Source organism: Ambystoma mexicanum, chromosome 1q (assembly GCF_040938575.1).
Source record: "Ambystoma mexicanum isolate Mex_15411 chromosome 1q, UKY_AmexF1_1, whole genome shotgun sequence".
NCBI lineage: Eukaryota > Metazoa > Chordata > Amphibia > Caudata > Ambystomatidae > Ambystoma > Ambystoma mexicanum.
The window spans coordinates 1169179165-1169323343 of record NC_090922.1 but is presented as its reverse complement, the minus strand read 5'-3'; positions in this window follow the sequence as shown (position 1 = coordinate 1169323343).

Here is a 144179-nt window from a genome sequence, read left to right as displayed (position 1 = left end):
ATAAACCACCTCTCAATCTCTTTCAATAAGGTCTCAAAAGTCCTCTGATTCTGAGTCTGTTAAAGGATTAGACTGAGATAGATTGGGTTTTAGCACGGATGATCCCGCCGCTGATGGAGACTGAATACCATGAAAAAAAAGCTCAAATGGAGGAGGACTCAGAGCACCGGCCTGATGAAAGAAAAACATGGTCGGACCCTTAGAATTATTTGGTCCCACAGTTGTTATAATGAGAGAGTGCAGGGTATCTAGTAAGACTTGAGTTTTGAAGAACAGATCTTGTTGACTGAATGGAATATGTAATTGAGAGGACTGCACCTCTTTTTAAGGTAGATACGCGGTCTAAATCTAGGAGATCAGCTATTTTATTTTCCCCTTCTGGTGGTACCACAATTATTAGCATGGGTTTCAATTTTTATCAGTTGACTCACATCCCACTCTGACACTATATGTAAGCAACTCATGGTGGCAAATGTAAAGACAGACACGAGTGATCATAGTTGAAGGGTGTTTATTAAACTGTAAATGCAGGCTGGAAAAATGCTTAATCTAAACCTAAATCTAAGATGGGAGAAAGTGTCGACCATAAAAAGAAAAATAAGGCAGTCCTTGTGTCGTAGTGTCAAAATAAAAGGGCCTATACTAAGAAAAAGCTATTCCCAATTCCTTACAACTAATTACACAAAGGTTGTGTGATAAGGGTTCAATAAAGAAATAAGTGTTCTCAAAATAACAGGTCAGGATGTGATTGCAAGGTGTCTCCCTTCCCCACGCTTTCAGCATAGCACAAACTTGAGCCTTCTTAGCACAAGCCAATAGTTCTGTACCAGCTATCAGGTTCTTCGATGGCTGAGTCTCTTTCCATTCACTAGTTTCTTGCCTTCAAAGCCTGATGTATCTTAACAAACAAACATAAAGTTCTATTCTACAAATATTTTGGGTGAGGGCTTCGCCCCTTGGTCCCCCTCTTCTGGACGCAGACCCCTCACAGGTCATATTCAGCAAACAAACCGACACAAACTTCTGCTTCACGTATACCTTGGGTGATGTCTTCACCCCTGGGTCCCCTTCTTCGGTGCATAGACCATTCACCAATCGTACTATACAAAATCGATTCACCACTTCCTTTTCAATCCATTTTGGGTGACAATTTTCCACCCCAGATCTCCCTCTTTCGGGCTCGGGCCCCTTTTAAATTGTTGCCTCCCTCCTTCAGGTTCATTGTGGCTTTTCTTGCATTCGCAAGTTTCAAAGTCTTTTTAAACAGTTTATCGGGCTGGGTGTCGCTTTCCTCTGCCGGGTTTGCGCTCGCCAACTTTTACCAAACAGTTCACTATGGGACTTTAGACATCGTCTCTTCTTGTTTGCATTCACTCTTGCCAACTTCGGAAACATAATTCAATGTACTTTGACCTTGGTTGTTGGCTTCTCTCCGCCGGGTTCACTTTCACCAATTTTTACCAACAATTCCTCACAGGACTTTTTAGACTTCACCCCTTTTCATTAGCATCCCTCTACCAAGTTCACTCTTGCTAATCTTCACCATGCAGGATTTCCCTCCCCTTCTTCACAATCATCTGTCAGTCAAAGACTTTCGACAGTACAGAGGATTTGACAAGACCCCTGTCAGACCACTTTGACCTCTCTTCACCTCTTCCCAATGCCTTCTGGTTATGGTAGTCTCCACCTTCTGGTAATTGCCCAGAGTTTTCTGCGGGAGCTCACACATGGTGCTGGGTGTCTCTGTTGCAGTCTTCCTCACTTCTTCAAAAGTTCCTTCAAGCTTTCCAAAGTGCAAATGAGCTGTTTGTCACTTTTCTTTCAACATAGCCCGGTTTCTTATTGACTCCACCTTGACTCACTGGCTGTGATGAACAGCTTGGCTTTCTTCTCCTTCGAGTCAAGGTTGGTACCACAGAGACCAGCACCGCTCCATTTCTTGGTTATCAGCGGAGGAGGGTCTTGGGTGCCATTGAAGATCTGCTGCAATACATGCTGGCCTTTTTTTGTGGTCTTATGTTTCTGTCTGCAGACATTTCATGGGCCTTGATAGGAAAGGGCAATGTTACTTCTCCCCTTGTCACCCTATCGGTATTCGCTGTCTTTCCCCTCCTCTTGAACTGCCATGGTGAGTTAGCTCTCACGTTGTGTGGTCTGCCTTGCTCGTTCTGTGCTCACGTGCACCACCATTTATCCCTATAGGGAAGGGAAAGAGCCATCAGGTGTGAGTGATTTTGGTCAATTGCCTGACTTTGCCTGACCCTTGTATTGGGACATGTCAGGTAAACGGCTCTGGTGTTAGTCTGTTGTCTTTCGTGTTGTGCAGAAGGGTTTGAGTAGAAAGAGGGGGGCAGTGTTTTGGAATTTTCTATGGGGTAGGATGGGGAAAAGGTGTCAAAACAAAGGGGGATACCGCAACTCACCCACCGTTGTCCCATTCCCATGCCCCAAGAACCTCCCATCCAAGTGATCCTCCCTCACTGGTGCACCCCCTGCATCTGTATACAATAGCAATGGCTGAGTCCTGGCTGGATGACATATCCCCATACCTTTTCTGTAACTTCTTACCCTTAAATGTAGCATGCACGTACGTTGTCATATGTTGCAATACTGTTTTTGACAACAAACCCTTCTGAGGCCATGGCATGAGTGTCTTATTAGTTATGTGTCATGATGCCTACCCCCGGGCATCAGGACCAAGGCCCTCAGCTCCGGGAGCAGGCATCCAGACATTTGTTTAAACCTCAGCAGCTCCGGCTAGGGGCTGTCTGGGTTCAGTCCTGGCACCTTAGGCGCCAGGCTCATCATAGAAATCAGTCCTGGCGCCATAGGCCCCAGGTTCATAGACTTTACTTACCTGATGCAGACCATGCTGCAAAAGAGTCCAAGCCTACATGAGGCCTGGATGGGACTATTTTGTTACAGGGACTATTTTTTACTCGGGCGTGGCTCTAGGGAACTTCTTATCTGGAACTACTATGGAGGCTATTTAAACCACACCCGAACAGCAGCACATGCTTCGCGTTATTCTGCATCCGGCAGCGTGACGCTCACCGTGCCTGCAGCCAGCATCCAGTCTTCTGCCACGCCCGCGTGCCTGCAGCCAGCATCCAGTCTTCTACCACGCCCGCCTCGAATCCAGAGCTCCTAGAATAAAGAAAAAGAAAAGGACAAGGTTAGAAAACGAACTGATTTCAAATTCCTCACCTAATTCCGGAACCATTTCATCTCTGGACCTGGAAAGTACATCAGTCCTGCATGCGTCGCTTCGCCAGCTCCAGCACGGCGCCATACTCACCAGTTCTCACAACATCTTTCGATCCGGCACTGTCTCCATCATTTCTTCGCGGTAATCCGGCACCTAGGGGACACAAGAAAAAACAAGGTGAGCCAAGGGAATCAACAAATACAACCTCTTACCACCATAGACTTACCTGATTTACCACCGGCGGTATTATTCCATAACTCTCCACATTTTCATATGCTGCATCTGTAAAGAGGGAGAAAAACAACACGTTAAAGCATGCAATAGTTACCGGACAGCATTGGGTAACACAGACTCTTACCTGAACGCCAGCAGCAGCTACGACCTTCTTCTCACGAACTCAGTTGCAACTTAAGGAAGGAAGGGGACAAGAGTGAACATCGGGCACATTGAACTCTTTGAACTTGATACTTACCAATCCCGCCAGGGACTTCAGAGTCAATATTACCGGAACTCTCCCAACGCCTTAAAACCAGTGAAGTAACTGGTATCCACGTGCCCCTGCAAGACACGCAGGATGGAGAGCTCATCTTTTACGAACATAAGGTGAGGTTACTAAGGGGATATCAGAGGTAATTAGTGGGGGAGAGCGAGAACAGTTGGGAGGCCATCACTAAAACCCACAGCTGGTTAATCCCTGTCTCCACTGCAGAACAATACTTTTTCGGGTCCAGCAGACAAGACTAGGCGGGCCAGTCCAGACAGTCATCTCTGCACTACGCATCACGTTGAAGGAGACTGCAGCTGTCCGGGCCCGATCGACACCACTGTGGAGTCCAGGTGAGCGTAACATTATGCCTCGGACCCATTACAAATGATATTTCCTTATCTTAGCTATGCATCTTGGTAATCTCCTTAATAAATGTAGAAGAGGTGTGTCTCCCATGATGACAAGTCAATTCCGACTGTTTGTAATTACCCAATTTTTTTATTCTTCTCTTTATGTTATCAATAACAATTTTTCCTTTGTGTATACTTTCTATCAATGTTTTTTATCTTGTTGTTTTATCACTGATATTTTAAGAATCGCATCTTTATGTATTTATTTATTAGTTGCCTTTGATTTGTATCCTTTGGATTGACGTCAATCTCTTGGTCACAAAATCTACTAGTTTAAACACAACAAAAGCTTTACACTGACATATTTATAACCCCACACATGTGCACTTTAATACATTTTCCCCTGCTTAAGCCTTGCTTTACTATCTTTAGTAAATGTATCTCATCTCATTGTTGTCCCATTTTGGAGCTTGATATGCACTCTTCTTGTTGGCTTTGCCTGAGGTATCCTTAACACCCCTATTTGAATTCTTTGTAGTGCATACCCTTCGATTCCTTGGAACCAGGAATCGAGATATCTACTTCTGTTCTTTATAATACCTAAAAATCCTGATATATATATATATATATATATATATATATATATATATATATATATATATATATATATATATATATATATATATATATTAGTTACAACACAGTCCCTCCCCCTTATTTTTGTCACTTTATCTGTTATACTATTAAGTACGAGTCCCTCGGCATTGACTCTCCCTCAACCGACAAGTTCGCCTTCCATCCACGGGGCACCTGCAGGGAACAGAAAGGAAATTCATCAAAGGGGGACCTGCCAACCATGTATTTTTTCATGTGATTTGTTGCACGCTGTTCTTCACAGAAAGCTCTGCGATCTTCTGGCTAATGGCCGGAGCAGGCAAAAGTCAGAGAATCTGGATCTGGACCTAAAACAATTTGACCTGAACCATCCGCACTGCTACCAACATGTGCTCTAGCACCTTGAAGCATCTCTTGTGCTAGATGGAATTACCAAAAATGATATCAGATTCAAATCGCAAAGTACTACTTTATTCTCAATTTAGTAAAGCAGGGTCATCTGGCAGAAATCGGACTGATGCTGATGCTTGCACACTCACACAGAAACTCGATTACATGTGGGCTCTTATACCCCAATATGCATCACTTATGATGTCATCCTATGTGACAAACTATCAAATCAATCAGCATGAAGAATTGGTTAGGGGATCACGTCTTGTTATAGAAGGTATAGGGGTTAGTACTTCCTTGGCTGTCTCTTATCTGTAAGACAACCCTCAAACTACCTCTAAATATATATAATATTGATTATAGCAAACTAAATGGCAACAGATTGGTCTATGCAACATTGTATAGCAGGTTACCCCATAGACCCACTGATTAGTTGGCATTCTCATCCAACCTTGGACTTTTAACTCGGCTAGCAGCATGTGAGGAAACCGAAACCCAGGTGCTTGAATCACGTCAGATTACTCCCTACTTTCCCAATTAGTCCATCATCTCTCATTAATCCAGCAATAAGACAAAGTTTCCTATCTGTAGTTGACGCTGCAGCCTGGTCTCTAGGACATTCATGGGAGTGAAAGCACATCACTATCTTCACCCAAGGCTTAATCAATATCCCTTGTTTTTCGACTTTGGAGTCATATGTGAAGAGGCCACAAATGTATCCATTTCAGCCTCTTATTTACTGCTATTCAATTTAATTATACTGGGTGTCATTGCTCCTCTTGGCCTCTAGAAACTTGCTCACTCTACCTTGCAAAGAAGTTATACACTTTTAATTGTCCAATACTCATTTAAATGTGTTATTCTTTTTTAAGAAATATGTCTTACGTCCATGACTCATGCATCTGCCTTCCTTTGCGCTTTTCAGCTATTCATTAAAAAAAGCATCCTTGATCCCAAGCCAACTTTGACTCCTCTTTTGTTTGCACACAAAGCCGTTCTTCCAGTGTCTCGTGACTCTTCAACCCTGGTCGGCAACTGAGGTAGTTGAATTGATTATTTAAACAAGCCGAAGTCCATTTTTCAATAATGGCTATCCTAGCCACCTTATATATTCCTCTATAGCAAGTCTCTATGTTTGTTGTCTACCTTGTGTTAGTTACTGCATATTTAAACTTATTGCCACTAAGTTACTTTACCTCCTTTTGCATTCATGTTTACTTTGTCGTTTCGTACATGTTTCTCTTATCGCTTCAGTTACATCGTCACTCTTAAGTATTTTCATATAATTTCAGCATGGCTTTATATATTTATGCCATCACTCTGCCCTCATCAGATTTCACTCAATGCTCCATGATGTCCAATGGTGTGTGCTGCAAAAAACAAGGGGTGGGGGTTCTGAATTGAATACTCTTTCTTTTGTACACAAAGCTTTTCTTGCAATGTCTTCTGACTCTTCAATCCTGGTCGGCTTCTGAGGTAGGTAAATTGAATATTTACACAAGTCGGTATCCATTTTCCAATAACAGTCATCCTAGCCATTTTATATGTTCCCCTACAGCAAGCATCTATATATCTATTCTACCTTGCGTTTCTGAGTATTTAAACTTATTGGTCGGCAAGTTACTTTATCTTCTTCTGCGTTCGTGATTACTTTATCATTTTGTACACGTTTCTCTTATCGCTTCAGTTACATTGTCACTCTTAAGTCATTTCATAACGTTTCAGCATGGCTTCATATATCTTCTTCATGCCATCACTCTTCCTTTGTCAGATTTCACACAATGCTCCATGAAGTCCAATGGTGCATGCTGACATCCTTCCATGCAGCATCCTTCCACACTTTAAGTGCAAGGGTAGGTTCGGTACAGCTGTCTGAGTGCATATCGTCTCTCGTACACTTGATGTGGTGTAGGAACAACACATATGATATTATATGGCATTTATAACATGCCTGTACACAAGTGCTTCTAGGAGCGTCAAGACAAGGGGGGGAAAACAAATGCAGGACAAAACAACAATCTTACTAGGCATTGTGTATTTCAGATTGTGCATAGTGCAGGAGGGGAGCAGTGGAAAAAGGGAGGATGGAGAGGTGCAAAAAGGGAGGGGAGATGGAGAAGTGCAGGTAACAGAGTGCAGCTAGCGAGTGGCTAAGTGCCGATAATCAGAGGGTGTAAGCAGGAGGTATAACCTCATAGTCTGGCACTCGTTAGGTAGTGAGGGTAGACTTTGATTTTAATGGGATAGCGAGCACTGCATGTTCTACATACTGTGTCACTGGGCAGCCCATCATTATGGGAGATGATTTTTCAATTGCAAAATCTGCTTCTGCAAGTGCATGCTTCCATGGAAGATGTCCTTGCATCACTAGGCTAAAATACCCCCATAATAGGCCAAAGGCATGTGTCCTTTTGATGTTTTCTGGGTAAGGACAATCATCATCATTTCCCCATTGGAATGGGAAAACAGAAATAAGTGTTTGTTGTAATCTGGAGTGGTCAGCACTGGTGCATTGGTGAGTGTGCCTTTTATTTCCTTAAATGATTCTAAAATTATGGCCTTCCATGTAATGGATCCTTCACCATCTGTGCTGCCTTGAGCCCCTGTAGTAGTAGTGTTGTTAATCTCCTCCCTTCTGATGATAGTCCTAGGTGAACTACATCTTTCTGACAATATTGCAGCTTTTGTCTGTACACCGTGTACTCATTGCCTCCCAATACCATGAAGATTGTTACTGAATCCTCCCTGCACTGCACCTCTGAGGTGCTGCACATTGTGAGAAACCATAAGGGGTCTCACCAGCTAGTCACCGGGGATCTGTCATCCAGGTTGCCAGGACAAGGTCATCACTTTTGGATCCAGTTCCTGGGGATTGTCATGTGAAGGAGCATCACCTGGATGGGGGGTCTTTGGGTAGTGGTAGTGGGACACTCGATGGTGAGAGGCAATGTCCCCTTCCCTGCAACACCTTTTCCCCATCCTACCAGGTATAATACTTAGGAACTCAAGCCACCCCCCTTTCCTGACATGAACACTTTCTCACAGACAGCTCACTGTGAGCGAAAACAGACTAACACCAGAGCTGTATAGCTGACATATCCCAATACAAAGGTCAGGCAATTACAGAAAATTATGCACCCCTGCTGCTTTTTAACATCACCCAGGTGTATAAAGATAGGGGTCTGTGAAGAAGGCGAGAGAAGGCATTGAACGAGTAAGGCCAAGCACACAAGGAAACAGCAGTTCCAAGATGGCAATTTAATACAAGGAGAAATACGGCAAGACCCGAAAGGGTTGCAAGGAGGGAAGTGCCCTTAACACTTTCAGACCATTACTTCCGTGAACCTTGGCAGGTAAGAAACCTAAGACCTTGGACTAAAGCTGAAGAAACCTGCATTGTGTGTTGGAGGTACCCGAGGCTCTCCCGCGTCGATAAATAGGGGGGCAGGGTGTTTGCTACCATGGTACTGTCCTTGGCTCCTACAACAAAGCAGCACCATTAAAGACAGCAACGCCGGTGAGTCAGAGAGACTGATACCAGACCAGCCTGTATTAAACCCAATGTTGTGAGTGGCAACAATGTATCAAGAAATCTAAAGAGTACAGTGTGTGTCAGGAAAGATTCCATATTTGAATGTAATTTTCCCTCCATATGTGAACCCCCAAACTTTTTGATGCTGTTTTACACCCTGATCTAACCTTTGTCAGAGAAGTGCAGCCCTCAGCTGCACTCCTCTGGGCTTTCACTCACTTCTTATGGGGAAACTGACATGCCCTTAAGACAGTCAGTACTGGGAGACTTCGTTTCCCTTAGTCCTTTCCTCATGTTGCAGCTTTTGTGCAACATGTAACAAGAGTGCAATGTAACTTACTTGGACAGGCTCCAAAAGTGTTCCATGTAAATAAGCTGAAGGCTTTGATCCCAAAAATTGAAATCGCAGCACTGCTATTGGCTTCAGATGTTGAGGAGGAGGAGTCTGAACCTCTTCCTGACCTATTCCAAAGCAGTCCTTCAGATAGCTTCATTGAGGGTGTCCGAGTGGCCCCTCACCTGACTTCTGATCAGCAGGCTGATGTGAAAAGTTTGCTTAGGCAATTTTCCCCCCTGCTTTCACAGTCCCCTGTTTAGACACCTTGGTGCCAACATAACGTAGACACAGGAGACAGTGAACCTGCCAAAAGTAGGGGATACAGAACGTCAGACAAAGTACGGTCTAACATTAAGACAGAGGTCAACAAAATATTGGATCTTGGGGTGATTGAACCCTCTAGTAGTCCTTGGTCCCACCCTGTGGTTTTGGTTCCAAAAGCAGATACTTCTGAATTGAGGTTCTGAGTGGATTACAGGGCTCTGAATGCTGTCACCAAGACAGATGCCCACCCCTTGCCAAGAACAGATGCGCTGGTGGATACCTTGGGTGCCTCCAGGTACCTCAGCACGTTTGACCTCACTGCAGGCTATTGGCAAATAACCCTTGCAGAACATGCCAAGGAGAAGACAGCTTTCTCAACTCCAGAGGGCCTTTACCAGTTCAGGGTAATACCTTTTGGGTTGAAGAATGCACCTGCCACTTTCCAGAGGCTTGTGAATCATGTGTTGAATGGGTTGGATGAATTCTGTCTTGCATACCTGGATGATATAGCAGTTTTCAGTGCCACCTGGGAAGACCGTGTGAAACACCTTGGGATGGTGTTACAGGCCCTTCAGAAGTCCTACTTGACCATAAAGGCCAGTAAGTGCCAGATTGGACAAGGATCAGTGGTCTACCTTGGACATGAAGTAGGTGGAGGGAGGATACAGCCTCTACCCAGTAAAGTACAAGCAGTACAAGACTGGCCTACCCCCACTACACAGACCTAAGTGAGAGCCTTCTTAGGACTCACTGGGTATTACAGAAATTTCATGGCAGCCCCTCTGACTGCTCACACAACTCCGAAGAAACCAAAGAAGGTAACTTGGACTGAAGAGTGTGAGAAGGCCTTCAATGGCTTAAAAGACTCCTTGTGCCAGGCCCCTGTGCTCAGGGCCCCTGTGTCACGATTCGCTCCCTTCGCTCCCGTTCCCGCCACTTGGGGGCAAGTTTTGGGGTTTATTCCCTACTGGACATTTCCTCCGAACCTAATGCTACAGTGCTGTGATGAATTGGGAGCGCTAAAACCATATTTTTCAAGTTACTTCCGTTCCGGATCCATTCCAGGTTTTTGGCAGCCAGCATGCTACTTTGATCAAATGACTATGCTTCCCAGAATGCCTGGCTCACTGCTTCACCTTCTCACTTGCAGGACACGGTTGGGTGGAGGATAGGCAACACCTGTGGCTGCAGGTGCAGCAGGCGGCACACCTGAGGGGTGTGCTCGTTAAGCAGCTTTAAAAGCCTCAGTTTACTTCAGTCCAGCGATGGTCATCGGTGCAGTGTTTCCTGTTGTGACTAGTCCCTTGTTCCTTGTTCTTAGCTTATGTACCTAGTTCCTAGTTCCTGTTTTCTTGTTCCTCCGCCCTGGATTTCGGATTCATGCGCTAAATTGATTTCTGCTCCCTTGATTCCCTTTTTGTCTTCCTCTGTTTGCAGGCAGCATTTCTCAGTGCTTTCCCCTTTTAGATGCAGCCCAGTTTGTCTGTGTTCTATATTTCTTTGACTTTGTCCTTTGTTGCTGTAAACCTGTATGCCTTAGCCTTCCTCTTAGATTAGCTTCCTGTCTTTTCCTTGGAGGGGTAGGGGGAAGTTTGCCTTGGTTATTTCGTTTTTCCCTGCTCCTGATCCTTACTTTCTATTGGGATCCATTCCATGTTTTCCATTGCACTTCTGCATTTATTTCCCATTTGATTATTAGGTGTGGTGTGCTGTTGTAGCTAGCTCCTGTGTGAATGCTTATGTTTTCCTCACTAATTTGTAATCACTATTCCAACTTAGGTATTTAGTTTTCCTCCCATTGCTGTTATAGCCTTTCTGGGTCCCAGTTTCATCAACAGGGTTCGTGGGCTTGCTGACATTCAAGAGGTTTATCTCGTCCTCGTGAGTACTGTTCTTTAGTTCCCTTATTTAATACCATCAAGAGTGTTAGTTCACAGATCCTGTCATTGCTTGCCCTCCACGTGGGTTTAGCGCTGTCAGTACCTGTAACAGCAATTGGGGGTAAGGCGCTTGCCGACTTTCCTCGCGGTCAGGTGCTTACCCCACATCCCTTTTCATATATTGGTTTTGTTGTCACACTCTATTTGCACTCCTGGGTTCTAGCATACATGAGTCGTTGTTCCTGTGTGCACGTAGTTTAATTCTAAGCTATTCACTGTGTGATTTAGTGCACATTTCCCTTGCCATATTCGCTGCCTTTGTACTCGCCTGATCTTTTGGGAGTGAAAGTCTTTCTTCTAGCACAGCGCTTAATCTGGGCACAGTTTCTAACAATTGTTCTGCTGTTTGTCAGGGATTGCAGTTAGCTGAAGATTTACAAGCCACTCCTTTACCTAAAATTTCCTGTGTAGCAGTTTGTCATAATTCTGAGCTAGCACACATGCAAGCTTCTGATTTCCAAACACAATCCACAATGGTGGCATACACAGATTCAGTCACTACAGTAGGCTTAGGCCCTGCTCTTGACACAGCTGCTGAGACTGAAGTAGATGTTCAAGCTGATGTGGAAAACCTCTGGGTTCACTCTATCTTCTGCCATTTCTGATCAATCCAAACAGTCAGAGACAGTACAGATTTCATGTTCTGATGGACTCATTCCACAGTATACAGAACCAAAAAACCGGCAGGCGATTCCTGAACTGTTGATTGTTAATCTGCCTCTTTCAGAAACTAAGACAGAGGAATGGACAATTGACGAAATCCTGATTAACAGAGACTTTACTATGGTGATTCCACTGGTTGATTTTGACTTCTACAAAGAAAGAGACTCTGTGTCACCCACTAAAGAAAGGGACTGCAAGGGTACAGCTCAGTCTTTGGTTACTGGTGCCAAGGAGTCTACTGCCATAAAGGTGCCCTCCATTCCTGAGCCACTAATGTGTCTGTCAACTTCTGAGACTTCTGTCTGTCCTCCTACAACCATTGACTCTTCTATGATCCAACCCACAGACCTGCAGTCATCTTTGGCACACGTGTCTTCACCCAATGAACCGCTGCCATGTCTGCCATTTATTCAAGAGCCAGTCCCAAAGACCTGGACATGTTTGTATCCAGCAACCGAGATTGCTCCAGCTTGCATGCCTTCAGCCTCAAGGTTTCCTCTGGCCTGCCTGTCTTCAGCTACAGTGACTCATCCTGCAGATCATCCTTCAGCTATAGAGCCTCCGGTAGTCCATCATAAGTGCATGTCTTCAGTCCCGGAGTATACTGAGTATTTGCCTTCAGTTCATGAGACGCCTGTATCCTGCTTAGCCTCGCTGCCAATATCAGAGGTATACCTGTCTACACCATCAGATCCTGCTGTATTTTCTTCTGCTCCAGCGATTCCTCCTGAATCCCAACCATTTACTGCCGATGAACGTCTAGCCTGCCTTTCTTTTGCTTCAGGAGGAGCACCAGAATGCCTGCCTTTTCCACAAGACGATTCTCCCAACTGCTTCACTTTAGCATCAGAGCCTCCTAAATATGCAGCATCAGAGTTTGAGACTTTTGCCAGCTCCCGCTTCAGAGTCATCAAGCTGGACCAAGTGATGAGTCAGAACCACTCACCTGGGTGTGCACAGGGGGTGGTGCAGACCGGCGTATTACCTACAGGACTTGTGCAACAGAATTCGGCCAAGAAGCACCAGTTGGGTGCTAGTAGCCAAAGGAAGGGAATGACTGCTGCAGTTCAAAATGTGTCTGTTATTGCTCCTTCTGCGAGTGTGCCTGAAATACCAAGTACTGCGTCTATCACTCCTATCAGTATGCCAAACGTCCCTGCTGTTGTATCCCACGTGCAACAAAGTGGCTACACGACTGTCACCAGGAGTACCAGCCTTGTACAACCCATTGGACTTCCAGGTCTCCAAGGCGTAGAACATGTGCAGTCAAACCTTAGTCACTTTCAACCACAAGTCTTTTCCCAGATGGATGACAGAAGAAAATCTGAACCTCTACCTCAGCCGCCACCTTCTCTAATGGGTGAACATAAACCTTTCCTGAAGCCAGCAATTTCCTCACCTCCCGCATGTCCACTCTCGGCAGAAAGGCTAACAGGGCTTCTACCATTGTCTAAGGCATGTTGCACCAGCCTGCCTCCCTCCTCAAAGACTTATAAGTGTCCACTCCCAGTGACTGAGCTTCCTGGACCTTCCAACTCTGCTTCAGGTCCTGCAAGTCCTTCATGCCTTTCTTCGAACCATGAGTCTCTTCCTCACCAGAAGCCACCGTTTCCATCAGTGCCACCTCCAAAGACAAAGCGCTCCTATCATGGAAGGAAGAGGTTTTGTGCGGGTGACGGTCACCTGGAGGCGGCCATGAGAGGGGGCATACTGTCACGATTCGCTCCCTTCGCTCCCGTTCCCGCCACTTGGGGGCAAGTTTTGGGGTTTATTCCCTACTGGACATTTCCTCCGAACCTAATGCTACAGTGCTGTGATGAATTGGGAGCGCTAAAACCATATTTTTCAAGTTACTTCCGTTCCGGATCCATTCCAGGTTTTTGGCAGCCAGCATGCTACTTTGATCAAATGACTATGCTTCCCAGAATGCCTGGCTCACTGCTTCACCTTCTCACTTGCAGGACACGGTTGGGTGGAGGATAGGCAACACCTGTGGCTGCAGGTGCAGCAGGCGGCACACCTGAGGGGTGTGCTCGTTAAGCAGCTTTAAAAGCCTCAGTTTACTTCAGTCCAGCGCTGGTCATCGTTGCAGTGTTTCCTGTTGTGACTAGTCCCTTGTTCCTTGTTCTTAGCTTATGTACCTAGTTCCTAGTTCCTGTTTTCTTGTTCCTCCGCCCTGGATTTCGGATTCATGCGCTAAATTGATTTCTGCTCCCTTGATTCCCTTTTTGTCTTCCTCTGTTTGCAGGCAGCATTTCTCAGTGCTTTCCCCTTTTAGATGCAGCCCAGTTTGTCTGTGTTCTATATTTCTTTGACTTTGTCCTTTGTTGCTGTAAACCCGTATGCCTTAGCCTTCCTCTTAGATTAGCTTCCTGTCTTTTCCTTGGAGGGGTAGGGGGAAGTTTGCCTTGGTTATTTCGTTTTTCCCTGCTCCTGATCCTTACTTTCTATTGGGATCCATTCCATGTTTTCCATTGCACTTCTGCATTTATTTCCCATTTGATTATTAGGTGTGGTGTGCTGTTGTAGCTAGCTCCTGTGTGAATGCTTATGTTTTCCTCACTAATTTGTAATCACTATTCCAATTTAGGTATTTAGTTTTCCTCCCATTGCTGTTATAGCCTTTCTGGGTCCCAGTTTCATCAACAGGGTTCGTGGGCTTGCTGACATTCAAGAGGTTTATCTCGTCCTCGTGAGTACTGTTCTTTAGTTCCCTTATTTAATACCATCAAGAGTGTTAGTTCACAGATCCTGTCATTGCTTGCCCTCCACGTGGGTTTAGCGCTGTCAGTACCTGTAACAGCAATTGGGGGTAAGGCGCTTGCCGACTTTCCTCGCGGTCAGGTGCTTACCCCACATCCCTTTTCATATATTGGTTTTGTTGTCACACTCTATTTGCACTCCTGGGTTCTAGCATACACGAGTCGTTGTTCCTGTGTGCACGTAGTTTAATTCGAAGCTATTCACTGTGTGATTTAGTGCACATTTCCCTTGCCGTATTTGCTGCCTTTGTACTCGCCTGACTAATCCTGACACCCTGATTACCAAAGACCTTTTATTGTGCAGACAGATGCCTCTGACACTGGTATAGGAGCTGTACTATCACAAGTAGATGAGAAGGGTAAGGAACACCCTATTGGCTTCATTAGTCGCCAGCTTAAGGACAGAGAGCTCAGATGGTCCACAGTAGAGAAAGAACGTTTCTCTGTTGTGTGGGCCCTACAGAAGCTGGGGACCTGCCTCTATGGACCCACTTCACTGTGCAAACTGACCATAAGTCCTTAAATTGGCTAATGAACATGAAGAGAGAGAATCCAAAGTTGCTTAGGTGGTCCATAAATCTGCAAGGCTTTGACTTCACTATTGAGCATAGACTAGGTGTCCAACATAGCAATGCTGATGGGTTGTCCAGAATGTTTAACCAACCTGAACAAGAAACTCATCTATTGGTGGATTAGTTCTCCCTGTCCTTCGTCTGGGAAGGGCGAGTGTTAGGAAAGATTCCATATTTGAATGTAATTTTCCCTCCATGTGTCAACCCCCAAACTTTTTGCTGATGTTTTACATCCCTGATCTAACCTTTGCCAGAGAAGCGCAGCCCTCAGCCACACTCCTCTGGGCTTTCGCTCACTTCTTATGGGGAAACTGACATTACTGGGAGACTTTGTTTCCCTTAGTCCTTTCCTCATGTTGCATCTTTTGTGCAACATGTAACAAGACTGCAATTTAACTTACTTTACCGTACCCTTGGGTCCCTAGTCATTCCAAAGGCCCTAAAAACTCTCGCTGGACTTTTTATGAACTGTGCAGATGTGTCACAGACAGGACTGGTGGCAGCTATCGTTTTCTTATGTTTTTAACCCTTTCTTGCCATGTTACCCGCACTTACCGCGTTTGGCACGAATAGGCGGCCTGGCTACAAAATGGCCATGCCACGAGGTGCTTTGTCCTGTCCTTTGGCCATCTTGCTCCTTCAACTTCCACAGGTCGAGCCGACCCGGGTCAGTCCTTATTTGGCATGCACTTTCCCGCAAAACCCAAAGCTTTTGTGGGCTTCTGCATGCCTTGTGTGTGTGCCTCCAGGATGTGGGCTGGGATGTCTGTTCCCAATACACATCCTGGGTGCCAGAGAGTCTGGAGGGCCCTGAATACCTGGGACCACTGTGGTCTGTGATTGGTCCACGTATGGAGTGAGTGTTTGTGAGCAGATCTCCCAATGGGTCCTCTCCATTTTTGGCACGAAGGGAAGTTTGGATAAAAGGAGGCCGAGAACACCACTACCATGTCGATCTCCTGAGTTCACATGAACAAAGGATAAGGAGCCAAGTATCCTGCAACAAGAAGCCGAGTCGAGTAACCGCTGGTGACCCGTTGGAAGGTTTGGCACCCTGAGCCCGCTGTCGTCCGGCGAGACCCCTCTGCATCTGATTGTCCTAGAAGGTCTGCGAAGACGCTTCGACCCATTCGAATAGTGGGACAAACTACTCTCGGCACCTTCATCAAACCCTGCAAGTAAGCCTCTTTGGAAGTGTCCCTGGGCCAACCAGTGGGCTGACAAGCTTACGTGGGATGATTGCGCTCTTACCGCCGTGGTTTTGAGGAAGCCATTGAAACTTGGTATACTGCTTGCTCTCTGTCCACCGCACCCTCACACCGAATTTCGTATTCTTGACATTCCCAGGTCTGAAGTGAGACGAGTTTGCCCGGTCCGGAGTAAACGCGGTTACCGTGTTGATCCGCTGTGGCAACGACCTGTGCAAGTTCGCTGTACTTGTGACCCCCTTGACCCTGAAGCCTGCTGCAATGGAGTTGGGCTGATTCCTCCACTCAGAGTGGAGAAATTGCCTGTGTCCCATTTGGGAATCCCCGCTGTACCGCGGAAACTACACAGTGTCGAGACGTCCTGATTGTCGCATTCAAACCTGCCAGCGAAGTGGACTGTACTGGCGAAGTCTGGGTCTGCCTGCGTCGGGGACCAGTGAGTAGTCCTTACCCCAACCGGTGGCCCCTAGCACAGGAGCCCATTGTTACGCATGAAGTGGCCCCCAAGGACCCCTTTCCTTTCCACAGCTGTCATTGGGCCCACTGGTCCAAATCTCTGTGGGCATCTTCTGCAAGTCCTCCTTAAAGTGTGCCAATATCGACCCTTGTAAGGAGTAGCTGTTGCAGAATCTTGTTATACTGTACAATCATGTATACTTATCTCACATACGATCTCTCCTATTTCCTTGTCATCGTCCAAATGTTGTTCATCAGTCAAGTGAGGGTGGGGCCACCACACAGGACAGTACACAATTCAATACCATCCTCATCTACTCCCTGTACAATCAACTTGTCCTTTTGTGTTATTACCACATCTACATGTAAAGTGACGACAGTTCCTGGTCCTACTTCCTTGCTGGTGGTCTGAACAAAAACTCTTGCGGTAATCGTAAGGTGTGTTTTTTTTATCCTAGGTACCCATCCTAGGTACCCATCCTAAAATCTCCTATACCCCATAGTGGAATAACTGGGGGTATATTGAGACCCCTCACAGTTTACTGTGGGGGCAGAGTGGTTGAAGCACTGTGCCTGCTTGGTTGTAGTACACCCCAGGAGTGGAACACACTATACTTGTGTCAGCAAACAAAATGGTCACGTTCAATTTGCTCCTAATGGGAGTCATTACAAGTTTGCCGGTACAGGAATTACGGTACCGGTAAGCTTTCCGGTACCATAGTTCCTGGACTGGCAGACTACGTGTTCTGCTTGCGGGTGCCATTACAGTCGCCAGGTCTGTCCTGGTGGCCGTAATGGCACCCGCGAGCAGAGCATGTCGAATGCACCGGCACCATTATGAATGGTGCCGGTGCATCCTACCTCCCCATTCCTATTGAGCCCTACAAGGCTCAATGGGAATGGGGAGCATTCCATTCCAGCGCCCACAAATAGGCAATTACCGGGTCTGGCAGGGCTGTAATGACCCAGTAATTGCCCATTCACGGGCGCCGGAAAAATTAGCAAGTTTCTCTGCCGAATAGTTTGAATTGGTGTATCTTTGGAGCACAATAGGGGTGCAACTATTTCCTGAGTGCCAATTGTAAGCAGTAGGTCTTTGGTGAAAAGAACAATTACAGAATCCCCAGAGAATCCCTGCATGCCCACTATCCTGTCTGGCAAATTGAATTTTCCTTCTCTAATGCAAGTTTTGGTAGCCCCTGTGTCGGCCACAAATGAGAATGTCTTGCAGTTTATGCTCACTGACACCAGCTGATTATTTTCCCCCATGTCTCCATCCCCTTTAGCCATCACTATAGCTTTGACGGTGTGTCATCTCCTAAGTCTTTCGGCCCATGGTCTGTCATCCTTCTCTTCCTTCTCTTCAAATTCCCATAACCAGGAGCAGGTGGGGGTTAAATCTTAGTGAGGATCATAAATCTAATGACATCTTGTGTTCAAACCTTCTCTTTAATCTCTTCATGGAGATCATTAATACTAAAACTTTACTGGACTCATGAAGGGAGGCCATCGTCATACCTACATATAAGACGGGCGATCAGGCGGATCCCATCAATTACTGTCCGATCTCCCTTCTAGGTGCTAACAGCAATATGTTTGCAAACCTGGTGTTCAAGAACTTTGAGACTTGGATAAAAACCTATGACATACTTCCTAAAATTCTAATTGGTTTTAGGAGGGGTCTATCAACAACATTGAATGGCCTTGTCCTCAGCACAACATCAAGCAAGAGCTTTGTGAAGAATGGTCCCCCTCTGTTCGGGGTCTGGGTCAACTTGTCTCAGGCTTTCAATACTGTAAATAGAGAACGACTTCGGGGGAAACTGAGGCAGTGAGGTATCCTAGAGTCACTTTTACCCATTATAATTGAGTGGCACAACAATTCCACTCTGAGGATAAGGCTAGATGCCAGAGGAAATGTATCCTTTGAATTCGGACCCATAAGGGAGTGAGACAGGGTTGTATGGTGGCCCCATGCCTCCTTTACTTATACCGAGCGGATTTGGCTACTAACTTACAAGGGACAGGACTCTCTAGCTGTTACGGTTCAAGGTCCTGTGGCATCCTGCTCCCATTTGAATCCCTCAATGTCACACCTTTCCTTGGATGCTCATGGTGTACATCATCGACTGGCTGCCTGGTTCCTGCAGCGGTGGCCATTGCCATGGAAATGAATCATGGCGTCCTTCCGTGCATGGAAAGCCGGTACCATGGTTTCCTCTCAGACGATGCATCACATGACACCGGCCGCTTCTCGCCTTAACAATCTCCGCCCCAGGATACATACTTAAATGCTGCATCTTCCCGACATAGGCTGCTTCTGTTTGTAGTGTTACACGGACTCCTTCATTCCTTTCTTGTGTGGGGGTTCACAAACCTTGCGTTGTTGCACACCTTGACACACCGGTCCTTGCCATCAACTACCTTTGGACATTTTCCATTCCTGCATCAAGCACTCGTTCTGTTTGTGGCTACCTTCAACTGAACTCACCTTTGGACTCCACAAAGAGACTTTCACCCCCTGAATTCTTCAACTGGACTGCCTATCAGGAGTAAGTGCACTGAGAGATGCTCTGCAGTTACTGTGCACCAACACGGCTCTAGTGCAACTCTTGTGCCGTCTGGGTACATACTGGACTAGCTTCCCCGTTTGTTATTTTCTCCTGTTGTTCTTACCTAAACCAGTACACACCTTCCAGTTGCTCTTTTTCTCTTCTGAAGTCCCTCTTCAAGATTGTATTCTTTCTGCTTGCTTAAACCATACACCGCTTCCTAGTGTAAGGGATTACTACTGGTTATCAATGGTCACTATAGGACATCCGAACTCCTCCAAGCCCTGCCTTATTTAATCAAGTGGGAATAAGATCATTATCAACGGGGTAGAACAGTAAGAAGGAAGTAAACGTCCATTGCCCATCAATTAACCTGTTGTTTTCTTTCATTAAAACTTAGTTTCTGGTGGTGCGCGTGTTCCCCACAATTTAATTTAATTTACTCTTCTGTCTGTTTTCAATACCATAGCAGAGGGGTGAATCATAGAAAAGAGCTCCTCAATTTGAGGAGGCCTTGGTTTGGAAAAACCTCGGCTCGTTGATCTGATAACAAGGAACATCGGCTCGCTCATCACTCCATCCTTTCGGGCTGGTGAGTAACACTAGTCCTGTGGTGGGTAAGGAGAGGTTGAATTTGGTATCGTACGCAGACAACATCGTGCTACTGGATTATATCCCCATAGGACTACAGAGATTATAGCATGTATTGGGTGATTATGCAAGGGTGAATAATTTAAAGATCAACCCGGCCAAATCTATAATAGTAACATTTAAACACCCTCTAACTAGGGAATCTTACTCATATGGAAAATGTCCAGTAAAGTCACCTCGAAAGGCAAGAATGTCTTATATTTGGGGTTTAATATCCGATCTTTTCCATCAAGAGAGTATATAAAGGGCATTCTCGAAGAGAAGCTGATTAACCTCGGGAGAAAGATGAAGAAAGTGTGTGCTTCTTATTGTAGGTTTTCGATAAAAAAAGCTTCTCTTACAATTCTATCCCAGTAAAATCATCCCAATTCTGACCTATGGCATAGACGCACCACCATCTATTGTTACAATAAATTCGGGGATGCTGGAAGGCATACTACGGAGAGGTGTTCTCTTCCTTCCACAATCTCTCCCCGTGGCATCTGTGAGGTATGAACTTTGTCTTTTCTTCCTCTGCTATCATTTAGAGTGGAAAATAGTGTCCAAATGCAAACTCATTAGCTGTCCTCAAGTTAATTCTCTTTATGAAGACCTTAATGCAAAGCTTATGAAAGAGGGGAATCAGTTCTTAGCAGGTCTTACTGCCTATGCAAAGGATATTCTGATCTCCTGTGATTGTGACATAAGTGATCTGTAGGATAATCCAAAGTTTGTTAAAAAAAGATTTTTAAAAAAGGATTGGATATAGACAAGAACCCAGAAATGAGATCTATAAAATTGTCACCCTCCCATTCAATCGACTATAAACCACTGGGCTTTTTGCCTGGTTACTTGTTTTTTTTTTCCTAATGCTAAAGGCGGTCAGATTTTCTTTGATTTTGTTTGAACATCATACCCACGAGGGAAATTCTTCACTCCAGGCATAAGGAAATTTACAGAGACAATATATGCCAATGATGCACTGAAGTATGTAGAGAGACACTACAACATGTTATTATTGAATGCCCAGGTACTTGCTCACTTAGATTGGAAAGGTTTGCTAGGTGCGTGGATAAGGTTTGGTGGTTAGAGACCCAATCATTTTGGGCTCATCTTACTTCTGGCCAGGAAAGTTTACTAACCTCTGCATTGGTTATTTTCTTAGACAAGCTCAGCCTCCTAAGGTAATTATTTGAATTAAGGGCAGATGTGAAATTATTTTTTAATTCTTTTTGTTTTTCTTCTTTCTCTCTTTCTTTTTCTCTTTTCCTTTTTCTTTGGATGAAATGTATATGCAATTGTATATTTTAATGATGTAATGTGTTTAATTTGACTTAGTAACCTTTTTGTTTTGTTATTATAACAATGTTGTGAAACGTTAACATTCCACTTACTCCTTGGTCCCGCAAACTGAGTCAGTTTCGGATTGCCCATGTGATGAACATTTTTATCGACAACATGTTTTTTGTATAGTTTGAACATGATATGTCCTGATCTCCACTGATCGGGGTCTTTGCCATACATCGCTGTCACTCCTCCTGTTCCCTAGCTGCGCAGACAAGCTCCACCTCCTCTTCCATCAACACCTCATTGATCTGTCCTTCCCTATCTCTATAACCAATGTTATACTAGCAGTGTCTTTTGACATACTTCTGCTATGTGTTGTAGTACTTTAACATCATCTCTTTGTCTGTTGGTGGCCTATTGGGGATTGGTGTAATCTGTGGCAGGCTTTAGAAGAACCCCAGTCAGGGATGGGCTTTCAGTACTGTTGCAACCGATCTATGTGCTGTGGGGCAGTGCCAGCCTGGTCAGGGGTTCTAACACGCTCCTTTTTATTGCCCTCCTTATCACTGGGTACTCCCTCCTCCTCATCATACAAATGCTTTCCTTGTTCTTCAATTTTTGCTGTTTATGTTTCGATTGCAGGTATGCGTGCATTTGCCCTAAAATGTCTCGTGGAGTGTACCCTCCCTGAGCCATTGTGTGAAAAGTTTCCTTGCTGTGTCTCGTACCCACTAAAAAATGATATTTCAGTATCTTGTCCCGGTGCTGTGGGGGTGCCTTGCACATGAGCTCAAATGGAGACAGCATAGTGTTGATGTATGTCCACCCCTGTCCCTTTTAGACACTGCGCCAGCTGTGCCTGATACCTCTACCCTCTGTGTGTCCCCCAATATCAAATGCAACAGAATTCAAATATACATTTTAAACCCCAAAACCAATTTGAAACACCCAATTCACAATGCTAATCGTCAACCAGTTATTTCCGCTTACTCCCCTAAATGTATTCAACACAGACCACACCCATCACCCCTCTCTTCTTCAAATCCACACAACACATACTATTACACACTCCTCACACACGCACACAAACACACATCCCATCATAATTCAATCACTCATGCTTCACTAAACAAAAATACACCCAAAAACACAACCAATCCAACCAAAACCAAATACCTCACCCAATATTGCCTTCAACACAACCAAAATACCTTTCCTCTAGCACTACATATTTTAATCACACCCCTATCCACAACAATACACATCCAAGTTTCACACTTCTAAATACCACAATTACTTCTTCACATCCTCTACAAAGCAAAAAGTCCCTTCTGTGCAAATTACTTCACATCAATATGTAACTTTTATTCTACTTATGATGTCATCTTTTCAGCCAGAGGAGAAGATCCCTTCTTCAAACCCTCATACAACACTGCACTGTGCCATCTTTGTCCACCTTTGGTGAGATCCCTTGTCCAATCCGCATTCACTAGTACACGAAGCAGCCTTTCCCCTACTACAGAGAGATGCCTGTAATAATTGCACCAATCAATAATTAATGAAAATAAGGAAACATCAACAAGACTAAATTCCATGACGTGCCTTGCAATTTCATGCAAGGGTGCACTCATGTGTTTTTCGGTCTTCTAACTCCCTCAACAGCTGAAAGCTAGACCTGTCCTGAATGCCTGCACCAGACATCTGTGATAGCTGCTTGTTTGTCGCTGTGGTCTCTATAGGCTAGCTCCACCTCCCCCTGGTGTGTGACAGAGATCCCCCAGTCCTTCAGGTTCTGGAATCTCACTGGGACCTCCAAATATTGACCTAGGGGCACTCCCACAACAGGTCCAAAAGTATGAAAAAATTAATCCACAGAACTGAAAGAGGAGCGCACCACTTGTAGGACAACACGGGAAACGCAAAATGTATTTGTAAATCATGTGTCGGAAGATGAACTGGACATAGCTAACTTCACATGCGCACATCGGGACTGAAAATGTTATAGCCACAAACAAAATATTAGCATATTGCAAACAAATTTAAGAAAAACATAATCCTAAATTATCATTGGCTGGTCATCACCAGTCACTTAAAAAACCCTATACATTTTTAAAAACAAACTAGGGCAGTTACCATTTTGACACAAAAAAGAACACCAACCACCCAACATGATCTCACCATCTCTGCCCCCCACGGTCAGCAAAAAAGGCACCAATCCGATCTCAAGGAAACAGTTTGATAAAGGGCTTTATTATAATTGTACCTTGCTACTTCAGACAACTGGGCTGCAATGTCCCACCGAGATGCACCAATGAACCAAACCGCAAACCATCATGGTACACACCTCCTCTATTCATTCCCCATTTCCACTGTGTGCACCTCCTTACTATGTAGCTCCTTATCTCGATACATGCTGCCAATCCTGGTGCACCATCTTCTAGTAACATCCCTGCAATTAATGGCCTTTTAGAAAGAAATATGACCCGTTCACTGCTGAGCACTGCTCCTGGACACTCATTTCTGCTAATTTCTCCATATTATTCAGCCAATTTCACATTGTGGCTGCCTGAGAACTACTCCTATCCCCTCATTGTGGCCTTCACAAACATGCTGCATTCTTTCCCTGTCTGTTTAGGCAGCATTTGCTGTCTGGAACTGAGCCTTGGTCCCTTGCAAAACGTTCCCTTTGGAATTCTTTTTTTTGTTTGTTTATTTTATTTTGGTTACAACAAGTTCAACCTTAACACTATAGGTACAATACCTGTAACATTTGTTTATATAAATAACCAAATTCATATCACAAGATAAGTGGAAAACATACTGTACAAAATAGAAGAAAAATACTGTTCCTAAAATAGTACAATGCATACAGTATTCCTATGCAACACATGAATTCCTTCAAGATTAGCACCAAGTTTTAGACTGTTAAGAAATCCAATAACTGCCAACACCACTAAAGTCAAATGACCATCAAGGCATTTTAACCACACATTTTCACCCTCACTACTACATATGTACAGATTGATTAGGAAATAGTGTTAAATATGGTGGAAGAATACCAAGACATGTGCTCATGCTTCAGATGATTTAATAATTTAAAACTTTGGATTCATCCACAGTGCAGCACCAATCATACTGATGTAGAGGCTTTGTTTAATTTCCCCGGATTGTCAAGCAATTCTACACGGGAGAGATTAGAATCAGTCATAAATTTTCTCAAAAAAAAGCAAAAAAGAATGTAGCACTGCCTCTTTATCTAAATGCAACAATACACCAATATCCTCATATAAAGAGTTAACTAATGGAAGCTGAAATGTATGGTATAATGGCAAACACTTCCATTTACCAAGAACACTGATGGAGTTCAATCCCATCTCATATCTAATCACTGATGATGGAACTGTGTTAGGAATACACAGGACCTTGCGCCAGATGGTTCATTCCAACTTCCCAAGGAGCTTGCAAAAAAGATGGTCCTCAATGGACTTTTTCCTTGGTTGACCTGATACTGGATAGCCTAATTATTTCAGATGATCTATTCTTTCCAAGGTATCTTGATTCAACTTCCAAGTAAAAGAAGCCGACTTACTACTTGAGGTAATTTGCTACACCTTTGGTTTTTTAGGGTTGGTGACCAATGAATCGACTCATGCATACTGATCAAATGCAGTAATCAACTGCTGTAATCCTATCAGGGTTTGTTCAAACAGCAAGAAATAAAGGCATATGAAAGCCAAATGAACCTGTGAGGGCCCAACTTTGGAGGCACCCATGAAGAATGATTGATTGATTCATCCACATAAGACACATATAGAATGAGGTGCCCCTGCCTCAGGCCCTTTCCTGTGGATAACATCCCAGAAAGAGAACCTTCCTGGTCAAGCCTTACTTGGATGTTGGAGTGGTCATGTAATCCAACAATCAATTTAAGAAGACCCACAGGAATTCCCCACTTACTTGGCTTTGTCCCGATGTGTCTGTGATTGACCAAGTCAAATCCAGTTGATAGGTCAATTGACCCCACATATATACCTTCATAGTTCTGTGTCCAACCTACAGACACCTCAAGACAAAGCCATTCAGATTAGTGCCATACCCCTTCCTACATCCTTTCTATGGTTTTTAGAATCCATCCACTTTTATTGGCCAACTCTCCAAATGTGATAACAAATTTGATGCAAAAACCTTTCTGTCCGCATCAAGAGTGGTGATGGAACTGTAGTTTTTCAGATCCGATTTCGAGCTCCTGTTATACACATCAATAATGTAGGAGGTCCACCAAGAATTGGGGAATTGCCCTTTAACAACCACTTCCCAAAAGAGAATGGTTATATTTGCTCAAACTCCTGCATCACCCTTAAACAACCTGTTAGAGAGTATGTTGGGGCCAGGCACCTGCATATTACTTCATCACACAGTGAGATCTTGCACCATTCCCTCATCAAAAGGAATACCCTTTACTTCACCATATGTTAACTCTAACATGTCAAAAAAAGGGGAGTTCTCATTCTGGAGTTAATAAAGTTCTTCAAAATGGTGGACCCTCACACCCTCAACTACCATATTTATTTGTTTTTCTGATTGGTCACTACTAAGGGAATTGATAGCACTCCAAAAACGTCTTGAATAATTATTTTATCAAATGTTCAACATAATTTATGCATATTGCTGCAGGATGCGAGCCCTATGTCATTTACTCCACTTTTTATATCGAAGTCTAATCTTAATAACTTCTTAGTTATGGCATCAACCACTGGTAATTTGCTCTTTCTAACATCTTTTATATGGGATGGCCCTTTTTTTGGTTGCAACGGAAGGGTCAAATGTATGTGTACATTTCACAGGTTTCCCCTTACTTGAGTTTGGCCGCTTGTTCTTAAATGACCCGTCCTTCATACTAAAATGAATGCAATGTTAAAAGTTATCTAAAATAAAAGTTCCAGGTGTATGAAGTTTCCTTAATATCATCTTCTTATTAAAATTCTGTACTATCCTGGAGTGCTAAATAATTCTATTATTTCCAGGTTTCAGGAGTTCCCCTCGGTCCCTCAATTAAAGATAGATCAAAAACCCCTACCGGCATGTTATGGTCACTGTATCCAGTGTAGACTACAATAAACTGTTTACAAAGAGTATGTAAGAGAGAATCAACAGAAATGTAGTCTAACACTGGGGAACGTTTCCTCTCTGCCAAGTGGGTTGACCCGGGATGTCACCTTCTATAGTCCCATGTACAATTTGGAGTCCAACCCTGCCAAATGGGACAATCACAAGAGACCCTTGTTGGATCGCCTATCCTGTGCAGGGAAAAACTCCAAGTTGTTGATGATGTCATCCAACAAGGGACAGGTAGAGTTCAAATTTCCGGCCACTAATACAACACTCTTCACCATTTTTCCAACTCAATCAGTAATAGAATTTGCTAAATCATCCAGAAATACACTTAATAAGCATACACCAGCGTGCCATTACATATGCAGAAATAAGGCCTTTTTTTTGGGATAAAGTACTGGTGGTTAATTCATCGGCCAGGCCTCCATGTCGGATATACAACGTACTAATATCTGAGAACTGGGGGCAAGATGTAATGATCAACAGTAGACCACCTGCCGGTCTACCACCCGCCCCCCTTCAGGGCTGATGGAATAAATTCTGTGTACCCATAAAATACAGGAGTCAAGCAGCCAGAATTTCTGCATTAATATACTTGAATCCCCTGAGGAAAGAACACAAATCAACATTCAGAAATAAATATGAATGCCCCCAAGAAGTCCATGACAAGAGGTCCAGGGAACCGATTGTGATCAAGGTGTAAAGGTACTATTGACTTGTTTTGCAGAGAACCGGGTTTCCATGACCAATCTTGAAATTTGTCGTGACCAGGACCATTGAGACAAACACACTGCACATCTATGGATCCATTACCCCCTGTAGAACTGAGATAATTATATCTTTCATTAAAGTAGCAACCACGTTTCTTGGGCTTGTTGCTGCAGAATGTAGGTCCCCATGGTTAAATACTGTTATTTCAAAGTCCATTTGCCTAAGGGCAAATGACTTCCTGAGAATAGAGTCAAAATGTATTTTTGAGGCGATATCTATGACAAACATGTCTGTGCGTTTCTCATTGAGAACATTGACTCTATCAATGTATTTGGTCAATATTGCACGCAAATTTGGAACTTTTGAGAAGAGAGCCAAAATATTAGATCTGTTTAGCACCAGTTGGCAGTCCTCTCTAAACAAGCTCTCTCCAGGAGCCTATTTGTGCAGGATTTCTCAAGGGAACTAATCACTGATAAGCGACTATCACTCTTTTGATGGGAATTCAAGGGCAATACCCTACTAGGAGTGTTCTTGTCATTCTGACTGGTGCCCCGCATTGCCAGATTGTTATACATCTGTTGGGTCTCGTCCAAGGAACGCCTTTCAGCCACACCAGCACAGAAACTGCTGCTGATAGGCATATTCACCATGAAACACCAGTATTTGTGGCACAAATAATCTTCTCAGTTTGTACTGCTGTAGAGGACACTCCTTTCCACACACGGACATTTATATTTGGAGCCTCAGTAATACGATGAGCTTTGTTCATAGTCTCATCCAAAAGATGCCTTTCAACCATGCTTGCATCGAGACCGCTGGTGGAAGGCAAATTTGCCATAGAAACCCTCGACATTTGAAACAGATCTGTCCTTCTCAGTTTGAAATGCAATGGAGGTTACACATTTCCCCACTAAGAAACACATTGTAGTCATTGGCATGATAATCAGGGACGAACGGTGCTGAAGCAACATTTATACAGTGTTCTTTTTTCATATAACACATTTGCTCCTCTAGGCTACAGTCCTGGGATGCAGATTACCTTCGGGATATCACCGAAGTATCATTAGACTTTGCATTGGTCATATTTTGTATTCAGTCATGGTGTCTTGAATGGTAACATTTCATAAAAGTCCTATATTAAGTATTGTAAAGTTTTTAAATGCTTATATTCTTGTATTTATTTATCCACAAACATGGCAATATATTCTTATGTTTTTGTGCCACCTTCCTCCCAGTGGACTCCTGTTTCGTAACTGCCTTTGTTTGAGTCTTCGATGGTGAAGGCGGTGCTGAAGATGGTGAAACAACCTTATCTCAGACAAACTGTGTGGAGGCAAATTCTGATAGCTGAGCAATTTCACATGAATCTTGTGTTGCAAGGAAATTAGTAGATTGATCTTAGTGCATCTGCTGTAAAACAACTGAGGAGTTCTGAAGTAAATCAATGGCTTGTGATAGGTCAGATGTTGCTGACGTTGTATCAAAGTTTAGCAAAGTCTTCAGCTCATTCTCCTTGGAAGCATTTTTCAGTTTATTTTGTATTGCGAAAAAAAGAGGGGGTGTTCAGACACAAATCACATGGACCCTCTCCCCACGCAAAGCACGTTAGTAGTTTTTAACATTTCAACATCAGATACAAAATGTGAATCGCCAGCATTATCAACAGATTCACCCTATGCCATGGGGCCACTCCCCTCCTTGGTGTATGGGAGGAAAGGTCTTCATGGCCCCCCTCCCCTCCATTCTTGCCAAGCATTCAGACTATGACTCGTCCAGCAGCCACCCGTGCACCTGTGGCCAGGGATGCAGGATGACTGAGGGCCGACACATGTGGCTGCAATGCTCATCTGTTAGGATGCTACCAGACTCCATTTTATGACACACTCAGAATCCTTCATGAGACAAAACTAATTAGGCCTCACAGGCACAAGCGGCCCGCAGGGCTGCAACTCTCCCCTGTTGACCATGCACCGCGAGCCTGGCGCTTCCCTCGCCCTCTTCCCCTCAGCGTCCCTGCTGCAGTTCTGTTCTCATGGGAGACTAGGTGCGTACTAGTTACATGACAAACACTGTATCTTTCACCTTTCGCAGTCCATCATTGACCTGCAGATGACCGGGCTGAAGCTGGGATTTGAGAAAAACAAGCTACCTCCATAAAACCTGTCCTGTCCTCTTTCAGACCCCACATTCATGACATATGCTGTGGATAACCCCCAACCATGTTCCCCGTTTGAAGTGCCAGACATGTATGCTAAGCCAGTGTGCCACCCTGTTTCACCCATGCAGCTAAGCCATCTGAAGGGACGATAAATTTGCTTCGAGTCCATGAGATGGATTGTACATATTGAAATAAAATGACCCTCACCCATCCCAGATCGCACACAAAACCATGAAGTGTATGTTCAAGCCTTTCATTACTAATCAAGGATTACTGTTGTTGAGCAATACACAAAGCAATGTATGATTTCAAAGGTATTCCATTAAGTGTTGCAATATGTATGGTTTTAATGTAATGGGTGCCGACTATATAATAGTGTCCTTTGTAGCATTAGTTTAACCTCTGAGCATTGAATTATGCATGCCATATTATAAGCAGAACGGTCCATACTTTTCACTGTACCAATGCACACACTAACCTATTTCTACTTCATTTGAATGTAAGCTCTATGTGTGCCCGCCCCTCACAACATAGTGAATGTATGGCCCAAATGCTACGGGGCTGTTTCTCCCCTCACCCCTCTCAGGTACCACCTCGTGCACAGCCCCCACCTACCCTCCCCCTCTGGCCGGGCCAGGATTCGAAGCCTTAGCACTGTGAATGTTGTGATGCTACAACTGTAACCTCTCATCCCTTTCGATGAGCCTGCACCAAGCATGCACCCTCCACTCAGCCCCCTTAACTCACGATGCTACCATGAATCTGCCTGGCACCCCCAGACTCTGGTTAATGAAATATGGGCAGTAAGCCCCTCATCTTAATGCTTTTTGAAGTACGAGTACATGCCCCTCCTGAAGTGTACCACCCCAGCTCGCCCCTGGCCCCTTGTGTGGCAATATATTCTTCTCACACAAACAAACAATAAATGATTGCCTTAGGAGATCTAACAGAATGATTGATGTATTTGACACCATCATCTTATGAGTAATTCTGCCACTTAGACTCGTGTGTTCTCACTTTTATTGTTCAGGTCAAACATTTAAGAGTATTTCTCTCATCTGTTAACTTAGATAGACGGTGGTCAAAGTATGTGTGGCCACAAGGGCAACTGTTGTGTAGCATAAATTGTAACAGCTCGGACTTCCTCGGACCCAGCGCTCCACCCAGATGAGCCCAGCTGACCCAAGCAACCCGCACTGGCACCACGTGGATCTCTGCCAATCCTGGAGCACCGCCCTTACACATTACATAGTATCTATAGTGTCTAGTCTTCACCACCCAATACCCATGACTATGTGCCCCCTATAGCTTACCTCACTAATGACGTTATTTTGTAATAAATATGAATGTCTTTCTATTGTCCGGCAGAGTGCTCTCAGAGTTTGCAGAGTTCTCTGCTCGCTCTATATTGGTTTACATGAACCTTTTCTTTTTGACTTCACAATCACTTGGTCTTGGTCTTATTCCCATTCGGGGTGTGTCCATTATGGACTCTCACTGGGGAGTTTTAAATGCCTTATTGGGGGGACGCTCACTTTCATTGGCCATAGAGTTAAAAAAGATATTTGATATAAATGGAGAAAAGGCTTTCATGAGTGCAATTCAGAATAAAAATGCGGCGCAGGTTTGGGCCCTGCTTGGCAGCACATCAAATCAAACACTACCAAGCGCCCAACTAAATGGAGTCTCAGAAGCCCAATGGCTTGCTCACTTTGCACACTTACACGCAGATGAAAGCTATGCTAAGTATAAGTATCAGACACAAGCCACGACGAGGTGGGTTTTAGATTGTTCAGAGAAATTAATTGAGGAACTCATACATAAATCCTTAGCTTCTCGTGCTGTAGGGCCTGATGGTTTGTCTAACTTTATGTTTAAGGAGAATCCAAAAAAGTGGGCTTGCATCCTTAACAATCTTTTTCAGCACATATTACAGTCTAAAAAACTACAGAATTCATGGCGATCCTCCTTGATTGTGTCAATTTTTAAAAAAGGCGACAGTGGTGTACCAACAAGCTATCGCCTTATCGCGTTACTTGACGTTCCGGGGAAAATCTTCTCAAGGCTAGTCCTGAGAGATTTTAGTCAATGGACGTGCTCATGCGAACAACGTGATCCCAATCAAATAGGATTTGTTGGCGGTCTCGGCACAGCAGTGAACCTTCTTACTCTGAATGCTTTAAAAGGTCATGCACAAAAATCCAAACAAGCATTATGTTTTGCTTTTGTCGATCTGCACTCAGCCTTCGACTCAGTTTCAAGAGCTAAACTGATGTCGAAATTGCTGAATGCCAGATGTCCAGTCACCTTGAGTGACATTATTCTCGCCTTACATTCAGACACCTCTATCAAGGTTAGGCTATCCATGATGGGTCTGTTGTCTGCGGCAATTGCAACATATAGAGGGTTGAAGCAAGGTTGTATCCTTGCTTTGGCCCTCTTTAATTTCTTCATACACAACGTGATACATGCTTTCGTCCAGATTTGTTCAGACTCTCCAAAGATCAAATGTATGGTTGTCAAAGCATTGTGGTATGCTGATGGTCTAGTTTTAGTTTCAAAAAAACCCATAGGTCTACAGCTTCTTTTGTCAGCCTTAAGTACCTATCTAGAGAATAATGAGTTGATCATTAATCTAACGAAAATACAAATTGTGATCTTTGCACAAAGGTTAAACCCTAGAGCAAAAATGGATTGGAAAGTCAAGAATGTGAGTGTTGAAATTGTTCTAACCTATCTCTATCTTGTCTTTTATTTGATGGTTCACTACATGTTGACTCACAGTTAAACATGCTCACTCATAACCTTAACTTAGCCATTTCGCAGACACGATTTATCTTACATAAATATGGCAAATTTTCCATTTGCCCAGCAGTGACATACTGGCGCCAAAAGGTGATACCAATAATTCTCTATGGATTAGAGACCAAGAATATTATTTCGCCGTCGTTCCTGAACAAATTAGAGGCAACATTTTGGAGTGTCCTCCATCTTCCCGTATGCATTCCTGGCCATGGCTGCGACATGAGCTTGGTCTTTCCTCACTAGTGTCTATCTACAAGTGGCATCTATGTGCTCTATTTTGTAAATGCCTAGTGTCAATCAAAATTATACCATCTTAGCACGCCTGGCTGACTATATGCTATCGTCTTCCCATATGTTTGTTCGAACTTGGACCACATGCATATTCAAAGTGTTGGTGGAGGCCGATGTGACAATTGATACAGATCGAGAAAAGACTAAGATTTATGAGACAGACTGGATAAAGACTAGAACTCAATGTCTCACATATAAGGACTGTAAGGCTCATGGATTTGTTTTAAAAAAAACGTAAAGTTGTGGAACCATATTTGTGTAGGGCTCCATCTCCACAACTTACATCTGTAATACAACGCCGACTATTTAACCTGTATCAAACACAGGATATTCTTGTTAGAAGGAAACTTATTGATTCAAAAGACATCCAGTGTAGATTTTGTTGTGAACTAGACACAAAGGAAACTTTGAAACACATAATTGTGGAATGTCCGGCGCTCACAGGTTTACGAGTAAGATTTTTCAATAAGTATCCAATGTATTTTGGTTCAATGTCCCCTGAAAACTGATGGTCAGCTATTTTGGAGACCAACATTATGAGTATTCGAATACCCACTTTTAACTTTATGAATGCAATGAATATAGGTGCAATTAATGATACAGAGGTTGATTAGCGAAATATACATCTGCTTAATGATCCTGCATTAGACCTATACCTATATTGTCCAAATATGTCTTAACTAGAGGGTTGATTTACGGAATCGATTATATCAATTGATATTGGTCAAACTGTGTTGTAGATCCTCTGTTTTATTAGGTTCATTTGTTTTACATGTTCAATCAATTATAATGTTGTAGGATAAACTTTCTTATTTAATCCAGGTCCCATGTGATTTTTGTGATCTGTGTTTTGTGTTTCGGTTTGTTGTTGTTTTTGCTTCTGACGCCGATCATATTATACCTCTTGTTTGTATCCTTGTCTTTTAACATCGAACTAAGTATGTAAATTTAAAAATTGTGAAATTATTAAGTATCTAATGTTAAAATGTTTTGAAAAAGTTGAATTCAAATAAAAATAAAACAATAAAAAAGATATTATACAACTAACTCCAAAACTATTTTTGGCCCCATCAGGCATCATTTGTGAGGTGTAAATTGGGTTTCTGCACGTCTGGGCCAACCCATCCCACCTGGTGTGACTAAACTAACACACAAGAGGTTATGGCTGGAAGGTAAAGAATGCTCTTCTGATGTATCCTCTGGTAACCCTCCAGACCATTATTCTACATCCTGCCAAGGAGAAAGGGGAAAAACCATATGCAATCAGACTTTATCCCAATAGAAAATAGGCATTGAATCCCGAGCTGCTTGGTCACGTACCTTCTGCACACGACCACAAGCAACTCCAGACATGTTTTGGGCTAATTGGGCATGATCAGTGAGGTGTAATTTAATTCTATATGCTCATCATGCTCCGGACCCACGTCTGGACAGACCCATCCCCCTAGGGGTGACAAAAGCAATACAAAAGAGGTGATGGCTGGAAGGTTTTGAATTAATCATAACCTCTGGCACAACTCTGGACAACCTTTCAGACCATCATTCTTCATCCTACCAAGGCATTCCAGAAAGAGGAAATATCATATGCAAATCAGCCCAGCCTGGTCTGCCCCGTCACATCCCTTCTGCCCAAGACCAGCTGCAACCCCACACATGCTTTGGCATCATTAGGCTTCATCAATGAAGTGTATCTCGGGTCTCTAGGCCCAGCATGATCGTGACCCATGTCTGGGCATAACCTCCCACTCGGACTGAATAAAGCAACACAGCAGAGGTGATGGCTTCGCAGATTTAGAATTAATCTTCACCTCCCACTCAGCTCTGGGCAACCCTCCAGATCATTGATCTTCAGCCTGCCAAGGCATTACAGAAAGGGGAAAGATGATATGGGTGACTTAGTGGCTGGAAGTTAAGAACAACAGGTTTGCAGGTATGGGATTGATTTAGCTCTCAAAGGAATGCAATGTACTTACAAAAAAAACCTTGTGGTTTGGTTTTGCAGCACACTTACAATTCTAAATTCCCATGTGCTGCCACCACATGCAAAGCATGTTTAATCACACAAAAGAGACAGGTTCAAAGTGAAGGCTTTTCAAAAGTTTACCGGGTGTAGAAAGCACAGGTTTTAACCTAAAAGTTGCCATTCCACAAGTTCCTGTCTTGACAAAGAGACAGATTGTGGCACTTGGCATGTGCTTAGGGAATTACCAGTTGCCATATTTAATGACAAGTGAGTGGTAGAGATGAGGACATACAACGTCTAATTCCACGTTTCTGTAACTAAGTATGTATGGCATGCATTTCCTTATGTTATGTATTATGTAACAAAGCTCGAATGTTTTGAAACAGCGCCAGGATGCCTAAGGGCGGCTATGCACTTTACACATGTGAATGAATAAATACATGTGGTACTGCGTTCCTTTTCATTTTTTTCACGGGCACAGCATTAGCTAGAAATGAATGTTAAAGCACTTATTTGAGGTGAGGTGATTAATACATATTTGGCCTTGATCTGTGACAATAATAGCATGTAGTCAATAAAAAACAAGCCAGGTAGTTAATTGGCTTCTAAGGAATCTCACTATTTGCATTCTACAGTATCCTCTCTCTTCATTCCCGGAGAAAAAGAGGAAAGGAAGAATGATAAAAAAAACACCGTTTTTTGTGTCCCCCGCCTTAGGTACCTATCATTGTGTATCAGCTTTCCGTTTCCTGAATGAACTGACTTGCTTATTTTACCAATATTCTGTTCATTCGCAGGGTGCTCTTACTAGGTGCACACATTGAATTAGACTAGGTCCCTAGGATCTGATTAGCAATTTCAGATGATTTATTTTATTTCTTAAAATTCAAGATACAAGCAGAAGTGGTTGCATGTCATGTCTATCAACCTACAGTTCTAGGTCAGTTATTGAATCCGTATTTGCTTCGGCACCCTCTCATCCTTAATCCAGGATATGATTCCACAATATTGATTCCCAACCTGTCTAAACCAGAGTGTTGGAATATTACAAATTTACTTTGGCTTAAAAAGACTCCATGCTGGTCACATTTTAAATGCTACATGAGCAGAGTGGGTTACATTGCTGGTGCTGACCAAATACCAACGTCTTAACAGTGGAGTGTATCTTAGTGTGGTGAAGGCCAGTTCATTGCACGCTTAACGTGCAATGAACTTCACTATCATGAAGGCTGTTTTAGTATGCATTGTTACAGTGTAATGTGTAGGCTTGTTGTTGTTTCAAGATTATTGCCTGTGTATCCACGTCACCTGCACTCGCCGGAATCTTACGAATGCGAGGTGCAGATCCACAATATCTGAGTGCTCCACGTGTGCTCTTAGGAAAGACATTTATTTAGTCATTTTTATCGACACGCAATGCAATAACCCATTGCGAACTGAGAGGATCACTCAGGGGCAACACTTTTGTCTTAGAAGCAAGACAACACAGAACAAGACAGGTTTAAATATTAGTCCTGTGTTTAGAGACTGGTCTCTGGTATTAAATTTGTTATACAAAAGGTTAATGAATGACTCAGACGAGAGCCTATCCTGAAGGGTTTTAGTGTTATCCGTTGTGGTTCCTCCAAATGTAAGTCCTAAATTAGATCCACGGATCAGTTCTGACTTTTCTGGTGAATGATATATCTAACCTAAATGGTTTTATTATTATTATTTTTTATTCCTTATAAAATGCAACCTGCCCAGGGAAGTGGTAAGAGTACATTTGGTTAGAGAGCATTTTTCAAGGTCCAAATAATATAACCTCTGTTGGATGCATTCAATTTCAATCTGCATTCATTTGTAATCTTACACATTCAGTTAGAAAGGTTGGAACCCCAACCACTGGAAGTTCACTAACGTGCATATTTACCTGAGTACAATTATCAAATGAGTGAAAACCCAAAATCACGAAATCGAAAACGGTTAACAGAACGTTTTACTGCTGGAACATCACAGTTTGCTTATAAGCACGTTTTTAGAGAATGATGTCATAATGTATCAAGAACACGCGAGCCATACTGAACTTTTCGAACATCATCAGTCTGATTTGTTTCACAGCATGTAAATTGCATGCAGGGGAACACTAACCTTAGCACTTACATGCTGGGGATCCCACACATGCAAAGTTAAACTAGGCGAACATGTCAGACACACTGCTTATTAATTACGCTCAGTTTTGACACTCTTACACATAGACTTTTGTTTGTGCTGCCACTACTAAAAATACTAAACTATAAAGAATTCTAACTATCCGTAGAGATTGTGACACATCACATACTAATGCACCTCCAGGCCTGGAACATGCTGTAACTGAACATCACATCTGCCACCCATTTAGCCATATAGTCCAAGTTCTAGAGCGACAAGTGTTGTGGCACACCTAAATTGGAACACTCCAAACTGATGTTGAGTATTGTTGTGCGGGAGGTAAGCTATCTCGGCCCACTCACCACTCCCATATGCATGGAACTCACTTGTGTGGAGGGGGGTAGACTTTCCCCCTTCCTCCCAACTGATGTCTGTGCTAATTATTGATTAATTACTAACGAGAGAAGCATATAATTAGGCCTTACTAACATGCACCTACTCCATTTTAAGCACTACGCCTGAAGCCATCTTTTACTAGGCCTGAAAATGATCTCTAAAACGTATGTCTCTCCCTCTGACCTGCTCCTCACAGTGCCAGCTCCAGCCCCCGCCCTTTTGTCTCCTGTCCGCTTCACACAAGCCCAGTTCCCACCGAAGTTCAGCCATTCACTTTTGCAACCTTCAGTATCGTCTCAGAACAGATTAGCTCACTGCACTGTGTGAGACCAGACCAAGCCCCTGCCTGAGTGCCCATTTGTCTCCACTAACCTGCCAGTGCCCCTCTCTGACCCCCACCCTGCAAAGCTGTAAACTACCAGACCCACGCCTGTTGTTCCTTGTAGTGACCTAATGAAGATACCCTCGAGAGCCCCAACTCCACATCCACACATATCTCTTCTAACCATAACACTTGTCTATTCGTACCGTGAGGAATTAGATAGATCAAAACCAACAAGGTGGGCACCCAGGACAGGGATTTTAGGTTTATGGGCACCAGGGGCGCGGAGGGTATGAAGCTGCCCATAACTTGTCTATGACCTCTGAAAGACACCCACATTCCTACCTGACTTTACGAGTGTCATTTGTCTCTTGCTCTAAAATGTGGTATTTTGCAAGATCAGTTAGTCAGGGAAAGTGTCATTCTGCTGGTCTGACCTTCACCTCACAAAGATGAGCCCAGCTGACCCACGTGCCACAGGAGTGACGTCTAAGCTAACGCCAATCACAAGAGGCCAACCCTTATGGATCAATACGGTGTTGGTGACCTAACCCAATCAAGTTGCAGGATTGTATATTGTAATGTGATGTCATCCATGATGCTGAATGCCTTTTTAATGTGATGCCCATGTATCTGTTGGCAGAGTGCTCTCTGGGCAGCAGAGTTCTCTGCATGCACAATTTTCTTACATAAACTTTGTTCAACTTGCAATCTCTCTCCTGGTCTCATTCCCTACTGGGGTGTGTCCATTATTCTATTATTCTGATTTGGGATACTTTTTCAGGGAGTGGGCACCATCATTTGGTGACCTTGACGTGATCTTCCCTGATGTTTCCGTACTGCAGAGAGAAAGGCAGTCGCCACCTATGGCTGACCAGGATCTATAAAAAGTGTACGCTCCCATACCCAACTGCTCACCAGAGCCGGGAAGGGCCTGACGGGCAGGCCCCCACTTGTGGATATACCGCAAACGGATGCTCTCGGTAGACCACAGGCACATGAGTATTGATTGCAAGGGGAAGTAAAGGAGGGGAAAGGGAAGTGCGAAGCAGATCAATCAGGGGGAACACACAAAATGTAGGTTTAGTGTGACTGAATAGAGTGATTGTTAAGAACGAAGCATTCTTTTCTTTTTTCATGGCCATTAGTTTTTTTTTAAATAAAAAAGTACAGTGAGAAGATAAGAGCAGATAGGGGAACCTAGCTCCGAAAGGGGCTGGAAGGCTGTGTCGCGTAGCACTGTCCCGACCAGTGCTGGAAATAAGTGAGGAAATGGAATGAAGTAGGAGCCGCATATATTTAGCAGGCTTGAATATTAGTAATATTTAGCATGTATGCCGTTCTTTAACTGTTGTGGAGGTAGGCCCAGGAGGGGCAAGGATGATGTGAGTGCTAAGTGTGGGAAAGGGGGAGTCAAGAGGCATATGAGTTTATTCAAGGGTGTTTCATGTTCGTTCTCTGTTCAATGTTGTTAATGAAATTGTTGGTTCGTCCTGTCAAAATGTTTTTTGTTGTTTCTGTGTAACTTATATGAACATGCATACCTAATGTTTTAAAAAGTGAATGATTTGAAAACAAGATTGCATACCTAAAGTTTTGAAAAGAGAACATTGAGAAATAAGATTGGTGAATTTAAGGTGTAGGTGTTACAATATAGATAAGGCAGGGGTAAGGGGGAAGCCCCTTATGTTGAATATGGCTTTAAATACAACACTCATACACATTTGTAAACATCTCCCCTTGTATAGTGATTGAATAAAGAAGTACCATGGCCAATGAGTAACTGAAATAAAAGGGGAGGGAGGTCACCTCATATCTGGCCAGAAGAAGGGTCTTTCGATAAAAGGATATTAGACCATGTAGCAACATATTTAATAGCGAAGTACAAAGGAAGGCAGCTCCAAAATAGACGAGAAGTGTCAGATTTGTGGAGGATGTTCGAGGAAACACCCCCCACAAATAACAAACAAAAGGTAGCAGAGGCCCCAACAGTAACAACCAATGAACTAGGAGGGCAAGGTAAGGAGAGTAGAGAAACAAAAAAAAGCTAAACCCGCTGCTCACAAGGCCCGCTGAGGGGTATTGTTATCTGATCTACCTTCCACAGGTTACCACCCCAGCCACACCAGCAACCGCACCGCCCCAGCCATATGTCTCATCAAATACCAATGTTGCCCCATAGGTCTATATGGTCCATCAAGTACTACCCCTGCCCCCGCAGGCCCAATGACACAAGATTTAGAAATATTAATGATAAATACTCAAGCAGAGTTGGCCAGATTGTGAACATTGTGTGAAGCAACACTGCCGCCACAGGGGGGAGGGCAGCCCCCGTTGCCGCCCCCACTATAGAGTTCCACTTTGCTACCAGAGGATGAATGGAAATCTGGCGACTTTCTTTTTCGTATAGATAGCGCCCCAATTAAAACAGTTCAAGTAGAGCGAGAGTGGGAAACAGCAAGTGTGGGGTATGACACTGTAGCATCAGAGATGGAAGAGGAATATTGGATCAACTTTGATGAGTTCAAAGAAGGAGCAGTGGGAGGTATTCTGCAGATGAAATGGGCAACTCTGCAAGTAACAGAAAGAGAAGAGGAGGGTTGGGAAGGGAGGCTCCGTAACAGATTAGGACGAATGGCATTGGCGAAAAAGAAAGGAGTGAAGGTAAGTAGAGGAAGGGGGAGATTGCAATTACAGATGTCTCTCATCCTCAAGGGAGCAGGACGACCCCATTACGTCCCTTGAGCACGGATGGACAAGAATACCTTATTAAAGGCCCTCCCACCACTCTCGTGTGTGCGGGGAAATTGATACACGCATTTGAGAGAAACACAGCCGAAAGTGCCTTTAGCTATTGGGGATATCAAAAGCCTTTTGGTGTCAGCAGTAGGTGACCAGGCTGACTCAGTGTGGGTGAAGGTGGGGTTCCCAGCAGTATCTAAGCCAGAACTCTCTCACAGAATACTGGATACAAAGATGACTATATCTAGAGAACAAACCAGACACGTGTGTATTTTACACTCTTTTTGTCCTGATGAAGATTGGGCAACACAAACTTCCAGTGCCCGCATAACCAAAAGTCAAGTTTTTGAGTCAACATTATATTACATTCTTGTTTGGCGTAGACACTCACCTGCTTCTGTCTGTACATTTTGAATTTGATTTTGTATTTTGACCATAATCTTGGACAATGTAAGAGTCTCTCAAAGTGTTTTTTTTCTAAAATGTTGAATCTTACTGTGATTTCTTACTAATATCTTTTTCCTTTCTGACGCTTTGCCCCTATGGTTTGTTGTTTGCTTCATTAAAAATATTTTCGTTGCTAAATGTGTTTTGATTTGTACTGTAGTTGGTTGTTTTCAACATGTGCCAGATTAGGGACTTCCCTTGAAATAATTTAAATTTCTAGAAATATCAGGATGGCAAGCGGTAAAGGAAAAAGTAAAAGTGAGGATAACACACCTGTACTCTTTTCATTTTGCCCTACATCTCATGCAACAGTGCATGCTGTATGCAAATACCCTTTGTAGGAAGTGTCTACAAATGTATTCCTTTGAAATCTGCCTGATTTTGACCAAGTGCAAAAACGAGGTGGATTCCATAGGATTTTTACACCTGCATGAAAATCCCACACAGGTGTAAAACAAAGTGTTCATGCGAGACACAAGAGCTGATTACGACAGAGATCTTAACTCTACTTAATGCCCCTCCTCCTTGTATCAGCACAACAATGGGTAGACTGGCAAAAGAAGGCATTTAGGTCTCCCTTTTCCACTTTGGCCCACTTAAAATGAGGGTTCATGACATTTGAGAACACCTGCCAAATACTTGTTAAATAGACATTGAAGCCTTGCATTTCACAAAGAGAGACAAAACAAAAGATTAAAAAATGCCATCCATAGCATATCCTATTTAGGAATACCCACACAATTCCTTATGCATCTTGCATAGTTTGCTCTTACATTCTATGCACAGATCGCGCAGACAGCCATGGTAGCATCATCTGTGACAAGCCTGTTGAATATATGTAGATGATTTTGCGAAGATATTGATGTTTGTGTGAATACCATTGAAATCATATTCTGTTTATTTGACAGGGAGAATGGATTAATAATCAGGATAGATTTCTGTGGTTTACCCATGATGATCAACAGATACACTTTCTATATATACAGAGCAATGCAACAGACAATATTTTGAGTACAACCGGTTTAAAAAAAATCTGACAAACAGGAAATCACTGCTGATCTTTGGAATATTTTACACAAAGGATCTATGCTGGAGCATCTCTTTTGAACCGTTAATTAGATATCACAGATACTGCTAATCCTTAGAAGAGTATGATAAACAATAAAGATTACCCAGCCTAGAATAGCACAGGGAGTCTTGATTCCATTAAAGACACAGAGACAAGCATTATGCTTCACTTTCTTTACTTGCTCTCATAGCAGCAAAGCAAATAGGTAACTTTGAAACCTACAAACATACAGTAACAAGCTGAGGTTCTGTAGTTTCTTACTGACAATAAGCGTGCTTCAGGCCACCGTGCAACTTCCGCTTCGAGTCTCTATAAGCCTCACCCTCTTCTCAGTCATTCCTCTTTCTTTGGTGATCAATGTCATCCTCCTTCTTATTCTGGACTACAGTCTCTCTTCCATCCAAACTCATAATCAACTCGAACCGACAAACCCTGTCTAACTCTGCAACGCACAATACTTCTTCTTTGCTCCCGACTCTCATGTGTTCTTTCTCTGTTCTGCTCCTGTAACCAATTGAAGAGACCATTAAATCGAATAAGGGTGGGAGGGTGATATGCAAATACAAAGACAACATCTCATCACTTTGCTTAAATTGTTTGCATGCAAGGGGTAATGATTGCCTCTGTGTCTGTAATAGAATCAAGACTTCTTGCGCTATTATAGGTCGGGTAATCTTTATTCTATGGCAAGACCGGAGGCGTGCATTATGCTAGTTTGAAGCTTCTGTACCACTGTAGTAGCAACTCCTGTTATTGGCTTAAAATAACATTTCTTAAGAGACACATCACTCGACCAATCTGCAGTTTTGATAATCACCTGAATGCTCAATGCCACTGAGAAGGCCTTAGATGCCATTGTATCCCTAGCTGAATTTGCCCCCTAGCTTGCAATATTGATGCCTGCTTCCTCCATTAACCACCTGAACTACCTGGCTATGGTGGCTGTGGAGACAGGTCCAAATGGTACGCGTTGTGTTATCAACAATTGCATCACATGTGCCGTCTTAAGCGCTGCAGTTGCCCTTTTTGTACACTCTCAAGTAGTTTACCACGCATAGCTTTGGTCTATAGATGAGGTAAGGGTAAGAAATAGTCAAACAGTTTGACTTCATGCATCACTGTGAAGGTAATGCCTTCAGGAAAAAAGGTTTTTCTCGATAGATCTAGTGCTCTCACATCTGATACCCTTTTACCCAACACTAGACACAGCAATATGATCAGGTTACCTGAAATACACTTCACGTCTAGTTCCTCATTGTCTGGCCAGTCCCACAGCTTTATATAGACTATATTCATAACCCAGAGCGATGAATATCTCAGCTCTGGTGGTCTATTGAGCCTCACTCTCTTCAGTAAACTGCACACTGCGTGATGTTCCCCGATCAGGCTACCTTTGCACAAGTCATACCCTGTGGAGATAGCCGATATATAGACTTGGTCTGAAACACCTCGCCTTCCTCTAAAAGCACTTCTAAATAATGCAGGAATTCTACTACAGATGCTAAAAATGGGATGAGGATGTAACTCCACGCACCATCTACTCCATGTATTCCACGCAACTCTGTAATTATTTGCTTTACTAGCCGCACAAGATTCTGCAATGAGCTCGTCACGAAAACCCTGGTGCTCCATCTCATGCTAAAATCTTGCATACCAGCATCTTCAACCACTAAATGTGGATCTCGCCGTCTGCTGCCCGCAGCGACCCTGGAAACTATGGCAGTATCAAGGGCATGTCTACCAGGATATCCATCAGCACTTGACTCTAATTTTCCTTCTGTAATCATTCTCCTCGATCAACCCTCTGCTTTTGATACAGTCAATCTTGCCATCCTGCTCAATTGCCTCTGTGACGACATGAGTCTGTCCTGATTGACCTCCTTTTTCACTGACCAACCCTCCCAGCTCTAACTAGGGTCTTTCTTTGTTCTATCTCTCTCCCTACTTGTGGTGTTCCCCCAGGGGGCTAACCTTTCTTCCTGGCTATTCAACCACTACCTGGCACATCTGGCCCACTGCATTGCTACATTCTGTTCTAACTTTGTATGCTAAGCGGATGACACCCAGATCTCCTTCGGCTCGCCTCAGTCACCTCTGCTCCTCTGCTCCTTCTCTCATACCAGACTGTCTGGCTGCAATTCAGGAATGGTGTGCTGCCAATGTTCTCTGCCTTAATGCCAGTAAGACTGAGATCATCTTCATTGGGACATCTGCTCCCTCCTTTGCACTCTCTCTCTCTCCGGCCCTCTTCCTGCTCCTTCCTGTGAGGCTAAGAACCTTGGTGTCATCTTCAACTCCACCCTCTCCTTCTCTCCTCACATATCCGATGTCTCTAAGAATTCACACTTTCAGCAGCATCTCCTCAGATGTATTCTGTCTTTTCTGACTTTCCCCCAGAAGCTGTCTGTCTCTAGAGCCCTGGTCCTCTCCAGGCTGGACTATTGCAACAGCCTCGTTCTAAAACTGCTTGTATCTACTCTTTGACCTTTACAACTCGTCCATAACAGGACTGCAAGACTTTTCCTTGGCCTCAAGCCCAGATATCGTATCTCCCTAACTCTGACATCTCTGCACTGGCTTCCTGTGGCTGTAAGGATCAAGTTTAAGACACAAGGCTTTATGGGGCCTGGGGTTGCACTACCTCCAACTTTCTCTTGCTAAACATCTTCCTTCTCGAGCTCTCTGCTCATCCAACTCCAATTCTCTGAAGGTCAGATGTGTTTTCAAGCAGAGAATGGGGGCCAGATCTCTTTCCTCAGCTAGGGCCTCCCTCTGGAACAGCGTCCCTGCCTCTCTCAAACTTGAGCAGAACCACCTCTGGTTCTGAAGCAACTCAACACCTTCCAATTTCACTTCCGCTTTCTCTCTTCCTCTCCCCTGCTAATGTCCCTGATAGCTCTGGACACTTGTCCAGGCTCCTGCATATCCATTTTCTCTCACACTACATCCAGGCTCCCTCAGCACTTAATGGCCTGTATCTGTAACCCTGAAGTGTCTTCTCTTTGCACTTAAGAGCCACCCTTTGGCAGTACTTATTGAGTCACTTGCACCTCTCCCCCACCCCCCACCCCGCACCTGCCTTGCCACTTCTCCCCTCCCCTCTTCCCGGCACTTGCACATCTGAATGACGCAAGGCTTAGTAAGATCGTTGTTTGTCCTCCTTCTGTTTCCCCCTCCTTGTCACGCCTAGAAACACTTGTGTACAGGAGTGTTATAAATGTCTTATCATATCCTATCATGTATCACTGGGAACCAGATTTATGAGCTCCACCACAGCATCACCAACACCAACAAGGTCTTCTCCCTCTGGGCTTTAACCAGGACCCTTGCTATCATCATGAAGGGGGCAATGCATAACCTCCTGCCTTCACCCAGGTTTGCAGGAAAGCATCTGTTGCATCTGATCCCGGATCCAGCCTCAAGAGGAAGTATTGCAGCAGTTAGTTGCTCAACCTGGATGCAAACAGATCTAGCTCAAGTGGCCCCTATCTCTTCCCAATCTCCTTTAAAATCCCTGTGTCAAGCTTCCAATCACTGTAATTCATCAGGAATCGTGAATTCGAATCATCCACTGCATTGTTCATACCTGGGAGGCACCATGCACACTTTCCTTTCCAGGCAGTAGTATCAAAAATCTTTCACCATCTGTATAAGCATCTTGGATCTAGTCGCACAGGTGGTTTATGTATTTAACTGCCGGTATGTTGTCCATCTGTTGGAGCATGCAGACTTCTACTCTTCCCTTCAGAAGGGAGAATTACATGAATGAGCTTGCGAGCAATTTCAGGCAGTTGATGCGTAGGCTCCGCTCTTGTTTGGTCTTCTGGCCACAGGTCCCTATCTCACCACATCTGGCTCCCCACTCCAGCCCACTTTGCTGACATCGATTCCAGTATGGCATCTGGCTTCCTGCTGAAGATGGCTCTGACGTTCTACGTGTCCATGTGCTCCCACTATCATTGCAGCTCTGTCTTTCCCTCGCCATCTTACTTTACTAGCTGGTGATAATTCTGAGCCTTACAAAGGTGGTGGTACTTCATCATCTTCAGAGCTCTGTTGTGCAGAGGCCCTGGGAATATTGCTTGAATTGAGGCTGCCAGGAGTCCTACAATCCTTGCTACCTCTCATAGTGATATATGCCTTCATGCCAAGGCGTATCTTATCTCCTTCTTTATTGCTCTCACCTCGGTCATTGGCAGTTAGAGCATGCTTTTCTGCATGTCCACTATGAACCCCAGGAACTTCAGTCTCTGAGCTGGTGTCACGATTCGCCCATGGAGAATATGGGACAGATGGAGGAAGCACTAGCTTTCCATCACGTTCATTACGAACATAGAGTAATGCTCTAGTCTTGCCATATGGACACCAGCGTGTTTTAATTGACCACCAGATGAGGTAGCTGGTGTGTCGCAACTCCCTAGGAGACTAACACTCAGTTGCATTGAAACATTGTTACTGTTTCATGTTTAATCCATTTCTATTCCTTGTTTTCCCTGCTTTCGTTTCCCACTGCTGTCCTTCCCTCCCTCTCCATGTGTAGCCTTGCTCCTCCTCTCCGCGCTCGGTGTGGCACTGTCCTTTCATTTGATTCTTACGAGGCTGGCACAGCTCTCTCCTTTTCTGCAGTCTCATTTCAGCACGACTACCTACTTCCCCCTGCTGCTGCTGCGTTTTAAACAACACGCTTGTTTACACTCGGTACTTCCATGTTGTACGTGGCTTTACCTTTCTACTCTACGCCAGCTCCAGCTCACAGTGCAACTCAGAGGAATACTTATTTTCTGGATACTAACCTGATCCTCTCTGACACGGGTTCCTTACTGGAACTTCTACTTGCACCAATGCATGCTGGAACCTGTGGACCAAATTAAGGAATCATTATTTTCAAAAGAAATAACCTCAAGACCTGAACTTCACTCAGACTACAACCACCTTTACAAGATGATCCCAGGATTTTTAGCCAAAGCTTTTCCCTGGTTTGGGGTGGGCTCCCAGGAGTCCCCGCTGCCAGACAGATTGTCTTATTGGCAAGGTGGCCTCCAGGGGAGCTTGTCCCTATCTCTTCAAGAAGAAAGGCAAGACAGTGAAGAAGAGGACTACAAGTCCGTGGAAAGGAAAGTGGAGACTTCATTTGACGAACCATCAGAATACAACACAGAAACCTCAGGTGAGGGGTGGGCTAGTGATAAGGGTATGGTAACTAGTGTAAAACAGACATATTCTGAGAGCTGGATCCAGCTGGGATTTCACCCTGTTGACCAGGAACCCTAGGCTCTCTATCAGCCATGTGACTGCTTCTGTTTATTTCTGCAATCTCTCTTTGTCCTGCAACATGAGGATCATGTCATCCAGATAGTATAAGCCTTTCCTCTCACAGGGCCGTCACAACCAGCTTCCTCAGTTTTGTGAAGCACCAGGGAGTTGATGATCATTCATTGAGCTGCCTCAGGTTTATGACCAGCCTCACCTTCCACGTCCTGTGCACTAGGAAATGGTTGTTTATGAACCCGTCCTGCTCTGCTCGGGCCGACATTATTGCGCCCTTCATTTGGAGATACCTGACTTCCATGACCAATAATCGGCTGTCCAACTCTGATAAAACTATTGTCTTCTGACTTCTGCACTGCTCTGGGTTTTTCCCAGTAGTCTAGGTGATATCCTGCACTGCCTGCAACACCCATGCATCTTTGCCAGTTGTCTACAAACAATGATGTCCTACGACCTACTGGAGGGTACACATTTGGGGCTTTTACCTGGGGTAATGACTGGTTGCATGCATGCTACTGAGCTCCTTCTCCCTCTGCCACCTCTTCCTCTGGTGGGGAAGGAGCATGTGCAGAAGGAGTCCCAGTACTGGGCAGCGCCTCTTCCCTGAGGTCTTCTGCCGTAGAAATAACCAGTCGAGCGACCTCCACTCATCTCACAGAAAACCTTGCTGGTCAAAAAGATACTAACATACCGGCTGAACTCCTTTGCAAAGGAGTCCCCGAGCACAAGCCCTTGAGAGGCTTGTCCAACCTCGAAAGAGGCTAAGTCACCTAGCTTCTGATCAATTTTTATCAACAGACCCTTCCTTCTCTCCGCCTTGATGGCTGTAATGCTCACCTGACTCCCACGGAGGCGCTGGCCTGGTTCGCGCTGTTGTGACCTCTTCTAAGGTGATGTGCAGGGTTCCGAAGACGGACTGGACCGGGCCCCCAAATCTGGCTTGTCTGGCTCGCAGAAGTATCCTTCTGTAGGCGAAAATAGGGGATTAACTGTCTGCGGGGTAATGCAATCGGCCTCCCACTTTCCCCTCTCACCCTCCTTGAAACCCTTCTGTGATTCCTCGTAGCGTCTCACCTTAGGGTCTGGAAGGACGAGCTCTCCATCCTGCTTCTGATGCAGGGGCGTGTTGGTATCCAGTTACTTCACTGGATTTTCGGATTGGTGAGAACCAAACTTGCTTGGCTTCCAGGTAAGTTTTTTGATAAGAGGTTCCCCTTGTGTCCATGCATTAATGTACTAATGCTAGTGTCTTTTTCCCCATAGGGGCCGGGGTACGGAATGCCGGGGAACAGGCACCGACCCGAGATGAGAGGTGAAATCCTTGTAGAAATCAGGTAAGTCTTTAATGAGCGTTTTTTGGTAATGTCTTTTCATTCGCTCATTAACACTGATGTCTCTTTTTCCCCTTAGGGGCCGGGGTCCGGAAATGCCAGGATGCGGCGCGGACCCGAAATGAAGAGGGAATGAATCAACAGGTAAGTCTTAACATGGAGATTTAGCTTTCCTTATTCCCTTCTCTCTCTCACCTTTTGTTCTGGTCTTTTTCTCCCTAGGCGCTGGGGCGTGACTGCAAATCCGGATGATCGCTGCTGAACATGGAGGCGCCCTGTAAAGGTGAGTGGAATGCGGCGCTGCAGCGATCGACGCGATGAGCTTTTAAATAAAAGTCTTCCTTTTCAGGATTGTCGTCGAGATGTCTCCGGGATGCGGATTTAGCAGGTAAGGACTTTTCCTTCTTCTGTTCTGTTCTTCTCTTCCTTTGCAGGTGATCCAGGATGCTGGCAGGCGTGGCAGAAGTCAGGATGCAGGAGCAGACACGGTGGGCGTCCAGCTGCTAGATGCAGAACAACGCGAAGCACGTATGGCTGTTCGAGTGGGGTTTAAATAGCCTTGGAAGAAGTTCCAGGTATGTATCCTTCCTCCAATCAGGTATGTATCCTTCCCCGACCACGCCCGGATGGTAAATTAGTCCCACAGGTAAAGTAGTTCCTTTCAGGCCTCAAGGAGGCGGGATCCTGCAGCATGGTCTGCATCAGGTAAGTGCACCCAAGCACTCCCATAATGAGCCTGGCGCCTATGGCGCCAGGACTGATGTCTTTTATGAGCCTGGCGCCATAGGCGCCATGACACTGTCCAAATGGCCCCTATATGGGGTTGCTGGGTCCTTCCTTGCGGACTGGATGTCCGTTTCGGGGACGCAGGGCTTGAACCGGCTCCCCGGAGCGGGCATCATGACAATAGCATAATTGGTGTTGCCTAGCAAGCACACTGCCCTCTGGGCCCAGTTCGCCAACACTGGGGAATCCACAGTAGCCCCCATATCTTTCGGCATTTCTGCCAGATCCGTAATCTTTGCTAGAGGCCCAATATGTCCAGCAGCTTATCCTGACATGTAAGCCATGCCCTGTCGGTCCATTTCTTGGGATCTTTGTGGTTCTTTACCGCAAAGGTCTAACAGCTTAAAATTAAGATCCAGCATCTCAGCACTTTTGCCTGTCAATTTTGGTCTAGGGAATTTGGTGCACAACCGCTCTCTGTCCTCCTTCTCTAGGCGTTTGTACAGGTGTATGCCCATGTGTGATGCTGGAAATGCATCGGAGTAACAGGGCCTCCGTATCCTTGTCCTTTACTGCTTTTTATCGTGTGTTCTGTCGTGTTTTCCACGCAGGAGTTCATGTGGGACTCCTGGCGGTGCAGCTCTCTTTTGGTTTGGTGAACGGACCTGTGGGATACCCCTATGGCACCCATGGTATGTTTTTGGGCACCTGTGGGTGGCCCGCAGAGCAGGGTAGGGGCTGATGGCAGCTCCATTCTGAGTTTGACAGGTGTGCGGAGTATCCTCCATTTTGGGATACCCCGGGCCTGCCTTTGGGAACAGTTGATTCGTGATGGAAAACAAGATGGCCTCGGTGGCCTCTTGCTTTCTATTACCCATTACCTTGTTTTCCCAAAGTCCTGGGAAGCCCTGACTCTGTCCCTTCCCCCTGACTGGCTGTTGGGTGGAAAACCCATATATGGTGTTGTTGTGAAGGCCCGGCCAGACTATCTTGAGCCTTCCCGGTGATGTATGTTGTGGGTACCTCCTGTGGGTGGCACCTGGGTGAATAGAGTGTGTGACGAATATGCATTCTGTGTTGTGGGTGTCTAGTATCTGGTGGTTGACACAATGACTGAGACAACCCTGCCTGAAACCGGTATGAATGCAGCTTGGAGTGTTGAATGTCTCGGTACTTGTCCCAATACACATAACTTGTTGTGAGTGTCTGGAGAGAAGTGAATGGCCTGAATACCTCGTGTGCCTGATTGGCTGCCTGCATGAATGCCCGTAGTCGTGATTGGATGCTTGAGTGTGACCCAGCAGAATGAATGGGAGATCAACAGTATATCTGGGGACCTCTCACCGCTAGGAATCGTGTTCAGAAGCTGAAGTCCACTACGACGAGTAACTGGAGTAACTGACACTTGACCTTGAAACCTCCACTGGACAAGAAGGAGTGCTGTGGCTCTCCCTCTCAATCTGAAGGCTGCTGTTTTTCCAAGGACTGACCCAGAGAGGACCTGGTAAGGCACCCTCTTCCCGAGCTACGAGGGACCATCGTGCACAGCTGATCTTTGCCAACGCTGCCTGGTAGACAGACCTTCGACAGGCTGCCGACCCGATACGGGGACTGCTGCGGAACTCCCGCTGGAGAAGGCCTGACCGTCGATGCGCCGAGGAGCATCCACCGGTGGGTTTCCCACCACCTAAGGACCACAGAGACGCCGACGACTCGATGCCCTTGCTGGGCCACAGTTCTTCATCATCTCTTTGCGGACCAGAACTATCGTCACCGAGGTGCCCCGCACGGCTCTTCCTTGCAGCACGGCAACGCTCGGTCGTCGACGAGCACCGCTAGGAACGAAGCTGCCACTTCCCTGCCGTAGTTCACCCTGTTCACTCTTCGACGTTCAACGACCCGTGACTCCCGCCTTAAAGGGAGGGCACTCAAGAAGGGCCGTCGATTCCCCGACACCGAACGCCAAGTTCCCCGACACCTCTCGACGATCTGTGGCTCCCGCCTGAAAGGGAGGCACTCAAGAAGGATCGGTCGACGCATTGTCGGAGAACTCTACTCCACCAGGTACATTTGGGGTTAAAACCTTAGGAGGAAGTAAGACTATCGAACATTACATGGACTCGGCTTGTGCTATATATCTTTTATTTACAGGTTGCCCAGGCGGGGGGATCTCCACACAGAACTGTGCCTAGTGGTAGGGGTCAGCATTCTGCCTATTGTTTCAACCAACTTACGTTCCTGCCTATCTCTATTGCTGGTTTCCTCGTTATTAATCTGTGTGACATTTTAACCGTACAGTTGATGCACATTAAAGAGATTTGATAACATTAGTGGTACCACTTTAGAATTGTATGTATTTATCATTATTGACTTCCAAGTACAAAGTGCGTTATTGTGATCGTGTACATACCTTTGAATATTAATTATATAAAGACTGTGTTTTCAGTAATACAGTGTGTGGACATTCCTTTGTGGGGGTTCGGGGACTACACTGTACTTAAAAACCAGCCTGCATCACCTCCTGAGAAGCTAGGCCTTGATTGCTCGTCCATTGCTAACATAATAGAGAATCTTGGCTGGGGTTTTCTGTGCCTCTCCTCTACCGTATAGAGAGCAGAAGTACAGACACCCCCTACGAGTCTTTACACCATGTACGCTCCTACTCTTGGTGAAAGGGTTCACTCTGCCGACCTCATATTTATGGCCAAGTGTAGGCAAACATACATGTCTTTTGGCGTTTCTGCCTTTCTCTCTGTTTTGTGCTGTTTTGTGCTTATGACTTTCTCCTCTGAGGAAGAGGAGCACCCAGTCGAGGAGAAGTCCAGGTCTGTCACACTGTGCTAACTGACCTTCTGTCCCATATTCTTCTCCACTGGGTTCAGGGTCAAGAGGCTCTGCACTTCATGCTATGCCAATGCTGTTTTCAGCTCTTCAAGAGCATTCTCCACCTCTGGAAGGCACGCCTTCTTATGATACTCGTGATCCCTGGGGGTCTGAGAGGTGCACCTCTCATAGATCTTCTTCCACCAATTAGCCCCTTCTCTAGCAAGGGGTCTCTTTTCTGTTGGTCCTGCCTCATGGTTTGATGTTTTCCTTTTCCGGGGTCCCTTCCACCTTTCAGATCAGTTGACATAGGATCTAGTTAGTCCAATCTCCTCTGGACGGGCTGGAAGCTCTCTTTCGTGTTCTTTCTAAGCATTTTAGTCACTGCCCCATGTAATTGTAGAGATGCTGGGAGGTCTTGATAGTTGAACTCCCAAACTGGGTCCTCCCCGTCCCATCCTTGCTCTTCCTTCTTCCTGCTCTGACTATTCAGAACTCATGTTGTTTGTTTTTTGTTTATTTTTTTGGTGTTTTTTCATCAGTATTTTATGTGCCCTGTAAACTCTGCACAGAGAGCCTGGAGTGCAGGGAGCTGTAAAGGCAAACTCCTTTACTGTCGGCCCTATACATGCTTCACTGCTCTTCTTTCCTTGTGTGCTGGTACCATTTCCTGGTGGCACATGAGGGCCTGTCTATGGTCCGCGACCGCCACTCAATAATCTGAGAATTCACTGAACATCCACATACAAGACTGCAGACCAACAGATGGATCTCCCATATTGATACGTCATTTCTCGCTGCTGTGCCGATACTGCCATCATGAATGAAATTCAAATATAATAATGGTGGTCCTTGCACATACGTGTGATGTCACTGTTGGCTCGGACAGGTCCTAAAGCTCATCTGGCGGCCATCGGTGAAGACCAGACTGTTAGGGAGAATTCTCCAGAATGGCTAATTTCCCTTACCTACTGAGTCCCTCAGCAGCTTTGCTGGATTGCTAATATTTATTTTTTGTCACCTGGAAAGAGTGTGAGCTTTTTTTCCTTCTCTTACATGTGTTTTGCTCTGTGTGTTTCTGTTCCTAGACTGTGGAGCCTCACCTACTCCACAGGCATCATCTTTTTACTGTGTGTTACACAGCACCTTCAGTGCAGTAACAGAGGGTTGTCTTTTAGACTTCCCAACTCAGACTCCATTTTCTGGGAATGACTACTGTCTCCCAGAACATGTAAAGTTGCCATTGACTTTATTAGTCTTTTTAAATCCACAGGCCCAGCACAAACCATCTTCATGGAGTACTGGAAAGGGTTATTACTTATGCCTTTTTGTCTGATTCTCTTGGAGCATTGTTTCGCTCCCTTTTCATCAAGACTTGGCTGGTGGCAGTTTTTCCTACCGTGGCTATTTTACATAACCTTGTTATCGTTTTAGGCTATCTTGGTAGCCTCGAACTTAAACCTGCTATACCATATATGTTTTATTTCAGTTCCAGCTGGGTTTATTCGCCATTTCTTTTTGAAAATGTCTTTTCCGTGTTTTGCTCTGCGCGCCAAACCAGGTTTAGTTCCTTTGTTCACCGTCTTTTCACGGGCTTCAACGCAGAAGCCCTCCTTAGGCGCTTGTATGTCTAGGGGGGACAGGATGTAAGGGAGGGGTTTAGGACTCCCTGCACAGGGTCTCCTTGGAGACCCATGTCGCACTCTGAACTGATTGGCTGTGATGACTGTCCCGGCGGGACAGCCACCCTGCTGTTTGATTGACAGCCAGGCTGTTTGAATAGGAGAAAACTGCATAAAAAGCAGTTCTCTGGGTCTGGAAAGGCAGAGCCACCACTGGAACGAAAGAACCGATGGTGAGCTGACGGAAGCAGACCCCTTCCATGACTGAACCCCCCGGTGGAGCCCTGCTGCAGGTCCGAATCCTCGAACTTGAACAACAGAAAAGATCCTCCTGGAATCTTCTTCCCCATAGCTGCTGGGACAAACCAGTTCACCCAAACTGCAAGCCAGGACTCCCTCCTCTGGTCGAATTCACTGTACAGAGCTACAGTGGGCTTGATAGCCAGGAAGGTCGGACAATGCTTGCGTTTTAAGGAGCGCACCTTTTATTTGTTGCTTTGCTCTGCTGCTGCTTTCTTCTCTGGACAGTGCAGGTCCCTCCAGTCTGTCTACTTCATGTGAGTCCGACAGTCGCTTCAGGAACCGTTAACCATGCAGGAACTGCCAGGAACATCCGCCGCAGCTACAGCTTCTTCTCCATTGAAAGATACTGTGCAAATCCGGTTGTTCGTTTTGTTCAGCCGCAGTGAAACTTTTCTGCCGACCAGCTTCGTCCGGAACTCTTGGCAAAGACTTAACCGCGAACTACCCTGAGCTGTGTGATCTTGAGCAAAAGACTTTTGTCCTATTGACTTTGACCCTAAGCCTTTTGGATCTGAGTCAATCACTGTAGTTCCTCTTTCTAGATTGCCCTGCTTACTTACCTGTTGGTGCTGTTCAATTTCTGCCTAACTTTGTCTTTCCCTCTCTTTTAAATTTCTAAATTTCTGGCGTGCCATTTTGCGCCCACTTCATTTGTGAGCTTAACTTGTCTGGAACCTATTGGGAGTGGTGTGGTGTATTACAAGTGTGATTTTTAAACTGCTTTACTTTAGTGAAATGTTATACAACTGATGTGTAAATAAATATATATTCTTTTACTCAGAAAACTTGAGTCAGTGTTTGTTTGAATCATAGTAATTGCTGTCCTTTGTGTAACTATTGATACTGCTCACTTGCTCCCTGAGATAAGTCTGGCTGCTCAGCCATCCCTACCACTTTTACTGTGTAGTACAGGCTTGTACCAAAGGGGAATTTGTACAGTCACTTGTAGTCTTAATTGTGTGTGGTGTTCCCAAAGGGTACTGCATATAATTCTGCTTGAAACAGACCTTTCTGCGAGCATAGGCACAGCCGCCCTTTGATGACTGTGGGCCAACTCCGTAGTAATCTGTGCACTTATGCCCCATGCTCACCTCGCCTGAGGAGGGCCAGGTGCCCTGTTTCCCTTTGCACATCCCGTGTCACCCTCATGATGAGGAGGTTGCTGCTAAGCATGCACTGTCAAAATCACGCTAACTAGAGAAAATCACGCTAAGTAGAGCTGTGCTAGCCCAACTAACGTTCAAAAACACATTGATACATAGTCAAAAGAGAGAACGCTTAGGTAGTACTTATCTTTTCGGGAGCAGCAAAGAAAGAGGAAGGACTAAGAAGAGGATGTGGCTTATAAAGACTGGAAGGAGAATATCTACAATGGCATGAAGAGGACTTTTGTTATCAGTCACAAACTACAGAACCCTAGCTTTTTGTAAATTATGGTATGTTTGTAGTTTTTAAAAATACTTATTTGCTTAGCTGCTGTGAGAACAAGTAAAGAAAGTGAAGCATAATGCTCGATTCCGTTCTTCCCATATAATCAATAGATCATTGAAGGTGCATATTGGAGAGAGGCTCCCCACCTAGAGTTGTGACATAGACAATTATAAAAGGAAGGACTATCCTGTGTAAAAACATGCGAATCCAACACGATTGGAATAAAACAAGGCATTAAAATGTGTACTGACATACTCCACAGTAGGAAAATGCATAAAGAAACACACCCAGCACATCTCAAATGTTGGTTAATTCCAGCTAGCACTACTATGGTTTCCATGTAGGCTCATCCAGCTGGAACACACACTTATGTCACACTCAGAAGATAAAACAAACCTTATAATGAATCCAACCATCTGATGGCTACTTAGTGTGAAAACACACACATACATTCAAACATCTGGTCTAGGGAGTGGTCACTCGATGCAGACAAAAAACATTTACAATTCCAACACTCCAGGTGTTGTTTGATGCAATTCAAAATACAAAGCCATGTCAAAGAGACCCAACAAATCACGAATCAGGAATAACAAAATGACTGCTTTCTGGGTGCAATATTACCTGAAAGAAACACACAAAACAGACCAGATCACCTGGACATGTGCAGATTTGGTGAAACTGCAGAAAAGGGCAGGGGACACTGGCCAACCGCTCCTGTTTAGGAAAGAACAGTATGTTGCCTTCACAAAAATCGCTGTGGCATTAATTAGTAGAATGAGTTGCACCAGCGCGACATTCTTCGATACATAGCTGCACAGATATGGAACTCCCCGGACTGAGACAGCATGTTAGATGCCCTGCATTGTTCCTAATAAACACACAAGATTCGAATATGATGGTCATCACTGTTTAAAAGATCCATTATTTTATATGACTTACAAAAAACCATCAGATCAGATTAGGACAAGTAAATCTAGGCTCCCTCAAGGGGGACATTCTTCGATAAAGAATACAATATAGAAAATCAGCTGCCTCTAGTTTAAATCTAATTATGATATAGCATGTCCATGCCTAAGATGCAAAGAATAGAGCTGGGCCTGCAGACGAAGGTCGCAAACACATTTTAAATATGGGATCACGGGTAGAGTATGTACACATACACCATTTTACTCTGAATGTCCTTGCACTGATAGAAGATGGCATATCCACAGCTGATGACAGTAAAGTCTCATGTGAAGAGCCTTACTTCTAAATCAATGAAAACATGATAATTAAATATCTTTCCTCAGAATGGGCTTGCACCGCTCAAAGATGGTAGAGCCATACATTGGTAAGATAAAGACACCTGCAAAGAGATTTTCTGCTGACTGAGCTTTACAAACGTTATAGGATTGCTTTTAGTGACCCACAAAAGGCAAGCCTAGGCATTCCAATGTAGCAGTGGGTATCATAAATCAAGCATGATTGTGGAACTCACATGGATGGTGAATATTGGATGAAAGGAAAAGAAAGATGATACGGGTGCACACCTCATTGTACTAATAGTTAATTGTAAGTTAAATAAATTAGTGAGGTGCAGTGGAGAGTAGCACAACCATGAGACGAGGTTGTGATAGACAAAGTACAGAAAAACAAGGTGTCCACGGACTGTGGAACACTCCCGTCCCCTGCACACTCGGGTTATTGTACTCAGACAACCGATGGTTTACTAATGGTCACTTGATTGGTGACAGACTAAATCTATCTGTATCTTAATAATGACTTTATTCAAGAAAAGCAAATTCAATATCATTAAGTTCTGTTATGGATGTCACGAGTGCCTGGTTCACTTGTTACACACAAATTAGTTAATGCCAATTACTCAATTATTCAGGACAGTAATTAAGAATCAAATATTACGGCGTCATTTTCAAAAAGTCGAAACAATTTAATCAGACAGTGAGAAACATTCAGAATCCACAAACAACATTACACTATTCATTTCATTCATTTTTTATGCGTGTGGTTATCTGTTTATTCAATGTTGTCCACATTAAAACTCAACGAGTTTCAGAAATTATATTTCCTTCATCAGGAGGGTTTACTTGTCGTTGAATTCATATATTCTGAGACTCGAGTTCTGTTATCTGTATGATATAAAACAAATAATAATGTATCCTTTTTCTTTATACTAATCAAGAACTGTTTTAGAAATTGGAGTGACCATACCTCTCATAGGTGCACCAGATCATCTAAGGTCATATGATGTTTCAGGCAGAAAGATTAATTAGCGTGATAGGGAAGGGGGGCTCCTCAAAAAATTGTTCTGTAAGAATGCACGATCGGTCTTAGAGAGCCATTCAAAAAGCTGCTGATAATTAGTAATAAGTGAGTGAGAAAAATGCCTACCTTGTCTCAAGGTGCTGGTATATAGGTAAGTCTAATGATTGGTAATGTCTCTTAGATGCCTTAGAGTGCATTCATGGACAGTCCTTAGTGAGTGTAATTTCCTTCGTAATTCCCATCAGATCTACAGACAAAACATGTCTGCCCATTAGGGTCAGTGAATATTATCTTTAGTGATGTCGGAGGGTACCAACTAAAAGTTACCTTGCGATAGCGTCATGGGGGATTACCAATGGTCAAGGAAGAGAGTATCCCGGTGGTTTAATTCATGGACTGAATCGCGGTATACCTGTATGGGTATAAATGCATTTAATTGTTATGGGTGAGCGCACTTAAGGAAACAAGAAAATGTGTTTTGTGCTGCATTTTATGGGTTACAATTCGAACCAAAGTTTCAGGATTCAAAAATGATAGAAATGCTGTGCCCATGTAATGGTGCTAGTTTTGTATTAAAGCTGCTTGGCTGCACGTGAATTAGGCTAAATAGAGCGTATAACGCAAGTGCAGTCCTGCTGGTTAAAGTTAACAGAGGATTACGTGTAGGTAGATGAAACAGGGATAAACACGGGCGGCACAGCAGTCCAGAAAGAAAAAAGGCACGGGCTGCACATGTATGTTAATAAAGAGCTCTGACGTGAGGTTGCGTGAGCGTGATGATGTCGGAGGTAAACATCCAACATTATCAAGAAGCTTGCGACTATGTGAATGAAAAGCTGGAAGTGCAATAAGTATAATGTGGCCTGCTTGTGGCAAGATAATTTGAATAAACAATCAAGAATATTATAAGGATTTCACTATTGTATATTAGTTTGTGAAAAAAATATTTGGGCTGAAAGGGGCTGATCTCCTAATGATATTTTGATAAAGAGTTCTGACGTACGGTTACCTGAGCGTGATGACATTGGAGGTAAACATCCAACGTCATCAAGAAGCTCACGGATATGTAAATGAAAGTCGAATAAGTATAAAGTAGCCTGCTCATGGCAAGATAATTTGAATAAACAATCAAGAATATTATACGGAATTCACTGTTGTATATTAGTTAATGAAAGAAAAATATTTAGGTTGAAAGAGGCTGATCTCCTAATACCTCTGTGGTGACATGGACAATGCGGAGGGCTCATGACCTGATGAATGAATAATAGAGAGGATGCATCGATTATATGAGTAGAATTAAGCCTGAAGAGAATGATAATCCCTGGTAAATGGGGTTAAAAAAGAGGGAAAATTAATCCCCATTACAAATCCACCTACATGGCTTTTTAGTGAGTATGGAGCACCTATGTTCACAATCTAACTAGAGGGTCTAGAGTGATAACAGGGTGACAATGGGCCTCATTACGACCCTGGCGGAGTGGGTTTACGCCAGCGTATTTTACGGTGGCGCAATTAACGCCTTCCCCACTCCCATTATACCCTATGGGGCATGAATGGGAATGGGGAAGGGTAAAATGGCGAATGGGGATTTACCGCCCCGCCAAGGTCGGCATGGGGCGGAAAATCCGCCAACCTCCATGGCGCTATCGGCAGCTTTCCGCCGTGCTCCGCGGTGCATTTAGCACCGCGATTTCCGCCAGGGTCGTAATGAGGCCCAATGTCAATTCGTGAATCCCTTGTTAGATAGACACATATCTCAATAGCTTCAGAAGATGAGTTGGCACCTACTATGAGGAAAGGATGTGGTAACCTAGAAAGTATGTCAATACAATTTAACAGTATACATGTGAAATACTTTACTTAGGCAGTTAGACTCTCTGCGTCTCTTATTCGATAGGCACATATCTAAATAGCTTCTGAAGGTGAGTTGGCACCCATTGTGGACAAATGATGTAGCAACATCCCTTTGCGCCCTATTCCAAGGTCCCCCAACGGGACCGGTAACGTACGTTTGGTCAGACCAAACATACCTTATGGTTCCCATTAGGGGACCAGGGCGCAAATAACGTCCTTGGCATGCACTGGGCCGTTATTTGTGCCCTCCCCATTCCCATTGAGCCCTATGGGGGCTCAAATGGGAATGGAGATTGTCATTTTCAATGGGGACTTACCGGTCCCACAAAGGTTGGAATAGACTGGTAAATCCCCATTGAACCAGGGCACACTCGGTACCGTTATTGGAGGCAGTCATGGCGCTAATAGCGCCATGACTACCTCCAATCTCGGAATGAGGCCCATATACTCAAATCGTCTGTTCTATACTTTCCATTTATGCCATGCACTTAAACATTCCATGCCATCTGTCTGTGCACTCATCAGTCTCGTATATTCATCTTTCCATCCTCTTCACTTTATTAATTTCATCCATTTTGTTCCTTTTCGTCCATTGCAATCCTTACATCCATTTAATTAATTTCAACACATTACTGTATTCGCACTTTTTTAAATTTGATTTATTTATTTTTCCCCAGTTCACTGCTTTGATCTAGTTTACTCATTTTATTCTGTTTGTCTTTTAGTTTACATTAGAGGTTACACGTTGTTGATTTTTCACTTGGATCTTGATGTTGTATTGTTATTTGTCTTATTGTTATTTAAGATCTAATGGTTTGGGTTAGTTGAATTGCTGTTATCCACTTTATTCCTCACGTCCACATTGTTCCTCTTATCCATCACATTTATTATTCCATTTACATAATTTTAGCCACTTTCCTGCTCTCGTACAACACATTATTTTTATCTACTTCGCTGGTTTGATCCTTTCTACTCGTTCTAATTTGTTTGTCCTTTTTAGTTAACCAATAGAGGTTAATTCGTTTTCGATTTGTCGCTTGGATCATGATGCTGCATTTCTATTTATGATCTAGTATTTGGTAAAATCATTGCGATGCTGTTATCCAGTTTGAGTTAGTTTGAGTTTGTGTTCGGTTTTAGGGGAAAAGCCAAGTTTTCAGTAATTTGCGGAAAGACATGAGGTCTTCAGTGAGTCGGATGTGGGATGGGAGTGCAATCCACAGGGTCGGAACCAAAGCTGAGAATGATGATCCGCCTAACTTGACTGAGTTTGTTTTAGGTATAACTAGGAGGCCGGCTGAGATTGATCTTAGAGTACGTGGAGGGTGATAGGGTTTTAGTTTGTCTTGCAGATATTGAGGGCTGGTTTTATGCAGTGCTTAGTGAGAAATGCATAAGGTTTTGAAGGTCACCCTTTGGGCAACCGAAAAGCCAGTGCAGAGTTTGGAGGGCTAGGGAGATGTGGTCTCTCGGGCAGAGCGCTAGTAGCAGTTTGGCTGAGGCGTTTTGTACTCTTTGTAGTTTAGTCAGTTGGTATGCATGGACTCCGAGGTAGAGGGGGTTAGCATAGTCCAGTCTTGATATAACAATTGATTGGACCGCAGAGAGTCTGTTGGGAAAGGAGAGGTATGGAAAGATGCACTTAAGAGTTTTAAGGTGGTAGTGGCAGGACTTTGAGACGTTGTTGACTTGGCGCGAGAGTGTTAGGTCAAAGTCTAGGGTGCATCCAAAGTTTTTTACTGACTTAGAGGGAGTCGGTGAGTTGCCCATGGCAGATGGCCAGGGTAGTGGGTGAGGAAGAAGTTTGGAGTTGCCACATACCATGATTTCGGTTTTGGAGGGGTTTAACAAGAAGTGGTTTGTGATCATCCAGAGCTCTATGTCGAGGAGGCAGGAAGCGAGGTCAGGTTGGCAGTTGGGATTGGAGTTCAGGAGTTTTAGAATTAGTTGAGCGTCGTCAGCGTAGTTGTAACACAGGATGTTGTGTGAACAAATTATTTGTGGGAGGGTGGCCATATACAGATTGAACAGGAGGGCTGATAAGCAAGCTCCTTGTGGAACTCCCGTGTCGACTGGTTGGGCTTGGGAGGAATAGTTGGCGAGTAGGGTTATTTGGTTCCTATCTTTGAGGAACGATGCTATCCATTTCAGAGCGTGTCCGCGAATTCCTATGGGAGTGGAAACCGTCAAGGAGGATTGAGTGATTGATTGTGTCGAAGGCGGCGGATAGGTCAAGAAGGATTAATGCGGCACAATCCGCGGAGTCTGCCATGTTTTTAAGGTCATCCCAGATTTAGGTTAGGGTGGTTTCAGTTCCGTGTCGGGCTCTGAAACCAGATTGTGCGGGGTCTAGGAGATTGTTGGCTTCGACAAAGGCATTTAGTTGGGAGTAAGCGGTTCGGTCAATGAGTTTAGCAAGGAACCTGGTGTTTGAAATGGAGCAGAGGTTTTTGGGCTTGAGAGGGTTGAGGGAGGGTGTTTTTATTAGAGGTTTGACATGAACCGTTCTGAATGCGGCAGGAATAATTTCCGAGGAGAGGGAGTCATTTATGATGGATCTTGCGTGTTTTCCAGCGCAGGTAGAAGCAAAATGTATTTTTGGGTTGTGGCCGGGCAAGGGTCTAGTGGACAGCTGGATGCTTTGCAGGCAGAGAGAAGTTTGAGAAATTGGTCGGGTGATATTGGACTGAAGGAGTCGAATGTTAGTTGGGTAGTGGTCGCAGGCGGTGGGTAGGACGGTATGAGGGGTGAGTTGCCTGATGGGTGTAAGAGAGCTTGTTTGTTGGTTAGGGTGTTTGTTCATTTGAGGGCTGTTGTGTAAACGTGGAGAGAGAGTCGAACAGCGATTGTGAGGGGGTCGGGATGGTGGTGGTGCATGATGGTTTGGTGAATTCGGTGATGATTTTGTGAAGTTCTTTGCTAGGTTTTTTACAGTGTAGGATTCGGGAGTTGTAATGGGCTTTTTTTGCTTTCCGGATTTCAGCCTTGTACTGATGAAGGTGCCGGGCCAAGGTGGTTCTGCTCAGGGGGGTTTTGTCTTTCCGCCATTTGCGTTCTAGTTATTTATATAGTTGTTTACTGGTCTTCAATTCAGGTGTGAACCATCTAGGGAAAAGGCCACGGCCTGCTGAGGGTTTGCAAGAGGGTGTGAGCCGCATTAGTGAGGTGTTGAGCCATGAGTCAATGGCGTCGGGGGTTAGTTGATTATTGAGTCTGCAGGTTGGCGGAGGAGACTGGAGGAGTGCGTCAGCTAGGTCAGGAAGGATTATTAGTTTTTTCCAGCATTTGTGTAGATTCGGAGGTTCAGGTTCGGGTACGGGAGGCGGGTCGGGTGAGCGAATGGCAAAAGAAACAATGAAGTGATCGGAACAGATGATAGGGCTGGGGGGGTTTAGAAGTATCCGCTTGTGGGAACTGAAGATGGCATCAAGAGTGTGTCCTTTATAGTGAGTCGGGCCGTTTATGTGGGGTTGGGGGTTAATCGCGTCTAGGCCGTCAACCAGAGAGTGTGTCATAGGATTGGTCGGAATGTCAAGCCATAAGTTGAAATCTCCTAGAAGGGTGAGGTTGGGATGGTTTAGTTGAAGGGTGGCAATAGAGTCGCAGAAGTTGTTTGAAAATTGCCCATCGTAGCCAGGGGGTATGTAGATTATTAGGAAGCTGTGTGAGAAAGAAGGGGAAAGGGATAATTTAACGAGGAGTGATTCGCAGAAAGAATGGAAGGTTGTTTGTCGATGATTGAGGCGTGGAAGTGAGACTTGAATGCAAATTCTTTTCCTCCTCTTCTAGAGGGGCAGTTCAGAGGGATGAGAGAGTAGTCGGGGGGGGGAAGGCTTCATTGGCGATAGGGGCAAAGTCGTCAGAGAACCAGGTTTCGGTGATGAAGACCAGGTCTGGTTTGTCAGAGGCGAGCAGGTCAAAGATGCTGTGTCTGTTTTTTGCTACGGAGATCGGGCATTAAATAGGATGCAATTCACTTCGGTAGATGGGGTTGGTGTCGGAGCTGCAGCGATGGGGAGTGGGGGGAGAGGGTGGAAACTGGATCGTGTGATGGGTGGGCTGGATGATGGTCGATTGGAAGAGTGGGTGAGCAGAATTTTGGCAGGTTTTCGGTGGGAGTGGATGGACGTGTGTGTTAGGGTGATTGGGTTTGGCACAGGGGATTTGAAGGTAGGGTGTGGGGGTTAGTAGTTTCAGTTGTAGTCGGTGAGAAATCAAGAGAGAACAGGGTTTCAGGCACGGTGAGGCATGGGGGGAGGGTGGTGATTGGGGGGATGAGGTGGTGGGTCGGGACAGGGGAGGTGATGAGTGCTGAGAGATTGAGGGGGACAAGGCACGTTTCCTCTTTAGTATCTTTGTTGTGATTGGTGTGTGCGAGAGGGTAGGAGGGTCAGAGGGGAAGAGGGATGACGCATCAGTTCTTGCTAGGGCTAGGCATGCAGTTTTTAGGGAGGGGAAGGGGAGTGGTCAGGCGGGAATGTTGGTGGGGTTGATGGGAAAAGCAGGTGGTGCATGATTGCTGGGCAGGGTGTGCATGGGAGGCTAGTGAGGGGAGCGAGTATGATCACAGTAGGCTGATCGGTGGATGGTTGGGAGGAGCAGGGGTCTTAGGGTGGTTGGCTCGCCATAGTGCCCCTCTGGCTTGGTGATTGGAAAGGGGATGTGTAGGGGATGTGGTGGAGGGTTGGATAATTTGGGGAGGGGGGACGGTAGGCAGGGCTGGTTGGAGGGCGGGGCGGTACACATGGGTCGTTTCTGGTAGACCTTGGTGGAGTGGGTGTACTCATGGTTACTAACTGTGATATAGATAGGTTGGAAAATATCTTTCATACCATCACACTTTAGCTATAACACCCGATGTTAATTGTTCACTCTTTCTGTGATTAACAGTCCCATAGCAGTACCTGCTATTCGGTAAAGTTTCAGATGCAAATTACACTTTATATTTGGACTTTGTAAATTCAGCTATATCACTAGGTCAGATTATTTGCGGTTTCTAGGTTCAACTAAGCAGGGTGATATTATTCACATATTCTAAGATTTAATGTACTAATTGTAAACTAGGATGCAGATATGCCTTTAGGGGCTTTTGAAAATTAGCTAGACCTTAGAATATACTATTAGGCGGCCTATCCAGTTGCAACTCCAGCACAGTTAAGCTGTTGGGTAGATTTCTTCTAGCAAGCTGGATATTGGTATGCTATTAGGGAGAATTTTGAATGTAACAATGCCAGAGATATGCTTTTAGGTGTACTTTAAGTGCGATTTAGGAGGATTTCTAAATGGAGTTATGATACAGATACGCTATAATGTAAACTTTCTAAATGCAACTTTCAAATTCAATTATGACACAGGTATGCTATAGAGTTTCTGATGGCAATTATGACATAGTTAAGCTCTAGGACAGACTTTGTAAATGCAATTGTGCCACAGATATGCATTAGGACAGAATTTCTAGACTTTTGCACAGTGACAGTAGTAGGGGCATTGACTAGATTCTGTTTTGCCCAAGTGATGTTGCTATAAACATTTCCAAATTCAACTTTTGCACAGAGAGGATGTTAGGCACACTTCGAAATTCAACTTTGTACAGAGAGGATATTATGCATACTTCTAAGTTCAAGCAAGGCACGCTATTAGGCACACTCCCAAATTCAACTTTGCCTAGAGAGGATATTTAGGCAACCAAATACGATTTTGCACAGAGAGGATATTAGGCACACTTTGAATTTCAACCAGGGCACACTATTAGGCACACTTCTAAATTCAACTTTGCACAGCAAGGATATTAGGCACACTTCTAAAGGAAACTTTGCACAGAGAGGATATTAGGCACACTTCTAATTCAATCAGGAAACGCTATTAGGCACACTTCTAAATTCAACTTTGCACAGTGAGGATATTAGGCACACTTCTAAATGCAACTTTGAACAGCGAGGATATTAGGCACACTTCTAAATTCAATCAGGAAACGCTATTAGGCACACTTCTAAATTCAACTTTGCACAGAGACTAAGTATTAGGGGCGATTTTAAATCCTACAGTGAATTCTCACTTTCTAAGGGAAACTATAACACAGATATGCTATTCGGCACACTTTTTAAATGCAACAGTATCATAGCAATGCTGTTAGGCGGGCTTTCAAAATGCAATGCCACCACAGTATGAAGATTGTTACAATAGTTTAGCTTCAAGGGTTGAATGGTAGGGTAGTAAGGCGTGAAGTCATTGCTTCTGTCCCCGCCCTTGCCACACTTATTTGTTGTCGGCTTCTTGCTTCTCCTGCTGATACCTGCAGATACAGCCTGGAGCTGTCACTGCATGAGCCGTCCTTTGCCTTGGGTCCTTAGCCAATGGGTAGCCGGGCAGAGGGCTGCCCTGAGGGGACTGCAATGAATGGGAATCCTCTTGTCAAGACCAATCAGAGTGAGTGGGCGGGTAGGGAGACAGAAGGGCCAGGGAACCAGGAAGGGGAGCGCAGGGGGAGAGGGGCACGAAGGAGCTAGGTTCGGGCTGGGAGGACCAAAATTAAATTACCAACGTGGTCGGATGGGGCACAACGCGGCACTCACTCACCTGGGATCGCTGATGAAAGTGAGGGGGCAGGGGCCTGCATGAGTCGTTAGACTCAAGGAAACACACTGCAGAGGCCAATCACGGCATGGTGGATGGGGAGGGAGGAGGGAGATCCAGGGAACCAGGAAGGGAGCGCAGGTGGAGAGGGGCACGAAGGATCTACGCAGAGGCTGGGGGACCAAAATTAAATTACCAACGGGGTTGGATGGGGCACAACGCGGCACTCACTCAACTGGGATTGCTGATAAAAGGAATATATAATATATAATCAAACTATATAATCAAACTAGAGTTGGTGGAGGTAAGGCAGTTGTAGCAAGAAAATCTATTAAACTGTTTAAAGCCAACCCATCTTGCACCCAAAATTTAGATACTCAGAATGTCAGTACGGAACCCTGTATTTGGTCAGACCACTTAATGGTATGCTTTGAGGTCCTGTTAAGTACCCATCAAAAGCATTATGCAATCCACATGTGAAGGTGTGTAGTCGCAATTTTAAAAAACATAGCATAGGTCCCGACCAATTGAAACCTTGTTTGAAAATGATTTATGACAATTTCCAGGACAATGCTTCATATGAAAATATGCTATTGCAGTTCACCACACACATTTGTGAATTGGTGGAACAGTTCGCTCCTCTAAAACAAAACTTTGTTAGGAAAACAGATAATAAAATACAAATGATTTCATGAAGAACTGAATAAATTAAGAATATAAAAACATAGCATGGAGAGGAAATGGTTACAGAATCCCACACCAGACAACAAAGAGATGGAAACGTATAAACTTAGAATACAGCAAAGGGATTAGAGAAGCTAAGATGAATTACTATAATAAAAGAGATAGCAGCAGCCCCCAACACCACAAATAAAATCTTTTAAATCCTCAAGAATATTGATAAACCCAAGGCCCTCACCCCTCCATTTACTCCAACTGAAGAGGATTGTGAAATAGTACAGGTGGCCTTCTTTGCAAAAATACAGAAGGCGTGAGACAACCTTATTAGATCGAGAGAAAACGCGAGCTGCAGTATCTCAACATACAGCAAAACCTAGACAGTGTGAAGCGGACAATTTTAGCTTTCTCCCGGTCTCTGAGGAAGAGTCATCATCGGTATTGGCTGAAATGAAACCTACGTCATCTGCAGAAAATATTCTGCCGGCTAAAATCATCTTAGATAACAAAGATCTGTTCACACCAGTACTTACTAGAATAGTAAATGCATCCTTTCAAGAGGGCATAGTATCAAAGTGCATTAAAGAGGTAACCATCATGCCACCAATTAAGAAGGCAGATTTGGACCCTAAAGATCCTACCAACATACGCCCCATTACAAATTCAAACTTCATCTTAAAAATCCTGGATAAGATAGCAACAAATAAATTCCAAAAATACATAGAAACCCTAGGTATTCTACATGAGGAACAATCGGGCTTCCAGGAGGCCCACAGCACCGAAACTGCAATGTTAGATCTGCAGCCACGTATGCTCCCAATCCTGGACAAGGGGAAGGCGGGGATCCTGATGCTGTTGGACCTCACTGCAGCATTTGATTTGGTGGATCACCAATTGCAGCAAAAGGCACTGGATAAGATAGCGGGTTGCTCTCCAGCTGCTTTGGCATGACTGACATCCTTCCTAGCAGATAGGAAAGCAAGGGTGCACAGGGGGAAAAAATGCACAAACTAAGCAAACCAACATTGATTACTTTTCTATTTTTGGAATATATCAGTATGAAGACTGAAAGGTATTTTCTTTTGATCGTCGGCCTCCGTGGGGTAAGCAGTATAGCATTACCTTGCCTAGTGCATGGCTTATCTTTTCAAACCTGACTGGCATCTAACTTGGATCAATTAAGGACTTCTTGGAAGAGGCCCATCTGTAGTCAAAAGAGAGCAGGTTGTATTCTTAAGAGAGGGCAATAGAAAGAGAGCAAACAAAAGGCAAGTCTTGACAACCTACATAGTGAGCCCATATTAACAATGCAGTGGGGAAGGATAAGGAAAGGTGGAGACCTCCGTTATCATGTGTTGGGTGACCATCACAAGGCTGCTGCATGAGGAGCTGTTGAAACATATGTATTACATGGCCACAGTAGTGGCCATGTAGTTATGGTTAAGTTGCTGTTTCCATAGGAAGAGCACTTTTTGGGCGGCTCATAACTTCGCTCCCCCTGGCGGAATCCTCACCAAACTTTGAAAAAAAAAAGTATAGGGCCCACTCTGAATTTCTTTGCAACGTTTGGTGAGGTTTGGTCCAGGGGGTCCAAGTTATAGGGGGGTCCCAAAACTTTTTTTTTTCCCATAGACATAATGTGGAAAATACTTTGCTCACGGCTACAGCCCGAACCGCTGGACGGATTTACACCAAATTTGCAGCAGGAGCTTGGTGTAAATCCGTCCAGTAGTTTTTTAAAAAAAGACAAAAATGTAAGTGAAAAAAGTTAGTGATATCTGTGTCCGCTTCGTGGACACACTTCCCTGTTCGCTCCACGGACAAACGGGGATTGGGCAAGCGACTTGCGTGATGTCTGGGGACATCTGACGTGCTCTCCCATTGGCTGCAGTAAAGCGTGCAGTGCGTCTTATTTTCAGAGACGCCCGCCATTTTAGTTTATTGTTCGTATATTGGCATCTGTGGCAAGCTCTGCGGTGACTTCAGACTTCACAAGTGATTATCACAACGTAACAAGTGAAAATTCTGATGCGATATGATCAGAGGACAGCGGGGCCTCCAATGGGGCTGTGTGAGTTTCATGTGGATTACACTTCCTAAACATCCCAGGCTGCTGCAGACTTGCAGGAGACATGCCATCGGTACACGGTGGCAGCGGATATCCTGTTCCCCCCACCCCCACTCATTACCTGTGTCTCCCTGTCTCCCTCGTGTTGCCCCCCACCCCCGCTCATGCCCCGTGTCTCCCTCATGTTCCCCCCACCCCCGCTCATGCCCCGTGTCTCCCCTGTTTCCCCCCACCCCCCGCTCATGCCCCGTGTCTCCCTCCTGTTCCCTCCACCCCCCGCTCATGCCCCATGTCTCCCCTGTTCCCCCACCCCCTGTTCATGCCCCGTGTCTCCCTCCTGTTCCCCCCACCCCCTGCTCATGCCCCGTGTCACCCTCCTGTTGCCTCCCACCCCCGCTCATGCCCAGTGTCCCTCTCCTGTTACCCCCACCCCCTGCTCATGCCCCGTGTCTCCCTCTTGTTGCCCCCCACCCCCTACTCATGCCCCGTGTCTCTCTCATGTTCCCCCCACCCCCACTCATGCCCGTGTCTCCCTGCTGTTGCCCCCCACCCCCCGTTCATGCCCCATGTCTCTCTCCTGTTGCCCCCTAGCCCCCGGTCATGCCCTGTGTCTCCGTGCTGTTGCCGTCCACCCCCCGGTCATGCCCCATGTCTCCCTGCTGTTGCCCCCCACCCCCTGCTCATGCCCCGTGTCTCCCTCCTGGTCCCCCCTACCCATGCCCTGTTGTGTTCTCTTTATACACCCCGCCTTCCCTTTCCATGGTGTCCATCTTGGTAAAAGATTTTCCTTCCTACACCGGGACGCCGCAGGCGTTCCAGTTTGGGAAGAAAAATCTTTTTTTACCACCCCGGGTTCCCACTTTGAGAACCTAGGATGCCAGTCGTCCTCATCCATTGAAAAGGACGTTATGGTTACGTTGCACTAATAAAAAACTATGAAATTCAATTAAAAAAATGTGTTAAAGGGACGTTATGGTTAAGTTGCACTAATAAAAAACTATGAAATTCAATGAAAAAACTTTGTTAAAGGGACGTTATGGTTAAGTTGCACTAATAAAAACTTATGAAAATCAATGAAAAAACTTTGTTAAAGGGACATTATGGTAAAGTTTCACTAATAGAAACCAATGAAATTCAGTGAAAAAACATTGTTAAAGGGATGTTATGGTTAAGTTGTGCTACCAAAAACCTATGAAATTCAGTGAAAAAACTTTATTAAAGGTACGTTATGGTTAAGTTGCGCTACTAAAAACCTATGAAATTCAGTGAAAAAACGTTGTTAAAGGGACGTTATGGTTCCAAGTAAAACTGAAAAACTCTTGAAATTTGCCAGTTATGGTAAGCACTCGCGCCACCACTGTGCACTGCTAAGCCTAACACCCAGGACATCAAAGATGACATCACGAATGTCATTGATGACATCACATGTGCATTTACCTTTCATGAAAAGTCTGTACAAAGGATTCTTAGTATAATGTTAATTAAAAATAGTGTCAAAGATTATTGGAATACATATCAAGTGGTAATCAGTGCATTAATAGCATTAATAGCATTCTATTATTAACTTCAATCCAGTATACTAAGGTACTCATGTAGAAACATAGGCATTGTGTGCAGCATACATGATGGAGGTGCAATATTCATAAGCTTGCCATGTTGAATAGTGAAATGATAACTGTTTTCATATTAGAGTTTTGTGTACAGTGAAACTTGTGATAAGTAGGTAATAAAACCCACTTACTACATAATTGCATTATTAAAGACAAATCACAAAGAGACAACACCACATACAAATATGATTATATACAAGGGAATTGAAGTAAGAATAAAAACAGTAACTGATTACCTTTATGCAGAGAAATGATTGCTCTGTTTCAAAGCTGTTACTTACCCAATCTATATATATATATCACATGATGTGTCTGGACCCTAAGGAAAATAGTGTGAGTACAACATATAAAAATATGAACATATACAGAGAAAGTACAGTAATAAAAAAACATCAAAACTATCAGAAAGTGCTGATAACTCTACTGATAATTTTAATGCACAAAAAGGATTGCTGTCTTTCAAGGTGGTGCCTTCCCCTATGTATATGTTTCATATGATATGAGTGGACCATAAGGGAATTATTGTAAGAACATACGTACATAAGTCTACAAATATAGTACATTAACAATTATTAGTTCCTGACTGTTACTGAAGAAAATCATGTTGCCTAGATATGTCAGGAAAGGAAAAAAGGGGGCGTCAGACATGTGATGACATCAGTGATGTCATCAATGACATTTGTGGTGTCATCTTTGATGTCCTGGGTGTTAGGCTTAGCAGTGCACGGTGGTGGTGCGAGTTATTGTTGCTTAGCTTACCATAACTGGCGAATTTCAAGGGATTTTCGGTTTTACTTGGAACCATAACGTCCCATTAACAAAGTTTTTTCACTGAATTTCATAGGTTTTTAGTAGCGCAACTTAACCATAACGTCCCTTTAACAAAGTGTTTTCTCTATAGTAGAGACATAGTTATCTGTCCCCAGTGCACATTGGTGGCATATGTACCAATTGGTTGTGTACCAAACTCATGCACAAGCCCTTACATCAGCACTATCTGCTACCATGAGGCAACTAAAAGTTATCTTGGCTTCTCACTCTCGTGTTGCATCCTTGCAGTAATCATGGTATCAGACTGTTTAATGGCCATTTGTGACAACTCAATTCTACACACAATAATGGGCTTCCCATGTTGATCTGCAAACGTGAGACACGACAATACTTTGGGGATCAGCCAGTTGTGAAAGTGTGATGCTATGACATGTATCAAAATCACATGTTGAGGAAAAACCAGCTGAAATAGTGTCATGCAGTAGTTTTATGTCCTTGCCATATCTGAATGTGATATCCCGGTGTAATTGATTTGTGGCTTGCAGAGGTTTGCAAATCATCCAAAAGCAATCACATCATTTGGGGTTAGCCTGAGGTCTCCCTTTCTACCCCTGTGGTCTCCCTTGCTATCTCTAACAAAAATAAAAACACAACAAATTGTAAGCTCCTGGCCTGTGGACAGCGCCATGTGGCTCTTTGTTTCTGGAGTGGCTGACTTTCTCGTTCAGGCCACTTAAAAAAAAAACAGGGGGTTCCACAAGTGTAATACTTTGAGCCTGGACCCTAAATTAGAAAGAATAGGAATAACAAATAATATGTCTTTTTTGAATTCCATACAATAATTGCTAGATTAATTAAAGCTTTATTTCAGGCACACTTCAGGGAGTGAGTCACCGATTTTGTCTGTTCTTAAACACCTCAAATTCACAATGCAGACAAAAACATTCCAAAAGTATTTAGAGTAGAATAAGCATCCATTCTTTTCTGCTGTTGTCTCTGTCATGATCATCACAAGACATTCCATCTCGGTGTCCTCAGTCACTTGACCACATCCATGTGCCTAAAATCTTGTGTACAGTGTAGACATGTTTGACCATAGCACATAAAGTAGCCCTTGATTTCATTGTGCCACAAGTTATGCTTTGTTGTAATCTGTCTATCTTTCTTAGCTTCAGGGCATGGTGTTCAGGATGGTTTTTTTTGCATGTATGAGGTAATGAGTGCCCAAAGTACGGGATGCTATGTGAGTGTTCTGCTTTCGCAACGCTACTCTAAATTCTTTAATACACAGTTATGAACCATCCCAATGGTACGTATTTTGCCAAACTCTGAAGCCTGAAAAGTAGATCCATGCAGGCGTGGCATGTGGCCAACTTTGCACCAGACCTGCAGATTAACTGGCCTGCTGTTAAATCTCAGTTACCGGTTTAATGGTAGCCACTACAGATCGTAATTTGCTTTCTGACTTTGAAAACATTCAGACATGTAATTACTCATTTTACTATAGCCGATAAAATAGCAATAGCCGGTAAGATAGCTCAGTGGGTTGAGTGCTTGCTGCTGCGATGTGTGTGTGATCTGCAGGTTCGAATCCTAGCAAGGCCAACTCAGCCTTTCATCCTTTTGAGGTTTATAAATGAGTACCAAAATAGGTTGGCTGATATTGTATGTATATTTGTTTTATATAAATCGCCTAAGTTTAAGTGGTATATAATATCACACCATTATCATTTGGCCTTGGACGTCTGCTTGCATTCACAGTAATTAGGTAATATGGGCATACACACACTGATATTAATTATACATATGGTTATCATCCATTCCTGTTTGAAATGATTATCACATTACAGTGCAATCGTAACAATAGATGTCGTAGTGTACTTAGGAACAATGCTATGTGATGCTGCTGCCCGTTTTGTCAAGGGGTGAAAGGTTGTCTTCCATTGCTTCCTATGATGTCACTTTAAGGTGGGGTCAAATGATATCACTTCCTTTGATGTCTTCAGAGTTCAACGGTCCTATAATGTCACGTCCGCTACCCCTGGCATTTTGGCGAAAGGACATCCCTGCCCAAAAGTATAATTAATAAACAAATACATGGAATCATGCGTGAACTTTCAGAAGCTGGGCTTTGAAATCGCCATGACATCGTATTTTAAGTGGAATCACCAGCTGCTAACAAACGTATTTATTAATACGCGTTTAAAACAGTAAACAGAAGCATGATTCAGCCTTTCTTTACATTTGGAAGGTCAGACTTCGATCACTGATGCCTCAGTTTATTAGGAAAGTTGAAAACAGTCTCACTTGTCCTTACTTGTTTGACTTCCACTTGATTTACTCCTATCTGTCTTTGAGAGGTAGTGCGCTACTGCTCTTGCAGTAAGCTCTTCACATCAACCAAGATTAACTGGCAGATCTATCAACCGTGTGGTGCTGGATGCACGATTGGGCATTTAGAAAACTGATTAAACACTCCTCAACACATTACTAGATTTCACAAAATTGCATTTGCATGGATAGATTTACAATGATTAATATTTTAATGTAAAATGTACACCATCACACAATACAATTACTCCAGTATAATGGCAATGTGAACCTTCACATTTCTGATATTTTAAATGACACTTCTAGAAATCCTTGTTTGTATATAAGAATTCACCAAATTACATATATAAAAGATTCATAAAAATCCATTAACTACAAACGAATCTGGTGGTACATGAATTTAAAGTTCTCTTATTAACAACTATATTGCTTCATTGTGTTGCCAAAAAGTACCTGTTTATATGCTTCAACACAATTTTGTTTGTTTGTTTGTTTGTTTGTTTATTATACTTCTATAACAACTTCACCAATGCGCTTTACTAAAATGTATGAATTGATACAATAAATGTAATGATGACAATCAATAACAGAATAAAGCAGAGAGGAAAAAGAACAAAAGAACACCAACAGGAGAGATTATTGAAATGATGCAGGCCCAGCTCCAGCAGGGGGGACAGGGGGGACAGGGGAACAAGTCCACCCACCCCAAGGGCACCCCCTAGAAAGTATCAACCCCAGAGACATCATTCTGAGAGGCTAAACTGCAGGAGGCCCGACTAAGATTTGTTTGCTTGCCCTAAACAGTGATTTATGCCCCACAGCCATGAAAGGAGAAATGACAAGGGAGATGGAGGACCATTCACACCTTTAAGTGAGATAGAACACTTATTCTGGTCAGATAGCTCAGTGAGCTAAGTGTTGACCCGTGATATCTGTGTGAAGACTGCTCTGTGCTTAGGGAGAAGAGAAAGAGAAAATTGTTCTTTGCGGGTCTTTGAAAAGAAGGAAACATTCTATTATGCAGCATATTTTTTAACTTCTGCAAGTTTGTCAAAGTGAATATTGACAAACTGAATGTTGTTGTTATGTGGATATGCTTGGAATCCAACAACTGTACCAATTCTCAATTGACTAAAACGTGTTCTACATCAAGGTTACGTTTTATAATTACTCTGCAGTTGAGAGACAGAGTTAATATTTTGAGATACGTTTTTCTTAGCTATTTAGTCATGCTGTTGCTTGTTGACACATAGGGACTGTCATGCTGTGCACTTCTAATTTGTCTTTGGAGCTGATATGCAGTATGGGTTGCATTTCTTTTTTCAACATTGTATTGTTGAATTGACTACAGCTTGCAATGGTTGGCATTAAGGACATGCATTTTACATTTTGTCGAGTTAATTGTTCCATGATATCAAGAGCAGATGTGTTTTGCCCATATAGCTCATGGATTAGTCTAGTATTTAAGATGGATTGGTTAGGAGTAGGGCGAGCGGCGTAAAGCTGGATCAATTGCATAGGGGTAAGTGGGTCAAGACTACTTGCTGTCATCCCTAAGGTAGTGGTAGGTTTGGCGGTGCCAAGTTGTAGACTGGGTAGGAATGTGGTCTGTGTTATAGTGTCAGAAGAAGGTAATGATGTGGCCATGGTTAATGTGATGCTGCGTTTGTGGGACATGTAAGATGGGTGTTTAGGGGCCCTCTGTGCGTTATGTCTCTCAGAGTAGGTCTTGTAGGTAACGACCAAGGTGAAATTTAACAGAATAATTAGATAGAAGCATCTGAGTGTGAACATTGTGCACGTGGTTGTGGGGCAGTTTGTGTGCTTATGGAGAAGAGATACAGAGAATTGTTCTTTGCGTGCTTTTGAAAAGAAGGAAACATTCTGCGGGTAATTCATGGAATAAATATGTGCCGAAATATGTGGTGCAAGCTGGCGCAAGCGTGAAAAAGCTAGCGCACACGTGCGCATCGCACTCATGCTATTCATGGAAGGCCCTGCACGTGTTTTTCCTGGGATGTGCGCCAAATCCATGCTTACCTTACACGTCACTGCGACTTTTCAAACGCGTGCGTGACAGGAACGGGGAAAGCGCACAACTTCTCGTGCACACACCTAAAAAGGGGGCGGAACACGTAATGTGGGAAGTACCGCTGGGAAACACACGCAACGCACACACACCAGTGAACAACAAGTATTCATGGAATCGAATAGTGAAAACCTATGCACGTCAAAACACACGCACACGTACAAATACATCCACCACAGGAAAGCAGGCGGAAGTGCCCCCACGCAGCATAAAAGTGCACGCAAACAACAAACAAGCATATACAGCTACGATGAATGTCCCATTCCTCGCAGCAGTGATCGTGGGACACCGCAGGAGGAGGAGAATAGCCAGACCCCGCATTTTTTTGCCCAGGACCAGCCTGATGACAAGGTCTATGGCAGGCATAGGTTTCCACCACATATCATCCTAGAGCTGGTCACTGAGTGGGAGGATGAACCCACATCACCCACCCTGTGCTCCCAAGCATTGAGCCCCTTGGAGAAGGTGCTGAATGTACAGATTTTATGGCCACTGGGTCATTTCAACTGCCATAGTGGGAGGCATTTCACAGCCCACGCAGTCACGTTGCCTACACCCGGTGTTGGCAATCATCACTGCGCTCCCCTCAGTCTGCAGGCACCTATACATGCCCAGAACAACCGCAGAAAGGCAGGCCGTGGTCCTGGACTTCTACAGGGTGGCACACTTCCCCAAAGGGCTCGGTGCCATAGATTGCACCCATGGGCCCTACGCCCACCTAGGGCCACTGAAAAGATCTACCGCAAGCACTGGCATTCAATCAACGTGCAGGTTGTATGTGATCCCAAGGGAATCATCACCTCTGTCTATGCAAACTATCCAGGGTCCACCCATGACAGTTTCATATACAGAATGTCCGCCCTGAGCAGGGCCCTGGAAGCTGGTAAGCATGGCGACACATGGCTCATAGGTGAGTACAAATGCCTGTGCACATGAATGCATGTCACACACAGACAAATACACAAGCCCAATTAATGACAGCCATTATCACCTTACCAGGGGACAGTGTCTACCCTCTGAGCTCCTACATTATGACGCCAATACGAAACCTCACCACACCTCCCCAGGTAAGATACAACACAGCCCATATTGCAACCAGGGCTATAGTGGAGCGCACATTTGGAGTGCTGAAGTCACACTTCCGCTCCCTTGACTGCTCTGGCGGACAGCTACTATATGCACCCCGAGTAGTGTGCAGGATCATTGTGGAAGCATGTGCCCTGTACAAAGTTGCAACACGGCGGGGCGTACCGGTGGACATGGTGGTGCCCCCACATCCCCAACCACACGCACGGCTGATGCGCATGGGAGGGGAAAGGGCATGTGGTGAGGCAGCCCATACCCAGCTTGTGGCCAAATTTTCACCTAAACTCCAACCCCTGCGGAATGCACACAGGCCTCAAACATGGTGACAATCAATGATGAGAAAGGGACAGTTAACTGTCATAACCTTGCCACCCTGAGAATGTCTCCACGGAAGTGTCACATTGTGTGCATCCCTAGCTACTTAAACACAACCAATCCCATCTGACCAAAAGGAACACATGCAAGGTGCATCTCCCCCCTCTGCAAAACAGGGCATGAAAGTACTGGTATGCCACCCAAACCCTCCCAACCCCCATTACCCCCGTCTGCCACACCAAACCATGGTATGCAATGGCAAAACATCAAACCATATGCACAACACATGACACAATAGTCATGAAGTGCCACGCGAGAAATGTAAATAGGCACCAGACAATTACACCTGACATGGAATCTGAAGAAATGACTGACCAAAACCTCACACCCTGAAAACAGTGCCACAAATGCATGCCACCAGTGGTGCAAGCAACAAAAGTCAGAATACCAGTTGCCATGCACATTGGACAATAGCAAATTGGCATTACAAACACTGTGTGCTGCGTGTGTGTCCCCTGCAACACACCGCTCACCGGACAGCACAGTGAGTGTGCATTGCATTGAGGAAACCCCTTGAGCATCATGAAAAATAAGAACAATCAACCAAATAGTACCCGGTCATGCATGTACACGATCAATGAATCGGAAGTGAACATGGATTGTCGGGACACAGCATGGCTGAGAAGGCAATCTGGGTGCACGTGTGTGCATGGTGTCGCCGTAGTTGGTGTGGGGGGGGCGTTGCCTAAGTGTTTGTGTCAGTAGGGACATGCATTGAATACATGCATGTGAAATTAAGTGAGCCTCAGTGTCCTGTACACAGCACATGTGAACATTGCACTCAAGGACCCCCCTGTGTGTTAAACCACACCAATCCCCTGACACCTCAAAATAAAACCCAACATAGGATCGCCCATTAAACAGCAGAACATATTATGTACAGAGTACCCCACATCGACAATGGCAGACAGTGAGCAATCACTGATTCATTGAAAATCCTTATAGGGCCTACACACAAAATGCATCAAAGTGCCTCAAGGAGGGAGGGAACAAGGGAGAATAACAATACATTCCTACAAGTCCTTCAAACAGTCCAGAATGTGAAAATGAATTATCAAATCAAAGTAGATAGTACAAGTGCCTGGAACAATAAGGGAGAGTCTAGGGAGGGAATTTTGGAAAATAAAAGCATCAACATTACTATGCCTGATGGCAATAGTTACAGTGCAGGAGTCACATAAGGAGGGGGTGAGGGAAGAGGAGGGAAGAGGTGAGGAGAGTAACAACACAAGTGACAAACTATGAAAGGTCGACAAAGAATCAAGATAGTGCTGGGGAGAGGGAGAAGAAACACAGAAGGGAAACGGGGAGCAGACGACCTGTAATCAGTGGTGGAGGGACTGATGATAAAAGTAAGTGCCAAAATAAAACTGGAGGGAGGCATAGGGAGAAGTGTCTGCAAATGACAAGCGGCTACATATCACCATGCTTGATGGCAATTGGGTTAGTGCCGGAAAAAGACAGACAGAGGGTAGGAAAAGGGGAAAGGGTGGTGGAGAGGGAGAGGGAGGGGAGAAGGGTGGAGGGTCCAAGGTGTAAAGACAGGAAGGGTGAGAAGGGGAAAGAAAGCACATACAGGGGGCAGAGGGAAAGGAGACAGTACAGAAGGGGAGGGGGTGTGATGGTAAAGGGGGGAGACATAGGGAGACTGGCGTGGGGCAAGGGAGACAGGGGGATACTGGCAGGGGGCAGGTGGAGACAGGCGAGGGGCACAATCAAGGGACCCAGAAGGGTGGTGGACAGGGGTGGACAGGGTAGACAGGGCCTCCATTGTGGGCCATTGGTAGTGGTGGCAGGCTCCAGCCTCCTGTTTGGCCAGATTGTCACAGGTGGCAAGTGCAACCAATGGGAGTGGGGGAGCAGGTCCAGGCCACGAACATGACAGTCAAGTCAAAAGCAATGCGGTCATATTTCCAATGGCACAACAAAACACCAGGCAGGGCTGCAAGATAGCCAAAGCAGGGGAAGCAAGGAAATGGGGGTAGTTGAAACGCGTGGTGACAAGGATACCTCAGCGTGCAGTGTTCATGTGGCATATCAAAATCACTGTAGGCCAAGTGTCCCAATGCAACATTGTCAGCACACGGACCCCTCCCACCATTAGTGTGTGTTACACAAAGGGTGTATGGTACCGCTTACAGCAGGAAGTGCATGAACATAGACAGTCAATTCTTAAAAAAATCATAAGCAACGTGATGAAATTCACAGTCAACAAAATACTCACCAAAATGAAGTGTAGACATGCATTGGAGAAGACATCTGGAATACCCACTAGGGGTGTACACACAAGTAGGACTACAGGCTGGCTACAATGTCCTTGTGTGAGATGCTGTCACACCAAGCCATTCTTGTGAGTCCATGGAAAGGGGAAGCAGGGGAAGCAGGAGTAGCATATGTGTCAGGACCCTGAGCAAAACACATACACGAGACAAGCCTGAATGCACAATAGACAAAAAAAAGAAAATGGCCACATATGACTCGGGGGGGTACCCTGGAGGGGGGAGGTACAGGGTGCACCTCAACACCCACATGTGTAGATGTTGAGATTTTAAAAAAAAGTCACTGGGCTCAGCGCCTGCACAGCCCGACCTATGTGGGAGATAGGTTGTCGTCACCACCCTCTGGATGGAATTCAGAAGGTGGACGTGGCACAGTTACCTCATCATGCCTTTCCGCGGCTTGCCCCTCAGCCACAGCAAGCATGCAGGTCTGGTAAGCCAGGTCCTGCATGGCAATGACACATAGGTCTGCATGCATTACCTGTCGTGTCACACGTGCTTCCTCCTGAAAGGACTGACGTGTAAGAAGGAGTGGAGTTCTGCCTGCATGGCTTCACATGACATATGGAGTACCTCCCAGCTTGCATGGAGTTCAGCTGAGATGGTTCTTTCAAGCTGCTCCATCCTGTCTTCTGCCCGCCTACTGTCGTCCACCATGAGATCACCTAGAGTAGATCAGAGGGTTTGGTGTTTAACCCTCCGGGCCGCATGGTGTGCCTCTGCCTCAGCAGAGCCACCATTTCAGCCCAGTGTGCCCTGTCACAGGCTGCCATGCCCAGCCTGAGTGAGTGGTCCTTGCTGGGTTGGTGCTGCCTGCGGCTGCAGGACTGCATCCCTCCATCGACCTAATGCCCCAGGAACATGGCCAACTTCTGTTGAGTATGACCGTTCACCCATAACCATCACGTCATGATGCAGATCCGGCCCAGCATAGTGGTCAGAGGATACATCAGAGGATCAGAGTCCGCTCTGGACACGATGGCCTGGAGCACCAGTGGATTCTCGTGGGCTGCCACTCCACGACCACCACTGGTGGCTGGATGGTCATGTTAACTGACCACCATCTCTGGGATGAGATTTTCTTCCTCTGCCTCCAGTGCTTCATCACCTGCAACATAAACAAAATAAACAAGAACATGCATGTCAGTAGCACATACCACACACACACAGATCACAACATTGACAGCCAACACATGAAGCAGACATGTCACACACAACTCAAAGCCAAACATGTATCCAGTGGCATTGCAATGCAAGGGTATCCCAAAATCAGAAAAGGATCTGTGCAAAATGTGAAGCCAACTCATGTTTTGCATGTTGCCCATCACCTGCATCACACACAACCACTAGCAGGCACATATCCGAGGCAGAAATGAGAGATGGCAAGAAAGAGATGGCACGTAGCATACGCATGTGGGAACACACAAATAGCCACAGTTGCCAATCACACCAAACACACCATGACACATGTAACATGAATGTTCATGTGCAGTACTCAACAACCATTGACTATGCAGAGTGCATGTGTCACAGGAGGCACCTACGCTACTGCGTTTCGATACAGTGAAAGGAGGGACATGGGTACATACATGGCAGGTCACTATCACACAGTAGCATTGTGTTGGCATGTTAAAGGGCTGATCTTGGCACAGGAGTGGGTGTGTGTGGTGCAGTGCATGTGTACCCCCTAAACTTCCAACATCAACACGTATGTAGCGATGTCAATCTCCAAACGTGACTGCAGTGTAAGGGCAATTGCAGCCATCATGTGCAAATGGCATGCACCATGTAGCATAGATACAGTGAAACATCCACCCTCTGGGCAATTGCAGGGAGGCACTGCATGGCAATGAAAGGTTCCCCACAGAACTGTGCATTGGCAGGCAGTGTTGGCATGTCTCTATTGCATGTCGTCAGTCAAATGTCACTACAGCCGATGAGAAGTGGACATGATGCAGGAAAGATGAGGAACCATCAATAGTACACCCATGCATGCAGAAGACACAGCACCAGCTGAAAAGAGGCAGTGGGCCCGTAAAAGGGGGAGCCATGTGCATGACACAGATGTGGACACCCTAAAGTCATGTGTGATGACACATAGATCCACAATGAGCATGAAATGGCTGTCCAAATAACATGACCCTTGGATCATCCTGGAGACATACTACAATGAGCAGGCAGTCAAGGACACCTAGGAGCATACATGGAATGCACATGGAACATGAATGTGCACACATGTGCACGGGGAGTCACTGCCATCATCACAGTCGTGCATGGAGAAGGGATAAAGGGTTGAAGACCCTGGAAGGGCGAGAAGTGGAACGTGCCAAACAGAGGAGACCAAAGAATGAAAATGAAGTCCAATGATAGAATAGTCATTCAAAAGGTGATAGTGCAGCCAGCAAGTGGCAAGTGCAAGATCATTTGGATAGGGCAAACCTGATGAGTGCAGAAGAATAGTGGGGGACTGTATGGGTACATGTACAGGACCCATTGCAATAGGAGGTCTGGAAGCAGTGCAGCAGGGAGGCAAGGTGAGCAGCTACCTGGGTCCGAAGGACAGAGGGTGTGCAGGTGCACAGTGCCAAGAGAGGAAACTGTCCAGCTGGGGAGTAGAGGGGCTAATGCATGAGCAAATAATAAGGTATTGAGGTGCTTCCAGAAGCAGAGATGTTTCTCCTCAAGTTTCAACGTGGCAGGTTGGCTGCTCAAAAGGGAGGTCCCAGCCGTAGACACAGATCTTCCCCCAGATTGTTTCTACGATGAACGACTGACCCAGAGGGAGTGTGAGGCAGAGGAACAAAGGACTCAAGAGGGGAGGTATTGGCAGAGGGATAGTTGAATGTATTTTGGACACATGCCCCAAAAATCCTTGTGCACAATACAGAGGGTCTGAAGTATCAGCCTTGCATCCACTGGCAGCCAATGAAGGGATTTCATAGCTGGAAAGATAGGATCCCAGGGCTTGAGGCCAAGGACACATCTTGCAGTCCTGTACTAGATTGGTGGTAGAGGGTGGAGTGTGGAGGCAGGTAGAATATTGAAAGAGCCTGTCACAGTAGTCCAACTTTGAGACAAGCAAAGCTTGAGGGACTGTGAGCTTGTAGGTGAGTGATAGGAAAGGCACAATACCCCTGAGGAGGTTAAGCAACAAGTTAATATATCTCAAGAAACGTCAGAAATGTGTGTGGAAAAAGAATGTGTGGTGTTAAAGTTGACCCTGGGGTTGTTGGTCTTGCAGGTGGGGGTAGGAGAAGGGCCAAGGGGGGCTGGCCAGAGAGTGAGGGGAAAGGATGGCGAAGGTGTACCAATGAGGAGGATGTCAGTATTGCTGTCATTTAGACAGAGATCGTTGGCAGTACACCAATTTCAAATGTCAATGAGACAATCAGAAATGAGGGAGGGAGAAGAGGTGGCCAAGGGAGCCCTGGAAATGAGTTGAGTGTCATCAGCATAGCACTGGAAGTCGTTTTGCATGCTTTTGTTTTGCACTGAGTCGGAGGTCATTCCAACGCGTGTAGCAGTCCTGAGCCATGCGCACCTGGAATCCCATGGCTGCCACACCATCCGCAACATGCTGCCAGTGGACCCAATGCTGGGCAGGCATTGTATGGCACTGTGGGCCCATAAGCATATCGCGTTGGTGTGCGGACACGTACTCCACAAGGAAGTACAGTTCCTGCTTGCTGAAAGGCTTCTTGGCCCCCCAATTTTTTTTTTTTTTTGTAAAGAGACATTTTAAAAAATAAACAAATAAATAAATAAATAGTACAATTTCAAAAGAAAAACATGCACGCAACCCCAGTAGCCCACGTGCATGGATTTAACCTCCAGCAGTACAGTGTGGCACCCAAGGACACAAAAAACAAGTACGTGTGGAACACGCGGGCTACTATGACCTCAGAAAGAGTATGCAATGCACAGGGGGAAGCACAGTGGAAAAAATAGCATGTGCGACTCACTGCCTGCCTTGCGTGTAAAAGAAAAAGAAAAACACATGCGCTTGTGCACGCAGGCAACAAATGCTGTGAAGTAATCGCGTGTGAATCCAGAAGAGTAAACACAGGCGTCGGTCTCCACGAACAGCAAGTACAGTGGACTGCTGGCCCGTGCTCACCGTTAACCTGTGCTGAAGGGAAGACCCATGCGCGTAACGTCAGTGTCGCGCTTACGCGCTAAGGCTCATTCCTCGAATTACACGCATTCATACGCAGATGTGCTGTTTTTGCACCTGCGGATTCACTATGCACCCGTGCTGAGGGAAACGCCCGTGTGCGTAACGTCACTTATGCGCTTACGTGCTAAGGCCCTTTCCTCGAATTACATGCTGACATGCTGTTTTTTCACGTGCCAATTCACTCTGCATCAAGCTGGCCACGCGACAACACTCGGAAGACCACGCTCCTGCCCAGAAGCCCATTTTCCTTCCCCCCAGAGCTCCGGGGAGCCTCCTACAAGCCATCTGCTCATGCCTTCCTGCCTGCCTGCCTCCTGCCGACAGCGCCCTGCCATTTGGTGCCTGCACATCAGCCATCTGCGGGGTCCAGTTGCTGTGACCACCCCTGCTGGAACAGAAGACTCCCAACTGGTAATCCATCGCTCCACAGCCCAGCCACAGGACCCAGTTGTCCACCCACACCTGCCTCAGGGGTTGCCATGTCCAACGCAACACCATCCGGTACCTGTGTCAACCCCCCAGCAGAGAGGCAGAGGGCTGCCAGCTTCAGACAAATTAAGTTGGCATCCTGGTGGAGCAAGTCCTGGGGCATTATGAAACCCTCTTCACACCGTCGCGCGCCGACAAGGAAGTATGGAAGAGGATCTGGTAGGACATAGTGGGTGCCATCAAAATGGAGGAGATGGCACCGCGCAACATCAAACACGTCCAGAAGCGCTGTGAGGACTACAAGTCCAGGACCCTCAAGAAGCCCCAGCGCCAGGTCCACCTTATCACCCAGCAGATGAGCGCATTCGCCCAGTGCTTCATCACCAGATCATCAGGATGCAGTCCTGTCTGGAGTCGAGCGGTAAGTGCCCATGCATTCCTGTTTAAAACAGTGCATGTTGCAGTGTGGTGGTAGTTAGCTACTTGGCTGTATGTGTGACATGGTCATGTATGGATGTGTATGTGCAGGGACATGATGGTGCTGCATGTGAGTCCAGTCAGGCGTGACCCACATGGATGATGTATGTGTTACAATGCATCATGCGGAGCAGCATGCGGAATGCACACATGTACGCATGCCTGTGTTTGGACATGTTTGGGGTGTGAGAGATGGGTGCTGCTGTCATGGACATGCATAGTGTACATGTCTGTGTGTCTGAGCAGTGTGTGAGTGACTGGTAAACGCCATGGATGCATGACACATGTGCGTGACAATGTGTTGATCCACTGATACAGCCTAGTCATCCTTGTATCCACTGTGTCTGGGTGTATACGGGCCGGATGCATGACCCTCAGGTGATGTGTGTGCATGTGATCATCATGTCTCATGATGCATGTGAGTTTCAGCCAACCATTGGATGCTTCTATGGTGCCTTGGACATGGATGGAAATGTTTGTTGCATGTGCCATGCCTGTTCCTGCATGTGTGTTGCCTGCACTGACCCATGTGTTGTGGAGGGACATGATGGAAGTGAAGTTTGACAGTGCCACTTATGTGCTATTGCTTTACGTCTAGGGGACTATTGTACAGTAACCTGATGCTTGTGTTCAAAGTCTCCCTTTACACAGGGGCGAGTGAAGAAGAGGGTGGAGACGGCACTGTGGAAGAAAGCGGCAGGGAGGCCTCCACCGGCCGGCGATGTAAGGCCCAGTCACCCCATCACCCTGAAGCGAGGGGACTGGTGCCGCGTCTGCCACTATGGCTGCAGCGGAAGGGGCGGGTGAGCCCCACAGGGGCTGGCGATGGCAGAAGATGGTGCAGAGACATACAGGTTGGTGGTGTGTACGGAGGAGGAGGAGGCTGCTTCAGAGCCACACATGAGGTATGGTGGGGGTGGTACCACCGGTGCAAGTGGTGCAGTCCAGGGGCAGGGGCAGGAGGCAGCACATGTCACCGCGGAGGGGCTTGTGCATGTCACTTTCCCTGACACTGTCACTGCATCACCATGCACCCGCAGGGATGCCCCGTCCAAGGCCCATCCGCGGGTAGCGGGAGGTCCACGTCATCTAGCACTCCTCTACCTGCGGACGTGGGGACCCGTGACAGGATTGAGTCTGTCCTGATTGGTGTCGTGTTGCGCACATGTGTCATTTGTGATGACGTCCATGCTTCCAGGGGGGACCACGCACGTCATCACGAAGAGATGTGTGACAACGTGGCCCAGTTGGGAGGGCTCATGGTTGGGGGTTTCCTCCAAGTGTTGCTCTGTCTTGCGTCCCCCTCCTCCTCTGTGCACAATATACGCCAGTCATTCTCCGTGCCGTCTTCTCCGGCCCAGATGACACCAGGGCCCCCAGTGGACCTGCCCCAACCAACGCAGCCAGGCTGGTGGAGATCCCATCCCTGCCACAGTCGGGAGTTGGAGCTCCAGCACAGGTGGTCACTCCAGTAACTGGACCCCTGGCAATGGACGATGTGCAGGCACATAAAAGCAGGGCACCTGCACGACGGCCCTGGGTGTTGCCATCTACCCAGAGGCAGTCGTGGTGGTGATGGCAGGCAGCAGAAAGGTGGTGGCAGGCTCAGTGTAGGAGGCATGTGGCCTCAGGGCCCTCTATATTATCTGTGCAGGCATCGGCTGGCAGGCAGGAGACCCAGGATTGGGAGTGTCTTCCGTGTGGCAGCGGTTGGGCTAACAAATAGGTGTAGAGTGGCGTCATATAAGGAACCCGTTGTGAATCCGGCAGGTCCGACGATTAATATTGCCTCCAATTTGTCTAATCCCATTATAGGTTCCGCTCCTGTGTTGACTTTGTTATCCAGTCTATTAGGCAATAGCCAGGACTGGTCCTGGTTACAGCCAGCCCTAAAACATTAGAATCCTTGAGACAAGGTCCAGGAAATGCGTGACAGGACTAAGATACAAGTGATTTCTTGGAATACATGTGGTAGTGTAAACCTTAAAAAATGTATGCATATGAACTCTATCAACACCTGTCCTGGGATCTATCTTTTTCAAGAAACTATGATGGTTGATTGCCAGAGCCTAGAGGGTATGCACACTTTTTCACACCTTGCCTCTAGGGAGACGATGGGTCGTCCCAGTGGGGGCCTAATTATAGCTGTAGATTGCAATTTGGGGCTCAATGGTAGGGTGGTATGTAGTATGGACTGGCTCCTGGGTATTGCCTTGGATATAGATAAAACATCTGTTCCTATATTGGTTTTGAACCTCTATTGGAATCCTTTAAAGGTACCCATTGAGACAGTAGAAGAGTCCCTCAGTGATATACTAGGGGATTGGTGCAAGAAAGGGCTAGGCCATCGCATTGTGTTAGGAGGGGATTTTAACCCACTGTGCGCCGAGGGTATGGAATGGAACGATAAAGAAGCTATCCCTAAGATCCTGAGGGATGTTTTTATCCATGCATCCAAGCCCTACCATAAAACTGTGCAGTACTGGCATGGAAAACATCATGATGGCCAGAACTCCCCAGAGAGTGCACAGGGAAAACATGAAGAATAGGCTGCCACCCATTTTTGCCTATGTTGTGAGCACAGGAGGGCACTGCCTAAAACCACCATTGGGCTACACACACAGTAACCTGAAACCATTGGGAATGGCAATGCTGATTGCCAAAAAGCAACTCAGAACTGTGGGGAATTCATTTTCTTAATCCCAAAAATGGTTATAATACCGGTACACACCACTATCAGAAAGCCGGGGTTTTAAAACCACCAGACTTTTGTGTAAAACTGAACAAATAAAACAAAACCAGGCCAAGGAAAGACTTGCTAAGAGGTGGACACAATGTAAAACTATATTCTGAAATGACTTGAAGGAAGTAATTATTTAATGTATAGGTAAAACATGTACATTTGATTTAAACTGGGAACTAAAGTGACATTTAGCTGAATTCTGCCTGACAACTACCCCCGACAGGAGTTGAAACCTGCTCAGCCACTCTTTCCAGGCCTAGCTGCATCCTGCTGCCCCTTGCCAAAAGGAGTTGACACCTCTCTGATTGAATTAAGGGAGGGGACCTGGGAACTGGAAGGGACAGAACAATGCAACTTCCTTGACTCAGGCAAATGTTATATTGGGGGCGTCGTAAAATAGCTTCCTCTTGGGAGAAACTGGGGGGCAGCTGTGCCTCTGTGAACACGCTGGCTTGGGGAAGTGGATAAACCAGTTATTCCACCACGTGATGTGGGAAGCCACACCCCTTTTTGACCAGAGCATAATTTTAAAAAGATAGATAACTCATAATGCGGATTTGTCAGAATTATATAAGTAATATCATTATTTTTGTGATTTTTCTGTGCACGTTTTAAGAGGTGTTAGGACCCTGTTGTGTATTCTGGGGGGTTGCTAGCGGAAAATAGGGTCTCACTCCAAATATCTGCATGTTAAAAATCTGACACTTCATCAATTAATGTCCATACTCCTTGTGCACATTTGTGTAATTTTGGGTAAATGTCCGATATTGCAAAACCAATCAAAAAGCGCAAAATGGTGTCATTTTTGAATGCAAGCCCCCAGGAAGATCAGAGGCGGACAAGCATGGACCATAAGGAATATATAATATGTACATGTAATGTCAACCACTTGTGTACCTGGGAAATATGTATTTGGATCAGATATAGATTTGTGGGCAAATTGACCAGCGGAGGATCCTCTGACCCATAAACAGACCTCATCATGATGACAATCCATTTCCTTCCCCAAATCATGGGAGAGGGGAGAATTGGGCCAAAGACAAGTAGAGAGGGGCAGGCTTAGCTAGGCCCAAGCACACACCCATTTTCAAAACACATAAAAAGAGACTGCTGGGACAGGTAGAGACATTCAATTCCATTTGCTGCGGAGCATGCTGACCGACGACTTCACATCCAGAGATCCAGACTTCAAATCCATCAATCTCCAGAACCTGTAGCAGAAATTAACTCCAGAATTTCTAGAAGAGAGGCCTGAATCCACCAGCTGAATCCTCTTCAGCAGGCCTCAAAACCAACCAAATTATTCAACAGCCGGGCGAGCTGTTTGAATTTTTGCAAAGAATGTTTGCAAGAACCTGGAGCAGTATCCAGAAAGCAGTGCTGTATCCGGAACCCGAGAGAACCACAAACCAGACCGTTGTGAGCAGATCCGGTGCTTGACAGACCCAGAGAGCAGAGCTGACCCAGATAGCCGGGACTTCAGAACCACCCACCGGAAGTCCCGTCCAACCTGACCAGACCGTGACGAGGCCTATTTCAAATTGATATTGTGAGTACCTATCAGAACTGTGCAGAACCAATCTCTTAGTTAAAATAATCTAATCCAAACTATTTTAACCTAATTAGAACAGCCTCCTAGAAATCGTGTCATCTGTCATTTGTAAAGCTGCACAACTGTCACCTGTCAATTCTGAAGCTGCAAGCTGTCACCTGTCATTTTGAGTTTTACTTTAAATCCGAAAATCTACCTTTATTAAATCGTCCGTATCTCTTGAACCGTTTGGGCTCGGAACGAAATTTAGGCTTTCCAACGAACCTAGAACCGACTTTCTACTCCCTATACTTTTCCCGTAATCGCGAGACACGCACTCGCAAAATTTACTGCGATTTGCGATTTGGCCCGAATTCTTCATCTGAAGAAATCAGCAGCTTTTTGCTTCTCTTTGCTAAAATTCGTTTGCCATCTGCTAATCATTCATAGAGTATTGTTAAAGTGAGCCTGAACTAATATAAAGTAGCCATCACCTACCCTGAACCTCTAGAGGGAATTAAAAGCAATTTTAGCACCTTTTCACTTCCTTGCAAACCACATTAAAGTAATTTGCCGGTGTTTAAAACTCATCCCTGTTTTCCCTAAGCTTGCTGGGGGAACTGGAACTGTGTATTGCATTCTAAAGTGTGATTTGTGGGATTCTTGAAGACTGTGTGCTCTCCTTCCATTTCTTGTATTGCATAGGGGGAGTGAATTGGCAAAAGAAAAAGTGATCATATTACCTTTTGCTAAAATCATAACGTTATTTCTGTACTGCATTTTATTCCACCTTGCATTTCCTTGAAACCATCAAGCATTTTCAGCTCATCCTCTACACTACTCCTAAGTAACCAAATCAGTGTACCCCTGTAAAATTATCCATTGTTTATCACGGTCGTATTCTGAAGTGTGATATCAGTTATCAATTTATTTATAAAGTGTGATAGATATATAGTGTTGAATTGTCCAAATAAACCTTTTAAATTTGCAAAACAAACCTACTTCTTGGCTCAGTGGGGTCAGGGGGATTCTAAGAGGGGGGTGTTATACAAGGGTTGTCATCCAGAGTACTGAACTGGATATAAAAATACATCAATAAGGGTTTTCCTCAGCATCCCAGACTAGGCATTGACTTAGCTGTAGTGTTGATTGAATATCGCTTACAATCCTACACTCTAATCTTGCCTGGGGGATACGGTGGTCCAGCTTTTTGGAAAGTTGGGATTTGACTTTGTTGGAACACCCTAACTTCACGAAAGTACCTAAATATGCATTGAGTAGGGGTTCCTATAGTTCCAGGATTTACTTTGTTTATGTATCTAACGGTCTGAAGAATGCTTGCGGAAACCTGACACACATTAAAATAGACTTGGGGGATCATATCCCCTTAGCCTTTATGTTGACCCTGGTTCTTCAGACAATCCAAATTAGACCTGCTCTTATTGGTCTTTCTTTGGCAAACCAAGGAAGGCCAGTTAACTGGAATCATAACACCATTAAAAGATTTAACACTCTCTTTACAGAATCCTTAGCTAAAGCAAACAGCCGTGAGTTTGGGGAAAGTGATTTTTTATTTGGAGGTAATCTGTATAATAACATAATGCTGACATGTGCATATAAAATCAGCAAAGTGGATAATAAAATTAGCGACAAACCTAAGAGTTTCAGATGGGATAATAGAATCTATATCTCCAAAATCAACAAAGGAAGGGATTTGGCGGCTCTTAAAAAACAGTCCCTATTGCCTGTTGAGTTCATGGTTTTAAAGAAAAAGCTAATCATGAAACATAAAAACTTTGTGAAATCGCTGAGGATGGATCAATATTTGCATGCCCATCAATTCATGATGGAGAGTCTCTGTAAGGGCATGGATGGCAAATTCTGGTCAATAATTGATAGAACTTTAGTCCCGTCTAAGGACAGCCAAGACTGTCCCAATCAAGCTGCGGCTTAGACTACATTCCATTCTAATAAATGTGCTCTTCCACCAAAATTTACATCAGCGACTAATATGGAATTGGGACCTCCTGTCAAAGGTCACTGTACATGAGACCATGAGGACATTGTATGGGCGATTCATAAACTGAAACCGTCTAGAGCCCCTGGACCTGATGGCATTCCGCCCTTTGTTATTAAGGCTTCTCCTGACTTATTGGCCTCTCTTTTAAAGCCAATACTTGAACACATCTTTGAGACCCACATAGTACCAGAATCCTGGGTCCAATCTATTATAGTGCCCATAAATAAAAAGGGGGAGGTGACAAATCCAAATAACTACAGGCCCATTGCGCTTATTGATGCGGCTAGCAAAGTTTTTGCCATCCTGCTCCACAGGGACCTTAATACAGTGGTTAGACACAATTCATATCTCAGCAAATTTCAAGTTGGTTTTAGGGAGGAGCTGGGAACCAACTTGAATGCAACAATCCTGGCTCATTTTAGAGATTTGGTTCATCAAACCAACGCTGGGGATGTGTTTATAGCATCACTGGACCTCTCAAATGCTTTTGATGGAGTTATTAGATCAAGATTATGGACAGAAATGCTGGTTTTACAGATCCCGCGTAAGATAGTTCAACGTTTCGCTTTACTCCACTCAAATACATCTATTAGGGTCTGTATGACCAAGGAGGGTGCCTTGTCGGGGACTATAGCAACTTTTGTGGGGGTCAAGCAGGGCTGCTTACTGGTGCCTATTCTTTCCAATCTGTACGTGTGCGATGTAGAGGGGGTGTGGCAGGGACCTTCGATCACACCGGCAAGATTGGGGAGGATGGCGATTGAGTGGATGGCCTTTGCTGATGATTTCATCCTTTTGGTATCGTACCCCGTAGGCCTTAGAAGGAAGATGTATCTCTTCTATCACTACGCAGTGGCTAATAACCTTATGCCTAATGCAGCGAAATCCCAGATCCTGTTTTCTTTTAAAAAAAAGAAAGTTACAAATATATAGGTGGACTATGGGTGATGAACCTGTAGACCAAGTACAGGCTATTACATACTTGGGGTACCATCTTACAAACAGTGCCTCTATGAAAGATTGGAAGCAGGGTTTCAACGAGAAGGTCTGTAGACTTAAGATACAAATGAAATTCTTTTTTGGATCAAAGGTCTGCAGATTCTCTCTGTTACCAATCAGGCGTTTTTATCTAGCTAAATGTGAGCCAATCTTACTTTATGGCTTAGATATTTGTACCCACGACATGAGCCTGACACTTAATATGATTCAGGGAAAGCTGTGGAAGGAGCTTCTGGGCCTATCGATGGCAGTCCCAAATCCAGTTATTCGCCATGAGTTGTGTCTCATCTCGCTTAAAACGAGGTACCTCTGGAAACTACTCTCCCTGTACAAGAAAATAAGTGATCCTCCTAAAAACTCTCTATTTGAAACTGTAAGAGAGGTGGCTAGAGTTGAAACTGTTCCCTCTATGACTAAGTTCTGTGATAGAATGCATCCTATACTCCTGTCCTTAGGACTTACCATAGAGGATCTTATAGAATGACCATACTGGGTGAAGAGGCTCCATCTCAGGGCTGATTGGGTGGAAACAGTTGAGGGTGTTAATTCTTATGTTTCTTACAAAGATTATTCCAACTTTTGCCACGCAAGGGAATGCTTGCCCCTCTACTTACAGAGATTTCCATGTGAGAAGGGCAGGTTAAGTTACATCGCTTCAGGCTCAATCAGTTTCCGACCCTTGAGAGGACAATCTACTGGGGTATTAATAACAGTCCAAGGTCGGACTCTTCAGATCTGAGATGACGTTTTTGTGGGACCCCAAAGCCCAAGAGACACTTAAACATTTGGTGCTTGGGTGCATGTATTTTGAGCCTCTGCGCTCCCTGACCCTCAAAGATCGATATAAGAAAGTCCTGGAGTTCTGTGTAAATCTATTTTGGAATAGATGTATGTGGGGTTTAAACATATCTCTAATTGTGGCATTGAATGCATTTTTGCAGGGCTTAACTATTGGTTTAGAACAAATGAATTTGCTTATTTGAAACTGCACTGAAGCACACTTTGTAACTCAATGCACTTTTTTTAATCCTCTGTGCTGTATTATTTAGACAGGCATATGTATACTTTTATGAAATATGGATGTCCTTTTATTATCGATTCTATATATACATGACATTTTTTTATTATGCTATGTCTTTTCTATTAGATGTGAATTTGTATATGTTGTGTAAGGTTTTCTGTAAACTAATGACGCAACAATAAAAAAAAAAAAAAGAAGGCCATGGCTGCATCCCTGCGAGACCTCGAGACCAGGGAAGACGCCCGCCTCCAGAACATTAACGAGCAGTTCGACGATGCCCTGGCCCAGGACATCAAAAAGTGAGCTGTTGGACTAGCCCGCTGCATTTGTATATAGTTATTAAGCTTTAGATTTCATTTGGTTTTTATTATTTATTGTAGCACTCAGCCCGCCTCAAAACCCTGTGCATGGAGTTCTCTGCCCTGACCATTGTGAGCCGTGCCCTCTCCACCTGCCACCACTCTGAACCTATTCGCTGGCCCAACCGCTGCCACACGGAAGACACTCCCAATCCTAGGTCCTCCTGCCTGCCGGCCGATGCCTGCCCTGATGATATAGAGGGCCCCGAGGCCACATGCCTCCTACGCTGAGTCTGCAGCTGCCTTTCTGCTGCCTGCCACCACCACCACAACTGCCTCCGGGTAGATGGAAACACCCGGGGCCATCGTGCAGGTGCCCTACTTGTATGTCCCTGCACATCATCTGTTGCCAGGGGTCCAGTTGCTGGGGTGACCACCTGTGCTGGAGCTCTGACTCCGGACTGTGGTAGGGATGGGATCTCAAACAGCCTGGCTGCGTTGGTTGGGGCAGGTCCACAGGGGGCCCTAGGGTCATCTGGGCCCCCTTGGTGTCTGAGTGACAGGTGGTGAGACCTTGATCTCCAAACAGTTCCCTGCCCTGAACCCCTTGCCATTGAATTGGTGTCCACAGACACCGAAATTGACTGCAGACTATGCGGCTTCTGCAAACCCCTTTATCACCTATAAAAAACACTCAATATCATCTGTATTCCACTCCCCAACCCTTTCCACACCCTCTTTGAATAATAACCCCAAAAGTGTTTTACAAACTGTCCACTCCCTTTTTCCACCTATGAGAACAGCCCCAAATCATCTTGATTCTACTCCCTCACACTTTCCAGGCCCTCTTTTTGCCATCAAATAAACCAAAACCTATTTTCCATTTTTTTCCCGCTGCGCTATCCTAGGATGTTGGATCCATGACCAGCGGCCATTTAAACAAATGTGCCACACCTCATGCTTTTCACCTTCCAATCAGCAGGTACGTCTGATGTCAGCGGACATCACGCCAGACCCCGATTGGTTCAGGGGGTGTCCGCAGACCAAATAGGGAAGTGAGTCCGTGGACGGGACCCAGATATCCCAATTTGTGTACCTACCTTTTGTAAGTTTAAAATAAAACTACTGGTCGGATGTACACCAAATTTACACAAAATAAATCCAGCAATTTGGGCTGTAGGCGTGAGCATGTTTTTTTTCCCATTGCATATATGAAGAAAACCACACATTTTGGGAATCCCCCTAAAACTGTGCCTCCCATGATGAAATATCACCAAACCTTGCAGAATAAATTTGAGGAACCCATATGCCTTGGTGACAATTTGTCCAGGGGGGGTGAAGTTATAAGGCGGCCAATAAGTGCTCTTCTATGGGTTGAGCAACTTAACCATAAGTAAAGGGCTGCTAACGCAGGCCCTGTAAAACATCACTGAGCCCCAGGCACAACATCTTTGACACAGTCATCATGTCTCATTACCTTTGGAAATACAAACACGCTGTAATCCTGTAATGTGAACACATCCTTCACACATTTTCATTGATCACTGTGTGGAGGATTCAGTTCAGTGATAGTGGTGGTTCTGTCCTGATCTGCCTCTGAAACTTTTTAGTACAGTCCTTAATGCTAAAACTTGAGTATTCCTTCCCCAGTTTAGCTGTGGCAGTTGTTCTTCCAGATATTAGTAGTTCGGTTTTCCTCTCATCTAGGCAGAGATAATTTTGGTCCTCCATTGATTGATCATCAAAGATGGAGTTCAGTTTGGTGGTGTCCTAGTCATAGTCTCCAATGATTTCCATTGTTAGCTGCTTATCATCAGCATAACTTGTAAAGAAGACCCTTGGTTCTTCTAATAGGCTGCAGATAGGCCTAATGTACAGGTTAAACAGTGTGGGTGATATTTAAGCACCCTGAGGTACTCTGCAGTGAATAGGGGCTAGCTTGGAAGAGGTGTCACCCAGCACACCGATGATAATCTGTTTGATAGAAAAGAGTGAATCCGTTTTGTAGCCTCAGGGGCACACTTCCCCAAGTGAGCTAAAGTTAGAAAATACTGCTATGATCCAGGAGGTCAAAAGCTGCAGAAAAATCTAATAGGACAAATAGCCCAATTTTCCCTTGATCCACTGTTTCCAGCAAATTAGTTTGGATGTAAAGCAAGGCTGTCTCGGTGCTATGGTCATCTCTAAAGCCTGATTGCTTAGTATGGAATCTGAAGATGTCTCCAAGGAAGGATTGAAGTTGAAGGAGGGCCACTTTGTCCAATATTTTCAGTAAGAAGTTTGAGTTTGTGATGGGCCAATGATTTTTTGCATCTTTGCTATCTAGTCCCACATTCTTCAGCAGCGGAGTCATGGTGATGGTTTTGATGGATTTGGGGACAGAATAGTGTTTGAAAGAAGAGAAAACAAGCCTGAAAAATAATAGTATGAAAAAATGAAATATTTTCAAGAATCATTTTGGCTAGAAGGATGTTTTCTCGACAGGGTGTTGGATGCACAGAGGATAGGATATGGTTCATTTCCAGACTAAATATTGGTTAAACAGGAAACAGGGTTGAGCCTCATTTTGTACAGGCAAGGGAAGATAATGAGGGCATGAGGCCCTTCGGTCTCCTAAATCCTTCTGTAGACCCATCTTGATCTTATCATTTTGCAGTTGAATTTTTGCCTCACTGTTTTTTTCTTAACAGGGGTTACCTTATTTAGCATTTCGGTCAATACTTTGTTATAAGTCTCTAAGAGGAGGTACGGATTATGATTGATAGATGTTTTGGTGATTATGTCATGAGGGCTGGCCTGAAGGTGTGGGACTGTTACTTTCTTGAAGTTGCAGCTTTCTATTTTTTTGGTCGGATTTGGTGAAAAGTTAGAAATATCAGATAGGTGTAAAGAGAAATTGATGAAACTATGAACAGACTATATACATGGAGTGATATTCTTCGCTTCAAGATTTAAGTTAGTAGATCTAACCCAGTCTAGGATATTTCCGTACACAGACGTTGGTTTGTGGTTCTGTACCTGAAATTCCAGTTCTTCGAGTGACCTTTTCAAGACTACTACTTCCTTGTAGTTGGGATTATTACACCATCTTTTGAGGTCACCCACTAATAGTGTTGATCAATTGGGGCCTAGAGTTGTCTTCAGGGTTTAAATGATATCTTCATTGATGTTTGTCATCTCATTAGGTGGTCTGTGTAAGATGATTACATTGAGTCAACTAAAGGGACTAGGTGCAATGTTGAGATGGAGGATCTCACAGTTGCCACAACTGCTAGGGCATTCAAAAAATTGAAATTTGTCCTTGGCAATGACGGCAGCTCCTACCCCCGTGGCCTTGCTCACTATTTTTGAAGATAATGGCCCTCATTACGACCCTTGCGGAAAGCGACTGACCGGAGCGCCACAGCGTAAATAGCGTTTCCGCCATTGTACGAAGGAGCAAAGTGCGGCCCATTCCGACCCATCGGGCACGAGCACCACGCCACGGCGGAAGTGCAAAGTCCGCGATGGCGGAAATGACCCCAAAACGGCCCACACCGCCGCCGTACGGCGCCCTAGGTGCAATACCGCCACCCCTCTTAGCGGTCACCGCAGTGTGCGCCTACCGGAAAGTACGGTGCCCGGAAATATACGGAAACGGAAGTTAAAACATGGGCCCGGAACGGGAAACATCCCGGCGTACACCTATAAAAACACCAAAACCACACAACCACTAAAATCACTACCCTGAAACACACCCCAACCCGTCAACCACCCTAGCGAAACCACGAAAAATGGGAAAAGTAGCGAAGAAAGCGTGCGACCGCAAGCGGCAGGTCCACTTCTCCCGTGAGGAACTCACCGTGCTAACAGAGACCCTCCAGGAGAATGCAGCCGTCGTCTTCTCCACGCAAATGACCAGGACGGCACTTGCAAACAAGAAGGCCATATGGGCTCTGGTGGCACAGCGGGTAAGTGCGGTGGGGACCGCACCCCGCACCCCACAGCAATGCCGCAAGCGATGGGACGACCTGCGGATACGCGTCCGCAGCATACTCTCTGCCAACCGCAACATTGCCACAGCCACCGGGGGAGGTCCTGAATCACCCATCAAGTTGACCCCCTGGGAAGAAATCTGTGCCTCCACCATCGGAATGGAGAGCATAGAGGGAGTCGGAGGGATGGAGAAAGGAGTGCAGACATCCGAAGATTCAGGTAGGTGGGCCAGATAAAACAATGCCAAATCCACAAAGTCCAACCATGTGAAGTACCATGCGTCCACATAGTGCAACAGAAACACATGTCCAGGAGAACGTCCACACACATCGGCCTGAAAGCGCACGTCAAAACCCACAATAAATACATAAATAATTAAAAACCCCTAATACACGCACTACACGTGCAGCAGGCACACCCTAACTGCAGGCTGCCAAACAACTGCACCCTCACTCCACACACAAATCAAAGCACCTCCAAGACCCCGACCCAAATCACCCTCAGGTACCACCCCAATGCATGTGATACAATGCCATTCCAATTCCCACTGACCCATCAATAACCCTCGCCCTCCTTTACTCCACCACAGGGTCCGATCCAAACGACGAGCTACAGGACACCCCTACCAGCACACCTGCAAAGAGGGCCAAGACCAACGGCCAGAGACCCTCCACCTCAGCTGCACGCATCAAGACACGGCAGCAGCACAAATCAGGTGGCAGCACAGAGGAGGGAACATCAACAGGCACCCCAGCAGCCAGCATGGCCACAACACCACCACCACAGGTCCCCCCAATGGATGCCACAGAAGGCACTGCCTCTGGTGGCAGCAGCACCATAGGTGACACCCCATTGATGGCAGCATGCTCGGACACAGAAGACGGGGATGTCGAGGTCAGATCCATCCATGACCTGTCCCAATCCCCCTGTCTGTCCCATCCCGTACAACATGAGGATACCACGCAGGTGCAGCCACAAGACGACGACTGGCCATCCCCCACAAGCCCTGTGGCAAGGCAACATGAGGACAACAGCCCCTCTGTGACACCACCGCAAATGGCCATGGCCCAGCAGAGGCAACAGTCCCTCGACAAGTTAATCGTCCAACAGCAGCAAATGGCCACACTCCTCAAGGGCCATGCCGATGAATGTGGGGGCACCAAGGCAGACATAGAAACATCAACAGAGACACTTAGGGCAGAAATGGAGAGAGGTACAGAGACGCTAAGGGCACAAATTGAGAGTAGCACCGAGAGCCTGAGAGTCCAAATGGAGAGTAGCACCGAGAGCCTGAGGGGGGAACTGCATGCGACGTCCAAAGACGTATGTGCCGAACTTGCCGCAGTGCGCCGTGTGCTCACTGAGCTCTCGCAAACCCTTAGGGACATGCATGGACGTGAGCAGGCAGACACATCATCCGTTGCAAGTTCCGTCCAGGGCAGCCCCCAACGTAGATCAGGAAGGAACCTACGCTCCACAGGCAGGGGTGCCCCTGATACCCGCAGAGGGGGCATGCAATAGCGACAGCCCACTGACAATGAGCATCTTTGGACACTGGTGTTCGGGGGGGAGGTAGGAGGGTGGAGGGGGTGTGTTGGGCTCACTTGGGTGGCGGGTCGATAGGGTGTTCAACATGATATCACATATGCCATAAAAAGTGCACGATCAACCAATGAGAAGTGTGGACATTGATCTTTGTGTACTAGGCCATCATAGGCGTACAGTCCATATTGTGCATGTCCCAGACACACGCAGTGCCACGAGTCCCGTGTCCATGTATCAGCCACCAGGCGTGAGTGCTAGAAGCATACATCAATGAGATGCTGACGAATGTCACGGCCCTCCGGTGCCTCGCAGACTCCATGAGGTGCTGCCACATCCCCACCCTCATCATGACCATCATCAGGTGCTTGCAGTTCTGCGTCAGGGGGCATGGGCACATTTCTACGTACGCACATGTTGTGGAGCATGACACATGCCATGACCATCTTTGCAACCTTCTCATGGCGGTACAGGAGTGCCCCGCCAGACCTGCTGAGGCAGCGGAAACGGGTCTTCAGTAGGCCGAATGCCTGTTCTATGACTACACGGGTACGTGAGTGGGCATGGTTGTAGTCCTCCTCATGCTGGTCCCGTGGGTTCCGGACTGGTGTGAGGAGCCATCTCTTCAGTGGATATCCAGCATCACCTGTATGTGGACGAGAAACGTATGATGTGGAATGCCATTGATACGTACGCACCCCCCCCCCCCCTTCCTGGCAGGTCATTGACAATTCACATACCCCACATCATCATGCATGTAATGAGACTCACCGAGTAGCCAGGATCTGTTCCCTGCGTGTCGTTCCATGTAGCGTGGTATTGTAGAGTTCCTCAAGACCATAGAATCATGGGTTGATCCAGGGAATCGGGCACAACAATGTGTAATGATCCTGTTGGAGTCACACACCATCTGTACATTCAGGGAATGAAATTGTTTTCGGTTGCGGTACTGGGCCTCCATGGCATGTGGGACGACCAATTCAACATGGGTGCAGTCGATGGCACCAATGCAACCCGGTATGCCGGCAAGTGCATGGAATCCCACTTTTGTGTTGGTAATTTCCTGCTCCGAGCGTGGTAGAGAGATGTAGTCGTCTGCGTGCTTCAGGAGGGCATCGAGCTCTTGCAATAGTGTCCGTGAGAACAGTGGCTGAGAAATGCCATGCAACTGTCCGACTGTGTGCTGGTAGGTGCCTGTGGCCAGGAAGTGTAGTACAGACACCACCTTCAGTAGGGGTGGGATGGCGGTTGGGCTATCTATCATGCTGACAAGGTCAGCCTGTGTCATGTCCACAATGGCGGCTATGGTGTCCCGGTCCAGACGGTAGAGGGTGTGGATCTGCTCATCAGTGAGGTTGAACGGATGTGCTCGGAGGCGTTGAATTGCGGGCTGCCTGCGTGGTGGTAGTGGCTGTGCTGGTGGGCCTTGCTGGCCCTGCCTTGGCCTCCTCCTCCTCCTGCGTCTCCTCCGTGCGGCTGGTTGTAGTTGGTGTTCGTCTACTTCTTGGAGTCGGAGCACTTGCAGTGCTATCAGGTCCCCGAGGGCCAACATCGCGAGTCCTGCCGGTAGCATTTCGGTGTGGTTGTGGGAGGAGACTGGCTGTGCAATTTATGTGTTTTCAGGCTGTATGGCCTCCACCTGTGGTGATTGATTCCACCTGTGCAAACTGCTCTCCCCTTTGGCCGAGCACGTCCCGCGCACAACGCTGCAATTCGGGGAATTGTATCTTGCTATTGCAATCATGTATTTGTACCCGATGGCCGTGTAAGATTGGTTGATATGTTCATTCTGCTGTGGTCCCATTGTTTCACATACTATCTGTGCAGTCGCGAACAGACTTGTGAAGGGTCAGTGGAACGTAGTACTCGAGTGACGGTGGGCCCTCATGCATCACTGTACCGAGTTGCAACGACGGGCGGGGCGTCCCATTCGTGGGTGAAGGCAGTTGCCATTTTCACACACAGCCGCACTCGATGGGATAATTAGTGATTTCAAACGGCCACAGATGCCTTTTCGACGTGATGTTGCAAATGAGGAATTCGAAGGGCGGCGCTTTCGGTTTCCAGCTAGCGGCGAGGAGATGCCCACAGGTCTGACTGCAAATGTAACGTTCTATTGTTCTATGTCCTTGAGACAGGGCCCATGGCGAGGGAGCAATGATTGATATGAATAGTTTGGGATGCGCAATAGCTACGTGGGCGATGAGGCCGTCCGTTCCCAAATACATGTTACTTCACAACACTGGAATTACGGGCTGGGGCACTGTGGATTTAGCAGGCTGCATAACGCACAGACTCAATGGATGTTTCTAATGTCATGTGAGTAATTATTCAGGCATTTTGATCCCGGGATGAGGGAATGATGGATGGATGCATGGGCAGGTGATTTGATACAGAGTTTGCCATGTACAGGGCTTCTTGGGATCTATCCGCCTCCCCTACGCTATGTGATGCAGGGCTGCCATAGTGGGACCATCGTCCATCTGGCCTTGTTGAGCCCTCCCTGTCTCGAGGCGCCCTCAGACACTCGTTTGTGATGGTGTTTGCACCTCGATATAGATGGTTATGAGTCGCAAGTGGTTTTGGGGTGGTGATGTTCCTTTGGAGTGGGCTAGCATGCATATGGCTGTGGATTTCGTGTGATCATTGAAGTGAGTTGTTGGTATGTAGTTCTGATGGCCATTCTGTTCTTTTTCTTTTCTTTTGGTTGACAGGTATCTCCTCCCCTTTTGCCACTGCCATCTGTATGCCACTCCTGCAGATGGATTTTACTCCCGACACCTGCTGCTTCGTGTTAATCAGTGGAGCAGCATTACGATCTTATGGGACGATCGCCAATGGGCCACATGCCCTTACGCAGTACTGGTGGCTCGGAGCAACATTTCGGCCTTTCAGCTGGACTAGTGCCTCCCCATTGGGACGGCCCTGCGGTTCTGTGCGCTTCCATGTTGCCTTTTCGTACGTGAATGTGGCTCTGTGTACCATGGGGGAACAGGGCGACACACAGGTAGTGGCTGGTCATTTCTTGCGGAAGCAGCCCACAATGGTGATTGGTGTTTTGGATTTCAAGGCCTGATGGCTGTATGTGCTTGGTGATTTTGATGTGCATAAATTTCTATTCTGATTTGGCCCGTGTAGCGTTTTTCTTTGCAAGTGATGTGGCATATGCCTATTTGGGGGGCGATGTATTGTGAGGAGATCTGCATTGGGTTCCAGCTTCGGGGTTTAGTTGCGTGGTACTGTGCTGTGCGCGTTTGCCTACGAAGCCCAGTGAGGTCAGGGATGGGGGCTGCCAATATGCCAGTTTGAATGTTGTCATGCTCAGGGGCGGGGGATTGGGTTTTGTGTAACAGATGCCGGTCAGCCAGGTGGACTGGTTGAATGATGTGGTTTTCGGAATATTGCTGGTCACAGGTGCCTGTGTTTGCGTGCGTTTCTTGGTGGGGGACTGTGGTCATGTCCATTGGGATGGCTTCTGTATTCGTGCCATCTGTGCCCTGCAGCTCCCATTGGCCCCTGTTGTGTTTCTTTTGTTCGTTGGCATGCATGGGTGACTTGTACATTTCAATGGTTGCATTGTGGCTTCATTGCACCTACGGGGAGTTGTACTTTGTGGGCAGGGAGCGGTGTACAGGCACTCAGTGGGGCCGTTTACGGTTGATTCGCGATGCCGTACTTCTCGCCATGGCGGAATGGTACATTCCGCCATGCCTGATGGCGTTAGGTACATGTCCGCTAGGGTCGGAATTGGCGTACCGTTGCACCATGGTGGTGTTTGCGGTTTGGCATGGCGCGCGCGCGCGTGCTTGGTGCAGTTAGCGTTGGCGTTCACTACGGTGTCGCTAATGGCTTCGTACTTTGCGGTGACGGGTCATAGTCGCACCGAGCGCTATTCGATGGCGGTATTGCATTTCCGCCATCGTTTTTCGATTTCCGCCAGGGTCGTAATGAGGGCCAATGTGTTATCCTTCTGGGATTGCTAATTCAATCATGGGAATGCTTGTATCTGTTAACCAGGTATCTGTCAAGGAGATGATATCCGAGTTATTTAGTCAAATGTGGTGATGCATGTTCAAGGAGTGCTTGCAAAGTGACCTGGTGTTCAGAAGGGCTATATTTGTATCACAGTCGTTCATCTGGTTAGTGGTAGGCTTAGTAGAGACATTGATGACCCCTGATTTGTCGGGAATGGCATTATTTTTAGTTAGAGACTTAGTGCGTACGGGATGTGGTTTTTCAAGGGGGATTAGTCCTCGGTCTGCCTGCTTAGTAGTATCTTCCTGTGAAATGTGTGTGGCATTAGAGGTTTCTAGTGGAGGTTGGTTCAGGTCTACCTGAAGGGTATATCCCCTGAGACTGGCCTCTCTGGCAGTCAACTTATGTTTTGCCTCTGGTGCTAGGGTTGGAACGTCGGTAGGCATTACCCACAGGGAGTTTTCCCAATTATCGTGCAGAGTCATAGTTCCAGAGGTCTCTGAGCTCACAGTATTCAAGTTAGCCATATTCATGGTTTGGAAGCTTTCACAAGTAGGTATTTGTTGATAATAGCCATGCATGCTGCTTTGAGTTTGTTAGAATGACCCATAGTTGATCAGGTTTAAGTATCGGTATAATCCTGTGAATTGGCGTATAGAGGCCCTAATTAATTGTTAAGACTACAGCCCAGTGTAATGTCCACATGGCATGGGCCCCTCTGTTTTCAAGGTAATGATAAGACTTACCAATGCTCGTATTTGGAGACCCTAGTTGATTATTGCCCCTCAAGATGAACTCATATCAGTGCTAAGAAAATACTCTGTCCCTTCCATTACCTGATAATGAAGATATCCCAGGTTTGACCAGTCCCTATCAGCTAACCATCATCAGGCTAACAGTGCCAGAAATTCCTGGGTACAAATGTAACTTTTCTTAAAGAATAACTGGAGGTCTTCAATTAGTGGAGCCTGTAAAGATGCCCATTCTAGCCTTTCTCCAACACACTTGGGAGGCATGGCTGCTTCTTTGGCTAACCTATCATAGAAAAAGATAAATCTTTACTATAGTATGTGAAGCTTTAAATGAGTTGGCATAGATGTTTGACACCCAGTAGTAAACTCGCTCACCTGAACCATCCTTACTGGACTTCTAATAGGGATCCAAGGATGAACTATTGTATGGAGACCAATTAAATACAAATTATTCATACTATGGTGGTATTCTATATTCCCCTTCTGAAAAATGAACTGTCAGGCACAGTTGCTGCTGCACTTTGCCTGCACCATCAACTGCATCTTTGCCATTTGCCTTCACTAATCACTTATTTTCTACTAGAGCTGCTCCATGTCCCAGTCTATTGTCTATTGTCACCGTTGATTCCTCTATTTCTTGCCTATGTCAGTCTTCCCTCTGCTGTTCTGTTTTACACTCCCCCCTGTATTCCCTCATCTTGCAGGCGAGACTTCTACAACCACCTCCTCCTCCCTCCCTGATTGGCCCCCACTGCCCTTCCACAGAATTCCTTTCCAAATGATGTAAGGGATCTGCCTCCAACCCCTCTTCCCCCAACTCCACTTCCCTGATTACCTGCAGCCCCACTCACCCTGTCTGCTGATCTCCATTTCCTATGAAGCCCTGACACACCAGTTTCCATGCAGCTGACTTTTTGAAGGAGAACAGCAGCATTGTTGACTTAGTGAGAAGAGCAAACAATATATGTGGGCATTGTCACCATTTTATGACAGTATGGGTAATCATTGAGACAAAACAACACGTACCATGTTATGAACTTGTTGAAGATATGCCGACAAGTTGGAACCTACTTTATAAACCTTTTAAAAAATGCTAGAGTCAAAGAAGGCAGTACAGGAGCGTGTAGAGCCAGATGATGTTATGCTTAATATAGTGCAGTGGTTCATGTAATGCCACCTAACAGACCTTCTGGACCTTTTGAAGAAGCCACTCTCCAAATTCCACATTTGGAGGAGCCTGCTAAGCCAAGTGATGTGAGACCAATAATCTTTTGGACCAGCACATTTCAACACTGAGTAGTGCCTTTCAAAGCAAAGGAGATATTTTTAGCATACTGTTTGCGGAATGAATGCTTCCGCTGTTTCAAATTCGGGAACAGTTTAACAAATTGAAGGACACAGAAATCTGTAAGATAGCAACCCTACTTGACCATCATTTTGAAATGGCACAGCTACAAAGGTATCGGGAAAGTTAATCTTATAAAAACCAAGTTGCTTCTGCAGTACTAAAAAACTAGGTCATGTGACCTCTGTTCCAGCCATCTGCCAATAACTGCAAACCCTTTGGTGCCTTCTGGTGTTGCCCATTTGTTTTCACCTACATGAGCAGTGCAAGTTGATCTACACTGTGTAAACTCATCTTCCACCCACCTGCTTATCCCTGCCCCTTTCTTAACTCTTATATCCCAGGGAATCCCACACATGGGTGTCTAAGTGAAGGCCAGATGAAGAAAAGGGCAATTGCTGTTTGGAACTTTTCAGACCTAGAGGACCTATGACAAGAATTACTGTGCAACAGGTGGCCTTAGGAATCCACAGACAAAGACAGTAGATTTATAATGTTTTATTAAGGTTTTAAACAACTGGTCAGGGAAGAATGGAAAGGCTGACACTTTGATATGATATGATGTGATATGACATTTATAACACGCCTATACACAAGAGTTTCAAGGCGCGACAAGGCAAGGGAGGAGGAACAGAGGGAAGACAGAGACAGCAATCGTACTTGTTGTGATGTCTTAAGGGAAGCAGGGAGCTCTCAATGCGTTCCCTATATGATGATGTCTCAACCCTGTGTGATGTCATGGAATGTTCTGGTTGCATCTTACAGATAATGTTCTAAGTGGGTCAGTTGGAGGAAAGTGTTGAAGGAGAGGAGCCTCTGATCGTTGGGGGTCTTCTTCCCTTATATGTGACCTAAATAAATACTGTTACATGTCTTACCTGACTGCGCCAGCCTCTTCATAACAATTGCGACGAGGATGGGATGTTGAGGTCCCGCAGACAGGTCAAAGGAGACCCCCAGCATCTGCCAACGTCGAGTCGCGGCCTGCAGCAGGCGATCGCATCGCCCCGACGTCTGCTCCGCCCGTGCTTCCCCTAAGCAGCCGGGAGGACGGAGTTTGGAAGTGCTCCGTGAGATAGAAGCCGCTGCGGGGAGAAGTGTCGGCGCCGCCAGAGAAGCAATCGACTGGCAGTGGGCTGCTCCGCCTCCTCTTTGCGTTGAGCGGCCCGTCACACACAACGACGGATGCTGAGGCCCCATTCCGGCGTCCCTGAAGAAACGACCGAAGCTGCCGAGAGAGAAGTTCAAGGAGGACTGCACCGCTTCCTAGCAGCGCGCCGAGCAGCTGTCGAGTGATCACGGCCTCAGGGAAGGTCGCTCCGCTCCCGAAGCGTCGAGCGACCACCGTGTCCCTGCAACGTTTGTGCAAGTAAGTGCCTTCGACTCCGGTTAGTGCCCCTGCTGATCCCGGCCCACACTCACACTCGCCAGCGTAGGGAAGACGCCGGACTTCGCTACCGTATGTCCCTAGCAGATGACAAAGAAAAAAAAGATCTCTTACTGCATTGAGTTCCAAAGGTGAACTGTCACGGCGGATACACGTCTTGTTGAACTGGAGCAGCAGATCTTGCAAGGTTCGAGCTAGGAGAAGTATAATTTCGTACGGAAGCATGGCAGCATTGCCTGGCATATCTGGCCCGCCCATTTTCATGGCCACTCCAGGTGCGGCGAGGATTGCTTGGCCCCAGTGGCGAAAAGGTTTTATGCACTATATGAGGGCAGCTGGCGGAACAGCATATTCTAGTGAAAGAAAAGTGGCATTGCTATTACACTTCCTAGGTTACGAGGGACAGAGGATTTTCGAGACACTTCCTCAGTTGGTAGGTGATGGAAGCGGAGATGACTTAAATGAATTTGAATCGGCACTGCTCAAATTAGATAAGCATTTCAACCCCAAAAGGAGTACAATTTTGGAGCGGTATAACTTCCGCATGCGGATTCAGGCTCACGGGGAATCTGTCGAAGACTATGTCACCGCTCTCCGTCACCTTGCACTGACGTGCAAATTTCAAGGAAGTTTTGATGAGCATATCCACGATCAATTCATGACGCATTGCCACTCAAATAAAATACGTGAGGAACTTTGGCTGAAGGACGAGCCAAATCTGGATGAGGTATTGGACTTGGCCAAACGTGTGGAGCACTCGCTGGCATGTGTTGCCAAGCTCTCCAAGACTGAAGGAAGTGATTCTAAGGAAAACAGGCAGGAGGTGCTGAGTGTGGGTGAAGGAAAGAACAAAAGGAAAGGAAGAAACAAGCAGAAGGAGAGGAACAACACAGAAGAGAAGAGAAACCAAGTGTCGGCACAGAGAAGCGAAAAGAGAGAGGAAAAAAGGGGCGAGAGATTGTGTTATCGATGTGCCAGTGCAACGCATTTTGCAGCCCCTGTAATGTGCCCAGGGCGAAAGGCGGTGTGCAATAAATGCAAAAGGAGAGGACATATTTCCACGTGTTGCAAAAACTATCAATTTGGCCAGACGGGACAAAGGAAGGTCCTGTTTGTAGAGGATGAGGATGATGGAGAATCATCAGAAGAAGACACTGCGTTGGCATTGACAAATGTTATTGTGAACACAGTTAATGTTGTAGCCAGTGGTGGAAACAAGGATGATTGTGAGCGGCCTTATGCCGTGGTGGCAGTGAATGGGTGCAAGGTATCAATGATGGCAGATTCAGGATCAAAAGTTACGTTAGTGTCCAGGAGTGTTTTTGAAGACGAGATGAAGGGGAAGGTGTCAACGTTGTCTGAACCTGACATAAATCCGGGAGGCTACAACCAAGATAAGATTGATTTACTAGGATATGTGTGGAGTAGATTTGAGTTTAAAGGTCGCAGTTGTGATGGGAAAGTGTATGTAACAAAAAAAGGGCAATCCTTATTGGGATGGAGAGAGCAGAAGAATTTAGGAATCAGACTAGACCCCAACCACCCCGAGCAAGTTTTGCAAGTGTCAGAGGCTTCCACGATGTCCTGCAAATACACGAGAGAGTTTGGTAAAGTGTTTGATGAAACCTTGGGAAGAATAAAGGGTTTTCAACATCAAATATTGCTAAAAAGCGGGAGTGTGCCCATTGTAGCCAAACTCAGACCGGTGCCCTTTGCCTTGCGGGATAGTGTTAAACAAGAATTGCAAAAATTGTTAAAGGCAGGAGTAATTGAGAGATCTGGGGGTGTTGAATGGGTTTCCCCAGTCGTGGTAGTGAAGAAAAGTTCAGGGCACATAAGATTGTGTGTGGATATGCGTGAGTTGAATAAGTGCGTGTTAGTGGACAGGCACCCGCTACCCAACATGGGTGAGCTGCTGACTATGGTCGGTGGGGGGAAGTATTTCTCCAAACTAGATATGACGTCGGCCTACCATCAGGTGGAGTTAGAGGAGACATGCAGAAAGGTCACAGCGTTTGTTACGCATGAGGGAGTGTTCCAGTTTAGGAGGATGCCTTTTGGGTTGGCATCTGCCTCCTCTGTGTTTCAGAAAATAATGGATCGCCTTTTGAGAGGAGTGAAGGGCGTGTTCTGTTTTCAAGACGATGTCTTGGTGAGTGGAGTGACTTTGGAGGAGCATGATGGGAGTCTGTACAAAGTGTTAAAGATATTTAAGGATAGAGGAAAAAGGTGATAGAGTTAGCGCATTGTGGTCACATAGGCGTTACAAAAACCAAAGGGGTTTTGAGACAAGAATATTGGTGGCCTGGATTTGATAGAGAGATTGAAAATTACTTAGCTAATTGTCAATTTTGCATCAAGAGTGGAAAGGGAGTTGTGGCCAAGAAGCAACCGTTAGTGGATGTGGGCCTCCCGTCAAGGGTATGGAGTGAGATAGCTATGGATATTCTAGGTCCTGTGGAGTTAGGTTACGGTCGAGGAAAGTTAATTGTTCTGGTCGTAGACCTGTTTTCTAGATGGGTGCATTTTAAGATTGTGAGAAATATCACTGGAGAGAGTATGATAAAGACATTGCAGGAGATTTTTGCCAATGAAGGCCTACCGGAAAGTATATTGACGGACAATGGTCCCCAGTTCATATGTGGCAACTTTACCAGTTATTTAAGGAAGTGTGGAGTTGACCACAAAAGAACTTCATTGTACCATCCCGAATCCAACGGGGTAGTTGAAAGAATGAATAGGTGTGTGATGGAGAGTATTCGGATGGGTGAGGAGTGTGGTCAGGATAAGATAGCCATGATACAGAGTAGGATATGGGCTTTGAGGATGGCACCTCATGCGACAACAGGCCTGTGCCCGTTCGAGCTTATGAGGGGCAGGAAGCCATATTCCATGGCATGTCCGCCTTGGCTTGATAGGAGTAGAGAAACGGATCTGGTCGTTGATGAAGTAAGAAAGTCACTGGTGAAGAAGAAATCCGAATGGGTCATGCGCGAAAATCGCAAGAGAGGGAAGAAAGAATTGCGCGTGGAGTGTGGAGATTGGGTCAGGATAAGGAAGGGAGTTGTCAAAAGAAAAGGAGAATTCCTGTATTCGGATCCTGTCAGGGTCGTGGCAGTCATGAAAGGGGCTGTACGTGTGACCGGAGGGCAAGTGTGGAATAAGGATAGAATTGCCCTTGTGAGGAGAGCCCATGTATAGATGAGTGGAACGCCATGGGACCGTTTGCTGCTGTGTTGTTGTTAGTTTGTGTGTTTCGGTTGTTTGGGAATGGGTGCGTGTGATTTTTCATTTGAGGTCTTCAAAGGATAAGTTAAAAAAAAGGGGGGAGATGTGTTGTGATGTCTCAAAGGAAGCAGGGAGCTCTCAATGCGTTCGCTATATGATGATGTCTCAACTCTGTGTGATGTCATGGAATGTTCTGGTTGCATCTTACAGATAATGTTCTAAGTGGGTCAGTTGGAGGAAAGTGTTGAAGGAGAGGAGCCTCTGATCGTTGGGGGTCTTCTTCCCTTATATGTGACCTAAATAAATACTGTTACATGTCTTACCTGACTGCGCCAGCCTCTTCATAACAGTACTAGGCCAGGTGACATTGAGATTGTGCAAGTGCAGGGGAGGGGGAAAAGGAAGAAGTGCGGAGGAAGGGAGAGGGGGCAGTGCAGTACATAAGATAACCATACAAAATAAAGATAAATAAATCAAATAAATAAAGACAATGATTAAAAAGTGCAGCCAGCTGGTGGCAAGTGCAAGGGTAAGGGCAGGCATCAGGTGTCAGGTGATGGTAGGGGGCTGTAGGGATACAGGAAACAGTCCCCGAGTGCAAGGGTTGCCAGGGGGGAGTGTAAGTGTGCAACTGGAGGGGGAGGGGACCTGAGCCCAAGATCAGAGGGTAGCCAGGTAAACCAGTGTAGTTTCAGTTTCAACCAGGAGATCGGCAAGGGAGCAGAGGAGAGAAGGCAGAAGCAAAGAGGAAGGTCTTGAGGTGCTTCTAGAACCGGAGATGGTTCTTCTCAAGTTTCAGACAGGCAGGGAGGCTGTTCCAGAGGGAGGCCCCAGCAAAAGAAAGAGATCTACCATCAACTCGTTGCTTGGAGAAGCGACTGACCCTAAGGAAGTTTGAGGTGGTTGAGAGAAGAGCTCGAGAAGGAAGATATTTAGGAAGAGAGAGTTGAAGGTATTGAGACCTTATGGGTAATGCAGGGGGTTTTGAACTTAATTCTCACTACCACAAGGAGCCAGTGCAGAGATGTCAGACCTATAGAGATATGATCCCTGGGTATGAGTCCAAGGACAAGTCTCGCAGTCCTGTTTTGGATGGGTTGCAGAGGGCGGAGAGTAGAGGCAGGCAGGTTTAGTAGTCTAGCCTAGAGAGAACCAGAGCTCTACAGACAGTGAGATTCTAGGGGAAGGAGAGGAAAGGAAGAATACCTCAGAGGAGGTGTAGCTGGTAGTTTGACTTCTTAGACACATCAGTGTTAGAGATATGAGGAGAGAAGGAAAGTGTGGAGTCAAAGATGACCCTGAGGCTTTTAGCCTCACATGTAGGAGCAGGAAGAGGGCCAAGAGAGGCCGGCCAGAGAGTGACAGGAGAGGAGGGAGCAGGTGAGCCAAAGAGGAGAATCTCGATCTTACAGGCATCAAGGCAGAGATTATTGGAAGCACACCACTGCTGGATAGCAGTCAGACAGTCAGAGATAAGAGAAGGAGAAGAGGTGGTGGAAGGGAGTCTGAAAATGAGTTGAGTGTCATCCACATAGCACTGAAAGATGGGGCAGAGAGCGGCAATGCGGTGGGCAAGAAGTGCCAGGAATTGGTTAAACAGCCAGGGAGAGAGGTTAGACCCCTGGGGAACACCACAGGTAGAGATAGAGATAGAGGAGAGGAAGGACCCAAGTTGGACCTGGGAGGGTCGATCAGAGAGGAAAGAAGTCGGCCAAGACAGGGCCTGATCAGTGATACCTGGGTAATCATGGAGATGGTTGAGCAGGATGGCATGGTTGACCGCGTTAAAGACAGAAGACAGATCAATAAGATGAGGACACAGGGGGTGTTGGAATCAAGGTTGGAGAGCAGGTCTTCACGGATGTTCAGGAAAGCAGTTTCCATGGTTCTGGCCACTCTGAAGCCAGACTAATGGTCATGGAGACTACCAACAGATTCAGTGTGACGATTACGCTGGGCAATGGCCAGTGTTTCCAGGAGTTTGCCGAGGAAAAGAATGATGGAGATTGGGTGATAGTTAGCCGGGCAGGAAGGGTCAGCAGAGGGTTTTTTGAGAAGAGGGGGCACAAGGGAGTGCTTCAGGGGGGAAGGGACGACTCCAGAAGCAAAGGAGTGGTTGCAGTAGTCAGCTAGAGCTGGAGCCAGGGTGTCAATGTGGTCCATGATGGTTTTGGAGGAACAGGGGTGAACCTGTTTTGATGAGACTTTCATAGATCAGACTTTTCTGGAATCCTTGTGTGGGGAAAACAGGGGAAAGGGAGAGAAGGAGGAAGGAGAGGTGGCCGAAGAAGGACATCAGGAAGAGCAGGGAGTAGAGGGAAGAGGGGGAGAGGAAGAGAGAACAGGATGTCCTGACTTTTATAGATGAAATGATAAGCCAGGGCCGTGCAGAGGGCTTGGGAGGGGACAGGAATGTTAGAGACTGCAGCAGGATTGGCCAGCTCCTTGCAGATTTCAAAGAGTTCGGCCGAGTTGTTAGATGCCACAGAGACGTGGGATTGGATGTGGGCTCTCTTCATGGTGCAGAGCCGGTATTGCATTTGAAGCAGGCGGCAGGCCAGTTTGTTAGAGGATGTACCGGATGCACGCCATTTCCTCTCAGCCACCCTGCACTTGTGTTTAAGGGCGACAAAGTCAGAGTCATACCAAGAGTTGCACTTGGCTTTGTGCTTCAAGCAGATCCTCATGACAGGGGCAAGAACAATCGAGAGTATCAGATATAGCAGAGTGGAGCATGAAGAGGGCTGTGTCAGGGTGTGAGTCAGCCAAGGGGGTAGTAGGAGGGGAGAAAGTGGCGGCAAAAGCCTCAACTGACACACGATTCATGGGTCGGATAACCGAGAAGGTAGGTGGCAGTGCTGGAGTTGGCTTGGCCTGCGGGTTGGAGATGGTGAGCTGTGAGGAAAGGAGAAAGTGATCACTCCAGGAGTGAGGTGTGGTGAGAGGGATCGAAAGCAGAAGGTATGAAGAGATCAGAACATCCAGGGTGTGACCTGCAGAGTGAGTTGGGCCAGAGGTGAGAATAGAGAGTCAGAGAAAATTGCAGAAGTCGCAAAAGAGTCCAGAGGAAGGACAGGAAGCATCCAGGTGGATGTTAAAGTCTCCAAGAAAGAGACGGTATGGATTGACTCTCTTGACCTCCCCCAAGCACCCTCCAACTTATCCCATGTGCCTCTAACCCTGAAAGAATATCCCCAACATACTCTAAAGCAGAGTAGCCTCTACTATCCAAGTCTTTCTAACCTTGAAAACTAAATGCTGTAGCCTTTTTATCTATCTCTATCCAGGACATTCTAATGCATACTTCTGTGCTTTTGGACTGCAGGATGCCATTAGGGCTTCTCTTCCAGTCTCTCCACTTCTCACTGTTTATTTCCCACTTTAAGTATCTACCTTTCCCTATATCTCTATCTACACATCCCCGCTACATGGTCTCCCTCTCTCTATTCCTCTATCCAGTCCCCTTTTCTCTCTGTTCCTCTTCTTCTTCTATCTGTTCCCCTTTCCTTTTTCTCTCCCCTTTCTTCGACCACACCTGCACTGCCTACACCTCTCTCTTTTCCCTTCTCTCTCTTTCTCTTTACCTGCTCCTTTTTCATCTCAGTTCTCTCTCTCACTAACTCATGTCTACTCTTCTGTCTCCTGATCTTACACACACTCTCTGCCTGTCTCTCCCCAGTAACACCCTCCTTTCTTATCTCTGTCCACCCCACTACTACTCCTATTGCCACTTGCCACACACCCTTGGTCACTTACTCGCATTCACACACCCTCTCTAAATCCCCATAAGATTATCCCCTCACTCTACATCTAACCTTTCTTTTACTCACCTTTTACACCACTCACCACCACACTATACCCATGTAGGACTACTCTCTCTTACACGCAATATCACACATGTGCTCTCTCAGAACATTGTCACAGTATCATTAGCATTGCACTCCTCTCTCCACCCTCCACCTGGTCTCTGAATCCAACACCACTCTACCTGATCTCACCTGAAACCTCTTCTGAGATGCAGGGCACATCGAGCCAAGCCTTCTCACTTCTAACACTCTTCCTTGATCCCATTGGGCCTGCTGGTCACATGCTCCCCTCGGGACATCTCTGGCTAAGCTACCCATGGAAGGCTTCAATAAATTTCCGGCAGCTACACAAATAACACTTGGCATGAATACCAGCAGACGCAATTTCAGCCAGCAATAAACATCCTGCCTATCGTTGTTTACATGTGACCACTATAGCACAAACCACTCCTCCAGCAACACACATTTGTTTATGGTTCACACATGACACGTTCAAAGACAGCGTTGTTCCATTAAATTCCGTCATAGCTCTGCTCTATTTTGTGTCATAATAGTGAATGACACCATAAATGCAATTCTAACACTTGTATTTGTACCCCTGCCAGTAATTAACCCAATTGTATTTACTGTGGGCAGTAACACGCCGAGTGAGTTTTACTGGCTTACAGTGTGTTCCACTTCTGTAATGGGAATGTCATTGAAGACGTCACTAATTAATATTCATACACCTGCTCTGTAATCTGACCCATTCTAGTTAGATATCAGTTACTTAACGTGGAAGAACAGTTATCCTGACTATGAATACCACCTTGAACACTGCAAGGTCAGTTTGGGTAGGGAATAGAGAAAAACACATTAGCATTTTGAACTTTGGTCGCTAAATGCAAAGAAATACTGCCTGACAGTGGGAACAGCATGTATTTCCTACGACTAGTGATTCAGATCCAAAAGTGAATGTCATAATGTGCGCAACAAAACAGAATATTGTGAACTAGTTCACCACATGCATACAATACTGAATCACAGAACTGAAATGGAAGCACAAGAAAAAAAGAAACGTATGCAATGTAATGGTAATGCTATTAATACTACAATTATTTCCCACATTGCAAGTTCTAAACAATCAGACTTTCAATGTATGCCTGGGTAAAAAAAAATATGCAACTGCTGCAGCAAAAGGCGAAATTATGGTTAGAAAACAACAACACTGATTATACATTTTATTTGTTCTGTGAAGGTTGTGACAAGCCAGCGCCAAAGACTAACAATGCGTGTACAGCTGGTGAACACATGTTTCAGGCTTTAGCTTGTTGTACCTATCCGGCTAATTATCCTTATCCATATGCAACACAACATCTCCTACATAATATATGAGCACAATTCTTCATCTTGTAAACATCTAATTTGTGGTGAAGCTGGTAGAGAAATTAAATGTGTGGGTTGAATTTTAATTGTGCCACCTGGTCACAAGAGAATTAAAAAGTAATGCAAAGAAAAATAATAAGGACGTTCTATTGAATTTGCCCCCTTTGCAACTCGGAACATGTTCTTGGTATAATGAGAACAATATAGCTTTAGATTTGGAAAACAAATAGAACATATGGCCTAGTGTGACAGATCAGCGAAAGAAACATGTATTACTTCTTAATCAAAGCTAAGGAAACAGATGGAATTACTTTTTTTTAATAGCCACTCTATATGGCTTTTCACACACAATGGGCCCGATTCATGGAATTTGTGCCCTGTTCAAAGTGACTTTGCACTGAAAACCCTGATTCATGGAACCGTGCATGTTTGCGGGGCAAAGTCTGGGCAAAGTCGCACATAGTCATTTTTGCAGTACAAAATTACTTTGCCCGGACTTTGCACGGTTCCATGAATCAGGGTTTGCGTCGGCAGTGCAAAGTCACTTTTCAGCAGTGCAAATTAACTTTGAACCGGGAAATATTCCATGAATCGGGCCAATATATGTAGCTACACCCATTTCTAGGAACGGAGCAGAAAAGTAGCATCATGCCGGAACTACCGAAAATATACATTACATTACACTTTTGACAGCTTTGTTAACAACACTTCTGTGCCTTATAATTGTGATTATAGAAATTCTAGTATTAGCCCCAACAGTTCTACCAAACTCATTGAAGCCATATGATCACTTTCTCCAACCCTAGATAATAGGGATAGGTAGGTGTGCAGCTGACCCAAGAATAAGATGTACTGGCATAATGTTCAAAAATCCCAAAGGGGTCATAAGTGGCGTATGTGAAATTGAATGACCTTGACCATCTCCTTCTCGTGGCATCATAGAAGGGTGTTACTCGCTGGTCTATGCACGCAGGTTGAATTCATAAAGCAATACCATTATCTGCCCCTATAGAGTTATTGAGACGCAGAAGAGGGCTCACCCATAAATGCAGCGCTCGATGGTAACCATGCACACGAGCCACACAGAAAACCCTATTAGTCAACACTGTATGTAGATGCGCCTAAAGGTGTCACTTTAAGAAAGGTCTACTAAAAAGCAGCCAATGAGAGTGAAGTAATGTTTTTTTGCAATAACACTGTCCCGAGATAAGGCAAGCGGCTAGTCACAAGGCTTACCCACAGCAGTAATGGGTAGGGAAGTTACATAGACAAAACAATTCATGCATTTAGAAATGAAATAAGCAATCCACAGATTAATAAACATGAGGAATCTTATTTGGGAAAGAGTGCAAATGGCACTTTTGGTAAATGCAACCGACAGTACCACCAATTACAGCAGTCCATATCTGCTCAGTCAACTTACTGGTGCACATCATGGTATGGCAAGAGTAGAAACAAACACATGTCAGATTGAAAAACTAGGAAACTGAATTGCTCCTGCTACACACCCTGTCTCTTGAACACGTATCCGGTGCGGATAACACTGGTCCCCTCCATCCTCAACTCCAAGAGCTCACCAATTGCCAAATGCTCCATTTAAAACTACTTCTCCTACTTAGGTGGTCTCCCTTGTTTTCCCTACCAACCCAAGCTGCCTCTGCTACCCCCACGCAATTCTTGTAATAAGATTAACTCTGGGCTGAAATGTGTCTTGTCCTACAACAGCTTCAACAATTTAAAGTGTTCGCTCTGTCTTGTCACATACCACATATAGTCACGGGGAAGCACGTTGTTAATACGTTATTGGCTGTATGTTACAGCCAATATATTGCTGGTTCGTTCATTTTTAGTATTGACAACATACATGCCAGTGCACAATCATGCGTTCCTCTGGTGGTATTTCTACTTTATAAGAAGCGCACTACTGTGTGTTTACCACTGTTGCTAAATTCCTTAATGGTGGTGAAGTAATCATTTTCCTATTCCTCATTTCTTGTAGATTGCGGGCAAAAACATAAAATCATTAATATAGCTATGGAATGAAAAATCCGTAAGTACCATAACCAGGGTTAAAATAAATGTAACTATTCCAAGACAGAAGAATTGTGAAGGATGAATCTAAGGACACAATGAAGCCTGGATTGGCAAATATTTAGCATTCGTCTGAGTGTGGTGCAGTACTTCCCACTGAAATCATAACATGTTTTACTGCTTCCAACTCCTGGGGTTAATGTATTTCAAACAGTACCTTGGACAACTGACTGCTTTGGCTCCATGCTAAGTTTCTGTGATCAATGCTAGTCATTAGCGTGCAATATCTTATCAGTTGGATAACAAAATCACCATTTCTTTGTTCTTTGCACAAGTAGGGACACATGTTCTACCACTGTACATCGACGGTGTGCATTTTCAAGTAAATATTTCCTAGGCGTATATGTTAGGCAAATATTTCTTAGAGTTAAATCGTACCTTAATGGACAGTGGCAAGTGTTTATTGCTGCTGCATGCTGCTCAAGTCTGATGGTCTGGTTGGTGGTTGACATTTTCTGCAGTTATTGACTAATGTTCATCGGTACATACAAGTTGCCCCTTTTAATTGTTCCCGAACATTATGGGGGTAATTCAAAGAATTCAGCGCACAAGTGGCGCACGCGGCTGGCGCACAGTGTGCGCTTGCGACAGTCTGCGCCAGCCGCGTGCGTCAAAATCCATTTCCGCGCACAGCGTATTCATGGATTTCAACATCCATTACCAGGCGTGGTGCAGAGTGGCGCTGCGACCCTGCAGCAGCGCCAGTTACGCCCCAAACCCTCCCCGTGCACGTTGTACAGCGCACAAATCCTGTGCATGGAGCACAGGCCAGTTGACCAGCATACAGCCCCCCAACCACGAAAGCGCCTGTAAAACTCCCAGCGCACCCCTCCGAATACATGTACACCCCTGCGCGGGGCGTTTCACATGCGATTGGCCCTGTGCGAGCGGGGTACGTGTATTACTGTGGTTCGTGGGGAGTTTCACATGCGATTGGGCCTGTGCGAGCGGCGTACGTGTATCACTGGGGTTCGTGGGGAGTTTCACGCGCGATTGGCCCTGTGCGAGCAGGGTATGTGTATTACTGGGGTTCACGGGGAGTTTCACACGCGATTGGGCCTGTGCGAACGGGGTACGTGTATTACTGGGGTTTGCGGGGAGTTTCACACGCGATTGGGCCTGTGCGAGCGGGGACGTGTATCACTGGGGTTCGCAGGGAGTTTCACACGCGATTGGGCCTGTGCAAGTGGGGTACATGTATCACTGGGGTTCGTGGGGAGTTTCACACGCGATTGGGCCTGTGCGAGCGGGGTACGTGTATCACTGGGGTTCGCAGGGAGTTTCACACGCGATTGAGCCTGTGCGAGCGGGGTACGTGTATTACTGGCGTTCGCAGGGAGTTTCACACGCGATTGGGCCTGTGCGAGCTGGGTATGTGTATCACTGGTGTTCGCGGGGAGTTTCACATGTGATTGGCCCTGTGCAAGCGGGGTACGTGTATTACTGGGGTTCGGGGGAATTTCACACGCAATTTCGCTGTCAGAGCGGGGTACGTGTATCCAGTGGGGTGCACGGGGAGTCCCACACGTGAATTGGCAATGTGGGTCCTCCCAGGTGTGCCCTCTACCACCTCCACGGCCCCTGCAGGCAGCCCACACCACAGGGGACTACCCTGCACCCCTGGTCATGTTTCACACGCAGCCCATCCACCATGGGCAGGCCCCCCAGCCAGCCCACATGTCACCTTGCATTAGTTATCACCAACTCATGTCCCCCAGGAGCCCCACCCACCCAGCAGTGACGGGCACCTGCCAGCAGGCCCGACTCATGTCCCCCAAGACCCCCACCCACCAAGCATTGACGGGCACCTGCCAGCAGGCCCCGACTCATGGCCCCCAGCACCCCCACCCACCCAGCAGTGACAGGCACCTGCCAGCAGGCCCTGACTCATGTCCCCCAGGACCCCCACCCACCCAGCAGTGACAGGCTCCTGCCAGCAGGCCCGACTCATGTCCCGGAGGACCCCCACCCACCCATCATTGACGGGCACCTGCCAGAAGGCCCGACTCATGTCCCCCAACACCCCCACCCACCCAGCAGTGATGGGCACCTGCCAGCAGGCCCCGACTCATGTCCCCCAGCACCCCCACCCACCCAGCAGTGATGGGCACCTGCCAGCAGGCCCCGACTCATGTCCCCCAGGACCCCCACCCACCCAGCATTGACGGCACCTGCCAGCAGGCCCTGACTCATGTCCCCCAGCACCCCCACCCACCCAGCAGTGATGGGCACCTGCCAGCAGGCCCAAACTCATGTCCCCCAGCACCCCCACCCACCCAGCAGTGACAGGCACCTGCCAGCAGGCCCCAACTCATGTCCCCCAGAACCCCCACCCACCCAGCAGTGATGGGCACCTGCCAGCAGGCCCAAATCATGTCCTCCAGGGCCCCCACCCATCCGGCATTGACAGGCACCTGCCAGCAGGCCCCGACTCATGTCCCCCAGCATCCCCACCCACCCAGCAGTGAGGCTCAGGCCCGGACTCATGTCCCCCCAACACGTCATCTTGATCCACAATCATGGCCTCCCAAATCCCACCGCACGCCACCCCTGTGCAAAGACCCAACCAAGTATCCCATCCACCCCACATTGAAATGCCCATTACATGATACAACCCAAATGGCAAGAATGTACATAAACACATGTCTGTCACAAACCCACAATGGGTGCTGGTGATTGTGAAAACCTACACCGTGACATGCATGAAACCAATGAGAGAATACCACACATCAAAGTAATAAAACAAAATTTATTGTACAGAAAAATAATGAAATCCAATGAAAACATGAAAAAAATGTATCAAAAAAAGATGAAATGCAGCATGTCCAAAACACAAACAGAAAATCATGAAGTCTGAATCCAAATCAATCGAAATGAAAATGTGTCCTAAGTCTCCGGCCAACAAATCAAATCCAAATGAAACTGAAACAGTTAAATCCATTAATCCATGGTGAGAAAAATAATAATAGATAAATCCACTGTTCAACTATGTACAAAGAAGTAATCCAGGGTCCATAAGCCCAACGAATGAAATGAAACCTAGCCAAAAAACGACCTAATAAAGAACTATATACAAAAAGGCGGGGTAAAGTCCAAGCGCCCCAAATGAATGAAAAAGATAAATGAAACCTAAAACTACAAACTATATACAATGGCGGCGGGCTAGTCCAACGGCTCACTTCCCGGTTTCCCTGGCCAGGGCATCATCGAACTCCTGCTAGATGTCCTGGAGGCGGTCCTCTTCCATGGCCCTGAGGGTTCACAGGGACAATGACATGTTGACTTTCAACTCCCTGCAAATTGCCTCGAGGCACTGGGCCCGCCTCAGTGCCCTCCGCATGGAGTTCTCCACCCTAACCATTGCGAGCCGTGCCTCTTCCGCCCGCCGCCGCTCTGCATCTATGGCATGGCCCAACCGCTGCCACATGGAAGACACTTGTAATCATGGGTCCTCCTGCCCTCTGGCCGATGCCTGCTCCTCCGATGTCGATGGCCCGAGCCATCATGGCTCCCACCTTGTTGCTGCTGCTGCTGTGCCTTGCCTGTGCCCCTGCTCTTGCTGCCTGCATGTCCTCCTCTGGCTGGGGTGCAGTTGTCGTGGTGGCCACCCCTGCTGGATGTCCGACTCCCAACTGTGGCAGGGATGTGACCCCCACCAGCCTGGCTGCAGGGTCAGAGGCAGCTCCACAGGGTACCCAGGTGATACATGGGTGGGAAGATGGCATGGAGGACGACTGGCGCGTAGAGTGTTCAGGTGAGGAGGGGGTCGGAACAAGGTCCAGCAAACAGAGGAATCCAGCCCTGGTGACCAGTCCCAGTAGGTCAACGCGGTCAATGAGGCATTTGAGATGACGTGCAGTGTATTCACGAAAACACTGCAGGTCACCTCGCATGCCCCGTTGACGCAAAACCATCCCACTGAGGACAGGCTCAACCCGGTCCCGGATAGCCACGTCCGCAGGGAGAGGAAGGCCAGTTGTTGTAAGCGGATCCCCTCCCTGAAAACGGGTCTGGACGTAGGCATCCCTGCTGGTGCGGGATGATACAGTCACAGGATCGGGGACAAGATTACACACAGGCACCTCCACGGCGGCCTGTGCTGCCTCTGTCCCTGCCCCTGCACTGCATCACTAGCACCAGTGGAATCCCCACCTCTAGACCCTATGTGTGTCCCTTCCACGGCCTCCTCCTCTACCAAACCCCCCACCAACTTGGATGACTCCGTGCCATCTTCCTCCGTCGGACCCTGTGGGGCCTCAGCTGCCCATTCTGCTGCCGAGGAGTCCACCTCCAACCTTCGCCTCTTGGACCTACCCTTGGCAGCTGCGGCCTGGGACGCAGCACCAGACTCCTGACTCCCCGACAAGATGGCAACCTGGGAGGGGAGCCAGGCCTTGCGTCTCCGGCTGGTGGTGCGATCCCTGCCGATTTGCTCCACAGCACCCTCTCCGCCCTCTTTATCAGTTGACGCTGCAGACAGGGAGAGATAGAACACAGGCATCAGGGCACTGGACAGTGGACTGATACCCACATGACAGTTGTACATGAGTGTCAGTGTCAAACTTCAGACATGGCATCACACTCCCCAACAAACATGTCATTTCAACTCACACACATGAGCAATTCAACAGCATTATTGCACCAGGCAGCACCATCCATACACAAACAACAGCACAAGCAGCCAAAGGTGAGCCTGATGTCACATGAAACACGGGGAGTGCACAACACATCCACACAGGCCACCACACTTACATGCATGTGTACATCTCCACCAACTGTCGCAGTGATGTGATCGCCATCCATGTCACATCTGCCATTCAACCTTCTACATGTCAGTGTCACATGCATCCATGTTGCATCACAGTTGCACACTTGTCAAATACACACACATGCTCATGTACACAGTGCAAATACATGCAGCTGGAACCACCATCCATGTGTGACACCACAACCATGCCAATGTACATACACAGCAATTCAAACATGTGTGCTCCCAAACCGGCATTTGGCCTGCATGCTTACCAACACATACACCATCCATGTGTCTCACAAATGAGAGGACTCACATGTGTCAGCCTCACGCCCCTGTACATACACATCCATACATGGCCCTACAAAAACACATGTGCAACCTGCACACTACTGGCACACCACAACACGCACAGCCTCCAATCAGTATGCATGTACACTTTCCGCTCGACTCCAGATGGGTCTACCTCTCAAGGACCTGGACATGGAGCGCTGGGCGTGTGCATTTCAGGACCCTCATTTGGTGGTCCGACAGGTGGCCCTGGCGCCCCTTGGCATCCGCTGCCTTCAAGAGGCTCTGTGCCTTGTCGAGGGTCCTGGACCTGAAGTCCTCCCAGTGCTTCCAGACATGTTTGATGTCGCGGACTGCCACCCCCTCCTCGTTGATGGCAGTCACGATGTCCATCCAGATCCTGGTCCGTCCTTCATTGTCGGCATGCAAACTTCCAAAGAGAGCCTCATACTGCCCCAGGACTTGCTCCACCAGGACACCAACTTCCCTGGCACTGAAGCTGGTGGCCCTCTGCCTCTCTGGCTGGGGGTTGCCAGTGGTATCAGATGGTGTTGTGCCCAACATGGCAACCCCAGAGGTAGATGTGGGTGGGCAACTGGGTCCTGGGGCTGGGCGTGGAGCGATGGTATCACAGTCGGGAGTCTTCAGTTCCAGCAGGGGTGGTCACAGCAACTGCACCCCTGGCTGATGTACAGGCAGCATATAGCAGGGCACGTGGGCAGCATGCAGTCAGGCAGCAGCAGATGGCAGGTGGGAGCATGCTCAGGGCTCTGGGGGGCAGGAAAATGGCCTTTTGGGCAGGAACATGGTCTTCCGTGTGTATTCGCATGGCCAGCTTGATACGGAGTGATTTGGCACGTGAAAAAATTGCACGTCAGCGTGTAATTCGAGGAAAGGCCCTTAGCGCGTAAGCGCGTCAGTGACGTTTCACGTGTGGGCTGGCTTAAAAGGTACGTGTATCACGCTATTTCCTTGTACGTGCTTTTTGTGGAAGCTAGCGGGTGTATCTTGTACTTCTTGTCAGTTCATACGTGATTACTTCACAACATTTTGAGTTCGTACTCCCTGTTTCCTCAGACTGCATTCTTTTCTTCTTTTGGCGGTGACGTTGCCTATGCGCACACGTGCATCTTTTTCATGTTGTTTTTCAAGGCAGACAGTGAGTCGTGCACATATTTTCCAACTGTGGTTGCCCCCATGTGTTTGCGTTCCCCTTCAGATGTCATTGTAGCTGCGTGTAACATGCGTATGCTTATTTTTGTGTTTCTGGGTGCCACAGCGTAGTGCGGGTTTATTTTTCCACGCACGTGGTCTACCAGGGGTTGCGTGCATGTGTGCTTTTTTTTTTGGGGTGCCTGTGCATTGCCTGACCCGTCATCTTCCCCCAGGGGTCACATACAGCCTTGCTAGAGCACTAGTATACAAATTCCATCTAGTACCCTACCCCTTTCACCACAATTGCCCAGGACAATTGTTTACTGCAACTCTCATACGCACAACAACATCAGTGCCATGGTTGGGAGGCGACCAAGCAGTAAGGGAGGCAAAGGTGGCCGACCTCCAAATGGTGGGCGTGGTGGGCGCGGTAGGGGACAGGGCCAGGATTTGCAGGGTGCCCCTTAGACCCCCTTGTGTGGAGGACCAATCAGGGACACCCATGCCCCCCCATGGTTGTGGGAAACGTAGCTGACACCATCCCAGCTCAGCCCTTGTTGGACCGGCCCTTTTTGGCACCTGAACCGGCACAGGATGACTCCCAGGCTGACTTCCAGGTCAGCAAGTCTAAGCCACATGTGCAAGTTGCTGTCACCAGGCCACATGGATCTGGGGCAGCAATGTCATCTGCTGCCCCATGTAGGCAGGGTGGGGAGGCTGCAGGGGCAGCTGCAGCTCTATCCATCCCAGCTCTGAGTCTCTTAGCCAGGACAGTGGCGGTCCAGGTCCATCAAACCGACGTTGGCACTGCCAACATCACCCTGCAGCCAATGCCTGCACCAAGACATATGGTCATTGTGCATTCGCACACTTCTAGTACCCAGTCCACCTGCGCTTCTGCCCCTACTGACCAGAGCGGTGTAAGCCACTCAGGATCCGCACCACCTTTGAAAAAGAAGAAGAAGGGTGCTCTAGCACTACAAGCAGAAACCCCAGACACGGCTACACACTCTGGCACGTCAAGAAAGCCTAGCTTTAATGATGCTGAACTTGATGCACTTGTGGCCTATGTGTTGGCACATAGCCGCGAGATGGGGTGACTGCATGGTGCAAGACCACACCTGGTCAACGTAGGGCACACTGGCAGACCATCGCAGACCACATTAATGCCCTTGGATTTGTGAGGCGCACAGCTGATGATTGCTACAAGTGGAGGAATGACCTGAAACGCAGAGCAAAGAACAAGCTGGCCTCAAATCATGCCTCTACTCTGGTTACTGGTGGTGGGTCTCCACCAGAGGACAACCAACTCACTGAACATGAGTCTGTTGCTGGAACGTTCGTCACAGAGGAACAGATCCAAGGCGTGGCAGACCTACCAGATTACGATGCATTGTCCAGTGAGTGCCCATGCATGTGTGTGTAATCCATGTGTATGTTGTTTGGGTGACGGGTTCTGATTGAGTGCCAGGTGAGGGTGTGTACTACTGAGTGTGATGGGTCACCCATGTGCTTCCTCCAAACATTCACCAGACTTGGATTTGGGTATGACAGTATCCCTTCTGCCCACAGTAGCCAATTAGCGCCACATTACTGCAGTTGCCCTTGAACTGTCATCTTGCAACAACATTGTTCTGAATTTTTCAGTGTTCATTCAGGCTGATTGTTTCAATTCTCCCATTTTTGCAACGCATTTTTCAGCCCTAATGCCAGATATGTGACATGCTTCTGTCATTGATTACACCCCACATTGGCCCACATTTGTTACCTTGTTATGGAATGATTAGACCATTCAGGCTGATTGAGTATTGGCCTGCTCACATTCATTTTTGGGGCCTGTTTGAATGTGGAACATGATAGTTGTTTCCTGTCATGATCCATGTCTCCTCAGATGCACTTTTCCTGAGGTTGTTTGCAGGTGTTCCGCAACCCAAACGTCTCTGCCATTCGGTTTACAGGGAGCCCAAGAGGTTCAACAGGCTACTCCGGTGCATAGGTGGCAGGGACAGAGGGATCATTGTGCTGGGCCCATGCCTGACTATCATTCGATTAGAATACAAAATAATTTAACCACTGACGCCAGTAGGTGACCCATATGAACTCCTGTGGGGATGATACCCCTAATTCAATTCATAACGCTGTAAATACTTGGACAAATAAACCAGTCAATCAACTGTATATGAACAACACAAAACAATGTAAGGATTTTTTTGTTTATATATAACTAACACACCTCATCATTCGATTGGGCCACGGTGGGGGGGGCCCATCTGCCTTCCATTTTGCTTGTTGGCACGAGGGTTACGTTTAGGCACAATCATATCTAGGTCCAAGGGAGGGGTAGTTCCCGCCTCTGTCACCTTTGCAGCAGCAGGTGTGTTTAATGGCTTAGAGGGTGTGGGGGTGTTTTTATTCTCAGTGGGCTTCTGGATCTCATAGATCCTGGTGGCTTGTTCAATTACCCAATCCAGGGTCCTATGCTCATGAAAGTCACGCACCAGCTGAGTAATTATGTATTTGGGGAGTGCATGGGAATAGGTGGTCAGAAACTCCCTACTGTGTGTGTTCTCTCGCCAGAAAGTTTGAGCAAATGTGTGCTTTAGTTCCTGCAAGAACTCCCTAGGTGCCTGATCCTCCCCACATTACAAATTATATGCAGCCTTAAGGGCCTCATGATTATCATGTTTCATTTAGCTCTGTTGCCCTTTCTCATTCATTTGCTCATATGAATGTTAAGTCTTTTTTAGGGCTTAAGTTTGACTCAAGACACTGGTCTCTTTTATTTGCAACCACTCTTCAGCTGATTGCAAATAGACATATAAAGGAGCCGTGAGTTGATCCCTTTTAACCCATTCCTCATGTGTAGTTTTGGGCATGTAAAATGCCTCAAACGCTTTGTGTAACCTCCCACCTTCAAACCAAACAGCAATTCCTTGTGATGTAATCTATTGCAGCATTTTAGCTTGCCAGCTCCTCTAATCCGCCTCTGTCCACTCTCCACAAATGAATAGCTTGGCGAGGAGATGTTTCCTGGCATCATCTACTTCAATGGTGCTCATTTTAAAAATGGCCTTTTGCAACCCTGTACCTTTCTTCACTAAAACAAAACCACCTTACGCTCTATTCCTACAAGCTTTCCAGAATCAATTCCAAATCAAGTGTCAATGCTACTCAACCTTAATTCTTCACCTATACACCTCCATGAAACTCACAGGTCAAGTCATTGGGGCACTTTAACAAAGCGAAGATGACTTTCCATCCACCTCAATGCAATTACATCAGAATGAATAGTCTGTCGCAATGCACTTTTAATGAGCCAAAATAGCCAGCCGAATCCCGGATGAGCCCCCAATTTGTAGCATAATATGAAAGACCACCCTTAAACTGGGGAGGTCCCCCCAAACAAAGTGCATGACAATGTTTAGCTTAACTTTTCTTTTTAGTGCTGGACTTATTAAAAACTCATATAGAGACACAATAATACCCCCGCCCCCACCTGTGCCCACAGTGAGTCAAGAACCTGGCCAGGGTATAGAAAGAATATATACCTATTTTAATTATAAGCTAAATTAATCATCATTTTATTCTATCACAGCCACCACCTTCTTTGTGGCAGAAAACACAGCTTCAATTACAAAACACACTTTTTCTACCTCACAAACATGAAACACAGGCTAAATAAACTAGTCAAAACTCTTTTCCCATGAATGAAGTTGAATGTTGATATTATGGCACAAAGCTAGAAAATAATATTCATGTTTCTGATAATGCCAAAAATAGACACAATTTAGTTTTATGCAAGCATATTTTCCTTCAAGGATTGAGAAATGGAGTTCCATGCACACTCAAAATGCTAACAGTTGAAATTAAAGATTTTTAAAAATGCTTGTGGCAATTATTCCACCAACATTTCGTTTAGGAATAGAAACAGAGCTAAAATAAGACATACATCACATGTCCATTATTGGATACAGAAAGTCTCATTTTGGCAAAGCATGTGCCCCCCTTGACTCAAAAACTCAAGCATCAAATGATATGCAGCACCCTTCTGTTCAAAGGCCAGGTCTAGGAAGTGGGGACGGTTTAGGAATTTTCTATTTTCAGACCCCCCTCATTTGAAGGCCTGTGTTGTGGAAGAGTTGGTCAGTAAAATGGGGATGATTATACATTTAGTTTTTTCAAACACGCCTCCACAGAAGGCTAGTGTTGGGGATGTTGAACAGTAAAATGGGGATGATTTGGAATTGTGCGTTTTCAGACCATTCTTCACTTAAGTGCTTGTGTAGAGGAAGTTGGACAGTAAAATGGGGATGGTTAGGAATGTTGTGTTTTCAAACCCTCCTTCAATTAAAGACCTGTGGGGGTGAAGTTGGAGAGTTTAGAAAGTTCTTTGTGTGGGGCCAAAGGCACCCCTTGGTTAAACACAATGTTGAAAGAGTGGTGACTATTGGGAATTTTATTTTTTACGATGAGAATACCTTTTATTTGAAAGCAAGTTTTGGCAATGGGTTTCAGTTGGGAATTCTCATTATATGGAAAATTATCTATTGGTTTGAAATGCAAAGGTTTGGGGAGGGTGACAAATATCAATTTTGTTTTGGTGGCAATTTTATCTTTTGTTTAAAACCAGTTTTGGTAAGGGGTTCAGTTGGAATTTTTTGTTTTAGGATGAGACACACCTTCTCATTTGATTCCAGGGTGAACAGGAACATCAAGGCAGCCCAATTACTTTAAATGACTGTCTTGTATCTTCCCGGTAGAAGTGAGGCTGAAAGTTTCAAATTCTTCCAAGCACCCCAATGTCAGTTTTATGCTAAGGGTCTATACAATTTTATACCCCCACCCCCCACTTATGGAACAGCACCCTCTATGGAAGGGTATGTGTTAATTAAATAAATCCCCACGTTGACATTTTGTTGGACAATCTTTTGGACATTTCTAGGATGAGCAGCGCTTCACTCTTATGGCGAAAACAGGGTTCTGGCCAACACTTCAGTCAATGGTCCACAGCAATCATCCTGCTATGGTTCCAGGGAAGTCTCACAGCCTTTGTTTTCTATTATCCCCAGTAATATATCCACCCAGATGAAACTTTAGCAGATCTCCATTTGTAATTCTTGGCAGCTGTCCCTTGGTAATCTTTTTCAGCTCTCCCTTTTCCATAGTGCAAGACCGTTTTTACCCTCTAGGACCCTCACAACACCAGGAGGTGCTAACTTATGATCTCGCAACCAGGAATGGACATTCACATTTCTCTCCAGCCCCCAAGCCCAGCCCTTGTCTAATGATTGGTTCAAGAGTCTAGAACAGAAATATAGCAATTCCTATTTGAAATTCAGATTTATTTTTGTTACACAGGCAAAGTTTATAATTTATCAATAAATGCCATGAGATATATATTATTTTTTATTGTGTTTTTGTGTCCACAGACAAGCAAATGGAAACCTTTCACAAAACAACATTTTTAAAACAGCAATACAAAGTGCCTAATACATTTCTTCATTAGTAAAAGGAAAAGCAAATAAATACAAAAGAAATAATATATATTTTTTTAAAAAAGCACAAAAAAATGAACCATATTCCTCTCCTTTTGACACGTCAGTGAAGCTTACTTTTGTTTCGGCACCTTTTTGCCCTAGAATATGGCATTTTTTTTGATGTTTACACCAAAAGTATAACAGTTATGAACATGGAATTTACTCTCCACACACCTAATTTTTCTTACAATCAGCTTGTCAATTCTTAAAATCAGGACATTTTCGGAGCAGCCCAAAACAGAATTCAGGTGATAACATAATTTTTAAAAATCGCATGTGGATCACATTTACATGAGAATAATCAGGCCATTAATAGTTTTCAAATGACAGATTAATGGACCCGGTGTGACTTATTGTTGCTGAGAAAATCTCTAGTTATGATAGTCCATTTAAACTGATGAGAAATCTTCACATTTATTAAAATCTCATCTTATTTCTCCAGGCCAGTTTCATTTATTGGCAAGCATGTGACCAGATTCTCCTGGGATGAATGTTTGGCTAAGTAAGGCCAGAGTAAAAGCCATTAGCATCTTTGTTCTTTTGAACATTGATGGGCTGAGGAGATTCGTTTCATGCAGCAGACAGTTCACCTCTGCCCTGTAATGCCATAAGGTCATTCTGGCAATTGGCACTTTGTCCTGATATTTGAAGTTGACCACATTTTGTATTTTTCCCCATGCAGGGCTGCTAGTCAATTTATTGTACTGTAAATAACTAGTATGCAGGAGCTTCAAAGGGATTCACTTTCCAGATAGAGAGGCCAACAGGCCTGAAGTGGGGGAAGCCATTTGTAAATTCTGGCCAGAGACTTACAAATCGTCTTTGGTTGAAATTAACTTACATGTTGCATTTTCAAACATCAGCCTGTATTCTTTGAAATACTGTGTATTTTGCTTACCATGGTTCACTTAGCTTTTTCAGTGGATGTATTATTTCTTTGCACACAGTATTGTTTTTAAATATGACAGCTGAAAGAACAGGGCTGTTTATTTTAGTCATTCATAAAATATATTTAAATGTATCTTCTGTCCGTTTTTGTGCTGAAAGAGGCTCTGAGTTGTCTTAATGCACTGCCTTTTGATGGCTGGCAGTTTCACTGAAAAATGCTGCTTTTCAGTTCAACCATTCCATTTGTAATGAAAGATAGGCCTTTCGATTTCCAATGTTTGGCCATTGACATAGCTTCCTTGTATTACTTGCAGAAACCCACGCAGTCTGCCTTAATAGGCCCATTTTCAGTGTGAATGCTTATGAAGGCTGGCAGGTAATTTGTCCAGTGGGCCTTTCAATTATGTTTGTTCAGGCCAATGATGAAACCCTTTCCTCTGAGAGTACAGAAATAAATGTGTGTGAACCCTCTTCTTTAGGGGATTGTGTCATAAAGTAAGGGTGTGCCCCTTCCATGCAGAAGTGCTGGATACATTGTGGCTGTGTGGCCACCTCTATCTGGAATTTTGGCACACTTGGGTGTATGCTGTCTTCCCTGAATGAATGTGGCAATTAGGTGTGTTGCCCCTTTCCTATGGAAGTATGGCAACAATGGAGTGCCTTCCCCATCACAGCAAGTGTGTGTCAAATATTAGGTGTCCACCTTCTTCCTGGTGCAAGTTTGTAAAAATGTGTGTGTGTGCGCACTTCCCTGCAGGAGTGCTGAAAGGATTATGTGTTCCTGTGTGAGTGTACCACATAGTTAGCTGTAGACCCACTGTCCTGAGACAGTTTGTGCATGTAATTCCCTGGTGGCATGAAGCACAAACTAGGTGTGCACCTCCTTCTCTGTATCAGTGTCCAAAATGAGGGTGACTCCCGGTTCCTGTGGTTGTGTAGTAAAAATTGTGTCTGTTGTAGAGTCATTGTGAAATAAAGTCAGCATTTGTATGTTAATATGTTCTACCCCATTAGAGGAGTTAGTGAGAAGCCGTCACTTTTTGATTCAGTGCAAACCCAAAGAAAATGTATAGCAAGTGTCTTTACAAATGCATCACATCATGGAATTTTAGAAGAGAAAAACATGTGTTATTGCTATCTAATGTCTTGAACATTCTAATCGGAAATCAAAGCTACATTTTGTGTTTTAAAAAGAGAAGGGAACATATGTGAGAGTTCCTATTTTTATGAAATTGCAACCAATGACTGGCTTAAATCTGAAACATATATGACATTATCTTTTAAACTATACTAATTCATGGACTCTTTGTATAATGTAATCTTTCTGAAAGCCATTACTTGGCCAAATATTCACTGTCAAGATAAAGGGTTGTTCAAGAACAGATGACCACAAAATCCATGAGTCCTTAACATTGAACCATTAAGTTGAATGAATATACATTGCACATATGGGCATAGGTATTCTTTACCACCTAATGCACATACAAAACCATGAATCAATCATCTGTTGAGTTAAATAAGCTTAAGTCAAATACATGTTCCAGAGTAGATGGCTGGTAACTTATATATGAATAAGCTCACTTATGAAAAGAAGTTTGAATGTACAAACCCAGTTTAAAAGGTGCCTGGGTATTACCATTCAAAGTCCCTTGTATATTTGTAGTTATTAATCTCATGGAGAAAAAAACCCTATAATTCTGAAATGTTCTTGACTCTTTGAACATGATAAATGTACAAATCATAATTAGGGATCTATATACTGTGAGTACAATTCACACTTCCAGATTCATCACTTACCTTCAAATCAAAGAATATTATTTTGTTATTTCCTACATATTTCCAAGGGATGGGAATAGTTTGCAGCTGACACAGTCCTTGTATGACACCCAATTTCAATGGGTCCATTGATGCAAAGCAAAAATGTAAGTTTTGGGTGTGAGATACTAAAGAGAAATCAAATCAAATCTTATCAAAAATAGAATATCATATGATGCTCAGGTGGGTGCAAACAAGCCCAGTATATAAAGTGCACATTCTATGGGAGAGCGAGAACTGCACATTGTTCTTCCTAAATAATGAGCCGCACAATTTGGCAAAGAAAACTTCTACCAAATTAGAGAAAGGGATGGTACACTGGGCCAAGAAGGATTTTCCAGACTGAGCCAGAAGGGGAGCAGAGTTTGCGGGCAATTAGTTATCTGGAATCAAAGGGCTGAGGAGGAGAACCGGGTGATTGGTTTCTTCATTTTCACTTTCAGAGGAAAACAACAGTGTAAGCGGACCTGACATGCCCCAGAGGCTGATTGTAGACTACAAAATGTAATTCAACTATTATCATGCATGTTTTAAATATTTGAAATTTTATTCCAGTGGGGCTGCGGTTGTGATTTCCCTCTTCGAGTAAAATATATAAATAATATATTCCTGGGCAAAGTACTTTCTGGAATCTGTGATTTGACTCATTTGGCAAAGAAATTAAAATACTCAATGCCCCGTAACAGCTCTTATAGTTCAATATCCAATTTAAGAATATTGTCCAAAGTGTGTGAATATAGTGTGGTGGATCTTTTGTTGAATTCCAATTCAGCAACATGTTATTTACTCTGATTTCCTCTCTACTTCCCCTCACTCCAAAAGGAAAGAAAACGCATTAAATGAATTGTTCTCATTTTGAAATGTGCTGATCTTGTGATCTGAATAGAATCCCTTACTTACCCCAATATAATTATTTGCTGATATAGTTTTTCACTTGCATGACCCGATAACATATACCAATCAAATGTCTCAACTGTTATTTAGAGTTATGTCATGTTAAGTGGTTGAACAAAAGGCTTCAGAATATGGGCTGTTTTACTGACAATTGCTTGTTTATATAAATGTGATGTTTGCATTGACAGTTAATGTATATAATGATCATTACCCTGTAAAATTAAATATCTGAGTAAGCTACACAAGCTACCCATTAATATCTGTTTATATATGAATGGATGTTTGTGCAAATCTGTAAAGGTAAATTTGAAACGTGAGACAAAAACAAGAGGCAGTTGTGTTTCACCCGTAGTCTGAATAGGTAACATGTGTCCTTGAGATAAGCATTTCTTTTAAACTGCATGAACAAAGGGGTTCATCAAACTCCATGGACAGTCACCCAAAAGATTGATGAGCTCTAGATGTTTGCCTTTCAAAAGAGAATTGTTTCTTTTAGGGTGTGGAGCATTCAATTTTGCAAATGGACAAACTACCTTTCAACCCCATAATGTCAGATGGATTGCGCTGTGTTGCTATGGGGCCAAAACACCACATTTCTGCTCATCGCTCCATGCCTTAAGGACTGCATTTCACCTGCTAGATTCTGTGCATTGTCCTACTGAAATAAAGGATGCATAACATTTGTAACTGTTGAAATAGTAGCTTCTGGGTAATTTCCAGGTCCCTGAAACAAAGCATGACCTATTACCTCAAGGATGATGATTCTACAGATTCATAAAAAGATAGTGAATCTGTCTCCAATTGGAAGGGCAGATGCTAGAAATTTTGTCAAAGACAAAAACATATTTTCCCTTGTTGGAAACAGGGTTTATGGGTATCACTTATGGACAAAAAGCCTGTCAATTTAGGAAGGATTGGTTCGTGAGATTCGCCAATGGACAAATAACCTTTCAACTGTCGAAAAAATAGGCTCTGGAGATCAAGACAAGGACAGAGAACCTGCCAATAAAATGTGAAAATACACCAGTAAGTGCTATAAAACAGAAGTTATGCCTGGATAATGGGTTTTGAGGATAAACAAAGAGGTGGCGGGCCAGACACATGTAGGAAATATTGTCCGTGGAGAGGGGACCCAGGATAATTATGTGTTTAAGGCATGTGTTTTGGGAGTTCACCAGCGACAGGGAAGTTGGTCCCCTACACAAGGGGTTCCATCCGGGGATTCAGGCATAGAGAGATAACCTGTGAGGAACAGACTGTAATTATTGGTTTTAAGCTTAATGTCTTAAATTGATCTTCCTCAACACCCTATTCCAAGAAACAAAGTCAGAGATCAGCCAAATGCATCTGCACCTTGCCCTAGCCCATACATGGATAACATAGAACAAGCTCAAGACTCCTGCCATATATACCAGTGGATTAACCAACAATAACAATGGAATTAAGCCATAACAAACAATAATAGATTAATATTATTGACACAGTCCATACATTCTGGCACCTGTAGGGAGAATGGATTCTGGGATTCACTTACCCAGGGATAGGAAACATGTCAATCAAAGAACAAACTGTACTGTGTCTTCGACCGAGGAAACTGTTGATCCTAGACAGGATGGGTTCATGCACCAAGGGAGAAACTGCTACCTGCACCAGAGACTGGGAACTTTGTCTGTAGGAATGGTGGGCATCTGTGGAAAATAGATCAAGACACACACAAAAATAATGGTTTCTGTTTATTAAGCCAAAAAGATGGTGAGTTAAACCCAAAGAACTCAAGTTCAAATATTTCTACCCCAGTGTGTAAATATATTGCTGTCTATAAATAAAACACTCTTACACTTAGTGTGCAAACAATTTAATCAGACAGGCTCATTTAGTTAAATGCAGAAATTGCATGCTGGGTTCCACTAACTTAGCACCTGGGTGCTACTGGATCCCCAGAATGCAATGTTCCATTTTTACAAAACAGAGTGCAAAAGGAAACAGGCAAAGTCACCTTTACTTTCATTTTGCTTTTTGTTTTGCAAAGTCAACTGCAAATTACACAATGGATATTACATGGCACAGTAGTGGCCATGTAGTTATGGTTAAGTTGGTGTTTCCATAGGAAGAGCACTTTTTGGGCGGCTTATAACTTCGCTCCCCCTGGACGAATCCACACCAAACTTTGCAAAAAAAAGTATATGGCCCACCCTGAATTTCTTTGCAAAGTTTGGTGAGGATTCGTCCAGGGGGGGAAAAGTTAAAGGGGGGTCAAAAAATGTATTTTTTCCATAGACTGAATGGGAAAACATTTTTGCTCGCGCCTACAGCCCAAACCGCTGGACGGATTTTCACCAAATATGGACCAGGAGCAGCTGCTGGTCCCGAAAGCGTGCTTTTGCAAATTTGGTGAAAATCCAAAAAGTAGGTATAAAAAAATTTGTGATATCTGTGTTCCCTCCGCGGACACACTTCCCTGTTCGCTGCGCGGACAGTGTTCTGATTGGCCAATCGGCTTGCATGATGTCCGCGGACATGCAACGTGTTCGCTGATTGGACGGTGTTAAGCGTGAAGCGTGTCAGATTTTCGGTAGCGCTCGCCATCTTGGATTCGCGGACGTCCGCAGACAGCGCGGTTAAAGTTTGTTTAAAATGTGTGTTTAGTAGAGTGTGTTGGTGTGTAGAAGTGTTTGGGGAGGGTGGGAGGGTATGAGATTGGTTAACTGTTGTGCTTTTTTATGTGGTAGACGTTCTTTTTGTGTTCGATTTGTCTGCGGACATCACGGGTGTTCTGAAATGTTCTAAATAAACTGAATGGGGGTGTTCTGAGGACTCAATATGTGTCCGTTTTGTTCGCTTGCAAGTTGAATGTGTTCTAAGAACACTCGGGGTGTCCTGAAATGTTCGCAAATAAAAAAAATGGTGGTGTTCTGGGGAAGCTGTCCGTATTGTTCTGTTGCAAGTTGAATGTGTTCTAAGAACACTCGGGGTGTCCTGAAATGTTCGCAAATAAACAAAATGGAGGTGTTCTGATGACGCTGTCCTTATTGTTCGTTGTCAAGTTGAAAGTGTTCTAAGAACTCTCGCGTTGTCCTGAAATGTTCGTAGGGGGTGTTCTGAAGACGCTGTTCGTATTGTTCGATGGCAAGTTGGAAGTGTTCTAAGAACTGTCTCGGTGTCCTGAAATGTTCACATGGGGTGTCCTGAAGACGTTGTCCATATTGTTCGATGGCAAGTTGAAAGTGTTCTAAGAACACTCGGGGTGTGCTGAAATGTTCGCAAATTAACAAAATGGGGGTGTTCTGAGGACGCTGTCCGTATTGTTTGTTGTCAAGTTGAGAGTGTTCTAAGAACTCTCTCGTTGTCCTGAAATGTTCGCACATAAACAAAATGGGGGTGTGTTCTAAGAACACACACGTTGTCCTAAAGTGTTCTAAGAACTCTCACGGTGTCCTGAAATGTTCGTAGGGGGTGTCCTGAAGACGCTGTCCGTATTGTTCGATGGCAAGTTGAAAGTGTCCTAAGAACTGTCTCGGTGTCCTGAAATGTTCATAAATAAACAAAATAGGGGTGTGTTCTAAGAACTCACGCGTTGTCCTGAAATGTTCGTAGGGATTGTCCTGAAGACGCTGTCCGTATTGTTCGATGGCAAGTTGAAAGTGTTCTAAGAACTGTCTCGGTGTCCTGAAATGTTCGCAAATAAACAAAATGGGGGTGTGTTCTAAGAACACACGCGTTGTCCTGAAATGTTCGTAGGGGGTGTCATGAGGACGCTGTCCGTATTGTTCGTTGTCGAGTTGAAAGTGTTCTAAGAACTCTCGTGGTGTCCTGAAATGTTCGCAGGGGGTGTCCTGAAGACGCTGTCCATATTGTTCGATGGCAAGTTGAAAGTGTTCTAAGAACACTTGTGGTGTCCTGAAATGTTCGCAGGGGGTGTCCTGAAGACGATGTCTGTATTGTTTGTTGTCGAGTTGAAAGTGTTCTAAGAACTCTCGTGGTGTCCTGAAATGTTCGCAGTGGGTGTCCTGAAGATGCTGTCTCTATTGTTCGTTGTCAAGTTGAAAGTGTTCTAAGAACTCCCGCGTTGTCATGAAATGTTCGCACATAAACAAAATGGGGGTGTGTTCGAGGAACACACGCGTTGTCCTAAAATGTTCGTAGGGGGTGTCATGAGGACGCTGTCCGTATTGTTCGTTGTCGAGTTGAAAGTGTTCTAAGAACTCTTGCGGTGTCCTGAAATGTTCGTAGGGGGTGTCCTGAAGACATTGTCTGTATTGTTCGCTGGCAAGTTGAAAGTGTTCTAAGAAATCTCGCGTTGTCCTAAAATGCTCGTAGGGGGTGTTCTGAAGACGCTGTCCGTATTCTTCGTTGTCAAGTTGAAAGTGTTCTAAGAACTCTCGCGCTGTCCTGAAATGTTCGCACATAAATAAAATGGGGGTGTGTTCTAAGAAAACACGCGTTGTCCTGAAGTGTTCTAAGAACTCTTGTGGTGTCCTGAAATGTTCGTAGCGGGTGTCCTGAAGATGCTGTCCGTATTGTTCGATGGCAAGTTGAAAGTGTTCTAAGAACTGTCTCTGTGTCCTGAAATGTTCGTAAATAAACAAAATGGGGGAGTGTTCTAAGAACTCAGGCGTTGTCCTGAAATGTTCGCAAGGGGTGTCCTGAAGACGCTGTCCGTATTGTTCGATGGCAAGTTGAAAGTGTTCTAAGAACACTCGGGGTGTCCTGAAACATTCGCAAATAAACAAAATGGGGATGTTCTCAGGACGCTGTCCGTATTGTTCGTTGTCAAGTTGAAAGTGTTCTAAGAACTCTCGTGTTGTCCTGAAATGTTCACACATAAACAAAATGCTGGTGTGTTCTAAGAACACACGCGTTGTCCTGAAATGTTTGTTGGGGGTGTCCTGAGGACGCTGTCCGTATTGTTTGCTGGCAAATTGAAAGTGTTCTAATAACACTGGTAATGTCCGCGGACATTAAAAGTTTCCATAGGCAATAGTTGAAATGTTTTAATCTATGGGTGTGATATGCTTGGGTGGTTATGGCCAGGGCATAGAGTGTTGGGTGCATGGCCATTTGCCCATGCACCCAACACTCTATGTCCTGGCCACAACCACCGCAGCATATCACATTTATAGTTGCTTATAACTTTGGGTCAAAAACAAATTTATAAGGAACAAAGTTATAAAATACTATGGGTGTGATATGCTGCAATGGTTGTGGCCAGGGCATAGAGTGTATAATATACTTACTGTTTGGTTTAGTAACTGGAGTACATGTATTTCTTGTTAATCTCCGTAATAAAAGAAAATAGCATGTTAGTATTAGTATTTTGTAATGACTTTTTACATTGTATAATCAACATTTTTTTTTTGCACCCTCATATTTAGTAGATTACAAACCAGAGTACTGTGCAATTTGCTCAGTTTCTGTGTTTGTTGCTAAAATCATTGGGTCTGTGGGAGAAAAAAAAACTTTTTCTGTTATGCTACAGTTTGTGTGTTTGTTTTCAGTGTTCATTTGTTGTTTCTGGTTAAAGTTTTATACATTGGGTTGTTGCATTTTTTTGGAGTAGTAACATTATATTTATTTGTTTGGATATGATGAAATTTTGGAGCAGTTAGATACCATTAGGTGTATTCTAACTTTCTATTTTTTGATATATTTTAGTGGTATTGATTTATCTGTTTGGATATTGTTAAATTTTGGAACAGTTAGATACCAATTGGCATATTCTAAATGTCTATTTTTGATATATTTTAGTGGTATTTATTTATCTGTTTGGATATTGTTAAATTTTGGGAAAGGTAGATACCAATTGGCGTATTCTAATTGTCTATTTTTTGCTCTAATTTAGTGGTATTCATTTATGTGATTAATTGTTGTAGAATCTTTGGGCAGTTAGATAGCTTTTGGAATATTCTAACAGTTTATATTTTTTACTACAAGTTTACTTGAGGTTTAAGTACAGTTTAGTTATCAAATTTTGGTTTTAAGAACATTAAATAAGCGTTTGTAAGAATTGCTGGTATTCTCTGCTTTAGAGTAATGTTACTGTCATTACAATCAAACCATCCACATCTATTTTTTATATATGCAGTGTAGTGCCCTGAATTGGTTGTGGCTCCTGCGTGGTAGATTATACCTATTGTTGTGAAGGTTTTCTTACCAAGTGATATTTGACCATGTGTGAATCCAGTCAGCTTGCAGTTATTTTTGGTGCCATCTGCATTGTAACGTAGAAGCATTAGTATTACGTATTTACTATGTGTTTGTATTACTAACGTGGAGTGATTATCTGAATTGCAGGCAGAACATAATCTACCATGGTTTGCATTTGTACAAGTTGCTGAAATGGAATGGATTCACAATTTGGTATTGATATATATACGAAGCGTTCATTGGGGATTTCTTCTTGTGTCACATTGTTGCAGAGAGTGTATGTATGTTTCCACATGTATGAAATCTGGAAGATTTCATTTATAGGTATGTTTTTGTATTCCAGTACTTGTAGTAAGTACATTAGAAATTATTGTGGATCTTCCTGTGAGTTTATAGTGAATTTCACCATTCCAGCACAGTAGTCCAATTGTTGTCTTATTCCATAAACACTATACGTGTTGACAGGATTGTTTGCTGCATTTCTGTGAAGTACTAACATTTGCATACACAATGGGTCTGTACTGTGTAAGTAAATGTTGTCAACAATTGGTGGTATTTGAAATAGAATATTCATTGCTACATTTACGTAGCACCTTACACCAACTATATTTGAGAGTTTAAATGGACCAGGTAGTTCTGTATCTGACTGCTTTTTTGGAGTTTGTCTTCCTTCTTTGAAGAAGTACCTGGTTTACTTTCCCTAATTGATTCTTTTTTGCTTGTGATACTTGATGAAGTATTACTTTCTTTTACTCTCTTTGGAGGATTTGCAGTGACATCCTGTTGCTTTTCTGTTTGATTTATTTTTCTTTTATAACGTTTTACTTTTTGTGGAACAGAATATGTGTTTAGATGGGGAGTGTATAGTGAGCGAAGTCTATTGTATTCTAAAATGCAAGGAATATCAGTGTTTATTTTACTTGCATCAAAGTTGATTAGAAATAGACCGTCAAGTTTACGTAAGCGTGATAGTGCTTCGTAGCTCATGCCTTCTTTAAAGACTGTGTTAACAATATCTATCATTGCTTTGTCTAGAGTAAGACCTTGTGATTTATGAATCGTGACTCTGTATGCAAGAGTTAGAGAAAATTGTTCTCTGCGTACATACATGTCTTTGAAGAGAAGGAATCGAGCTGTTGACTGACTTATCCTTTTAACTTCTGAAAGTTTGTCAAAGAGTATATTGACAAACTGAATTTTGTTGTCACGTGGGTATGTTTGAAAGCCAACAACTGTACCCAGTGCTCCATTAACTAGTCCTTGGCCCACGTCAAGGTTACGTTTAAGCATTACTCTGCAATTTAAGGATAATTTTAATATCTTTTCTAAGCCTGCTGTGTTTGAGATTTATTTTTCTAAACTATTTAGTCTTGTTGTGGCTTGGTCACACATAGGCAGTGTCATACCATATACATTTAGTTTGTCTGTGGCGCTAATTTCCATTATTGGTTGCATTTCTTTACTTAACATTATTTCATTGAATTTGAAACATCTTGCAAGAGTTGGCATTAATGCCATACAATTGACATTTTTGTGGGCTAATTGTTCCATAACACATGTAGCACATGCATTATCGCCATAAAGTGCATTAATTTGTCGGGTTTTCAATTTGTTTCTGCTTCTTTAGAGAGTATACCAACTCTGATATTTTTTAAGATGTTGGCATAAGTAAGATCCGCAGATTGTCGCATGTTTTCTGTTAATTCTCTGTATTGGAAATTTTGCCAAAGGTTGACATTTCCAATGCTGCCAACAGTTTTACGGCAGAGTTTGAGTCCTAATGTTTTAAAAATAGGCTCACCTTTTACTGGTGTCAATTGAAGAAGATCTCCAAAAACAATAATGTGTTTTCCTGCAAAGAGTTCTTCATAGTTTGTTTTCAGTACTTGTTGTAATCTGAGGTGAATCAAAGCCAACATTAGGTTGGAGACCATGCTCACTTAATCTATTAGTAGCATTTTCATTTGTTTCAATACTCTGCGTAGTTCCATTGCAGCTTCTGCAGAAAGTTTGTAATAGTCTAATGTGTTCTGGTGTTCTACTGGCAATAGTAGTAATCGGTGTAAAGTGACACCACCTATGTTGTAGGCAGCTAAACCTGTGGGGGCAGTGACAACAGCTGACAGTTTGTTGTTTGTCAATTGTTGAAGGAATTTACTGATGATTTTGATTAGGAATGTTTTGCCAGAACCAGCTTCACCACTGACGTACAGTAGTATAGGTTTATAATTATGGCAGGAACATTCTTTATTTTCATGTTGTACACCATGTGCAATTTGTTTTGTTACTTCTTCAAAAATGCCACGTTGTTCATTGTTTAGTTTTGATTTTAGTATAGTAAAGTCTTCTTTATCTTCATACTGACACATGGTGTTTTCTACTTCTATCATAGCTAATTCTGCCTCATTTATTATTAGTGGTTCTCCAAGTGGTTCTTGGCTTTCTGTTACAGAAGGTTGACTACTGTCAGGAGTGTCTTTATCTAGTTGGGCCTGGAGTTCTTCTTCGTGTTGCTGTTCATTGTGCAACATTGTTTTGTATTGTGTAAAGTTTACATCAGTTATAGGGCTTTCATTTGCTTTGAAAGCATCTTCATATGAGTCATAGTTTTCTAGTATGTCTTCTTCTTTTCTCCATGGTTTAAAGAGTTGTAGCAGGGACATGTAATATATTTCTTATGTTGAGGAGTCTTCAATGACAATTTGATATGATTAATTAAATTTGGTTTAGTGAGTTTAACTAAGCTGCCTTCACAGTTTGTCACTCTGTATTTACCTTTTTTTCATCAGGTTTTATATTATGTTTGTATGTGTAGTTTTCGGCTATGTGGTATAGACACATGGTTTCCATAGTATTACTTCTGTTGGGTAGTATGTGTCCAATAAATTGTTTTTTAAAATGTCTTGGCTGTTGGGATCATGTTTGGCTATTGTTTCTATATCTTCGTATGTTTTTAGAACTCTTTTTCTAGATTTAGCTGGACCAGTTAAACAATCAGCTGCTTCATATGATCCACATTCTCTATGGGAGAGCATTTTTATGCCCAAGCTGTATAATTTCTGAGACACTGTTTTATCTGATGACAGGTAATTCCAGAGGTCTTGGAGCTGTCTTTTCTCATTTCATTTCATTTCATTTCACTTTTATATAGCGCCGGTAGCCCAAGGGCATCAGGGCGCTTTAAACAAACAGAGACACACATAGAACACAGAAAGAGGCCAGTCCAAAGCTGAACCCTGAAGATGTCCCTGATCCAACTTATCCCGGTTCATCATCTGAAGAGATATGTTTTCAAACCCTTCCTGAAAGCAAGAAGGTTTGTTTCAGACCTGAGTGTTTCCGGAACACTATTCCACAAGCTGGGCGCCTGAACCAAAAAGGAGCTGCCCAACCCCGATTTCAGCTTGAACTTGGGAACGATCAACAGGCATTTACCCCCGGAGCGAAGACTTCTACTGGGGGTGTGAAGCACTAACCTCTTTTTTAAATACTCTGGAGCAGAGCCATAAAGGCATTTATGAACCAGGCAGAGAGCTTTAAATTGTATACGATCCTCTACTCTTAGCCAGTGTAACGCCATTCTATCTTTAGTGACATGGTCCCTTTTCCTCAAATTTTTTACCAGCCTAACCGCGTTATTCTGAATCACCTGACAACTAGAGACATCCCTAGAGGAAGCCCCTAGCATCAAGGCATTACCATAGTCAAGTCTTGATAATATAATGGCTCTGGCTATGGTAGCCATGTTGCCCTCATTAAGGTAAGGCTTAATGGCTTTCATGAGCCTTGAGTAATATGCCGTGTTTTTTTGTAGATAGCTAGTCTGAGCATGAGAGTCTACCACTGCGTTAACCATCATTCCCAGGGTCTTCACTTTCTGGACTACCTGGATAGTGGCGTTCTTGATTTTAAATGACTTATACTCTGCCCCCAAGTTGGCAAGCTGACGACTAGATCCAAACAGCATAAGCTCAGTTTTGGAGTCGTTCAGACACATCCAATTTGTCTGCATCCAAGCATTAATTATCTTATAGACCCTGGCTATTACTTCACTTTTCTGCTTTGGTTAAGTATGCTGTGACATATCGTGCAACTGCAGTAGAATTGTCTGCAATGTACTGCACATCTATGTTTGCATTCCATAAGTGGGCAATGATTGCATTATAATCATTGATATATTTTTCTTCTTCTTTTCTTTTTATGTAATATGTATTTTTAGGTGACTTACCTTTAACACTATGTCTAACTGAAGACATGAGGTTGTTCACTTGACCTGTATTTGTAACTGGTCTACAGAAACCAAATCGGCTTTAGGTGTAGTATTTCCCTTTGTTTTTGTATTTGCGACGACAATATTTGCCACATTTATGTCTTTGAAATTGTAAAATTTGTGCATAAAGATCACTATTTGTGGATTCTGATGGAATTTCACAAGTGACATATTTTTCAATAAACTGTAAAACAGTGGCATCACTGTCTTGACCAAATTTAGGAGCATCTTTAATCCATAAAAGCATGTGGATATGTGGTGCTCCTCTGGCTTGGTATTCTTTTCTCCAAAGCACTTCTCCAAGGGGAGGAACAGTTTTATTACAAATAAAATGTAGCATAGCAATGAAGCGATGGTGAAAATATCTTGAAACATTAACAGGATCCAATGAACAAAGTTTTCCTGGTGTTAGCATATCTATGTTTGTTTTGTTTTTATTTGTTATGCGTAGGAAATCATGTAAATCTTGCCATGCATATTCTGCACAACTTAATGTAACAAACCAAATGGGTTGGACTAAGGTTTGTGATCATACAACGTACATCTCCATGACGTCGAAACCAGAACTCTTTAGTACCATGCATATTTGCTAATAGATTTGTAATATTTGATTGTAAAACCTCATCCTTTTGTTGCACTATTTGTAATAATTGTGTAGCTGTCATATTTTGAAAGTGTGATCCTGATTTTAATATGTGTGCAACTCCGTAACATAAAGTTGCTGGTTCACTTTCAAAGAGTAGGTGGAATATGTATTCCACATTTTGTCTAAATCTGGGATCTTCAGAATACATCCGTAATGAGCGGTATTCTGAAGCTGATATTTGAATAGGTCTATCATCATACCTTCCTCCTTTGCCAGTAGGAAAGAGTAGAGGAAAAGCACATGCTTCTGTACTTTTTTCCCATATGCTGATTGGTGATCTTTTTGTTTGACGCATTTGATATGTTTCCAGTGCATCTTCTATGGTGTCATTAGAGTGCAAAGGATGAATTGTATAATGGTCTAAAGTATTTGATATTGTAGCATGATCTAGTAGCTCAAATTGACCAGCTTCTTGTGTTTCTTGAATTATTTCAGTTGTATCTTTCAAGTTTTCTTCAATATTAATTTCTTTGTAATATTCATTATTCTCTTTAAGATATTGTAAGGCTTGTCTAACTTTATGTAAATCTACCAGCTGTTGCCATATTTTTTTGTCTTTTGTAGGTACTCCATTTACTAAGATAATTAAAGATTGCTGCATTGGACGTTGCACTCCTAGAGTATGCACATTTTCTTTTAGATCTAATGGTAAATAAACTACTTTTCCACAAATGCCTTTTATCAATTCAGAGGGAGGTAATTTTGCTGTTTTTGGTTGAAGGCGTATTATTGCTTGAAATGGGTGTACTGTTTGAATTATGATGCTCTCATATGCATTAAGTTGTTGTAGGGATTTTGGTAGTGGGTATAATTTCAAATTATTTGTGATAGCACGTGAAGGAGTTTGGTTGATGTCAAGTTTTGTAGTGCAGTAACTGCAAAGTATTAAGGGGTCACTTATTTCGTATTTGTTTTCTGCTACAAGGTAGAGAGCTAATTCAAACCATTTAGAATCTTCATTGTCTTCTATTTTATATGATAGGTCTACAGTTTTTGTGTTACTTTTATAAAAAGTTCTGTGGCAACATATACATACATGGTTTGGTACTTCAGCTGATGTACTTTTAAATTTTAGTATTTCTTTTTTGTATGTGTTTAGCAAAAGGTTGCCATGTGTAGAATTGTTGCTAATTTGGTTTAAAGCTATTTCATTCTGTAAATGGCTTTCACTTCCAAAATATTTTTTCTGGATATAGTCAATTTCTTGAAGTAGGTCTTTCGATGTACCATGTAGAAGAATGTTATTTAAATTTGCTAGTGCTAAAGCAGGACTTTTAGCATAGTACAGTTTAGAGACTCGATTTCTTATAGTTGAATGATGTGTTGATATTCTTTTGATATCATGGAAGGTGGTTTTACAAGTAGGTCCTGTAATGCAGGCCAATGAATGTCCTTGTAGTCCTGTGTATGTGCGCACTGGACAGGTATCCATATTTTGCAGTAGTTTAATTTTGATTTTGTCTTTGCTTTTTACATATTGATTGAGGAATTGGCGTAAAGACTTGAAAAATTGTTTGGGAATGTTACATATTGACGTGCATGGCCATTTGTACACTAGACATTCTGATTCAGTTGAATGGAGGGGTAATTCTAAGTTTTCAGGGCATATTTTTGTAAGGAGTACTTCTTGCTCCATTGTGGTATTATTAACTTTTTCATAACCTCGACCACTGCTATGTATGGCATTTGTATTTGTTTGCTTTTGTTTGTGCGCTTCTTCATTAAAGTATGGTTCTGTGCTCGTA